Source organism: Ictidomys tridecemlineatus, chromosome 16 (assembly GCF_052094955.1).
Source record: "Ictidomys tridecemlineatus isolate mIctTri1 chromosome 16, mIctTri1.hap1, whole genome shotgun sequence".
NCBI lineage: Eukaryota > Metazoa > Chordata > Mammalia > Rodentia > Sciuridae > Ictidomys > Ictidomys tridecemlineatus.
This window is the reverse complement of record NC_135492.1, coordinates 36951780-37092921: the sequence shown is the minus strand read 5'-3', so window position 1 is coordinate 37092921 and position 141142 is coordinate 36951780. Positions and strand designations below refer to the sequence as shown.

At 53.0% G+C, this 141142-nt stretch overlaps 4 protein-coding genes across 8 annotated transcripts; 3 read left to right on the top strand and 1 right to left on the bottom strand.

Moving 5' to 3' along the window:
* The first annotated feature begins 50573 nt into the window (after window positions 1-50573).
* Window positions 50574-73774, top strand: Acad9 (acyl-CoA dehydrogenase family member 9). The gene is made up of 18 exons (XM_078033920.1): window positions 50574-50796; window positions 54940-55033; window positions 57295-57396; window positions 60202-60308; window positions 61301-61401; window positions 62073-62151; window positions 62896-63070; window positions 65102-65175; window positions 66580-66655; window positions 67518-67588; window positions 68071-68190; window positions 69189-69317; window positions 70440-70519; window positions 71043-71169; window positions 71364-71441; window positions 71840-71968; window positions 72594-72666; window positions 73335-73774. The coding sequence occupies exons 1-18, from the start codon at window positions 50644-50646 to the stop codon at window positions 73433-73435; spliced, it is 1869 nt and encodes a 622-aa protein (XP_077890046.1). The 5' UTR covers window positions 50574-50643; the 3' UTR covers window positions 73436-73774.
* Cfap92 (cilia and flagella associated protein 92 (putative)) lies at window positions 72072-112259 on the bottom strand. Of its 4 annotated transcripts, none has more exons than XR_013431499.1 (15): window positions 112161-112259; window positions 111324-111598; window positions 110481-110671; window positions 110079-110283; window positions 107540-107683; window positions 105629-105716; window positions 104997-105121; window positions 93185-93316; window positions 90608-90792; window positions 86839-87728; window positions 84876-85070; window positions 83504-83795; window positions 76828-76992; window positions 75490-76127; window positions 72072-72350 (listed from the first exon to the last, which is right to left on the bottom strand). XR_013431499.1 is itself a non-coding variant. In XM_078033917.1 (15 exons), the coding sequence occupies exons 2-15, from the start codon at window positions 111574-111576 to the stop codon at window positions 75577-75579; spliced, it is 3327 nt and encodes a 1108-aa protein (XP_077890043.1). In that variant the 5' UTR covers window positions 111577-111598; window positions 112161-112259; the 3' UTR covers window positions 72072-75576. The 4 variants fall into 4 exon arrangements, 3 of the variants coding, with proteins under 3 accessions (XP_077890043.1, XP_077890044.1, XP_077890042.1); XM_078033917.1 differs by having other exon boundaries at window positions 72072-75602; window positions 75692-76127; XM_078033918.1 differs by having other exon boundaries at window positions 72072-75848; window positions 75927-76127.
* Window positions 112260-115670: 3411 nt separating this feature from the next.
* Efcc1 (EF-hand and coiled-coil domain containing 1) lies at window positions 115671-136851 on the top strand. 2 transcript variants are annotated; one of them, XM_078033911.1, is made up of 8 exons: window positions 115671-116833; window positions 118171-118454; window positions 131167-131312; window positions 131694-131826; window positions 132560-132725; window positions 133481-133618; window positions 134088-134157; window positions 136762-136851. In XM_078033911.1, the coding sequence occupies exons 1-8, from the start codon at window positions 116117-116119 to the stop codon at window positions 136785-136787; spliced, it is 1680 nt and encodes a 559-aa protein (XP_077890037.1). In that variant the 5' UTR covers window positions 115671-116116; the 3' UTR covers window positions 136788-136851. The 2 variants fall into 2 exon arrangements, with proteins under 2 accessions (XP_077890037.1, XP_077890036.1); XM_078033910.1 differs by lacking the exon at window positions 136762-136851 and adding an exon at window positions 134705-135061.
* Window positions 136852-137133: 282 nt separating this feature from the next.
* On the top strand, window positions 137134-138404 carry Gp9 (glycoprotein IX platelet). Its single transcript, XM_078033915.1, has 2 exons — window positions 137134-137276; window positions 137765-138404. Exon 2 carries the CDS (start codon window positions 137780-137782, stop codon window positions 138311-138313), a length of 534 nt encoding a protein of 177 aa, XP_077890041.1. The 5' UTR covers window positions 137134-137276; window positions 137765-137779; the 3' UTR covers window positions 138314-138404.
* The last annotated feature ends 2738 nt before the right edge of the window (window positions 138405-141142 follow it).

Sequence of the window (141142 nt, the reverse complement as noted above, 5' to 3'; positions counted from 1 at the left end):
CCTCTCAAAACAGTTAGATCCAACGGTCCAGGAAGACAGCCAGCCCAATGGATGGCTCCTTGTATCCAACCATTTGTGGTTCCAGAGCCCATTCATGGACTTCTCCCGGGAGGAAATCCATGCCTTTAGCGCATGGATATGGGGCCTCCTGGTCCCCCTTCTCCAGCCAACTGACCTCCCTCCCTCTAGACAACGCCCCTACTCAGCAGGAAGTAGCCAGAACGAGTACGGAGCCCCCAAATCAGAACACAAAAAGGGAGGAATGTTGGTAAAAATGTCACCAACGTGCTCCTCTTCCAGGAGTTCAGCTCCATGATGCACTGAATGGCGTGAACTACCACCCAAGTGCTGTGAACCATCACCTCCAATCCCAGAAGGGGCACGAAGGGTGACCTCCAACCCTGCGCCCCCTCCCCCTGCGCTGGACCCATAAACATCAACACCCTGCTCATGCTCTGTCTCGCCTGCTTGACCCCCTTCTCCTCTGTGACCGGCCGCTGTGGTCCCACTAAGATCTCGGTCAGGTCAAGGGCTGCTGGCTTCTTGAACTGGTGGGGCTTTTCCGTCGCTCCTTGCAATCACCAGATAACTTCATGTGCTAAGAGGACATGGAGACAAATGTCTTCCCAGACCAGTCTACTTTGAGACAAAACAGGGCCCAGAAGAGTCCTTCTCTGACTTTGGAGCGTGCTGTACCAAGCAGCTGCCTGGTTGATTGGGGACCCAGGTGCCTGTGCGTCTCTTGGTAAGCAGCCGGCATTGGAAAACACGCATAAAGGCTGCCAGGACATCCCCTGGGCTCAGAGGAAAAAAGGGACCATCTCGGAATCCGTTTGCCTTTGTGCAGACGTCGGCCCGACCCAACTGCAAGGTTTCACGCTCCCCACAGCTTTAAAACTGGGACTGCAGCCCCAACCCCGGCCAACACCATTCTCGCGGGCTTTTTTTTTTTTTTGTAATATTTATTTTTTTAGGTGTAGATGGACACAACACGATGCCTCTGTTTTTATGTGGTGCTGAGGATCAACCCAGGTCCCGTCCGAGCTAGGCGAGTGCTCGACCACTGAGCCACAACTGCAGCCCCGTCACAGACAGTTCTTAATTGTGGGGGAAAAAACAGCCACATGGTGTGAGATGGCGAGTCCCCGCGCAAACAGGGCAGAAACTTCCCGGTTCATGCTGGCCGTCACCCCAGGCACCACAGGCTGAATTTTGGGGCAAAATAATTTGAAAGCCGCCATCCAACTATGACCGGGAGTGATTGGTTCTCGTTTTCGAGGTGAGCTAACAGTCACTGTGAAATCAGAATATGCCGTTTGGCTTGCTGCTAAAGACACACGAACCCAATTAACCATGAGACCCTGGGCTGGGGATGTGGCTCAAGTGGTAGCGTGCTCACCTGGCTACCCATGACCTGTGGCTTCAGGGAACATTCATGGATTTCAGCCCAGAGGGAATGTGGCACCTGGGCCTCATGATGCTGCTGCTTCTCCTCTCCAGACCTCCCTCCCCTCCTTTCCCATGTCGCCTACTTCAGCAGGAAGAAGCCAAAATGTGACAACGCCCCCGTCTGCCGCAGTCTGGCTGGGCACAATTCAGGAGCCACTTGTCAAAAGAAGCGAACTTTATTTTTAGAACCACACACGCCAAACAAAACAGCTCCTCAGGAAAAACCCTCAGAGCCCCACTGCCACCACCACCTTCCCACAAGCCTCTCCACCTCCTCTACTCCTCCTGCTCTTGAGGCCGGTTGGCTGGGTCGCGTGGGCGGAGCCAAAGAAGTCCCCCAATGAGCATCACCGCAGAGGAGCCAATCAGCTAGATGTTGCTGGGGCCTCTGTGAGCCAATCATCAGCCGGCAGCTGGAAGTTTGCTGGCAGCTGGAAGTTTGCTGGGGCCCCTTCAGCTGTGGCTCTCAACACCCATCGATGATTTAACGCAAAGAAGTGAGAATTATTGGGTTGCAGGGGGGTCCCCATTTCCTCAGGCTCAGCTGAGGGTCCCAGTTACCGGCAGATGGCCCTGACCCTTCCCGCTCCTCCACCCACCCTGTTCACACCTAGGGACAAGCAGGCCAGGGACAATGCAGGACGTCACCCTGCCCACCCTCCACCCGCCAACAGCAGGACCCCACAAGGGAGCATCAACCTGTGAGACTCAGGCCCCATCGGCTGGCCCCGTCCTCTAACAGACCAACTTGACCCAGTGCCCACGGGTGCGCAGTGCTGTCCCCACTCAGCGGGCGGCCATCTCCTCACCTCCAGCGACTCTCCTTGCCGTCCCTGGTGGTCTCCCTAACAGCGAGCTGAACACTGAGGTCCTGGGCCTGCGGAGCTGCGGACACTCAGGCCCAGATCCGGACCCGGCAGCGAGGTCCGCAGGGCCTGTCTGACCCCCAATCCTGCAGAAAGTCAGGCGCAGGGAGCACTTCGCCTGGGGGACCACATCTCACAGAGGCTGAGAGCTGGGCTGTCCCCAGCTCCATGAGTCCTGAAGCACACAGGAGGGACTGGCTGGCTGCAGCTGGTCACAGGATAAATGAGGGTATTGAGAGCACCGTGCTCTCAGCTCGCCCAGCCAGTGGCCCAGCACCTATCGGGCTCCCAGGGCCCACCCTGGCCAGCACCCGCTGGGCCCCAGCACCAGCCGGGCTCCTGACTAACTCCCAGGTATGGCCTCCACCCATCCCCTGGTCGGGCGCCCAACAGGGCCTCCGGCTCCCCAGTCCCCGTCTCCCACCCCCAGCCCCCAAGCCACCCAGCACTCACAGCGACGATGCTGGCCACGCTCTCAGCGCCTGGTCTGGACCTGCCCACTGCAGAACAGCTCCATGGGACCGGTCCCGGGGCTCCGCCCTCAGGACCCCCTGGGACAGAAGTGCCTGACCATGAATTCAAAAGGCGGGGGGAGGGAGAGACGGAGTTTGGAGACTGAACCCGAGAATCGTGGGGTCCACAGGCAACAGAAGATCAGGCTATGACACCACCCAAGCTGCGCCCAAAGGGGGTGTCCAGGGTGCAGCCGCTGAACACGGAGCGGCAACTGTCATACTCCACCCGGGACCCACCCTCCCACCACACCCTCCACCCACGTGTCCCCATCTGTCCCAGCTGGCGACCTAAGGCTGGGTTCACAGAATCTGACTACTCCAATACCTTAAGAAACGGCAAAGACAGCAACAGCCCAGAAGTGACTTTTCAATACTCTGGGGACAGCTCTGTGACCTTAGGGGTCCGTGGAAAGAGCGAGCCGTGGAATTCTTTATTCTTATATAGGGGACACGCCAGGGGAGGTTCCACGGAACATTAGATCCCAAAAAGGGCAAAGGGGTAGGATCACAAGGGAACGGGGAGTGAGGCTGAACCCCACTGGGTGATGCCTGCTCCTGGAGCCACGCCTTGGCAACGCCCCGTTACCGCCACCCTGCCACCGCTGCACCAGACAAGAGCTGGCCAGAACCGGGCGCCTCAGGACCTACGGGCATGTGCGCCCAGGGCAGTACCCGACACCCAGGTTCCCTACCACCCAGGGGAGCCAAGCCGGGAGACATCCTGGACGACTCGAGGGGTGCCCACAGGTCCCGGAGCTCATGGTGGGGTCTGCTGAGCTCATCTGAGGACAGTGAAGACGTCACAGAGCCCGGCCACCCAGGGAATGTCCCGGCCAGCGCTGTGCCCGGGACAGGAGGGGGAGATGACAGGGGAGACCAGCTCCTGTCCACCTGAGTCCCTCAGCTCAGAGGGCCCACAGGGCCAGCTGCAGGGCTTGGGAACTTAAAGGAGGGTGTGGCGGTGCCTGGCCCAGCTCCCCCAGGTCGCTCAGCCTACTGGGCCCGCTCAGAGGCCAGGAGGGGCCACGGCCAGGTAAGGAGCACAGCGCCGTGGCCATGCACAAGGGACGCACGCAGGGGGCCCAGTGACTCCCGAGAGAGACCAAGGAGCACCAGCGTGGAACCAGGCTGACACTGCTCAGCCCGCTGCATCGGCAGGCCACCTCGCTGTGCACCCAGGGGCCAACTCCACCGTTGCCTGACGTCCAACCGCAGGCTGGACAGAACCACTGGACAGAACCACACGCACATCAGGATGATGAGAGCGCTTCAGTTCAGACCAGCCGCACAGCGCTGGAGGTAGTTTGGGACGCGTGGTGGCCCTAGGACCGTGTGATGTGCTTGTCACGTGTAACTGAGGGGCACTCGATGCTAGGGGGGCCTCGGAACCCCCCCACTTTCTGCACGGATCGTGTGTACCTGTCAATCTGCCCCGAGTGGTCACTGAGGGCGCGCCTCGTGACAATCCAGGAGCCACAGGAGCAGCAAGGACAAGCTCCCCCCCCCAGAGGTGGACCCGGGGAGACCCCTGGGGCAGCAGCCTCCACACGGTCAGCAGCTGCCAAGCTCTGGAAGGGAGCGGAGGCCACACCGCCAGGCCACTCGCTGAACCTGGGGAATCTGCTCTGGAACCCAGTGGCACCCACTGGGAATTCCTAGAAAGTTTGCACGGGCAGAGTTGGCGGGTAGAGTGCCGGCTGAGTGCCCGTGGACATGCCGGAGGTGGCGGTTGAGCTCTCGGGGAATCCCTGGAGAGCTTGCGTGGTGCGGCGTGCGGCCTGGGTGCTAAAAATAAAGTTCGTTCCTGCTTGACAAGTGGCTTGTGAATTGTGCCCAGCCAGACGGCGGCATTCGGTGGCCTGTACGGGGATCAAACCCATGACCTTGGCGTTATCAGCACCTGCTGGGGAGCAGAGCTGAGCCTGGTGATCTCCACTTCTGTAAGGAGCTGATTCTGGGCACACGTTAACTGTGGACACTCGGCCCTCCTCCTGGGACAGTCCTTCTGTGTGGTCAGTGGATTCTGTTCCTGGAGCACCGGGGTCTGTCTGGGTGCCGAGAAGCACGTAAGCGGAGACCTAACATGGCGGCCGGCGAGGAGGCAGCCCTTTCAATGCCTCCGCAGTAACGGGATCAGAGAGACCCATTAACACACCTACATGCGAAACTTCTAGCAAAATTCCGCTGGAAGGAGACCTGCCGAGGATTAGTAAGTCTATTGGAGGGGTCAGTTTGTCCCAGAGGAGTGAATCTCCCCAACGCAGAGCAGGGGCACAATCCCGCCGGCCGCTGCCGAACTGCTGCTGCCCACGTGTCGCAGGGAACGTGCGGATGGCCGCTGCCTGCCTGGCCCCGCCAGCCTGGCTCTGTGAACTGCCTCTGGCGGTTTGGCGCTGCAAACAACCACCACCCCCCACCCACCCGCCACAGTCTGAGCACACATGGGGACCACTAGCAGCGGGGCAGAAGGACAGAATCAGCACCTTACAGAACTGGAGATGGCCAGATTACACTCCACTCCCAAGCAGGTCACCAGAGCGAGCTCTGACCACAGCACAGGGTCACCCCAGCATCCCCACCTCACCAAACACCCGACACAGGAAACAGTCGGAATCCATCTTGGAAAACGTGACTCTCCGTCTATCAGTGGGCGGGGCTACCAGCCAATCAGGTGCCTGGTTCCCAACCCCCCATCCTCAGCTGGGATAACTCAAAACCTTTCCCACAGGCCTTTGGGGGAAGTAGCTGTCCACGCAGAGCTGCAACTGTCCAGGCACCTGGTTCCCAACTCAGAGACGAAGAGCAGGGAGGCTCCAGGCGGAGGCTCAAGGCCTCTCCCAATGGGGACCTCCACCGCCCTGAGCGACAGCGCCACCCACTGGAGGAGAAGGGAACCGCGCGCTGAGGTTTCATTTTTCCTTCTCTCTCTCCTCATCCCTTCTCCTCTCCCTTCCCTCGGTCCTCACCACCCCAACATCCGTGAAACCAAGAATTCTGCGTGACAGAGGACCTTGAGAACCGCGTCACCAGAATGAGATCCCAGAGAGGAGTCGCACAAGTCCCCGGCCCCTGCCCCTTTTTCTTACTTTCTTTCTCCCTCTCTTTCTCTTTCTCTCCCTTGTATTTTCCTCCCCCCCCTCCCACTTTCAACCTCCGTTTACTATGTTTACTTTGGAAAATGTCCTAAACACACACAGGTGTTGGATGGTACGCACTGTTCCCTCTACTGCCCCCGTCTCTTCATTCGAGTTCTCCCCCAAAGTGGCTCACTCAGATCCACCCACACCCCACTCCTCCCCCCTGACACGACGTCCTAGGACTGACCCTCAGTCCCCTGAACGTCCCTTCCTCTGAAAGGAAAGCCTTCTGTGAAACTCGTAATTGGAGCCAACATCTCTAGACACAGAGACCAACTATAAGGTGTTCACGACAAGAGCTTGTCACCCACAACCAACTAGAACAAGCGGGGGAAACCCTGCCCCCAGGATCCCTCCTCCCGGCTCCAGGAATCCCAAACGCTCTGGACCCAGGAACACCTGCCTGGGGTGGCCAAGGACTGCCCCCTTGACGCCAGGAGCCGGGCGGTCAGACGGGACCACCGCCCCTTTGGAGGGACGCACGCTTTGGGATAAGGGGTCACCAGAGATGGAGGCCTCTGGGCAGCTGACGAGGGGCGGTCACCCTCCACCAGGTGGTTCCAAACCCTCCTGTCTCCTCGGCCCAGTCCTACCCCAAGCCAAGTGGCTCGCTTCCCTGGACCTGAAGGTGCCTTCCCGTGTCACCAGCTGTGGCCGACCGGTCACCCCCACCCCCGTGCCTTTCAATGGGAGGACCCCAAAACTGGGGAGTGGACTCAACTAACATGGATGTGACAAAACCTCCCTGGACCGCAGGCCTCCTGAGCTGACCCAGGGCCCCGCGGGCCCCCGGCCACACGTCAACTACCTTGGGCTCATACCACACGAGGCCACCGACCCGCAGGGCAGGACACCCAAAGATCAGAGGATGACCCCCACTCGAAGGAGCCCACGCTAACAGGGACACGCTTTTTAAGAGACTAACTGACCACCACACTGGCCCCCAGGCCCCTGACCAACACCAACATCCGATCTCTTTGTGGTGGAGAAAAACAGGACGGGTCATGTGTCCTCACCCCGCAGGCTGGTCCCTGGTGGTGGCCTGTGGCTTACTTGTCCCTAGACTTCGTGGCAGGGGGATGGCCGCATGGCTAAGAGCCTGGCGGATGCCGTGGTCTTAGGTGAGGAGGCCGACGAGCTGATACGAGGACAGAGCGTCCAGGCTCCTTGTGCTGTCCCCACTGATGGACAGCAAAGCCCACGATGGCTGATTAGTGCTCAAATGGCACATGACCCATGTCTGTCACGTCGATCAGAAAAAGGAAAGTGGTCACCGTCCACACCCGGAACCTGCCCCCTTCCTGCCACCCCAACCGTGAGGGCCAGATGACGACGTGGACTCCAGTGGGCCTCTCCTGACGGACCATCCCCTGCTCAGGGCGGGTCTACCCCTGCTCACGGGCAGCGGTGGCTTCACACAGGATGGACTAGAATGGCCGGGGCACAGTGACCGTGGAGGGACACGGGGTGGAAGCAGGAGCCCTAGGCTGGCTCAGCGGGCAGAATGAAGGGCCCCGCGGAGGGCCTCAGAGCAGGCCAGAGGCCAGCGGTCACTCTGAATGCGCCTCTGCCACAGCGATGTACATGGGAGGACAGAGAGAGGGCAGGAGGGCAGAGAAGTGGGGATCACAGAAGAGAGGCTCTGGCCCCCCCCCAGGCCACCTGGGGGCCACGGCAGGTGGAGCCCAGGAAGTGGGGCGGCCACCCATATGGCCAAAGCAGCTGCCCGGCACCATGACGTCATCCCCCACAGCTCGGGACACCCACATCCTGCTGGCCCGGCCTCCCAGGCTGCCCTCAGTCACCAAGAAGCAGCTTCACCTCAGAGACACGGAGGTGACACCCTGGACAGAGGGTCGGAGACCCAGACCCGACCCGTGGAGGGGGAGAGGGCCACGACCCCAGCCCGACGCGCAGAGGAGGGGACGGGCCACCCCTGCAGGGAGGACAGGACCGTGCTGCCAACGTGAAGCACTCTACCCCCGTCCACCTGGGGACAAGACCCAGGACCTGGAGGACCGTCCCCAGACACCCCTGGAGCCCACTGCCCCCGAGGGCTGTCCCTCTTCCTAGGACCTAACCCTCTCTGTGCTCACGGCCACCCCACAGCCCACCCTGAGGCCACCTGCTGTCTGTACCTGGACACCCATCGGGGGCGTCACTCCTGTTTGGGGGACAGGACGGTGGCTGTGGGAAGAGGAGACTCGGGAAGGAGGTCCCTGAAGTGAAGGAAACGAGGAACCACACAAAGAGCGTCACCAGCTCTCAGGTCCCCGCTCTGGGGACACCCAGTCTGCCTCCTCTCTCCTCCTGGGTGGGGACCAAAGGCCCAGGCGCCCGAGTCCCCAGCCCTGCTCCAGGTCCCCTTGTCCTGACGGTGACCTTCACCGGGGCCAGGAGGAGGGTGGAGGCAGCAGAGCGGGGGATCTGCGAGTGGCGCAGTGCCACCAGGAGAGGGGTGTGTCCCAGGCCACCTGACCGCCCCCGTGTTCAGACCAACCGACTCTGAGACCCCCGGAGCCACGACCGCAGGGGGACTTCCGGAGGGAGAGCCACCGGGCGCTGGGTCCCTGACCCACCAGAGCCAGGCTGCACCGCCCCACACCAGGCACGTGTAGGCTCGAGGCCACCACAGCCACCAAACTGGGACAGCGCTGCTTCTACCAAGGGACAATAACGACCTGGTGAGACGTCACCCGGGCCCCCGTGCGCCTGGCTGCACCACAGGTCTCTCTCCTGGGGGGCCACCTCCTGTGTCCCCTACTCCATTAGCCCTCGCCCGCGTCACATGGCCTAACGCCCCACACTGTCACACCTACCTCAGGACACAGGCCCAGCCCAGGTACCAAGGCCCGCGGTGCTCAAGTTCCTACTCCATGGCGGAGCCCGGAACCTACAAGGATGGGGCCGGGGACCTGGCTCCGTGGCCGAGTCCCCCGAGTCCAATCCCCGGGAACCCACCACCACTCAAAAAATAAATAAATAAACGTTTTTCACGGCGATTCGTCATTTGTGACTCACTGTAGCCAGTGGCCGTGGTCCCTGCTGGTTAATAGAGAAAGCCTCGCTCACCTGCCGGGGTCCGGCCCCATCTGGGTCACTTTTTACTTCACGATGGTGCCGAATCCTGGGACGGGGGTGTGGGGACCTCAACCCTCCCTGTCCCCAGCCGTCATGGTGAATGGCCCGGAGACCTGGGAGGGGACCTTGGATCCAGCAGCCCCAGCCACGGCCCACACAGCTACAGCTGAACTCACAGACTGTCCCCTCCTGCCCTCCCGTCCCCACAGTGAACCTTGGCTAAGCCGAGGGCCGTAGGCCACCAGAAGCCCAGGCCATCCCTGGGCTAGGTCTTGCTCCCTTACGGCTACGTGGACGGACCAGGGCCTGTGAAGGGTCCCTTACTGGTGTGGACGCGACCTCCCCCACCCCTCCCTGTACTCAGACCCCTTCTCTGCCCTGCTGACCCCTCTCTCCTCCTCGCTGCCCCCTCCCAGGCCCCAGGGTCCCCCCTCCCTCACCCACACCTCCCCTCCCACCCCCAGCCACACGCCCCTCCCCCACTGTCACCTCCTCTTACAGGATCCGACACTCTCCCAGGGCAGCACGTGCGCCCCCCAGGAGGTGGCAGGGGCTGAAGGACAGTCCATGCCCCTTGACGATGGCAGACGTGTCCCAAACTGAGGACACATGAGGCTCATCTTCTGAAGGCCCTACTGAGTGCAGGAGGAGGGCAGGCATCTGAGTCAGGCCTGTCCCCAGCCTGGACAGCTGTCTGCTCTCACGTCCACCCTGACCCCAGGACCCTGCCTGTTTGGCAAGTGGCAGGAGAATGTGCCCCTGTGTCACCTCGTGTGGTGCACCGTGGAGCCCCGGGGTCACAGGGGTGGTGAACGCCCAGCCGTCGCATCGGTGGTGGACACCAGGGCCAGCCTCTCCCTGACACCATGGCCCTGCTTCCCAGGCAAACGTCCCCCTGGGGGACTCTATGGAGACCCTGTGCGTCCACCCAAGTCCCCCGCCCTCCTTTGCACATCTGGATCCCTCTCACCACCCCACTCTTCTCTCGTCACACCACACTGTCCTGTCCCCCCTCTGGGCCAAGGTGTCCTCCACAGATTGAAACCCTCCGTCACTGTCCCTCCATGTTTTAACACCTTCCAGCCCAGACCCGGTCTCTGCACCCCGTAGCCCACCTGGTCACCCCAACTCGCTGGGACTGACCCCACAGTCTGGGACACCTCCCAACCCAGCACTGCTGAACGTCACCCCCATTCACCCCCAACCCAAAGGCCCCTCACCACGGTCCCCTCCCCCATGTCCCTCCCTCCCTCAGCCCAGGGTTGGAAGCCGCTGTCCCCACTGTCCCCACTGTCCCCGCCTACTCCACGCTCATCCTCTGCCCTCGGCCCCCACTCTCCTCACACACCCCCATCCTCGGAGTCCACAAGCCCAGTGGCCAGTTCTGGCTGGCACAGGACCTCAGGAGAATCAGTGGGCTTTATCCCCTCCTCTCAGGGAGAGCCCAATGTCACCAACGTCTTGGAGGAGGACGCAGTTCAGATGGGCCCCGGGGAGGCAGCGAGATCCCTTCCTAGTGCCGCCCTGAACAGGGCAGGAGAGCTCTGCGTCCTGGGCAGCCAGGGTCAGGTCAGCTGGACTTCTCCCCAGTCTCTGGATCCCGCCGTTCCCACGCAGAGAGGGCCTGGCTGCTGGGGCTTATTGGGGACAACAGAAGGCACCCTTCAGGTCCAGGCACCTAAACCACTGAGGCTGGGTGCCATCGGGCTGAGGAGTGTCCCACGGTCAGGGACCACAGGGCAAGAGTGACCACTGTCTCCGTAACCACTCAGAGGTCTGCACCGGTTGCTATCAGCCCTTCGCACCAGCAGCAAAAGAGGGTTCCCGGGGTCTGGCGTGGGACTGACCGGGACCCCAGAGTCTCCGTCTCTGGAGGGCTTCCTTGTTCCAAAGTGTGCGTCCCTGGAGAGGGGGTGCGGCTCCGTCTGAGGGGCTCTGCACCTGGTCTCAGTTCAACAAATAACCAGGGTGAGCTCCTGGCCAACGCAGGACTGTGCTGCCCAGACTGGGGGGACCGTGGAGCATGGAGGGAGGGTGGCCAGGGCAGTCGGGTTGCGGGCAGAGTCGCCATTCATCTCTGCATGGTGACATATGCTCCATGGCCATGGTCGGTCCGTCCCCTCAGGTCACGCAGGCAGGACCAGCATGGGAGGTGGTGATTTGTGCTGTCCATTATGAGGGCTCTCTTCCCATCACGGGATCCGGGCAGCATGGGACTCACGTGGCACCCGTGTCCTCCAGCTTACAGGTGTGGGGTCCACAGAAGGGCCGGCTGCCTGAGAGCCAGCTGATCCCGTTACGGGAACCCCTCTCCTGTGAAGGGGGTGTTGGGTGGCATAACTCAGCTGTGTCAACGAGAAATGTCACTGGGTGGCCCACTACTGCCATCTTGACTCCGCCAGGCCAGGATCCTGAGTCCCTCCAGAGCAGGCCACTCAGGGCGCGATGCGGGCTCTCCCTGACACGGGTCCTCCTGATCCCATGGTGAGCCCTTCCAAGTGGCTCTGGCCTGGTCACGATTGGGACGTCCACATTTCCAGTGGCCTGCTTCCCTGGAGGTGACCCAGTGGTCCTGCCACAGTGCAGGGTGGATCCCGTGTGTCCGGTTCCTCCAAGGTGGCCCAGGATGTCTGCCTGGGTCCAGGCCAAGTGCTGGTCCCAGGAGGGACACCGTCTGGTTCAACGTCTGTCCACCTCTCTGTGTAGTTTGATCCTGGCTATCGGGGACCTCGTTGGCGATCTGCAGCAGCTGGTCTGATACCTGCAGACCCTCTAGTTTCTGGAGTTCTCTTCTCATATCTGGACTGGACGGGGCCACAAAAGCTGCGCTGACCATGCACTGACCTCAGGGACTTGTGGCCTAGAGGGTGTGAAAAGTCAAAAGGCTTCACCAGCCTGTCGTGGGGCTCTGCAGGCCTCGGGGGCTCCATAACTACTTCAGACTTGTTAGGGGGCTTCCTGGCCCCTGACCAGATTTCCCGGAGGGCCTTTGGTTGTGTCCCTCTCCAGTGCTGTGGTCCCACGATGGACCCCCTCTGGGGCTGCCCTTCGTGCCCCAGGCGTCAGCATCTACCTCCTGGTCAGGGTTCTGTCCTTGGATCCACTTTCCAGGATCCCTCAAAACGCGTCTTCTCTCCTCCGTGTTAAACAGGCACACTCCCAGGATGGTCGCTGGGTTTGGAAGACGGACTCTGGGGTCTCTGCAAGTTCTTCTGGGTGTTTTGAGCATGAAGAGCCATGGGGCGTCCAGTTCAGGAGGTCAGCTGTACTGAAAGGCAGAGAGCAAGACATGGCAGTCCTCTGTGAACAGTGCCGTCTGTTAACCTGGGGGGCCGTGTCTCAGCAGGGACAGCTGCGGGGCCCGGGGCTGCTGAGCAGGCCTGAGTGGCCGCCACAGGGTCTGGTCGGGGGGTCTTCTGGCAGAGGGGAGGCAGCAGACAGGGAGACAGGTGGTGGCGGGGCTCTCAGCAGTGAGGAGCTGGTGCAGAGCTGTGGGCAGGTGGGAGGTGGGGACAGTGGCTCCTCTTCAGGACCCCGCGATGGACGTGCTGGGCGGGCTTTGGAGTTGTGGGTTTGGGGCTAACATAGCCCTACAGCGACCCTTGGAAATTAATACCGAGATTCCGTCTTGACGATGTGGAGCAGGAGTGCCTCCTGGTGCTGGTGGGCACCTTTGCTGGCCAGGTCAAGGTCTTTCCAAGGATCAAAAGGGGCCTTCTGCAGCGTGCACGTGCAACCGGACTTCCCCAAGAAAATATCCCGAGTTTTGGCCTGCCTGCCTCCCCCAGTCCAACCATGGCCCCGAATCCTCCTCCATGTCACCCAAGAATTAAGTTTTTGCACATAAAATGGCACTTCCCATTTCCAGACCCTCCATGGTCCCCAGGAAAGTCAAGAGGACAGAAAGGACCTTAAAGGCCACACTTCACCAAACTGTCCACAGAAACTCGCGAGGCCTGGGGGGAGCGCCTCCTTGGGCTCTTCTCCAAGTGGAGCCCTGTCCCCAGCCCATGTCAACTCTGTGGACAGACCCCGTCCCTCCCACCACCCACCCTCACTCCCTGAGCGTTCCTCCTGAGGTCCCCAGGCCCCTCCTAGCCCACCTCAGGGCCACCCTCTAGAAACGTGCCCACTCCCACCTCCCCAGCCCCCATCTTCAGGAGGCCCCTCCTAATTTCCACAAGGGACCTAGTATGTGTCCCCAAACCCCAAACCCCCTTGCAAGAAGGTGAAAGGACCCTTCAGGGTCCTGCTGACCACCCCACCACAGCCACTCTGCAAGGCCAGCCCTCTGGGGTCCATCTGGGCACCTCAAACCTGGCTACTGCCAAAGCCCGTCATCAGTCGGCTCCCACATGTTGACAGCCACAGCCGAAGGGGTCCCCGCAAACTTCCAGCTGCCGGCTGATGATTGGCTCACAGCGGCCCCAGCAACTTCTAGCTGCCAACTGATTGGCTCCTCTGCGGTGATGCTCATTGGGCTGTTTCCCTGCCCTTTCAGACCACGGAGCTGCTCATTGGGGGACTTCTTTGGCTCCGCCCATGTGACCCAGCCAATCGGCCTCAAGAGCAGGAGGATTGCGGGAGGTGGAGAGGCTTGTGGGAAGGTGGTGGTGGCAGTTGGGCTCTGAGGGTTTTTTCCTGAGGAGCTGTTTTGTTTGGCGTTTGTGGTTCTAAAAATAAAGTTCGTTTCTTTTGACAAGTGGCTCCTGAATTGTGCCCAGCCAGACTGCGGCACCCACAGGCCCTGCCCAACCGCCATCACCCGCCTCCCAATGATCCTGGAGCACAGAGCCGACTCTTCTCCCTAGAGCTCCGGAGGCCACTTTCTCAGACGTCCCTCCCCACCTTCTCAGCCATCCTCAGAGACCAACCACACGCCTCACGTTAGCCGCCTGGGTCTTTCCCTCCTCCAACGCCAGGCCCCATCTGGGATCTCTGGCTTCAAGGGACAGTCACTGACCCCACTGCCACCCAAACCTCCTTTTTCTCTGTGCTTCCTGAATCTCGTGTCTTTTTTAAAGAGTGTATTCTTTCTTTAAAAAAAGTCTTTTTCTGTTCATTTTTATGTGATGCTGAGGATGGAACCCAGGGCCTGGCATGTGTAAGGTGAGCGCTGTACAGTGAGCCACCACCCAGCCCCCTGTGTATCACCTTTGACGTCACTCGCAGCCACACCGTGAGTCAGGAAAACCTACACATCCAACGTGACCTGCCGTAATGTGACCAGGGCCCGGCTCTTCCCAGTGGGGATGCTGTGTTAGCTCACTGCGGTCCCGGGAGGAGACCCACACCCACTGAATTTCCTAACAGGGAAATACAGCGGCAGCCACTTCTCACACCTGTCCACCCAAACTGTCACCCAGGTACCCACCCCCCACTCCGCCCTCAGGAAAGCGTACGGTGGGCCTGCACACAGCAGTGGCCACCCGGGGCCATGGGCACGCTGCACCCACCCACCCTCCTCGGGGTACCTGAGGGGAAGGGGTGCAGGATCAGGCCTTGGAACCACTCCTAGGACCTGAATAAAGCCATGATACAAACCCTCCTTCCCACCAGAGCCCCCCGGGCCCCCCCACGCTCGATCACGGACCCCCGGCTTCACATCCTCTGCAAGTCAGCCCACCACCTTCTAACCCCTACCACCCACCCCTCGCCCCCGACAGTGGCTCTGCTCACAGCCTGGTCCCCTCTAATACTGTGCCACCCTGTCACCATGGGCCAGGTCAAAGCAGAACTAGTTCTTCATGCACTAGGACAAGACCCCACGGAGCCTGCGGGGTTCCGGGGGGATCCCATTTCCTTGGGCTCAGCTGTGAGTCCAGTTCCTGGCAGACGCCCTGCCCCTTCCCGCTCCTCCACCCACACCCCGTTCCCGCCTAGGGACAACCAGGCCATGGACAACACAGGACGTCACCCTGCCACCTCCCACCCACCAACAGCAGGACCCCACGAGGGAACATGGCCCCTGTGAGTTCCCAGGCCCCAACAGCTGCCCCGTCCTCTAACAGACCCACTGGGCCCAGTGCCCACAGCTGTGCAGTGCTGTCCCCACTCAGCGGGCGGCCATCTCCCCACCTCCAGTGACTCTCTTGGTTGAACCTCTGTTCCTGGTGTGACCGATCCACTTCCAGGGTCCACAGCATTGGAAGGACGTGAAAAGTGACCACGTCCAGGAGAAAGGGGCAGGAAAAGGCTATGCACTGGGTGCAACTCTCCTCATCCGCCACCTGTCCCCACGCGGCCAGGTCTCCCTGCAGCTTTGACCAATGCGTGTCCTGCCACGGCTCGGCCTGGCTAAACCTGCAGAACTCAGACCGTTGCTGTCGCACTGACCACGGCTGCAAGGAGCAACAGAGAAGCTCCACCAATTCACCAAGACGACAGCCCTTTACCTGTGCGAGATCCTATTAGTGGGACCGCAGCGGCCGGTCACAGACGAGAAGGGGGTCGAGAGAGAGAGGGAGAGAGAGAGGGAGAGCGCGTGCACGAGCAGGGTGTTGACATTTATGGGCTCATCGGGGGAGAGGGGGCGCAGGGGGACTGGGCTGTCACTTCTCTATGGGCTGAGAGCCCATCTCTGGGCAGGACGGGGCATGAGTCTCCTAGGGGCTGGAGGTCACAGTTCGTGCCACTTCAGGGATTGGAGATGACGGCTCGCACCACTTAGGTGGTAGTTGGCACCATTCAGTGCGTCGTGGGCCTGAACTCCCAGAAGAGGAGCACTGTAGGTGCCATCTTTACCAACTATGGTCCCCCTTAAAAACGTGCCCCTCTGCTCCTTAGTCAAGAAAGCCTCGCTCATCTGTCGCCATCTGTCCCTGTTTGGGTCGTTTTTGCTTCACCTAAGCACCGCGGTGGCTGGCCTGGCTCCACCCAGAGGCCCCAGCTCTGTAAAATCTGGTGTTTCCACCCAGTTCTACTTGCCTGCTCTTGAGGGAGACCTAGAAGGGCTTGGGCAGTCAGGGCAGGAGCGAAGGAGGAGGCCGGGTGCTTGGCCAAAACTAAGGGGTATGGAGAGGGTCTTCTATGAGGTCAGCTTCCTGCTGGACACAACCGGGGACCCAGCAGACAGGCACATCCATACCTGTGCTCCTGAGCCAGGAATCCAACAGAAAAACTAATGCACACTTGTAGACAGAGGGGACACCCCTCCACAACAGTGAGGGCACATGGACAGGGAGGAGGTGAGGAACAGAGGAAATCCCAGAGGCCATTAGAAGAAGAGACCAGAGGTCCCAGTGATTCCCAGCTCTTCAGAGCCTGTCTCTGGGTCTGTCACTTTGCAATGATGCCACCTCTTGCTTGCCACCTGTGTCCTGTACTTTGCTGAATGGAGACAAGGAACCCGGCACCCTAGACGGGACCAACCTGACCTTTCCTAATCTGCTCTTGGGTTCGGGTGGCCAGAGGAGGAGACCCGAGGTCACTGAGGGCCTCTGGCTGCAGCGCTCTCTTGTTGAGACCTGAAGGGTTTGACTGGGACTCGGGCCACAGCCCTCAGGGCCCAGAACTGAGGCGGGGTCCGGGAAGCCTGCCTATACCACTCCCTGATTTCTCTATAAGGACACTTATAGAGAAAACTCTATTTCTGCCTTGGGGACACCACAGGCTTTGCCCCAGGTGACAGGGGTCAGCTCTCTATATATGAAGGGATCCAGCAGCCACGCACACCTCCGGCACCGCAGGGTCCCCGTCTACCAACACAGGGCTCCCTGGGCACCTACACCTTGGGACACCAGTCACGGCCTGGAGACAGCTGAGCGCCACCGACGCAGCACTGCATGTCCAAACAGGCCACCCAATGTCACTGCATGGCCAGCCCTGGCTGCCCCGTCTCTGAAAGTAGTCACCTACCAAGCATGGGGCAGGTCGGGTACAAGAGGATCTGAGGGACATCCGGATTCTGGCTCTCCAGCCAACCAGCCCGGCACCCCACTCCGTCCCTGATCCACCATCTACCCATCACCTGGTCCCCCTGGTTTGGCAATCGACAGGGCCCTCCGGCTGCCCAATCACCATCTCCCAACACCCCCACCCCAGCCACCAACCTGCGGCAGTTGCTAACAGCAGCTTCACTGACTCCTCTTTTACTCTTCCTAGGACCTAATACACCTATATTCTCACCTGCTACCTCATCGACATCACCTCCTACACCCCGCCCCCTGGAGGTCTTTGTCCACCACTAGAAAGTGTAGACCCTTCTGCAAACCCACTGTTTATATTGTAGACGATGACCAGTTCACGTCACTCCTGTGTACCGCTGCTGAGAGCCACAGCCGAGTCTGTATGGTTCCTGGGCATTTTGCCAACAGCATTGATTGACAGGCGAGGCATAAATATCCGCCTCTGCCACTACTTTTGAGTTCTCGCGCTATTTTGGAGTTCTCGTGCTATTTTGGAGTTCTCATGGGGATTTCCGGGGATTCCCCGGGAGTTCCCATTGGTTGGCGAAGTGCAGAAGGAGGGATTTCCTGGGGAGCTATTTCCGGCTGGGGGTTCCTGCAGGAGCCGCATGGCTTTCGGGAGGATTCCCCAGGAGCGTTGTGTGACGTTTTTTCTTGCAGTTAAAAACAAAGTTTGTTCCTGCTTCAGTGGCTCGTGATTTGTGCCCAGCCAGACTGCGGCATTTGGTGGCCCGTACGGGGAACATCTGAAGCTTCGGGTAAGTGAAATTGCTTGCCCCTAAGGGAAGGCAAGAGAATGGGTGACCATTTTAAAAAACAATATGTTCTTGCTTTGATTTGTTTTGTTTTGTTTTTTCAAGCTGCCTATCCCTAGAATTTTCTCAGGCAGACTGGGAAAAATGGTTGGCTCAAGGTTTGAACTTGTTTGCCCCTGAGGAAGAGATAGAAATAGACCACAGATGCACATGTCAAGAAAATAGGAAAATTGATACAACGATTTTTTGTTCCATTTTTGTTTCATTCTATTTCGGTTTGGTTTTGTGTTATCTTATTGGGTTGCGTTATCTTTGTAACAGATTAGAAATTAGTAAAAAACAAACTGAAAGAGTGTTAAATAAATTGTTAGAGGTTCAAACCATGGAGAAAAGACAATTTAGATCAAGCAAAAGAGAAGGTCTCTCAAGCTAGTCAGACAGAGGAAGAAAATTTAAAGGAAGAAAGCTTAGAGGAGAAACAGCTATTAGGGAAAAGCTACAACAGGAGGCTGCTACTAACACCGTTCTACCACCAGAGGGCGTAATTCAACCAACAGCTCCACCCATGGAGACAGCAGAGTGGCCCTCAACCCCTTCAACCCCTGTAGTTGATAGATGGGATCCTGAGACAGGACCTCAAAGATTTGCATGCCCTGTACTTGAGCACGCAGGAGGGCAGCGAATTCACCGTGCATTAGATTTCAAAACAGTGAAGCAGTTAAAGGAGGCTGTAACAACCTATGGTCCTCAAGCCCCCTTCACGGTAAGCATGGTCGAGTCCATTACCAACTTGGACATGACTCCAGCAGATTGGGCTAGCGTGTGTAAATCTGTGCTAAATGGAGGACAATATTTGTTAGGGAAGGTTGCCAATGAGGAATTTTGCAGGGAGACAGCTAGGTGAAATGCAGCAGCTGGTTACCCTCAAAGAAATCTAGATATGTTGTTAGGAAAAGGACCTTATGAGGGTCAACGGCAACAAATTGCATATGATCCTGGCGTATATGCACAAATCGCTGTAGATGCGGTTAGGGCATGGAAGACTTTACAGGGGCATGGAGATTTACAAAGTCAATTATCTAAGGTAATACAAGGAGCTAATGAACCTTACGCTGAATTTGTAGATAGGCTTATTCAAGCAGCTTCCAGAATTTTGGGGGATACAGAACAAGCAATGCCATCAATAAAACAACTGGCTTATGACAAAGCGAATTGTTGCTGCAGAGAGGTCATTAGACCATGGAAACAGGAAGATTTAAACACATATATTAAATTATGTAGAGACATTAATGAACAAGGGCAAGTCTTGGCAGCTGCAGTACAACAGGCTTTAGATGCCAGGCCAAGAACATGGTACAATTGTGAACAAACAGGACATTTTAAAAGGAATTGCCCCATAGGAGGAAGGTTTAACAAAACTAGGTATCAAAGGAGTAGAATACCGGGTATTTGCCCATGATGCCGTAGAGGGAGACATTGGGCTAATGAATGCCGTTCTCAAACCACCATAGAGGGTGCTCCATTATCAAAAAATGAACAAGGACCAGGTGTTTATCCACGATATCATGGAGAAAGGCATCGGGCTCCATTGCCAAAAAATGGACAGGGGGGTCCAATGCTCCGGGGCCCAAGACCACAAATATACGGAGCACTGGAGGAACCCAGCAACCCCATCAGGTTAGTGCCCAGGACACATTGTCCATCAGATCCCTCATTAGACAAACCAGAGGGAGCGCAGGGTTGGACATCTGCGCCTCCGCCAGATCAGTACTAACTCCAGAGATGGGAGTTCAAATCATTCCCACAGGGGTAAAAGGACCTCTTCCCCAAGGAACAGTAGGCTTATTATTGGGACGCAGCTCTTCTACTCTAAAAGGACTTATGATAAGTCTTGGGGTAATTGATCCCGATTATGAAGGTGAAATAAAAATTATAGCCAGTTCTCCAGGAGGTACATCAGTAATTTCACCAGGAGATAGAATAGCACAGTTACTAATAGTACCCAGCCTACATGATAAGTTCTCTAGTGGAAAATGGGCAAGTGCCTCTAACTTTAGCTTCAGATTTATCAAACACCCTTCGCTATTGTGCTTTAGACACAAGGAAGTCCTCACAACCACAGGGCACTGCTGCACGGCATTTGGCATCTGACCTCGGGAAGGATATGAACTTAGTATAAATGAGATACTGCCACCGTGTCCTGTCTTTGAAACCTGGAGAATACCTAACTCTCACACGCGTCATTACGTGAGCTTCTCTCAGCATCCTCCCTCAGCGGTGGGCATGAGGCTTGGCATGGCCAAGTGTGGAAGCTCCATCCCTAGGATCTGAGAGCCTTCTGGCGGAGTTGCTGGCAGGGAAGGGACAGACTGCTGGTTTGTGACCCCATTTTAGACACGCAATGGGCACTTGACAAAATCCCACAGGTGACGAGGCCGCAGAGGGACCCCGAGCGGGGAAAGGTGGGCAGATCCGGGGAACGCGACCAACTGGACAGCCCTGGCACCTGGCTCCCCACGGCTCGCACCCAGGGCACAGCCACGCACTTGCCTTCCCTCTGGGGACAAGCCCCAGTCCAGCGGGGTCACCACAAGCTCAGGACACAGGGGCAGACAATGGCCAGACACCAAGTTGGCCCAGCCACGTGCAGCGGTGGCAGTGGCAGCAGGTGGCACCCCAGCGAGCTGCGAGCCTCGTGTCCCCTGTGTTGAGGGCCACAGCCGAGTCGGGGTGACGCATGACATTTTTGCCGGAAGTCGTGGTTGAGAGGTGACGCTAGCGAGCCATTAAGATGGTGACTTTTGAGTTCCGCCAGAGCTCTCGCGGGGATTCCCGGAGAGTTCCCATTGGTTGGGGAAGTGCTGGAGGAGGGATATTTCCGGTTGGTGGTTCCTGGAGGAGCCGCGTGGCATTCCAGAGAGTTCCCGGGGAGCCTGTGTGGAGCGTGCTGGTGGAGTTCAGAAATAAAGTTTGTTCCTGCTTCAGTGGCTCGTGATTCGTGCCCAGCCAGACTGCGGCACCCTGGACACAGGCGTGGGTGGGGGCATGAGCAGTGACCAAATGCGGGTCAGCCCAGCACCAGGGACTTTCTCCTCAGCCGAAGCCCACACAGGGCCTCAAGCCCCAAGGTCGCGGATGAGGCCCATCCATCCCCATTTTTCTGGGCTTCCTATTGGTCCTTCCTACCATCACTCCAGCAGGACTTCCTGTTCTGCCTCCTTCAAGATTTAATTCCTTCATGATTTTAATACATTCTCACTAAAAAAAAAAAAAAACTCTATTTTTCAGGAAAAAATCGGGCTTCTACGTTGCTGCCCCCACCGTAACATGTTCTCAAAGCTAAACTGCCTGATTTTTATCCCTCAACAGGTTCCCTTAGGAATTCTTTTGAGAGACAGAGAGAGAGAGAGAGAATTTTTAATATTTATTTTTTAGTTTTCGGCGGACACAACATCTTTGTTGGTATGTGGTGCTGAGGATCGAACCCAGGCCGCACGTATGCCAGGTGAGCGCACTACCACTTGAGCCACATCCCCTGCCCACCTTAGGAATTCTTTATGGCTGGATTATTCAGGAAAATTGCAGAGATAATGCTACGTTTGTAACACGTGCCTGTCATCGGGGAAATGACCGGAGACCTGGCACAGGAAGGCAGATTTCCAGCTGCAGAGCTGACAGCCACGCAGCCTCATGAGCTTGCCAGGTTAAGTACAAGTTACCAAGAGACTCCTGGGACCCACCTCTGAGGTCCACCTTTAATGTGCCTTGCAATGTGATCTGCAAAGTCCACCCAGGAAACCAGATTCACCTATGGGTTGATCCTACGGTGAACAGGCTGTCTGCAAGTCCCTTCTGAGAAACCCACAGCATATGACAACCTAAGCCAGGCTCAGCAGTAGAGTGCTCACCTGGCATGTGCAGGGCACTGGGTTCAAACCTCAGCACCCCATAGAGATAAACAAAAATATTTTAAAAGAGAGAAAAAGAACTTGGCACCTTTCCTAAGTGGATGGATTATGCAAATATCTTGCCAGTACAACATAAGGCGTCTAGAAATAGCGGGTCTATTTTTGGCTGCTCTCCTAGAACGGACCAGAACAACTGCAGGAGGATGCCATCACTCCTAGAAAACTTAATCCTCAGCCAGATGGCACCCAAAAGGATGTGTGATGTTTGACTTCTGCCTCTAGAATATTTACATGATTGACCTAAGAGAGTCTTTAAATGTGGGAATCGAGAGAAAAGATGATTAAACATCCTGTAATCTATTAAAAATGCAACTTGGGCTGGGGATATGTGTGGCTCAAGCAGTAGCGCGCTTGCCTGGCATGTGTTCGGCCCGGGTTCAATCCTCAGCACCACAGACTAACAAAGATGTTGTGTCGGCCTGTTGAGAGCCACAGCCAAAGGGGCCCCAGCAAACTTCCAGCTGCCAGCAAACTTCCAGCTGCCAGCAGATGATTGGCTCACAGCGGCCCCAGCAACATCTAGCTGATTGGCTCCTCCACGGAACTGCTCATTGGGGGACTTCTTTGGCTCCGCCCACATGACCCAGCCAATTGGCCTCAAGAGCAGGAGGGTTGTGGGAGGTGGAGAGGCTGGTGCTGGGGTGAGAGGCGTGTGGGAAGGTGGTGGTGGCAGTGGGGCTCTGAAGGTTTTTCCTGAGGAGCTGTTTTGTTTGGCGTTTGTAGTTCTAAAAATAAAGTTCGTTTCTTTTGACAAGTGGCTCCTGAATTGCGCCCAGCCAGACTGGGGCATCGGCCGAAAACTTTAAAAACATAAATATTAAAATATTACCCCCCCCCTTTAAAAAAATGCAACTTGCCTAACTATCACAGAGGAGGAGGACACTGACCCTTCATCGATGGTCCCCTGCCAGCCAGCACGCTGAGGCTGACGGTGAGGCTGTGGAACGGGTGCAGGCCATTAACCAGACCTAGGCAAGCGGCTATCTCATGACCCCTGAAGTGACCACTCTAAGTGATTGTTTCTACACTTACAGCCCTTGTACCTGTTTCAAAACTTAGAGCTTTCTTAAAAACTTGGCTTAAGTTACTTCCAAGATCCTTCACAGTCAGGTAAGTGCTGATGGAAGGATTGAAACTACACTGGACTCCCTGCGCCACTATGACGAGTAATGCCAACGAGCCCTCTGCTCTGAGGCCCAGGGAAGGCTTACGCTAAACAGCAACCTGTCCGCGTTCCTAGGGCCCAACACAGTGCTTCCCAGTAAAACTGGGAAAAGACTGAAAATCTTCTGACGAGTGTCTGGCAGAGCGATAATAACCACCTTGATCTCTCAGAGTTAATTAAAGACCTTAATCCTAAAAATACGCTGGCAGTTTCTATGTCATACGTCATCGAAATAGTGTTTTCTAGTAAATCCTTTTGTCTCTATGGTTGGTCAGGACGACCTTGTGACTGGAAGAGGTAATTCCCCAATAGCTTTTTTACATGAAGAAAGGGGGAATGTTGGGAGTCACCCCAGCTCCAAAGACTAACTTCCCCATCCCCTGAGAAGAGCCGTCCAATGGTGAGCCCTGCTGGCTCACATGATCCTTACCCACCAATCAGACTAGCCCTGCTGGCTCACATGATCCTTACCCACCAATCAGACTAGCCTTGCTGGCTCACATGATCCTTACCCACCAATCAGACTAGCCCTGCTGGCTCACATGATCCTTACCCACCAATCAGACTAGTCCTGCTGGCTCACGTGATCCTTACCCACCAATCGGACTAGCCCTGCTGGCTCACGTGATCCTTACCCACCAATCGGACTAGCCCTGCTGGCTCACGTGATCCTTACCCACCAATCGGACTAGCCCTGCTGGCTCACGTGATCCTTACCCACCAATCGGACTAGCCCTGCTGGCTCACGTGATCCTTACCCACCAATCAGAAAGCACCCCATGCCAAGTGTCAGACCATTCTGTCACAACCATCAAACCACCCCGGCTCTATAAATATACAGAGCTGCTCCTCAATAAACAGGCATTTTCTCCAACGACAAGCCTGATCATTCTTTGCTGAGAGCCACAGCTGAGTCGGAATAGTTCCTGGCATTTTGCCAATAGTACTGGTTGAGAGGCAAGCCATTAAGATGATGCTGGATTGATTCGGTTGTATATTAGACCTTTACTGTCCACCTCGGCCTGCTACTTTGGAGTTCTCATGGGGATTCCCGGAGAGTTCCCATTGGTTGGGGAAGTGCGGAAGGAGGGATTTCCGGAGGAGAGATTTCCGGTTCGTGGTTCCGGGAGGAGCCGCGTGGTATTCGGGAGAATTCCTGGGGAGCGTGTGTGGAATGTGCTGGTGGAGTTCAGAAATAAAGTTTGTTCCTGCTTCAGTGGCTCATGATTTCTGCCCAGCCAGACTGCGGCAATTCTTTCAACTTCTGTGTGTTTCTGTGCCTTCTTCACCATCTTCTTAAGTTATTGGACTAGTCAGATTTTGTGAACTCGGCATTAGGTCACCAGCTAGGACAGACGGTGACACCAACTGTACAAAATCACCACAGATGCACACCAAGGCACTTACACTGACAATGCCCAGCATGCAGAGTAAGGGCAGAATTTTAAAGGCCCAGGGAGAAGGGAAACCAGTGGATCTCAGCAGATTTCTCCACCCAGACCCTCAAAGCTGGGAGATCCTGGAGCACAAGCCAAGCTCTGAAAGGAAATGGATGCCAAACAAGAAGGCAACACTCAGCAAATCTCAGTTTCAGATTTGATGAGGAAATAAAAACCCTCCATGAAGTACCGGGGGTGATGGCGACCTTAGACCACTAAACCATGAACCAGTTCTTCCAGGTCACTGAGACCATCGAGTACATCAACCTTATCATGGAGCATGATGATGGGGGCAGCTGGGGGACCTCATCCAGGAACCTGACGGCCTGCAGGAGGCAGCAGCCATCACGCGTTCAGGCAAACATGCGTGCCATGCAGTACTGCCACATGCGAGGCATCCCACACCCGGACCTGAAACCAGAGGACACCATGGCGGACACCAGCAACGATGTCAAAGTCATCGGCTTTGGCCCGAGCACCAGATTCCCAGCTGGTGAAGCTGAACAGGTGCCCCTGAAGCCATCCCCTGGAGGGACGATGAGGCCCCGCCCTCACAGACCTCTGCAGCCTGGAGCTGTGCTCTGTTCTGCTCACAGGGTGATGCCCACTGTGGCCAGAGCCAGGTGAAGAAGCTGATCAGGCAGGGAACACACGACATTCCCTGCCTTGTCTCCAAGGGAGCTCAGAGATGGTGACCGTGCACCTCAGGCAGAGGCCCACCGCAGAGCAGGTAACAGGGCTCTCAGGACGAGCCAGGACGCTTCACACCAGCCTTCCACGGAGGCACTCCCGAAACTCCTGGATCCCACCCTTATGATTGGCATGGGCTGTCACCCCCACCCCGTAATACCTAGGTGTCCATGGCCGGTCGATTGGATGACACGATGGTCATCTACCTCATCCTCAAGTGCCAGAGGACCCGGGGCGGGTCTGCCCCAGGAGGTGTCCAATGGACAGCATCCAGAAACAGTGTGGCCCACGGAAATGCTGAGCCCAGACAAAGACAAGCGGGGGCTGTGTGTGTATTAACCTGTACCTCACCTTGGTTAGCTGGCTCTCGGGATGAGAAATGCTCAGTTAGGACGCAGTCGTGGTAGCAGGGGGTACGTAATTTGGGGGTATAACAAACATGGCCTTGGAGAAGAATAGCCACCCCGTCTTCTTTTCCCTGCATGGTATGCGCCTGTCCCTCTTCTGATTGCTCCTCTACAGGTTTCTTTCCAAGAATCTCCCTTACAAATGGCACCCCATGTTGGGGCACATGGCCTCCCTGTGCATGGAGAGTTTGGGACAACCAAATCAGCCCTGGTAGAGACCCTACCAGACGTTCCGACAGGTAACGGGAAAGGGGGGGAGCTTATGCCCAGAGTGGACTTAGAGGCGCATCCATCAGCTCCCACAGATCCCTGACCAGTAAGCTACGGGTGACTCTCTGACGCTCAGTGACATCAGCAGGCTGAGCCTTCTTTCCTACTTGGCAAGGCTGGACTTACTGTGCGTGACACGGATCTTGTCCCTTGCTGACAGGGAGATTCATCTTGTCCTTGGGACCCAGAATCAGGGACCCGGCATTGAAAGGACTGGGAGAAGACAGGTGAAACGCTTCAGGAGGAGCCGCCAGCTTCCATACGGGTGCCTCCAACTGGGTTTCTTTGTGGCACACGACCAATAAGACCTCTGCTTCTCCACCTGCCCGCTCTTCTCTTCCTGTGCCCGGGCATGCGGCGGTTCCTTTTAAAATCCTGCTGCCACAGCGACCTCATTGGCACAGCTTTAGTGACACCAGGCTGCCACAGCTGCTCAGACTCGCTGCCTTGGTCTGGAGCGCATCCCCAGCTGGAGCCGAGTGGACTGAGTGCGTGGAACAAGCTGCAGAGGACGGGGTGCCACCCATCAGGGGTAAATGCTGCTGACCAACCACATAGGAGCAGTGGCCTCGTGCTGTCGGGAGCAAGGTGCAGGTCACTGTTTCTGAAAGCGACGTGGACAGTAACTCTACCCCAAATAGCACTGAAGGGGTGGAAATGGGGTGCACCCTGGTGCCAAAAGATTGCAAAACTTTAGTTAAAATGGTAACTCATGAAGCCACCTTGCTTGCTACTGCCTCAGACCCCCGACCCAGGACACAGGAGGGGAACTGGTCTCCCCAGCGCCCCCAGGACCCCATGGCACACGCATGCCCAGGACAAACACGGCACACGCATGCCCAGGACAAAGCCCTCTCAGCTCGCTCCACAAGCCCTCCCATGCCCCTAGAGCAGCCCTGGAAGAGATCAGATCACCCCTGCTCCTCTGTGATCCTACCCCTTTGCCCTTTTGGGGATAGAATGTTCCACGGAGCTTCCCCTTGTGTGTGTGTGTGTGTCCCCTGTAAATAAGAATAAAGAGAACAACTTTACAAGAGAACACGGGGGCCGGCGAGCAGGCAGCACTTTCAATACCCCCGCAGTCACGGGATCAGAGAGACCCATAAGTACACCTACATGCGACCTGCTGAGGGACTTCTAGCAAAATTCCGCTGAAGGGAGGCCTGCCGGGAACTAGTAAGTCTGTCTGAGGGGTCAGTTTGTCTCAGGCGAGTGAATCCCGGCAACGCGGACCAGGGACACAATCCCGCCAGCCGCCGCCGAACTGCAGTGAACATACGAACGGCCGCGGCCGGACTGGGCCCCCGCCAGCCCGCACAGGGGAATCAGGAGCGGCACACAGCTCCCACCAGTGCTGACAGCTGAGGTCTCTTGCACCAGCTTCCGGGGGCGTGGCTACCGGAGGGCAAGCAAATTCGCTGGGGGTTCTCAGCCCCAAGATCTACAAACGTAGGGTCCAAGGGAGTGGCAAACAGGGAGAGTGTGCACAGGCGTTCATGACAACAGAGCTCCCAGGAGCAGCAGACCTGGCGTGCTGCCAGTACTGTGGTGAGCGTCACCGGTGAGCAGACCTGCCCAGTCCAGGAGGAAGAGCTGCTGCAGTGACAGGCCCCGCCTACTGAGAGGAGCAGCTTAGCCCAGTGGGCACAGCGCCACCTACTGGAAGAACAGTGCATCGGACTCTAAGGCTGCATCTATTAAGTTTTTCTTTTTTTTTTTCTGTTGTTTTAAAAAAAAATTTTAATTCATCTTATTTTATTTTTTAATTTTAATCCTCATCTCTTATTATTACTATTATTATTTTTTTTAATTCTTTTTAATTTTCTATTTTTTCTTTCTCTTTCTCCTTCTCTTCCGTCTTTCCATTTCTTTTCGATTCTCTTATCCCCCCTTCCTTGAATTCTACCTGGTTACTCTCATTCTCTTTAGTGACTTCTTCCCTTCCCTGCTAATACCTTTCCTCCCAAGCATCAAATAAATTTATAGGAGTAGACAGTAACTCAGCAGTCAAACAGAACAAGAAGTAACATGAGCAGCATGAAAAAGAAAGGAAGAAAAGGAGTACAAACAATGCGGGACAGCCTAAATATTCAGGAGGACCTAGAGCCATCAGAAAAATGGTCATATAAAGAACTCAGGGAACACCTTAGACAGATGGAATGGAACCTTAAAGAGGACACGAGACAGCAAATTCAAGCAGCGAAAGAACACATTGAGAATGAATTACATAAACAGATAAAAGAAGAAGTTAAGGATCAGGAGATGGAGATTATAAAAAAGAATCAAACAATAATCTTAGAAATGAAGGAAATTATAAACCAAATTAAAATCTCAAATGAGAGTATCACTAACAGAGTGGAGCAACTAGAAGCCAGAACGTCCGATAATGAAGACAAAATATATCATCTTGAAAAGAGTCTAGCCAACTCAGATAGTTAACTCAGATGGTTAAAAATCACGAGAGAAACATACAAGAGATATGGGATAACATAAAAAAACCAAACTTAAGAGTCATTGGGATAGAGATTCAAACCAAGGGAATGAGTAACCTGCTGAATGAAATAATTACAGAAAACTTTCCAGAAATAAAAGAGGAAACAGATATACAAATTGAAGATGCATACAGGACACCGAGCACACAAAATCACAGTAGACCAACGCCAAGACACAGTGTTATGAAGATATCCAATATACAGAACAAAGAGAAAATATTAAAAGCTACAAGAGAAAGGAGGCAGATTACATTCAGGGGTAAACCAATAAGGGTAACAACAGATTTTTCAACACAGACACTGAAAGCGAGAAGATCCTGGAACAACTACAGAACCCTAAAAAGAGAAGTAGAAGAAGATCTTAGAAGATGGAAAAATATACCCTGTTCATGGATAGGCAGAACTAACATCATCAAAATGGCGATATTACCAAAAGTTCTCTATAGGTTTAATGCAATGCCAATCAAAATCCCAACGGCATTTCTTGTAGAAGTAGATAAAGCAATCATGAAATTCATATGGAAAAATAAAAGACCCAGAATAGCAAAAGCAATTCTAAGCAGGAAGTGTGAATCAGGCGGTATAGCGATACCAGACTTCAAACTATACTACAGAGCAATAGTAACAAAAACAGCATGGTACTGGTACCAAAACAGGCAGGTGGCCCAATGGTACAGAATAGAGGACACAGAAACCAACCCACAAAATTACAACTTTCTTATATTTGATAAAGGGGCTAAAAGCATGCAATGGAGGAAGGATAGCATCTTCAACAAATGGTGCTGGGAAAACTGGAAATCCATATGCAACAAAATGAAACTGAATCCCCTTCTCTCGCCATGCACAAAAGTTAACTCAAAACGGATCAAGGAGCTTGATATCAAATCAGAGACTCTGCGTCTGATAGAAGAAAAAGTTGGCTCCGGTCTACATATTGTGGGGTTGGGCTCCAAATTCCTTAATAGGATACCCATAGCCCAAGAGTTAATAACAAGAATCAACAAATGGGACTTACTTAAACTAAAAAGTTTTTTCACAGCAAGAGAAACAATAAGAGAGATAAACAGGGAGCCTACATCCTGGGAACAAATTTTTACCCCTCACACTTCAGATAGAGCCCTAATATCCAGAGTATACAAAGAACTCAAAAAACTAAACAATAAGATAACAAATAATCCAATCAACAAATGGGCCAAGGACCTGAACAGAGACTTCTCAGAGGAGGACATACAATCAATCAACAAGTACATGAAAAAATGCTCACCATCTCAAGCAGTCAGAGAAATGCAAATCAAAACCACCCTAAGATACCATCTCACTCCAGTAAGATTGGCAGCCATTATGAAGTCAAACAACAACAAGTGCTGGCGAGGATGTGGGGAAAAGGGCACTCTTGTACATTGCTGGTGGGACTGCAAATTGGTGCAGCCAATTTGGAAAGCTGTATGGAAATTCCTGGGAAGGCTGGGAATGGAACCACCATTTGACCCAGCTATTGCCCTTCTCGGACTATTCCCTGAAGATCTTAAAAGAGCGCACTACAGGGATACTGCCACATCGATGTTCATAGCAGCACAATTCACAATAGCTAGACTGTGGAACCAACCTAGATGCCCTTCAATGGATGAATGGATTAAAAAAATGTGGCATTTATACACCATGGAGTATTACGCAGCACTAAAAAATGACAAAATCATGGAATTCGCAGGGAAATGGATGGCAGTAGAACAGATTATGCTTAGTGAAGCTAGCCAATCCCTAAAATACAAATACCAAATGTCTTCTTTGATATAATGAGAGCAACTAAGAACAGAGCAGGGAGGAAGAGCAGGAAGAAAAGATTAACATTAAACAGAGACACGAGGTGGGAGGGAAAGGGAGAGAAAAGGGGAATTGCATGGAAATGGAGGGAGACCCTCATTGTTATACAAAATTACATAAGAGGTTGTGAGGGGAATGGGAAAAAAACAAGGAGAGAAATAAATTACAGTAGATGGGGTAGAGAGGGAAGATGAGAGGGAAGGGGAGGGGGATAGTAGGGGATAGGAAAGGCAACAGAATACAGCAGTTACTAATAGGGCACGATGTAAAAATGTGGATGTGTAACCGACGTGATTCTGCAATCTGCATTTGGGGTAAAAATGGGAGTTCATAACCCACTTGAAACTAATGTTTGAAATATAATATGTCAAGAGCTTTGTAAGGTTTTGAACAACCAATAAAAATATATATATATATAATTAAAAAAAAAAGAATAAAGAGGCACAACCGCAGCCCGGAGTTCCAAAGGGAGAGCCACCCTGCGCGGGGTGCACCCACCACCGGACATTTCACGTCGGACCCCTGTCTCCGGTCCATCTCAATGAATTACAGGTCCCAGGAAGTGACCACTGACCTCCAGCACTCCCAGGGTTACTGTGTGGTCGGGGACAGCCCCAGCCACAGCTGTCCCAGCTACAGCGGGTCCCTACTGTCAACCAGGTCTACAGGTGGTCTTTGATTTGGGGCCTGGGTTTTGAGCAAACCCACCCACAACCTGTTTTCATCTGCTCCAAAGTCAGCTGACAGGGGACACCCAACAGGTGGCCAGTGTGTCCTGACCCTGCGGAATCCACCGGACGCCTCAGTCTCTGGGGTCCTACAGAACCGCCCTGGACTGACCTACTAACAGCAGGGAACAAGGGCTCTCCCCTGCTGGAAGGTGGCGGCTAAGAAGCCCCTCTCCAGGGGCACTTCCTCTCCCGACCCTCCCCGTACCATCGGCCTGCTGCTCATGCTCGCCCGCTGCATCATCAGGTTTGACCCAGACCACACTGAAAACTCTCCTACCAGACCGCAAACCAGCTTGTGCTGCAGGACACCAACCCGCACCAACACGGACCTTGATGACATCCTGCGCCCCTAACAAGGGTCCACACCCCGCCCCTTCCCAGCAGGAAGAAGCCACAGAAGACTGATCCATGCCCCGTCCCTTAAGGGCCCCCATAACAAACAAAAAAGGGAGGAACAGAGGGTCTTGACTTAGCATGGGAGCAGCCATCTTAAAGGTTAACCACCATCTTACGAGATGAGCTTCCCTTTCCACATTCCTGATAATTCTCTCAATATTTCTGACATGATTTAATATATTAAAACCCAAGTATCACGCTGGGCGTGATGACGCACACCTGTCATCCCAGCAGCTCAGGAGGCCGAGACAGGAGGATCGGGAGATCAAAGCCAGCCTCCGCAAAAGGGAGGCCCTAAGCCATTCCACGGGACACTGTCTCTGAATAAAATATAAAAATGGGCTGGGGATGAGGCTCCCCGGATAAGCGTCTCTGGGTTCAATCCTCGTACTGCCAAAATAATAATAATAATTCAAGTACCACAGATGGAGGACCACACCCCACTTCCACTCAGTCGTCCAAGGGCCTCATGATTCTGCTTCAAACCACCCTGGGCAGTGTTCTCACGTGGTGCTGCACCCACTGTCACCAGCACTAACTGGTAACCGGTGTCCCCAGCTCCTGCAGAGCACATGGCCTGGCAACTAAAACAAACATATTATCAACAAAAGCTCATCCTAGAAACCTGCATAGGGCCTTCAAAAGAATTCCAGGGTTTTCAGTGGAGGAGAGGGATCCCGTAACTTCTGGGATAGTGAGTAAGAATCTCTTTGAGCGCTGTTATTTCTTGCATCTGATCGCGGTGTGATATACTCAGAGGCAGTTATATAAAATTATATAAAAGATGCAGTTACAAAAAATCCTAAGTCCTCGGTAGGGCTCTAGGACCACTTACAGGAAGAGTCACTTGTGTGCAGAGATGCAGGTTCTAGACTGTTCCATACGACACAGCTGGACTCCTGACAAGGTGGGAGGGAAGCGACTTGATAGAGCTACAGGGTGCCCTGTGTGTTGCACGTGCTTCTGGTTGGGGCACTTTACTGAGCCTGAGGTCCCACGTACCCAGCCTGGGTGACGCCTGTATGTACCTCACACTGCTCCTGTGGGAGCGCAGGGTCTAGGGTGAGTAAGTGCTCAGCCACGTTCTGGGTTGAATGATAGCCCCTCAAACTTCAATTCCTCCCGGAACATCAGCTTACCACCTTATTTGGAAATAAGGCCTGGCCATCCACGGAGGGGGCCACAGTGGATGAGGGTGGGCGTGTGACCTTGGAAGAGGGAATTGGAACAGCACACCTGTGCAGAGAGGTCACCGTGGGACGACAGAGACACAAGAGATCGAGGTGCCTGCAAGCCCCGGTAGGCCCAGGGTGTCCCCCAGTCACCAAAAGCCACAAGAGGCAAGCAACGTTGGACCTTCTGGAGCAGGTGCCTGCCGACACCTTCTAGTGTGGAGGAGAGAGAGGTGTGAGCAGGTTTGGCCTGGGGTGACGGCGGAGCGCCCTTCTCCACCAGGAAGCCTGGATACTGCACAGCCACACAACTGAAGGTTCTCTCTCTGTCGGGTTAGGGTTCCTATTTATTTATTTATTTATTTATTTTAGGATCCCTGGATGAGAAGACAGATTTTTTTTTTATTTGACTTTATGTGGGTGCTGAGGACTGAACCCAGAGCCTCACACACGAGGCAGGTTTGGGGGGACCCTACATGGCAAGAACCACGCGAGCGATTTACCCCAATATGCTCCAGTGTGAGAATGACACGCCACAGAACGGAGAACCAAGAGGTGACAGGACCTTAGGGATCAGCAGTTAGGGACAGACGGGGCTGGGCACCCAAGGCAGCGGGGGACAGTTTTCCTTGGCTGCAGCCAGGCTCAGTGGGCACAGCTTCTGCTGCCATCCCTGGGTCCCCTGAACCCCGAGTTCAGGGAGTTTCAGAACGTCACACCCAGCACGTGGTCACATAAAGAGAGGAGGACGTGGTACTGGTGCGTGCTGATGCTGTGACAGTGTCCACCGTCCACTCAGATGGGACTCTTAACAGCAATGGCGCACTGTTGAGGCCGGCAGCCTCCCCCTGCCGTGGCGCACGGTGGGGCTGTCCACCCGGCTGAGGAGACCATGATGGCCACTCGAAGCTGGCCCAGTAGTGGGGCCCACTGACCACGGACACCATGGGCGGAGGCCACGCCCATGTCCCTTACCCGCGTCACAGAGGCCCTGGACCTCTGCCCTAGGTTAGACCCTGCATCTCCCTCTGGGCGACGGTTCCGGCCCCTCGCTCCACCACCCGGTCAGCCTCCAACGTCAGAAAAAAGCTGCAGCAGGCTGAGGAGGGTCCCCAAAGCCCCACGCAAGATCTGGTGCGGTGGCCTTTAAAGTTTATCATGCCCATGAGGACACAGCTGGACTCGGCCAGCAGACCCGCTTACAGAAGGAGGTGGCACTGCAGACACAAGCCCTGGTGGCAGCTCTGTGGCCAGCCCTGGCCCCCACCCAGGGGCTGCTTCCAATGCGGACAAGATGACCACTGGGCACACCAGAGCCCTAACCCGCAGCCCCCTCTTGGCCTGGAAGAGTCACTGCCCCCTGGCCGGCCCCTCCCTGGCACCTCAATGTGGGCATATGGCCAGACAGACGGTCCCTCTTCTTGAGCTTCCGGGACTGGCTGACAACTGAGGCAGCCTGGGCCCCAGGACCCCCATAACCCTCGCCGGGCCCAGGGTGCTGCTCCGGGTAGAGGGACACAGGGCTACCCCTTGTGTCCTGCCTGGCCACTCCGGGCCTTTGTATCCCTCTCAGATCTCTGTCCTGGGGTCAGACGGGACACCACCTTGATTCAATCCCAATGGACCCCAAATCCCAAACTTCCCCAAATGATGTCCCCACCAGCAGGAGTCAGATGAGAACAGGGACCTACAACACCAAAGAGGTCGGGGTGTTGGGTGGACAGCCGTCCTTGTCCCTGCCCTTCCATGGTGGCTCCTAAGCTCGAGGACTTTATACCTGACTAAGGAGACCCAAAGTGGCCGATCAGAAGCTGACATGGCAATGAACCCCAAGGACTATGAGGTCCCCCCCTCGCCTACTCCCATCAGCCCACCCAACCCGCGACAGACACGCTGCCCCAACTCAGCTGCCCCAACTCTGCTCGACCAACCCGCTGTCGGAGGGCGATTTAGAGGCCTGGCCTCCCACTGCCAGGTCCCCCACCAGCCCTGTGCTGCCCGTCCCACCCCGACTGCTGCTCTGATCTTCGGCCTTTCGCAGACCAGTGGGTCTCGCAGGGAACATCCCCCAGTAAATCTCCTTGGACCACTTTATTAAAAATAAATATTAAAAAAGACACATTTAACAAAATGCACATCAGAGTTTTCCAGCATATTCACGTTACGCAACAGAAGATGTTGATGCAAAGTAATTCTACATTTTGGGAATTGGCTCAGTAAGAAGCAAAGTAAATAGACTTGCAAACACTGTTTGCAGAAAATTGTTTCTATTATAAGATATGGAAGTCATCGCCCAGTGCAGTGGCGCAGGCTGTAACCCAGCTTGGGGAGGATTGCGAGTTCAAAGCCAGCCTCAGCCAAGACGGGGTGCTAAGCAACTCGGTGAGACCCTGTCTCTAAATAAAATACAAAACTGGGGTGCAAACGTGGCTTAGGGGTCAAGTGCCCCTGAATTCAATCCCCAGTACCCCCCCAAAAAAAAAAGAAAAAAAAAAGGTATGGAAGTCAATTGATATATATGGAATGAATCATTACAAATCAGTTAATTGCTAAAAACTATGAAGTGCAAGTAGAATCCATAAATTAGATGTACCCAGTGTATCCAAAGACTTACAGTGAAAACTCGAAAGTCACCCCTCTAGGTGTGGGTGTGGGTGTAGGTGGGTGTTCGTGTATACCACAGGGAAATCTTTTTTTCCTACATTTAAAATTTTCTTTAAGTACCTCAAGCATTTTTAAATATATGACTTACAACGTTTTACACATAACACTTTTCTCCTGTTCTTAATTTTCACCTTCTTATAGACTGATTTTAACTTCCCTTTTTTAATTTATTTATTCTTTTTTTGAGAGAGTAGTGTGTATTTGAACATATACACACAGTGGAATATTACTCACTCACGAACAATGAAATCCGGGCATTTACTGGTAAATGGAACTGGAGAGTATCACGTTAAAGAAATAATCCACTCCCAAAAGAACAAACACAGAATGTCTTTTACAACATACAACATCTCTCACGACACAAGCAAGCTCCCTTAAGATCCAGGGCTCTTCTCCCTCCGCGCTTCCCCATTCATTCCAGCGTCCCCACCCCCACCCACATCCACCCTGCACGCTGGCCCCCCCAGCACCCGGTTTGTGCCCTATGATCACTGTCGCACCATCCAGGCAACCCTGTGAGCACCCTCATGCCTCAGCCACCGTGTGCTCTCCCCACAGTGTCAGGCGCACCTGCACCTACCTGCAGCTCTCCTGCAGGGGAGAGGGGCTCCAGGGGAAACGTTCTGGGTCGGCCACCAGGAGCGCTGTGGTGCAGGCCACGTGGGCAGGGTGGGCGGGCCTGGCGTCCTCGCTGGGCACCGGGAGGATGGAGGGTCCCCCTCCCTGGAGAGCAGTGAAGATGGGATCATAAAGGGCTTTAGCCCTGAGCAGGCGACAAAACGCGACTGGACCTCAGGGAGCAAGAGGAGCCCGCTTCTCCACTGCCAGGCGGCCCCCTCTACGCCCACGGAGAGGGGGAGGCTCAGCACTCGGTGCGCCTGCGCGTGGGATGGGGCTACGCCTCAGGGGCGCCTTGCGTGGGGCGGGGCCATGTCACAGGGGGCGTCTTGCGTAAAGCGGGGCTACGCCACAGAACCTACACGGGGCGGGGCTACGCCATAGAGGCGACTGCGTGTGGGGCGGGGCTATGCCACAGGAGCGTCTTGCGTAAGGCGGGGCTAGGCCAGAGGGGAAGCTACGTCACAGGGGTAAATGCATGGGGCGGGGCTATGCCATAGAGGAGGCTGCATGGGGCGGGGCCATGCCACAGGGGCATGGACTGTAGGTATTACATAGGAGGGAAAAACCGCAAGGGGGGGGGATGGCACCCAAGGGCGGGTCCCTATGAAGCCATGGAGCCCTGAGGGTGGGCAGTAGATGAGGCCTAGGGATACCAGGGCCTACAGTGCTCACCCTGTGCACCAGGGCTCAGGCTGGGTCGTTGGATAGCAACAGGACACTCCTGCATCCTTCCTCTTTCATGCTATGGGAGTCCTCGATTGAAAGGGGAGTCTTTAGAGACAGTTTGTAGTGAGATTCTAAAGTCATCTTTTCAGTCTATCTTTTGCTAAGGGAGTTCAACCAATCTTCATTGAATTGATAGAGAAAAAAATAACTTGCAAGTTACTACTTTAAGGAAAAACAAAACCACTTGCAGGTAAAGTTCAGAACGTCATTTTTAAAATACAATAGGGCCACGCAGTTAATAATGCAAGTCAATCTATCATCCCCAGGCTGCCCTCGGCTTACTACACCCCTCCCCCTTGGAGCCAGTGGCCCCACCCCCAACTCTCCCTCCCCCACATCCACCCCCCAGCTCTCCCTCCCCCACTTTCCCCCACCATCTCCAGGCGTCCCAATGACTCTCCAGCCAGGGGCCCCCACACACACAGCACTCATGCCCTCTGGAGCCTTCCCTACCTGTGGCTCTCCTCGCGGGGCTCCAGGGGCAACACTCCAGAATGGCCACCAGGGGCGCTGTGGTGCAGGTCACGTGGCCACGGTGAGCAGGCCTTTTGTCCTCGCTGGGCACCATAGAGAGGATGGCAGTTCTACCTCCCTGGAGGTCAGCAAAGATGGTATGAAAACAGCCCAGGCAGTGGACAGAAGGAGGGATCTTGGGGAGCACAAAGGAGGCCACCAGGGAGCCAAGAAGCAGGATCCTTTATGCCCACGGAATCACGTGGCACTGGGGGAGCCGGAAGTCCTCAGCACGTGCATGTGTCCGTACATGGGGCGGGGCTATGCTATGGGGCGGGGCTATGCCATGGGCGTGGCCTTCAGGAATCTCGCAGGGGGAAAAATGCGGGGAAGCCCCACTCAGTGGGCTACACGGAATCACGTGGCACTGGGGAGCCAGAGGTCTTCAGCACGTGCGTGCGTCTGTACGTGGGGCGGGGCTACGCCATGGGGCGTGGCCTGTGGGAATCTGGCAGGGGGAAAAAGTGCAGGGAAGCCCCACCCAGGGGGCTGGACCCAGGGGATCAGCGTTGGGTCCCTAGACAATGAGTCTTTTGCTTAGTGAGTTCAATAAATTTTCTTTTAATTGATAAAGAGAAAAAAATAACTTGTAAATTACTCCTTTGGGACAAAACCCCTTGCAGATAAGGCTCAGAGCATCACCTTAAAATACAATATAGCCACACACATTTAATAATGGAAGTCAGCGCCTCTATAATCCCCGTGTTGTGCTCAGCTCAACACACCCCTCCCCCACCAGACTCCCCACCCATCCCCCCAACCTCTCCCCATACCTCCCCCCCTCTACCCCACTCAGTCCTGGTCCCCGAATCCTCTCCAGCCAGGTCCCACCCCTGCACCCTGGGCTTCCCTACCTGCGGCTCTCCTGGCTGCTCCAGGGGAAACAGTCCATGACGGCCACTAGAGGCGCTGTGGAGGGCCAGGTGGTCAGGATGGCAGGACCAAGACTAACCCTGAGCACCGCGGGGAGGTGGCGAGGACGGCGGCTAGGCCTTCCGGGCGGGTGGCAAAGATGGCAGCGAACGCCGGGGGAAATCACGCAGCTCAGCAGGAGCGAGACCATCCTGTGCATGTGCATGCTGCTGTGCGTCAGGGGTGGGGCCATGCTGTGGGGCTTGGTTGGGGCGTGGCTTGGTTGGGGCGGGGCCTGGTTGGGCGTGGTCTTGGTTGGGCGTGGTCTTTGTTGGGCGTGGTCTTGGTTGGGCGTGGCTCTGGTTGGGCGTGGTTCTAGTTGGAGCGTGGCTTGGTTGGGGCGTGGCTCTGGTTGGGGCGTGGCTCTGGTTGGGGCGTGGCTTGGTTGGGGCGGGGCCTGGTTGGAGCGTGGCTTGGTTGGGCGTGGCTTGGGAGTACGCCCTGGATCAGGGTTTAAAAGGAGAAAGTCCAGCAACCCTAGACCCCTGCAGACTGAGAGCTCAGTGACGTGTCCCTAGGGAGGTCACAGAGTGGTGACAATGGGTAGTGCCTGAGGCCCAGCAAGACCAGGGCAGACAGGACTCATCCCGTCTGCCCTGGCTCAGGCTGGGAGGCCCTGGACAGGGTCCTCTGGGCTATGTGGGGCTGTTGGGTGCAGTCACCCACCATCAGGATGCAGGAAGCCTGGGCCACTAGGAACCTCCAGGCTCCACTGGCTGCTGGCCCTGCCACCAGGTCCCTGATCAGACGATTCTTGCAGGGAATTAGGGTGAAAGGGAGTGTTTGTGGTGCTTAGGGTGGTAATGAACTTGAGGTTCAGGTAGGTTCCTGGTTGACTTGGGATTAGAACATGACTTTTAGGACATTGATGTTCTTAAGGAAAATGGTGGCGTTGGGGTTCTCATGTTGGCGATGTTTGAGTCGTTAGGTCATAAAATCCTATTAACTTTGAATAATTTGGGCTGGGGTTGTGCTTAGAGGTATAAGTGACTAGGAATTAGGGAGGAAGGTTGGGGAGGGGACTCAGTTGACAGCTCCCCAACTTAGGAAGTGCAGCCTCCACCTAGCTCCCCAGCCCAGGGGCAGGCACCTTCTCTGTCCCCAATCACTCAGTGTTCCGACTCCATATGGTGGGTGATTTCTTGAGATGGCCTGAGGACACCAGGACATGACTAGTACCCCCTCGTAACTCAAGCTCCTGGTTGGCTACGAGCAGAGAACTTTAAGTGGGATGACCTCCTTCCACTGTCTGAAGCTTTGGGACACGTTCCTGAATCCTTAGTCTGCCCCTCCCTGGTGGCTGAGCAAATGTCCACTCAGCCACAGGCTTTGGAAATCTGAAGCAATGTGGGAGGACACAGAAGGCCACCAGCCATCTGTGACTGATGGGCTGGGGGTCAAGGGAAATGCTTTCCAGCCTCCGTCACAAATGGATTTCATAGAGATTGCCCCAGGTTGTCTTCTTAAAAGCAGATGGGCCTGGGTAGTGGGTTGGAGTTAGGGTCGGATGCTGCCTTTGGAGACAGAAGTCAGCTTGGACAATTTCCCTTGGAGAGTATTTTGGGTTTGGTTAGAGAGTTGGGACTTGGGTGAAGGGTCGTGTTAGGGTAGGATTAGGTGACAATGCAGTTTGCCGTCCTTGGGATCATATCTGGGGATTCTGTTATATGGTGTAGGGTTAGGTTTTTTTCTATTGGGTTTCAGGGATTCCGGTTGGTGTTGTTTTTAGGAATAAAAATTTTTGTCTTTCAGTTGGGATGAATGAGATGGTGAGTGTCTGTAGTTATTTTTTTGTTTGGTTTGGTTTGGTTGGTTGGATTTGGTTTGGTTTGTTTTGGTTTTTGGTAGGTGTAGCCTTTGTTTTGGGACTTGGTACTTTGTGTGAAGGGTTCATCTATAGAATGTAGTATAAGAATTCTTCCTCTTAAGATTTTTTTTTTTTTGCCTTATGGGTTGGGGGGGTGAGTGGTAAGAATTAGGGGCTACCAAAGTTGGGGGTTAGTGTGATGGTGAGTGTTCATTTGTGGAGTGGGTCAGGTTCAGGTTGGATACGGGACCATGTGTGAATGGTTATTGCCCATTGTATATGGGATCATGTCACGGTTAGTCTTAGCTTCTCAGGATCAGGTGTGGCGCCGTGTGTATGGGTTAGGAAAATGGATTCAGGTTTAGGATGGAGTAAGATGATGGTGTTTGATAGTAAGGTATTCTTTTTTTTAGTTGCAGATGAGCACAATACCTTTATTTTATTTACTTACTTTTATGTGGTACTGACGATCAAACCCAGGGCCTCACACATGCTGGGCAAGCACTCTACCCCTGAGCCCCAGCCCCGGCCCCTCTTAACTTATTTTTGTGTGTTGAACTGTTCTAGAATTCTGCACATAGGTCCTACGCAATCTTATTTAATTTTGTAAATGAGAAAGGGGTAGCAAGGGGTCAGGGGCTAGGGGGTCAGTAGATGAGGATCTTGCACACATTATGAGGCCCAGTCTATGCGCCAACCACCAGGGACGGTCAGCACCCACTTCCTGTGGACACCCAAGGGTTCAGTCTCCCAGGAACACCTGAGTCACCCCGCGCTGTGGCAGGACTGGGTTGGTTCCTCCTCACCCCAGGGTCTTCTTAGGGCTCTGCCCCAGGGCTCCAGACCCACAATCCAGCTCTCTCATCAGCTCCCTGAGAACAAGGAAAAGACATTGGAGCAACTTCCTGTTGGAGTGGACCTGAGAGAATTTACACCCTGGCCCCTAGGAAGTCACATCCGTGTATGCAGTAGTTGTCAACTCAGTGTACCCCAGATCCCACACCACAGTCCAGCTAACTCACTGGGTGTGGTGGTGCCTGCCATGATCCCAGTGGCTTGGGAGGCTGAGACAGGAGGATCACAAAGTCGAGGCCAGCCTCCACATTTTAGCAATGCCTTCAGCAACTCAGTGAGACCCTGTCTCAAAATAAAAAATAATAAGGGCTGGGGATGGGGGCTCAGTGGTTAAGCACCCCTGGGTTCAATCACTAGTACAAAAAAAATAGACCCAGGGTCCCCAACTAAGCTGGGGACATCCATGGAAACAGGTGAGTTTTATCCACCTTAAAGAATAAGCTTACAAGGGGTTCTTACCGATGCACCTGTTTTAGCTCAGCCTCTTGTCATGCTGCATGCAATTAATCCATCGTCATTTGCTTTTTAATATTATTTTTAATATTTTTAAAATTTAATAATATGCTTTTTAATATTGATATTTTGGGGGGTGCTGGGGATTGAACTCAGGGGACTTCAACTGCTGAGCCCCATCCCCAGCCTTTTTTAATTTTTTTTTATTTACAGACAGTGTCTCGCTAAGTTGCTCAGAGCCTTGCTAAACGGTTGAGGCTGGCCTCCAACTTGTGATCCTCCTGCCTCAGCCTCCTCAGCCTCTGGGCCCTATGAGTTCTTGACCCGGGGGGGCTGGGGTTGTGGCTCAGTGGTAGCATGCATGAGGCACTGAATTCAATCCTCAGCACCACACAAATGTAAAATAAAGTTATTGTGTCCACCTAAAAATTTAAGAATAAATATTTTTTTAAGAAAAGATCCATCAACCACTCAATAATATTTTTAAAAACTTTGTTTTAGGAGGAAATGACTTACTCCAGGGTAAGTAACCCCTTAAGATAACACCTTGATAAAGAGACACTAATTCTTTTTCCCTCTTTTCTGGACTGTTGTTTCAAATGGAAATTGAGTAAACTTTGCCAAATACTCCTGATCTGCCCATTAAAATTCCTCACAATCATGAGTACTAATTTGTGCAACACTTGAGAGCTATGAAATATTTATTAAAGTATGATATCCTTTGCTTTTAGAACATTTTTTTCCTTGGTCAGAGACACCAATGACTTAGAATTTGGACCAGGCTTGATTTTCATAAATAATCTAAATACACATGATGAGAGATAGGCATACATCTGGAACCAAATATATTTGTTGGAGTCTTATCTAAATGTTCCGTAAATATTTATAAAATAAAAGTTGATATAGATGTAATCAATAAGTACTATCCTTTAGAGATTGAATTGGGCATCCAGGGCCACACTGCCATTTGAAAAAAATAAATTATTTTTTTAAATACTTATTTTTTAGTTATAGTTGGACATAATAATCTTTATTTAATTTTTTCATTTTTATGGGGTGCTGAGGATCGAACCCAGGGACCCTGCTCATGCTAGGCGAGCGTTCCACGGCTGAGCCACAATCCCAGCCCCCCAAAATTTATTTTTTTAATATTTATTGTTTTAGTGGTAGTTGGACACAATACCAGTCATTATGCCACTAGAGTCATAGATCAATATGGGCTGATAGGTTAAAATAGATGCAGACAAGGTTAAATCAATACAGTGCCATCAATTGTATTAGCTTGATCACGTAGACATAAGGCTCATAGATATCAGTCGTAAAATAATGAGTGAATGAGATCCCTGCAAGCATTAAATTAGCTACTAGTACTGGGGTGGCGGGAATGGAGTCACTGTGGCTATATGAACAAAACATGTGGCCATAGGGACCCCATTTTAGCTGTTCTAGATGACTCTGTCTTACTCTTACGGCTCCTGTGGAGACAGAGCTGCAGGATCCACGTCTGGAAACAGAAATAAAAGCTGTTTTCTCTTAAAAAAAAAACAACTGTCTTTCTGCACTTGGTACCCCACCAAAATGTCCCCAACTCAGGATATGACGGTGGTCCTGGTGAACTACATCCTGGATTTGAGGACATTTGTGGGTCCACATCAGGATACGGTTGTCTAACACACTTGCTTGGGCCCGAGATGCCATGAAGCTAACTTGCTAAATTGCTGAGGCTGGCCTCCAAATCCCAATCCTCCTCCTCCCTCAGCCTCCCAAGTCACTGGGATGACAGTGGCTGGGATTACAGGTGTGCACCACCACGCCCGGCAGGATGCTTTATTCAAGACCTATTTTCCCCAGGTTTTGCTCCATGCTCTGCTCTATCTCTTCTCACTTAAATAAACCCCGCTCTGCTTACTCTTCCCCTTCTAGGTGGGTCCCTGGATTTCTTTTTTTCAAAATTTGCAAAACAAGAAATTGGCAAAGAGTGCCATCTAGTCTCATCTCCAAACTCTGGTTTCAATACTATCAAATTCCAGATGAACTAGAGTCACCACAGCCCTGCACAGAGGGCTGAGGGTCAGCAGCAGCTTATGCTAACCCCCTCTGTAAGGTCAGAAGTCCAGATTCCAGAATTTAGTGTCTGGCACAAGGGGTCATAGCTGCTTTCCTGTGTTACCAAAAGCTAAGTCCTTGTTCCTGATGCCAATCCAATAACAAGGATATTATTATTATTATTATTATTATTATTATTATTATTATTATTATTATTTTGTCTGTTTTAGTACCAGGGATTGAGTCCAGGGGTGCTTAACCTCTGAGCCCCCGTCCCCAGCCCTTTTCATATTTTTTTTAAAGACAGGGTCTCTATGAGTTGCTTAGGGTCTCACTAAGTTGCTGAGGCTGGCCTCCAACTTGTGATCCTCCTACCTCAGCCTCCCAAGAGGCAAATGCTCTATACCAACTGAACTAACATCCCCAGCCCCCCAAAATTCTTGTTTTGGGGTGTTAGCAGGATTTGAACTCAGGGGCACTCAACCACTCACCGCATCCCCTACTTGTACTCCTGGGACTTGTCTAGGCCCTTTTATCAGCGCTGGGGATGGGATGCTCAGGCCCCGCCCACAGACCTAAGCCACGCCCATAGACTGAGCCCCGCCCCCACAGCCGAGGCCACTCCCCCACTGGCCCAGGCGGAGTCCTGTGTAGAGGGCGGTTGGAGCCAGGCTCGTGGATGGTCCCGCCCACCCCTCGCCCTATTGGATCTCAGGCCCGCGCTGGCCACGCCCCTCACAAGCCCCGCCCCCGCCCTGCAGCGGCTCCCAACGGACAGGCACTGGGAGCCCCCAAACGCTGCGCCTTGCTACCCCGAGCTCTGGATGGCCGCTGGGTCCCGGTGGCAGGGCGGGAGCAGGTCCCCGCTGCTCCTGTTCCTGGTCCCTGCTGACCTGGCCTGGGGGGCTGCTCTGCTCCCCGGGGCACCTGTGAGGGCCGCCTGAGGATGCCATGGCCACCAGCCTTCACCCAGTGCCATCGGGGCCGTCGTGGGACAGGGTGAAGAGCAAGAAGAGTTAGGGAAGGCTCCGGGGTGAGCCAGGGAGGGACCCTGGCCTGGGGCTAACCCTGTGACCAGAGTGGGACTCGGCTGCCCTCACCCCATCTCTGCCAGACCAGCTGCAGGGGTCAGGGGCGCCTGCTGCCCCAGGGTCACCTCCCTTCTGCAAGGCCACCAGGGGCTCTGTAGGGTGGGTCGTCCGCGTTGCTGCCCCTGCGGAGGGTAGGGTGGACAGAGTCACCTCCCCAGCCCTATTTTGCATTTTATTTAGAGCCAGGGTCTCGCTGAGTTGCTCAGAACCTTACTAAGTTGCCGAGGCTGGCCTCCAACTTTTCGATCCTCCTGCCTCAGCCTCCCGAGCAGTTGGGGAGCAGCTGGGATGCCAGGCGGACGCCACCTCCCGCCGGGCTCTTGGTCAGTTTTGTCAAAGCAAGAAGCTGGATTTGGGAAGGTGGACAGGAGTGCGTAAAGTGACACTTTCTGGAGCCACCCAGAGGAACGGATGGAAAGTTCCAGATTCCCAGGTCCCATCTGAGGTGTTGGATGGTGTGGAAACCCCGCTCGAGAGCTTCCTCCTGGGTCCTAAGGAAGGGAACCAGGGATAGCACACTGGCTGGCTGGGCCACCATCTGTGTCCCCTGCCCCTCTCCAGTCCAAGCTCAATGGCCCAGGAAGGGCTCTGAGCTTTGTTCTCAGGAGCAGGGGATCTGCCTGGAGGACCCAGCAAGAAAGAGGGGGTCCCCTTGAATTCCAGGGGTGGCTAGCTCAGCCCCTTAGCAAGGCCCTGAGCAGCTTGAAAAGCCGGGCGCGACAACACACGCCTGTGATCCCAGGAGGCTGAGGCAGGAGGACCGCAAGGTGGAGGCCGGCCTCAACAACAGCAAGGCCCTGAGCCACTCAGCGAGACCCTGTCTCTAAATAAAATAGAAAAAGGGCTGGGGACGGGGCTCAGGGGTGAAGCACCCCTCCTGGGGTGCCGGTGGCTGGGAAAAACGGAGCATTCTTGTTTCAGTGTCACGATGTGAGTGAAGTGCTACCAACCTTTGGACACCAGTCGTTCCAAGCGGAAAGAGACAAGGGAATGAGTGTCCCCCCCCCCCCCCGACGACGTATGGACAAGGCCAGACACGGTCACAGATCTGTGGACTGGCTGTGGCGGGCACCCTACAGGTTTTCGTGCCTGAGCCAGTCTCCACGACCCATGGAAGCTTCCAGAATCCTCTCACTGCTCCAGTGGCCAAGGTCCTGGAGACCACCCGGTGGTTTCTGCCGACCTGGGACGAGGCCGCTTCTTGCCTTCATGTCACCCAGAGCCACTGTGAGGGAATTTCAAACAGCAGGTATATCAGTAGGGCAGTGGTGACAGCTGGGTTTTTCTGTCCCCAAGGTCCAGGGAGCTGGACCCTGGAGACTCACGGAGAGTTAGCTCGTTTGGTGGCTGGGTGGTTGTGGTCTGGCTTGGTTCTTTGATTTGGGGTTGTTTTGTTGAGGTTTTGGGGGGGGTTTGGATTGGATTTGGGGTTCTGGGGTCCTGCGCTGTCCCCGTGGGTCGATGTCCCTGCTCAGGATGTGTAGCCGGAGTAGTATACAGTCATGAACAAGGGACAGGGTCTCTCGGCCACCTCCTCCTTGGACGGTGCCCTCCCCAGCCACTGGGAGGTTCTGAGAGACATCGGCCAGGGCGCCTTTGCCAACCTTTTGGAACTGGACCGACCATGTCCTCACGGGGACACAGGTGGCCGTGAAAGTTCTGCCCAAGATAGAGCAGGACTGACCCCTTCGGTTGCTCACAAGTGGACATCAAGAAGGCCCTCCAGCACCCCAACGTGGTCCAGATGAGTGAGGTCATGGAGACCTTGGGGACTGTCCACGTTGTGATGGAGGACGCAGGTGGGGGGACCGCTGAGCCACCCCGTCCCCGAGGCTGTGGGCAATGAAGGACGCAGAGGCCCAGAGAGTGTTCAGGCAGATGGTGAGTGCCGCGGGCCACCCGAAGGGCATCGGGCACAGAGACCTGAAGGTGGGGAATGTCGTCCTCGACGCCGGGGGACACTGTCAAGCTCTGTGACTTGAACCTGAGGCCACAGGTTCAAGGCTGGGACAGAAGTTCCACAGGATTTGGGGGCAAACCCCCGTCCTAGGGGGTCCCCAAGCCGCTGAGAAAGCAGGTCCTGCATGCAAGGTACGACGTCCCCTGCCACCGGTCCCCAGAGGTGCAGGAGCCTCATCCTGCAGATGCTGACCATGGACCCCACGCGGAGGGGTCATGGGGCACCCGTGGCTGAGCCCGGGGGAGGACCAGGAGCCACCGCGTCCATGCACAGAACCTCCCCTGGACCCCCCTCAGTCATGAAGGTCATGCAGACCTGAGTGACACCCGGATGTCCCTAAAAGCCACAAAGTCCGACGCAGCGATGGCCACGTACCTCATGCTTCAGTACCAGAAAACTCGGGGGCCACCTGCTTGGTCCCACTAAAGCCCGTGAGGCCGGAGGTTGGGCCTCCACCCTGCCCCTCGGTCCCTTCCAGTGTCCCCATGCACCCCCAGGGGTCTGTCAGCGTGCCAGCCCTTGGCTCCACCATCATCCTGCTCATGGGGGACAAGCCACTCAGAAAGAAGGGCCACAGAGCCAGCGAGCCGGTCCTTCCCGAGTCTAGCCTGCAGTCGGGCACCCCCATGGCCAGCCTGGCTGCCCAGCTCCCCGGCGGCTCCTGGTCGAGCAGCGACATGTTGGGAGGTGACCAGCAGGAAGCCCTCCCAGGGGTCCCCAGAAGAGAGCTTGGTCTCGGTCCAGCCACCCTGGGGTGACACGCTGGGCCCTGCGTGGGGTGACACGCTGGGCTGTGGGGGACTGTCCAGGAGGATGGCTGCCTGCATGGCCCGCGTGTGCTGCTGAGTGGCGGTCCCCAAGGCGGGCCCCAGGCTCCAAAACCAAGTGGCGCCAAGGCACAAGAGACCCGGCTGGTAGAAGGTTCCAGAACAAAGTGGCTCTGATGGACTCCGACAGCCGAGACCCCGCGGGGCCAGGTAGGTGCGGCGCAGTGGACCTCTCATGTCCCAGACTCCGTCCTGGATGTCGCTTTCCCATGGCTGGTCACTCCTGGGGACACGGAGGGCCTGGGAGGTCTGGGGACAGTGGGTCTGATGAACTCTGCTGCTCATTGTCATTCCTGTCTCCTCAGGTGACACAGGATCTTCACGGGTCTGGAGGGAGGTGCAGCAGCCTCCTGCCCCCACCTGGAGGAGACACCAGGGACCTTGGGTCCCCTGTCCCCGCCCTGCTGTGCCCCCACGCTGCAGGGTCCCTCACCCATTTCTGTTTCCCAAATCTCTTATAAATGGATGCTCCCAAGTGGGTCCGCGCTCCCTTCTGTTCCTGGGTCACCGCAGAGTCACACTTTGGTTGGAGCAGCACGTGGTGACGTCACACTGGGGGTGCGGGGAGGCAGGAGGGACTTTACCAGGGTCCCCCAGCAGCCACGAGGACTCTTCTGTGTGTGGCTGAGGGGACAGCGGGCTGAGCAGCCCCACGCCAGACCCTTTGGGGTGACCTCCTGCTGCCGATGGCCTGGTGATCACTTGCTAGGGTCCCCTTGACAGGAGACCTGCCTCCCCAGCCCTATTTTGTATTTTATTTAGAGACAGGGTCTCCCTGAGTTGCTCAGGAAGTTGCTGAGGCTGGCCTCCACCTGGCGATCCTCCTGCCTCAGCCTCCTGAGCCGCTGGGATGACAGGCGTGGGCCACTGCACTCGGCTTCATTTTCTTTCTTTTTAAACTCACTTTTATTAAAAAAAAATTGTTCTTTTTAGCTCTCCATGATGACAGAGTACATTCTGCCATGTCCCACCTACACGGGGTGTGACGTCCCACTCCTGTGGCTGGACCTGCTGTGGGGTGTCCCTGGTCGTGGGTTCCTATGTGAATATGGGAAAGGGACACGTCCATTCATTCCCCTGTCTCTCCCAGTCCCCTCCCTTCCCTTCCCTCCACTCCCCTGCGTCTCATCCAAGGAACTGCTGTGCCCCCTCCTCCTTATTGTGGGTCAGTGTCCCCATATCAGAACATTCTGCCTTTGGTTTTGGGGGGACTGGCTTATTTCACTCAGCATGATCGTCTCCAGCAGCTCCATCCATTTACCATCAAATACCGTCATTTCATTCTTTAAGGCTGCATAATATTCCACTGTGTATAAGGACCACATTTTCTTTATCCATCCACCTGTTGAAGGGCTCCTAGGCTGGTTCCCTAGCTTGGCTATCGTGAGTTGAGCTGCCATAAACACAGATGTGGCTGCGTCCCTGTCGTGGGCGGATTTTAAGTCCTTTGGGTATAAACCAAGGAGTGGAACAGCTGGGTCCCATGGTGACTCCATTCCAAGTCTTCTGAGGAATCTCCAACCTGCTTCCTATTTTGCGTTTCAATCACAAGCTAAACCCTGGAACTTCCACTTAGAAGTCATGAACCCGCAGTAACCAGCTGATCCATAACTTAGAGAAAAGTTTGGAGTCCCACTAGTCCCCCGATGGCTGTGATCCACCAGAGAATAAAGCAGAATTACGATTGTCTTTTTGGGGATTTTTAAAAATTTTTGGTACCAGGGATTGAACCTAAGGGCGCTTAACCACTGAGCCCCGCCCCAGCCCTGTTGGTATTTTATTTAGAGACAGGGTCTCGCTGAGTGGCTCAGGGCCTCAGTTTTGCTGAGGCTGGCCTCCACCTTGCGATCCTCCTGCCTCAGCCTCCCGAGCCGCTGGGATGACCGCGCCTGACAATTCTATTTCTGAAGGTATCCTCCTCCAAATTCAGGTATTGCCAATCTGAAAGTATTAGGAGTACTATGTTCTGTATTAAAATGTCCACCCATATGCAAAAAAAAAACTTGATCACTAGTCTATAGCACTATAGGGAGGCTACAGAATCTTAAGGAAGTAGGAACCAGTGTGGGGAGCTTTTGGGTCGCTGTGGGTGAGCCCTTGAGGGGGATACTAAGCCCTGGCCTCTTCCTCCCTGTTTTCTGGCTGCTATAAAGTGAGCACCTTGGTCCACCATGGGCTCCCTACAGGCTCCAAATCAAACAGGGCCACAGTTCACGGTGGCACACATCTCTAATCCCAGCGTCTTGGGAGGCTGAGGCAGGAGGATCACAAGTTGGAGGCCAGCCTCAGCCAACTCCCCTGACCAACTCCAATGGGACAAGGGACTCTAACAACACCTTTTCCTGTCCTAAGCCCTTCCCTTCCTGCCTAAGCCCCATAAAAAAATCCCAGTCCAGTGGAGCTCCCATGCTTAGCAACTTAAGAGGCCCTAAGCAACTCAGCGAGACCCTGTCTCTAAATATATAAAGGGCTGGGGACAGGGCTCAGGGGTTAAGTACCCCTGGGTTCAATCCCTGGTACCAAAAAAAAAAAGGTCATAACTGAGCTCTCCTGACTAGGAAGAATTCCACTTTCCATAGAATTCCCAATCCCAGGTCCTTCTAGCAAAAAATAGAATATTGGCCTGTGTTGAACTCCACGGCCCCAGGGACATGTACAAATTGCTCCATTGTCTTGGCCTGGCAGAGCAGGGGGTCATCTGACATCTGACATCAGTGGATCATGTCCACACCCACCTCCTGGAAGCGAGGTGGCCTTCTATGGCCTAAGGCCAAGCACAGGTTGATGGGTACACACCCAGGGATTGAACTAGGGGCCCTCTACCCCTGAGCCCCGTCCCCAGCCGTATTCTGTATTTAGAGACAGGATCTCCCTGAGTCGCTTAGTGCCTTGCTTTTGCGGAGGCTGGCCTCGAATTTGAGATCCTCCTGCCTCAGCCTCCAGAGCTTGCTGGGATGACAGGCATGTGCCACTGTATCCAGCCCTACACTCACTTTTCATAGATGAGGAAACTGAACAACAACAACAAAGGTAAATTAGTGGCACTCTATTACAGTACTTAGAAACTATGCCCTGGCCAGGCACGGAGGGATATGGCTATCTATAATCCCAGTGACTTGAGAGGCTGAGGCAGGAGGATGGCAAGGTGGAGGCCAGCCTTAGCAACTTAGTGAGGCCCTGAGCCACTCAGTGAGACCCTGTCTCTAAATAGAAAATAACGGGGCTGGGGATGGGGCTTGGTGGTTGAACGCCCCTGGGCTCAATCCCCGGTAAAAAAATAAAATAAAATAAAATAAAAAATTACATATTATAATACATTAAAATATATAACAATTACATATATATATATATATTTTTTCTTAACGCCCATCTGTCTGCTGCTGGGCACCGTAGGCTGCGCGGGGCGCTGTGGGGACGCTGGGCCTGTCACCTGGTCACCTTCCACAAACAGTAACGTGCACACACGCGGAACCCACGTGCAAGCCCCAGGCAAAACCGACATTTCCACAGCTGAGCTCCCTCCAGACCCATCTAGGCCTTGAATTTTCCCTGCTCCCTTGCTCTTTCTTTCCTTATACCCAGGCCTGGTCCTGGAGGTGACAGGAGAGAGGCAGGTGGCCCGCGGCTCTCGTCCCCAGTCACCCGGGGAGCTTCCAGGGCGCGCCCAAGGCGCTGGACTGAAGGGAACCTCCTGGCGCCCCGCCCCCGGCGTGGCTCCGCCCCCTCTTTCCACGCAGGGCGTGGCCAGCAAGCGCAGCGGCTCTAGGCGGGGGGCGTGGCCACGCAAGCGCAAAGGCGCCGGCGCGCCGACGCGAGCCCGTGGCGTCATCAGGCGGCGCGGGCTCGTGGCGTCATCAGGCGGCGCGGAGCTGGAGGTGACAGAACTCCCCGAGCGGACGCGGGCGGCATGAGCGGCTGCGCGCTCTTCCTGCGCCGGGCGGCGACGGCGGCGCGAGCCTGCCCGGCTCTGGTGGCCCTCAGCGCGAGCCGGCGCCCGCTAAGTACCAGTCGGCCGAGCCGGGCCTTCGCCAAGGAGCTCTTTCTGGGCAAAATCGAGAAGGTAAGGGAGCCCGGGCGGCCTCTGCGCGCTCGGCGGCTGGCTCCGGCGGCGCTCCGCACCTGCCCGACGGGCACCCCCGGGGGACGGCGCCCAGACTCCAGGTCCCCGAGGCCCGGGGGCCCGCGCAGGCGGGAGGGCAGGGCCTTGCGGAACCTCCAGCCGCCTCTGGGCTCCCGGGCTCCATTCCGCGGCTCAGCCCCGGCGCTCCCCCCGGGGCCCTGGGCTTCGCCCACGAGGTGCCTGTCCCACGCCGTCCCTGTCCGGGATCCCAGAGCCGCAGCTGGGTCAGGGAGCCCTGGGTTTTTTTTTTCTTTTTTCCACCTTTTTCTGCGGCTTTAAAGTCAAGTCCTTTGCCCGCCCCCCCCCAGCTGGAGCAGGCGGTGTGCATGAGCCCCCGGGAGACGGGAAATGCAGAGTCCCCCGCTCTCGGCGACACCGAAGGGACACGGCTGAGCCCCCGGCTGTGATCCCACAGGGTGAGCGAGCACGAGGGTCACGAGGTGCAAGCCAGCCTCAGCAGCTCGGCGAGACCCTGTCGCTAAATAAAACACTCAAAAAAAGGACTGGGGATGGGGACTCAGGTGTCAGGGTCCCCCCACCCCCACCCCGGGCTCAGTCCGCACGACCCAAAAGGGGGAAAAAAAAAAAAAAGAAAGAAAAAGTGGTGACTTCAAGGCGAATTACTTTTGCTCCCTTGGACTGATGACTTCACTTCTCTGTCCCTTGGCGCTTTGCAAAGTCGGCGTGGCCACAGGGGTCACCCCCTAACTTCTTTGGGCTTCGTCAGAATGTGATCTGATCCCGTGCCCCGCAAAAATGTTATTCCCTGGCTTTGGATCGTTGTGCCCCAGGTTGTCAGGACCAACCCTTAGGTAGATGGCATTACAGAGGCAGAAGGTGGCACTGGGACCAGGAGTGACCCCTCCTGCTAGGGCAGAGCTAGCAGCTTTAAAATGTGGGGGAACCATCTTCCCCCAAACCTGGGTGTGTGGGTGCTTTGTCCTGGGGCTGTCTGACTCCCTGTTGTGCAATGAAGAAAAACTGGAATCTCTTAGTCCTCTTTGAGTCACTAAGCCACTGGCACCTTGTCCCCACCCCCACTTCATATCCGTGGTGCTTCCCAGAGAGGAGCAGACACATTGGAGGACACCCTGACACAGAACAGTACCCAGAGGAGAACTTTGACCCCTGCAGGTCACCCACCCGCCCGTCATGTGTGCCCACTGCTCCTGACAATGGCCTCTTCAGTCATTGGACACCAGCCTTCTCATCCACTCAAGGCCATTTATTTCCTTTCTCTTCCATATCGATTATTTTCTCTATTGAACCATTCAAGCTTTGTCCCTGACATCAAAGTCAGCAGTGACCTCCATGATGTCACATCTAAGGATCTATTCTCAGTCCTCCTCCTGCTAAGCCCACCGGTGGCCCCTGACACAGTTCAGTGCTCTGTCCCCTTGGCTGCACTCCATCCATCTACCTTCTGGAAACCAGTCTCTCCCAGTGTCCTGTGCTGGTTTCTTCTTGGCTCCTTCACCTCTAGACGATCGCCCGTGGTTCCCACCAGCCTGATTGCAGTTGAGATTTTCTAAGGTGAAGCATAAGAACACCTCTTTGCATCTATAATTACCCTCTTGATGGCCTAGCTTAGTGTCCTGGCTTTAAATGCCATCTATGTCCTCATGACTCAAACTTACTTCTCCGGCCTGTATTTCTTTCCTCGATTCTAGACTTTTTTTTGTCTACCTTTCTGCTCAGAAGCTCCATTTCGGGGCTGTAATGGGTGTCTGTAATTAGCATATCCGCTGGGGTTTATTTATTTAGGTTTTGCCATCAGGAATTGAACTTACTCGGTGCTTACTCATGGAGCCCCATCCCCAGCCCCTTTTTCTATTTTATTTAGAAATAGGGTCTCGCTGAGTTGCTTAGAGCCTCACTAAGTGGCTGAGGCTGGCCTCCACCTTGCGATCCTCCTGCCTCAGCCTCCTGAGCTGCTGGGATGACATGCATGCGCCACCACATTGGGCTGTATCTGGGAGTTTATTCCTGGTCCCCATCCAGTCCTGCACCTCCCACTAGCCTAATTTTTCCACAGCTAATAGAAAGGCTTTGCCAGTCTCCTGGCATCACCTTTGATTCCTTTTATTCTCAGAGTTCACGAGTTTTCTGTACCTTCGGGTCCTCTTTAAACCCGACCAGAGTTAGGTACCTTCCCTTCATCGACCCTGAAATAGGTTGCCACCATCTGCACAGCATTCTGGGTCTTGAGCAGGTCTGTGGCACCACTTAAAACCTCAGAATAAGGACAGATCTTCCAGACCCTCAATCCAGGGATTAGCACACTGCCCTCAGTGTCCCGCTGTCCTTGGGTGGACCACTGGGATAAATGGGAGGTCACCTGCCATGGGCAACCTTGGTTTCCTGAGTCTTAACACGTTTGGCTTCTGTCTTAGGTGGCTGACGGGCAGGGCTTGCTGCTCTCTAAACTTGCAAACTCCCTGTGGGATGCGCCCCATTCCCTTCTGATGATGTCACTGTTTGCTCTTTCCCACCCCGGGACCTCCCTCCTGCAGCAGTGATCCTTTGCTGGTGGCTTTCAGGTGCCAGCCTACCTTTTGTCCTCATCCCGAATCGATACCCCTCAGGATGCACAAGGCCCAGACAACCAGGGAGGCCGTGAACACAAATATGACCAGGGCAGTTTTGGCCTCTGTGTCCTTGTGGAAAGGGACAGCTTTGTGCTAAGGCTGCCCAGTGAGAGTCACCTGTGTGTTTCCTCTCTAGACTCCTGGACGACAGTGTCATGAGGGGAGATCAGGGGTTCCCACCAGTCAGCTGTCACTTTGGTTAGGGATAAAACCCTGCAGTCCTGGGGCCAGAGAGGGGCAGACAGATTGGAGGACACACTGACACAGTTCAGTCAGGTGACTGATTCGAGGTGCAGGGTGCAAGGAGGTGGAGGACTCGTCTGAAGTACTTCCTGGGTCACCTGGTGACCCACGAGGTGACCTGGGTCCCAAGAGGAAAGGCAGAGCTCCTGGCCCTGACTTATGGTTCCTCTTATTCTCATCCTTCACGTGTTTTCTGTCCCTTCTGGTGATCCATCCGTGCTAGGCCGCTGTGTGTCCAAAGCCACATCCTCATGTCATGGGAACAGCCAAAGCGGGGACTGGAACCCGGAAGGCCCGTGGTGCAGGCCACTGCCAGATGAATTCAAAAGCCAGCAGGGCGTCTTGGCCTCATTGGCCATTCACGGTGACAAATCAGAGCCTGGAAGCTAAGTCACTCTGTGGGCCACAGCTGTGGACAGGAGCAGAGCCAGTATCAGACACTGAGATTTAGTTCCTGCGTCTTGCAGCACACATGACCTGTTTTGAATGTCCCAGGTGCTTTTGAAATGATCAGGATCATGTGGGATTAAAGTGAAATTGGCTCAGAGAGAGGCCTTGGAGTGGCCCAGTCCCCATATCTAAGGAGCAGCCATGCCCAGGCTGAGTTCAGGTTGATGTGTTGCACAACCAGGCCTCTCCCCGTGACTGCACCCTGCACACACTCAGCACAGGGAGCCTTGATCAGTTGCAAGAGGAATAGTAGGATCCTCCTCTCTGGCACAGTAAGCTCAGGGAGTCACTGGCAATGGCAGGAGGGACAGCAGCTCTGGGGAGTCAGGCCTGGCAACCGTGGTGTGTTCTCCTGTAGCAGCCTTTTGTTGAGGGGAGGGGTGCCAGAGATTGAACCCAGGGCCCTCGACCACTGAGCCCCATCCCCAGCCCTATTTTGCATTTTATTTAGAGACAGGGTCTCATTGAGTTGCTTAGCACCTTGCTTTTGCTGAGGCTGGCCTCCAACTTGTGATCCTCCTGCCTCAGCCTCCCAAGCTGCTGGAATTCCTGGTGGCACACACCTGGAATCCCTGCACCTCAGGAGGCTGAGGCAGGAGGATCACGACTTCAAAGCCAGCCTCAGCAATTTAGTAAGGCCCTGAGCAACTCAGTGAGATCCTGTCTCAAAATAAAACACAAAATAGGGCTGGGGATGGGGCTCAGGGGCTAAGTGCTCCTAGATTGAATTGCCAATACCAAATAATAATAATAATAATAATAATAATAATAATAATGCTTAGTAAATGTTTGTCATTTTTAGAAAAGAGTCTTCCCATTTCCAGAGGTTAGCCAAGATGAACTTAACGAAATCAATCAGTTTGTGGGACCCGTGGAAAAATTCTTCAATGAAGAAGGTAGGTGTGGTTTCCTCATCATTTCTCATTTTCCTTGTAAGAGTGATTGCATCAATATTTTTTTCAAATATATATTTTAGTTGTTGATGGGTTTTATTTTATTTATGTGTGGTGCTGAGAATCTAACCCAGTGCCCCATGCATGCTAGGCAAATGCTCTACCACTGAGCCACGGCCCCATCCCGCATCGATATTTATATTAGGAGCAGTATCAGTATAAAAGAGGCCCACTTGAGTGTCATTATTCATAATACTCTGCTTTAGGGACCATACAAATTGCTGCTTTATTAAAAGCTACCAAGATTCAGGCTGAGTGCTGCACATCTATAATCCTGTGGCTTGAGAGGCTGAGGCAGGAGGATCCCAAGTTGGAGGCCAGCCTCAGCAACTTAGCGAGGCCTTAACCAACTCAGTGAGATCCTGTCTCAAAATGAAATATATAAAAAAGGGCTGGGGATGTGGCTCAGTGGTTAAGTGCCCCTGGATTCAATCCCTGGTACCAAAAAAACAATAAAAACATAAAAAAAGTTTTTAATGTGGATAAAGTGCAAGTTTTTTCTTTGCTAGTTTGTGCTTTTTGGATTGTATATGGGAAAACTGCCAGGTCCCTAACAATTTTCATCTGTCTTTTCTTTTCAAGTTCGGGAGTTAGATAACTCTTACGTTTAGATCTGTGATGTTTCCCAGGTTAATGCGGTATGTGGCGTGGGGTAGAAGTTTGAGGATGACTTTTTGGGGGTTTTGAAACAATGGGACAATATCCAACTGTTCAGCTGTGTTTGCTGTAAAGATTATTCTTTTCCCATTGAATTAACCAAACACCTCCATCAAAACTAGATGGACCATTTAGGTGTGGGTCTGTTTTGAATCCTACATTGTCTCCTGTTCCCACAAACATCCCCTTGACCTATTTACTGGGCCTTCTAATAAGCTCAGAACTGGGCAGTGCTGGCCCTTCAGCTTGGCTGTCTTCTGAAGTCATGTGGACTCCAGGCCCTTTGGACTCCCAGGGAGTTTTAGAATCAGCCTTCTGTCCTCAGCAGGCCTGCGGCATTGACTGGGGTTCCAGAAACTTCATGAATCAGCGTGATGGGGAACTGGGAGTACGGCATCTTGGCCTATCTCCCCCCTTATTATTCAGGTCATTTTATTTTCTCTTAGTGTTTTATGCGTGGGGTTTTTAGTGTGTAGGCCTTGAATAATTTGTGCCAAAAATTCTGGATGGGGGGCTGGGGCTGGGGCTCAGTGGTAGAGCACTTGCGTAGCATGCATGAGGCACTGGGTTCGATTCTCAGCACCACATAACAAATAAAGTTCATTGACAACTAAAAAGTTTAAAAAAGGGGGGGGGTTCTTGATTGGCCAGGTATTGTGCCACATGCCTGTCATTATAATGGCTCGGGAGGCTGAGGCAGGACAAAGCCAGCCTCAGCAATAGCGAGGCCCTAAGCAGTTCAGTGAGACCCTGTCTCTAAGTTAAATGCAAAATAGGCTGGGGACGGGGCTCAGGGTTTGAGTGTCCATGAGGTCAATCCCCAGTAACCCCCCGACACGCATACAGAAAAGCATTACTGTGACACACAGGAAGGACACAGTTTCTAATCCTGTGCTAGAGACTGTTCCCTTTTGCCCTTGTGGGTGTGTGTGTTAATGGGGGATGGATGAATCGCTGCTGATCAGACTGGAGGCTGAGGCAGGAGGATTGCTAATTGGAGGCCAACCTCAGCTTATCCTAAGCAATTCAGCGAGACCCTGTGTCTAAATAAAATATAAAAAGGGCTGGGGCTGGGGCTGAGCCTGCAGACTGTGGTGACATCGTGGAGGCTTTTGGACAGTGGGGTAAAGGGAGCCCCGGTCACTGCCTGGATGAGGGTTGGCCTAGTGTTGCAGCCATACACCAGGAGTTGTGTGCCTCCCCATCTCAAGCATGTGCAGGCATCTACATCTCATAAGCATGCAGTTGACTGCCATGTCACACGGCTAAGGCACCAGGCGACCAGTGACCAGGTCAGCAGACAGCCACCCAGCCCTGCTGGCTTTAAACCACAATCCTACAAACTACATCAAATGAAGTCAGTGATTCGGTGTGACCATCACTAGACAGTTTTGAGAATTTTCGAGAATCCTCTAGAATTTTCGAGCAGTTTTGAGAAACTGCTGGCCCTGAGGTCGGATGCTCTGCCAAAAACATTCTGGGTCCCTTTCTCTGCATGAAGATGGCTTGCTCCTATTTTGTTTCACCAAGACGTTTTCTTTTCTCAGTGGATTCTCAGAAAATTGACCGGGAGGGGAAAATCCCGGACGACACCCTGGAAAAGTTGAAAAGCCTGGGCCTCTTTGGAATGCAGGTCCCGGAAGAATATGGTAAGTGGAGGAGATTGCCCGGCTGGTGTGGCTCGTCAGGGTCACTCTGCATTTCCCTGAGAGGCTGCTGTTCTGAAGGTACACCACCTAGACCAAATGGTGGCCCTGGTCCTTCGCCCTGCCTGTCCCTGGGCCTTGCTGGGGCGGCCTCCACTGGCCATCATGGAGGCTCTGCAGGTGTGGGCAGGACAGGGCTCGGTGGTGCTTTAAGGGTTGGGCACATTTCCGGGCTGCAGCGGGTCCTTTAGAGACGCACTGTTGAGTGTGTTTCACGAGTTAGACTTTCCACAGCCATCCACCGAAGACTCTCTTTCTGTTCTCTCCCCTGCCTGGCCTCTAGGGAGACCTTACTTCCTGCAGCAGAGGACAGGGGCTGTCAAATCTGTATCGTAATTTCCTGCTGGTCCCCAACCTAGAGCTGGTGCATGCTAAGACCAAGGAGAAAGTTGAGGCCACATCAGCATTCAGCAGAGTGACTTGATTTTATTTATTTATTTTTACCTGGTGCTAAGGATCGAATCCAGTGCCTCACACCTGCTAGGCAAGTGCCCTTCCATGGAGCCCCAGCCCCAGCCCTTTTTATATTTTATTTAGAGACAGGGTCTCGCTGAGTTGCTTAGGGCCTCACCGCGTTGTTGAGGCTGGCCTCCAATTAGCAATCCTCCTGCCTCAGCCTCCAGAGTCGCTGGGATTACAGGTGCGCACACCCCACCCAACTCATCTTGAGTTTCTTCTCTGCCTCCCTGGAGGCCATGGCAGAGTTTGGAGAAGCCCCAGTATTAGAAACTGGGCCCTTCTGCTGACTGAGCCTGGATCTCCCCCTTCAGTCTAGGCCCGCCCTGTGTGGCTCCTTCCTGCTTCTGAGTCCCTGTGCCACCAACAGCCACCCCACCCCCAGCCCTCTGCTGTACACAGGGATTGCGGACTCTACCCTATGATTTTACCCATACTCTAGTCAGAAAGCTTCGGATTTTCCCCACCAAATAAAACTGAAAGGAGTTAAGACAAAGTCTTTTTTTTTTTTTTTTTTTTGTACCAGGGATTGGCACTGGACCCCTGAGCCCTGTCCCCAGCCCTATTTTGTATTTTATTTAGAGACAGGGTCTCCCTGAGTTGCTCAGCGCCTCACTTTGGCTGAGGCTGGCTTTGAACTTGCAATCCTCCTGCCTCAGCCTCCCAAGTCTGTAGGATGACAGGCCTGCACCACTGCCCCCGGCAAGACAAAGTCTTTTGCTTGAGGCCCTGCACATTTGTAATCCCAGCAACTAGGGAGGCTGAGGCAGGAGGATCGCAAGTTGGAGGCCAGCCTCAGCAACTTAGTGAGGTCCTGAGCAACTCAGTGAGACCCTGTCTCTAAATAAAATATTTTAAAAAGGCTGGGAATGAGGCTCAGGGGTTAAAAGCCCTTGAGTTCAATTCCTGGTATGTGAACGTCGAGAGCGTTCGGGTCCCTGGGTAAGGGTCGCGAAATAACCAGGACACAGGGGATGCACAGCAAAGGCAGCAGTTGCAACTGCATGCTGAGGTTTATTTGCAAGTTCCTTTTATATTCTTCTTCTAACAAAGCAAGCAATTCTTCAATAACACTTTACCCACATTGCCCCAAATATCATGCCTCAGCGGGTACACAGAGCTGCATTCAGATCGTTCCTGTTCATTTGATAAGTACCCTCCCAACGTTCTTTGTAGACATAATCTAATCCTCTAAGGATGCATTTGTTTCTTTAGAATGTACTGTTCCCAAGACAAACATGCAGGAAGCTTCTTCCTCTTGGCCAAACCACGCAGAACTTATGACTTGCGATCAAAGGAAGAGAACTTTTCCTCCTCCTAACTAAGGTTTGCCTCAGCTGCCCTAAATCACAGCCACAGCTCTTACAAAGTGTCAGCCTGAGGGAGCTAAACTCTGCACACTCAAACCCCAACACTGGTACAAAAAAAATATATATATATGTGTGTATGTGTGTGTGTGAGCTGAGTGTCATGGCACATGCCTAATCCCACCTACTTGTGAGGCTGAGACAGGAAGATCCAAAGTTGGAGGGGGACTGCGGTTGTGGCTCAGTGGCAGAGTGCTTGCCTAGCAGGTGTGAGGCACTGGGTTCGATTCTTTTTTTTTTTTTTTTTAAAGAGAGAGAGAGAGAGAGAATTTTTTAATATTTATTTTTAGTTCTCACGGACACAACACCTTTGTTGGTATGTGGTGCTGAGGATCGAACCCGGGCCGCACGCATGCCAGGCGAGCGCGCTACCGCTTGAGCCACATCCCCAGCCTGGGTTCGATTCTGAGCACTGTGTATCAATAAGTAAAAAATAAAGGTCCATTGACAACTAAAAAAATATTTAAAAAAAAAAAAAAAAAAAAAAGTTGGAGGCCACCCTCAGTAACTTAGCCAGTCTCCAAAAAAGTTTTTGGAAGACACTTGCCCCATGTGTATGAAGCCCTAGGTTTTATTACGATTTTTTTTTGTGTGTGGGGGGAACTGGGGATTGAACCTGGCACACTTGACCCCTGAGCCCCGTCCCCAGCCCTTTTTATATTTTATTTAGAGACAGGGTCTCGCTGAGTGGCTTAGGGCCTCACTAAGTGGCTGAGGCTGGCCTCCAACTTGCGATCCTCCTGCCTCAGCCTCCTGGGCCTCTGGAATTGCAGACATGTGCCCCCGCGCCCAGTGTGGTTTTGTGATTTTAATGGTGATCCAGTTTGACTTACATAATTCAAAAGAAATAAAAGGCAGTGAAACCTTGTGCCTTAATGGGAGGAGGTGGGCTGAGCTGTGACTGACACTGGTCCCTCCCTCCTAGGTGGCCTGGGCCTCTCCAACACCATGTACGCTCGTCTAGGGGAGATCATTAGCCTGGACGGCTCCATCACCGTGACCTTGGCAGCTCACCAAGCCATCGGCCTCAAGGTCAGATGCTGGGGTTTCTCCCTGGGGCTCTCTGAAGGGGACAGGGGGCAGGCCCAGCTCCCTCCCCAGAGAGCATGGTCCCAGCCCTCCCACGTCTTCACCTCCCATTATCCAGAGCACCTGCTGGGAGGGGGCAGCCTCCACTTGGGAGATCACAAAGTGGGGACTCACAAGAGGACAGTCCAGGCCCTGGACGCCCAGCTGTGCAGGGAAGGGTCAGGATGAAGGTTCCAGAGTCTAAGCCCAAAGCACTGCCCTGAGGCAGGTGCAGGAGGGGCCTCTTGGCAGCCGGCCCCACCTGCAGTGGTCAGCTCTGGGCACCTGCTGTCCTCTCTGGCAGGACATCAATATTATCCTCACGAGGGACATCAGGACACACTCTCGGCTCTTCACAGCCAAGACCAGGCTGTGGATGGCGATTGTCAGGAATCCAAGTGATAGAATGTTAGCAAAGATGTGGGGGAGAGGTTCACCCCGCAGCGTTGGGAGGGACAGTGGAGTCACCACTGTGGAAAGCAGTCTGGAGACTTAGGGACCAGCCTGGGTGCCCCTCAACAGATACATGGATAAAGAAACGGGGTTCCATATACACAGTGGAATATTACGCAGCCTTAAAGAATGAAATGATGGCATTTGCCGGTCAATGGGTGGAGCTGGAGACGATCGTGCTGAGTGAAATAAGCCAGTCCCAAAAACCAAAGGCGGAGTGTCCTCTCTGATATGGGGACGCTGACCAACAATGGGGGGGGGGGTGGCAGTTCACTGGATGAGATGCAGGGGAGTGGAGGGAAGGGAGGGGAGGGACTGGGAGAGACAGGGGAGTGAATGGACGTCCCTTTCCCACGTTCACAGAGGAACCCACGACCAGGGACACCCCACAGCAGGTCCAGCCACAGGAGTGGGACGTCACGCCCCGTGTGGGTGGGACATGTCCCAGAGTGCACACTGCCATCTTGTAGCCAAAAGGAACAAATAAAAAATGTTTCTTTCAGGGGATCATCTTGGTTGGCACCGAAGAACAGAAGGCCAATTACCTGCCCAGACTGGCGTCGGGGGAGCACATGGCCGCCTTCTGCCTCACGGAGCCAGCCAGGTCGGCCTCCCCCGAGCCGACTCCCACAGCCACGGGCCATGTCCAGGGCTCCTGGGGACAGAGGGCAGTTATCAGGAGTGGCTGACCTCATTCCCTCCCCACCTGGGGCCTCGCAGAGACTTGGAGCTGCTCCCTGGCCACTTCTCTTACCTCTGCCTAATTTCTCATTCCCAACGAGACCCATCAGCCTCTGTCACCCCAGTGTTGTGACTGACAGTCCCCTTGGCCCTCGGGCCTCCAAGCACCTTTCAGGACACGCGGCGCGCGCGGTGGGTCTCCATCTTCAGCTTAGGAGTTGGAGGCTCCGTGGGGATGTCACACAGCTAGATGGGGACAGGGCTCAAGTTGAGGTCTTGGGACTGAGCCATGCCTAATGCTGCCTCCGTCACTGGGGAACCTGAACGGTCATCCAGAGACAGGATCTTGCCAAGTTGCTCAGGGCCTCGCTGAGTGGCTGAGGCTGGCCTCCACCTTGCGATCCTCCTGCCTCAGCCTCCCGAGCCGCTGGGACGACAGGCGTGGGCCACCACACGCAGCTTTAAAGCTGACCCTGTGTGTGGTCTGACCCTGTGTTTAGAGGCTGTGTCGCCTCCTGTGGACTTGACTCCTAAGACCCTCCATTTCCAGGGCTCTTCTCCCCACGTCTCACCCACGTCTCTCTCTCTCTGCAGCGGGAGTGACGCCGCCTCCATCCAGACAAGGGCCACGTTAAGTGAAGACAAGAAGCACTACATCCTCAATGGCTCCAAGGTACAGCCTCACCCCCCCGCCCTGTCAGGTCTCGGTGGCCACCTTCACTGTCACCGCTGGGCCTCTTCCTGTGCCCAGGTCTGTGACCCTCTGGTGACTACCCAGCAGGTGCGGTGCTCAGTCCTCAAGTGGCCTGCACGGGTCCTCTGTCCCTCTGGTGACAGAGCCAGGCCTGGCCACAGTGTCCCTGATGCTGGACTCCCAGCTGTGCCCGGAGCCAGAAGTCATGCATCTGTAGGTCTGGGACGGTGCCTGTCCTTGACTGAGCACAGGCCATCAGGTCCCCTTTCACAGCTGGCTGCGTCTCTTCCATCAAGATGGCCTCTTGACGGCATCTGTCACAGTTCACACACAGACCCCTAAGACACAGAGAGCTGGGATACCGTTATCGCTTTCTTACTATCTAGTCGCCGTTCAGATTTCCCAAATTAGCTCATGCCTCTTGAATCAAGATCGAAGCAAAGCACACGCCTGTCATCCCAGCAGCTCAGGAGGCTGAGGCAGGAGGATCGCAAGGTGGAGGCTGAGGCGGGAGGATCGCAAAGTGGAGGCCAGCCTCAGCAACTCCGCGAGACCCTGTCTCTAAATAAAAGATAAAAAAGGCTGGGGACAGGGCTCCGGGGTCAAGCACCCCTGGGTTCAATCCCTGGAGCCAAAAAAAGATGAAAATAAGATCCTCGGTTGGGGCTTCACAGGCGGTGAGCCGAGAGGACTCTCTGAGGACCCCTTGCTCTCTGTCCTCAGGTCTGGATCACCAACGGGGGACTGGCCAACATCTTCACTGTGTTTGCCAAGACTGAGGTGGTCGATTCCGATGGCTCAGTAAAAGACAAGATGACAGCTTTCATAGTGGAAAGGGACTTTGGTGGCGTCACTAACGGGAAACCGGAGGATAAATTAGGCATCCGGGGCTCCAACAGTAAGTCGTGTGGGTGTCTCTGTGTGTGTGTGAAAGTGACAGTGTGTGTCTGGCCCTCTGCTCTGTCCAAGTATCCAGGTAGAATAAGATTGAAATCCTTATGGAGCCAGGCACCAGGCACGGAAGCACATACCTGTGATTCTAGTGAGTCGAGAGGCTGAGGCAGGAGGATCACAAGGTGGAGGCCAGCCTCAGCCACAGTGAGGCCCTGAGCAGCTCAGGGAGACCCTGTCTCTAAATAAAATACAAAATGGGGCTGGGGATGGGGCTCAGGGATCGAGTGCTCCTGGGTTCAATCTCTGGTACCAAAAGGAAAAAAAAGTGTCGTAGGTAAAATCCTAGGACAGGCCACCCCCTCATTCGTGGCTGGAGCCTGTGTCCTCTCGCGTCCCCTCCTGCCCTCCCAAGCCTACCTGTTGTCCCTGCCTGGGGCCCAGGGAGCCTGAGTTCCACCGGAGCCCTCCGCACAGTCGCTGTGGGGCCGGGGACAGGCGGTGCAGAACCGGGCGGTGGAGGAAGGGGCTGCTCTCGGCCTCAGCTCGTCTGGACCTTGGCTTTGGGCTCAGGAAGTTGCAGGGCGCAGTTTGTTTTCCCCTGTGGAAGCTGGAGAGAGATGAAGGGCCACTGAGGCTCACCACGGGAGTTTGACCACAGAGCCCTGTCCCCAGCCCTTTTTAAAAATATTTAAAGACAGGGCCTCGCTAAGTGGCTGAGGCTGGCCTCCACCTTGCGATCCTCCTGCCTCAGCCTCCCGAGCCTCTGGGATCCCAGGCGTGGGCCACCGCGCCCAGCCTGAGTCCTGCTTTTAAGTATGTAATGGATGATGCAGCAACTTAAATAATGACAATAATAATAATAGAAGGGAGATCCGTCAAGTAGAGCAAGTGGCGCAGGGGAGGGAGGAGGAGGAGGAGAAGAGGGAAGGTCCCAGATGAAGCAAATCATGTCACCCGCATGTCCAGCTGTGGCCCAGGAGTCCCAGTGTGAAGCATAAAGCACCAGTTAAGAATTTGTTTAAAGATCTTTATTAGTTATCGATGGACCTTTATTTATTTGTTTCTATGCGGTGCTGAGAATCGACCCCAGTGCCTCACACACTGGGCCAGTGCTCCGCCCCTGAGCCACCGCCCAGTCCCCTCCGCCACCTGCTCTCTGAAGACAGCCCGGCAGGGAGGCAGCGTCCCACCCACAGGGACCAGCAGTTTCTAGTTTCATCTCCCTGACCGACACCCGAGCTCCACCAAGACAGGAGCTCTGCGCCGTCCTGTCCCTGCACGTGCTGAACGGCACAGGGACACCACTCAGGGGACACCCGAATCTGAAACGAGTTAGAGAGCTTATTGCCAGGGACACTTCTGCCACTCGCAGCGGCCTGTCACAGAGGCGCGCAGGGCTGTCTGTGATCCAGTATTTAAGGAAGAAAACCACATCCTATAGAGTCTGCGAATTGCATGCGATTCTGTATTTTATTTAGAGACAGGGTCTCCCTGAGTAGCCTAGGGCCTTGCTGAGTTGCTGAGGCTGGCCTCCAACTTGGGATCCTCCTGCCTCAGCCTCCTGATCCACTGGGATTGTGATCCACGGTCCAGGGATTAAGGACTCAGAAAAGCAGTGAACAGACCAAGTTGGACCCCATATCCTGGGTCCAAGTACGTTTGCAGATGGATGAAGCACAGAAAAACAAAAATTTTTTTTTTAATGTGTATTTCTTAGTTTTAGGTGGACACAATATCTTCACTTGACATTTCTGTGGTGCTGAGGATCGAACCCAGTGCCCCCTACATGTAGGCAAGCACTCTGCCACTGAGCCACCACGCCAGCCTCAAATTTTTCATGATTCTTAAAAACAAAGATGGAGTCACTGCGGCTCTACTTACTATTTTACTAATCCATGTTTCTTGATCTATAATCAATACCTTATCGATTGTGTGGATTGATCCAGACCATAACAGAATGAGTGCAGCACCTGCCTGGGATCCGGGGGACAGAGGTTCGCATTTGTCCACTAAAGTCTTCCATTTCATATTTCAGCTTGTGAAGTCCATTTTGAAAACACCAAGGTCCCCGTGGAAAATGTCCTTGGAGAAGTTGGAGGTGGCTTTAAGGTGAGGAGCTGGCTGAGCCCCACGTGGTGGTCCCACTTTCTGTCCTGTCCCTGCTCCTGGCAGACCAGACTATGCTTGACCTGTGGCTGGGTGTGACTCTCTGGCACGTCAGCAGCATGAATCGACCTGGGCCCAGTGGCCCACGCCTGTCATCCCAGCGGCTCAGGAGGCTGAGGCAGGAGGATCGCAAGGTGGAGGCCAGCCTCAGCCACTTGGTGAGGCCATAAGCAACTCAGCGAGACCCTGTCTCTGAATAAAATATAAATAGGGCTGGGGACGGGGCTCAGGGGTCAAGTGACCCTGGGTTCAATCCCTGGTACCAAAAAAAAAAATGGGTGACCAGTCAAACCCAGATAAAGGACTCTTTGCTTAGGCCTGGCCTTCCTTCCTCACAAGGCCTCCCTCATCCTGAGAAAGGGAAGGGACTCCTGTCCCCACTGAGAAGCAGACACACAGCCCTCAATCTGGAATTCCAGCCCCGACTGTTGGGATTTCTTCTTTTATTAAGAAACAATTCCCATGACCTCAAATTGGCCACCGTAGGACACACACGTCTGTTGTCTTCAGCGTCCTCACGACACTGCACAGCCGTCCCTTCTGACTGTGGAATCACACAGTAGCGGGTGGTTTTTGGAGGGGACCCAGGGATTGAACCCAGGGGCCCTCGACCCCTGAGGCCCATCCCAACTCTCTTCTATATTTTATTTAGAGACAGGGTCTCGCTGAGTTGCTGAGGGGCGTGTTAAGTGGCTGAGGCTGGCCTCCACCTTGCAATCCTCCTGCCTCAGCCTCCTGAGCTGCTGGTGTGCCCCCGCCCCGGCCTCCTCCTATGTTTACAGCTACGCTCTTCAGTCCGTTTTTCAACAGCCCCTCCCTGTCACTTGGCTGCTGCTTCTATTGATATAACCTTTTGACCACCCAAGAGGGAAGAGCCCTCCCAGCAGCCGCTCCCTGTCACCTTGGCCTTTGGTCACACTGAGACCTCTGGATTCACTGGAGTGTGCCATTCTGTTTCCTGTCCAGGCTGAGGGCAGCAAGCACACTAGGAACCAAGAACAATGTCAGAAGTCCCTTTTCCTCTGCATATTAAAGCAGTCATTTTTCCCCAATCACCGTGGCAACTTTTGTTTTTAAATCACAGTGCTGGGGCCAGGCACGGTGGCCCAGCCTGTCATCCCAGCTACTCGGGAGGCTAAGGCAGGAGGATCTCAAGGTGGAGGCCAGCCTCAGCAAAAATGAGGCCCTGAGCCACTCAGCGAGACCCTGTCTCTAAATAAAACACAAAATCGGGCTGGGGACGGGGCTCAGGGGTCGAGGGTCCCCCCCCCATAAAAAGAAGAACCCTCTTTGGGAAACAGGTGGGAGCGATCTGTCCCCTCGTCCCTCACTGCCTGCTCCCCCCAGGTGGCCATGAACATCCTCAACAGCGGGCGCTTCAGCATGGGCAGCGCGGTGGCCGGGATGCTCAAGAAACTGATTGGTAGGTAAGTCAGGGCCGGGACCCTCGGTGGCACTGTCTGGCCCTGCTGTCCCCACTCTGGCCTAGGAGCCTCCGCGTCCCCCGTGTCCCTCCTCTTCTGTTGGCCAGCGACCTGCCTGGGCCCGTGTGCCTGTCCCGATGTGCACACCTGGAGATCACCTGGCCCAGGGGACTCGAGACAGGGCCTCACTCAGTGGCTGAGGCTGGCCTCAAACCTGCCATCCTCCTGCCCCAGCCTCCTGAGTCACTGGGACACAGATGGAGGCCCTGAGTCCGGCTCAGTGAGAGCTTTCAGAGAACTGGCATCCGCTGGGCACCCCCTGGTCACCTCATCACAGCCACTTGGGGGAGTCAGTGTTAGGTGGGGCTTGGCCAGGCTCCCACATGAGCAGGGCCAATACTAAAACCCATGTCGGTCCCCTGTGCCCGCTGCCTGCAGGCCCAGGAGAAGCAGTGTCCTGCCCTGACCCAGAGGCTAGAAGTGGGACTCTGATTTTGGGACATCAGGTGTCAGCCGATTTGATTCTTTTGTTATTTATTTTTTGGTGGGGGGCGCCAGGGATGGAACCCAGGGTCACTCAACCCCTGAGCCCCGTCCCCAGTCCTTTTTCTATTTTATTTAGAGACAGGGTCTCGCTGAGTTGCTCAGGGCCTCGCTAAGTGGCTGAGGCTGGCCTCCACTTTGCGATCCTCCTGCCTCAGCCTCCTGAGTGGCTGGGGTGACGGGCGTGGGCCAGGGCGTCTGGCAGCCCACACTTCTCTGCGAGTTCCTGCTGGGTGTTGGAAGGTGACAGCAGGGACCTTTGGGAATCATTTTTGGCTACTCAGGAATGCTCTGCTTCGTTTTTACACCCCTTCTCAGAACTGACCGCTGACTACGCCTGTACGCGGAAGCAGTTCAACAAGCGTCTCAGTGAATTTGGATTGATTCAGGTACCAGGGGCTGTGGTGTCACCTGGTGGGTGTAGAAAGTGTGTCCCGTTGCTGTCTCCGTACTGCGGTGTCTTGTGGGTGATTTGGAGAGAAGACAGGTGAGGCTGGGCGTGGCTCCCCCTGGACAGCAGGGCCTCTGGCCTGGCCACCTTCTTTGTGGGTTTAACCAGGGATTGAAACCTTTTCCATCATGGAGCCCTGTCCCCCGCTTTTTTTTATATTTTATTGAGAGACAGGGTCTCACTGAGTAGCTTAGGGCCTCACTAAGTGGCTGAGGCTGGCCTCCACCTTGCGATCCTCCTGCCTCAGCCTCCCAAGCTACTGGGATGACAGGTGCGCGTCACTGCACCTAGCTCAGATGGCATCTTTTTTTTTGGTGGTGCTGAGGATGGAACCCAGGGCCTCGCCCTTTCTAGGCCAGCACCCTGCGCCCCAGCCCACCCTCAGATGGCTTCCTGATTGTGTCTTCCTGAACCTTCCAGGAGAAGTTCGCCCTGATGGCTCAGAAGGCTTACGTCATGGAAAGCATGGCCTACCTCACGGCGGGCATGCTGGACCAGCCCGAGCTGCCTGACTGCTCCGTGGAGGCGGCCATGGTGAAGGTAACCCTGTCACGGCCCAGAGCTGGCCCGAGAGCTACCTTCCCTGCACCCCACAGTGTCACCCCCACTTTGTATCTCCCCGTAGTTTATAGGTCAGCTCATCCTTGGGCCAGCCCTGATGCTGTGGCCCTGTGGGAAGCTCTCCAGGGGTAAGGAGGGCGGCCCTAGGGTGCGGCCACAGCTGCAGCAGTGTCCCGGGGTGCTGACCTCTCGCTGGCCCTTGGTGGCCTGGAGCCACAGCCGTCATGACCTCACGTGAGGGTACATAACACAGCAGCCGGGCTCTCCTGAGAAGGGCGTCTTTTATTTTGAGCTCCTGGGCTTCTTGGTGGGGTATCAGAATGTTTTTTCTGGAATGTTCCATAAGGTGGATCCCCGAGTTTCCCGATGCTCTTGTTTGGAGAGTGTCATTTTTAGCTCTAATACACAAGATGGCGGATGGCGGGCAGGCTGGGCGGGTGGCCCAGCAGGTCCAAGGCCCTGGTCTCTGGAATTAATTGAGCTCTTTTTTAGGGTGTGGAGGATCCTGGGGATTGAACCCACTGAGCCCCGTCCCCAGCCCTTTTTCTATTTTATTTAGAGACAGAGTCTCGCTGAGTAGCTCAGAGACTTCCTAAGTGGTGGAGGCTGGCCTCCACCTTGCGATCCTCCTGCCTCAGCCTCCTGAGCGCTGAGCTTATAGGCGTATGACCCAGCACCCGGCCCTGTGTGGTTCTTGAAAGCCCGGGAGGCGACCAGGAGGGGAAGGGGTGGAGGAAGGCTGAAGAGGCACGGGAGGTCCTGGAGGGAGCTGGTCACTGTGTCCCAGGACTTGCTGAAGGCCTTGCCTATGGTCACCTGGCGACTTCCTCCTGCGGTCAGTCTCGCCCTCACGTCCCAGTTCTGCCAACAGAGCCCCCAGCCCTCCCCAGCCACAGCTCCCCCAGGCCCATGTCCTCGTGAAGGGACTCGGGAGTCCCCAGGAGCCCCTGTGCTGACGTCACCCTGGTCTGTTCTAGGTGTTCAGCTCCGAGAGCGCCTGGCAGTGCGTCAGCGAGGCGCTGCAGATCCTGGGGGGCTCGGGGTACATGAAGGACTACCCCTACGAGCGCATGCTGCGCGACGCCCGCATCCTCCTCATCTTCGAGGTGAGACCCGTCCAGCCATGTCCCCGGGAGCCCTGCTTGTGCCCCGTCCCCCCTCGCTGCGTCCTTGGACCTGGGAAGAGCTCTCCAGGGCCCAGCCATAGCCCAGGGCCCAGGACAGGCCGTGTCCCCCCATGGAACCTCCTAGCTCCGCGAGGCCCAGGGTAGAGGCTGGGGGAGGCCGAGCAGCCTCTCAGACCTGAGCCCAAGGTCCCTTGGGACCTCTCTGTGGGTCTTCACCAAGCTCCCTCGGGCTCACAGTGTGGGACAGACACTTTGTGGAGACCTGGGCTCCGGTCACAGCTCTAGGGTCAGCTTAGTGACCACCAGACAGGGCCAGGGCCAGGCCAGAGACAACCTGGGTGGCCCCGGATGCCCGAGGAGGGTGCGTGGTCCCCGTGCAGTGGAAGACGCGTCCTCCCGGGGAGCTGGGTCCTGTGAAGCAGGTGCCCCTGGCCCTTGGGGACAAGGTGGCCTTAGGAGGGTTAGCGAGGGGCAGTTTGGGCCAAGAAACGGGGAAATAGAAGGTGCCAGGCCCACCCAGGACCTCCAGGGCGAGCCCGGGTGGTGGAGAGAGCGAGAGGGAGCGAGGAGATCTTTCTGGAAGCACCAGCCACACCTCCCCCCGTGGCCTGGCTCAGATGGTGGCCTTGGGAAAGGGTCAGGGACAGTGGGGACGTGATGACCCAGGTCTGGAGCTGTCGAGGGTCGCAGGTGGGAGGATCCAGGGCCCGGGAGACCCCAGGCCAGGGCTGTGCCCGCCAGGAGGGACCTGGGCACAAAGGTGGCACCCAGCCGTCAGCAGCCTCCCTGAGGAGTCTGGCCTCAGCCCAGAGCCAGCGGACTTGTGTCCCTTGTGACCAGTTCTTGCTGTGCCCCCAGCACCTGGGAGAGCTGGGGTATTTTGGTCACGGAGTCTGGTGACCCCGCGAGACTGGCCACTTGTCCCCTCGAGAGGTCATGCCAACTGTCTGCCATGGGCACCTGCCTCCTGTCCCCTGCTCGGGGTGCCACCGAGGTGGAAGCCGCTGCTGCAGGCGGTGGGCACTTCATGGCCTGCCAACCCCGGAGCCCTGCTGGGCCACCTCCTGGCCCAGCTGCTGACCTCCACCCCACTGGCCACAGGGGACCAACGAGATCCTCCGGATGTTCATCGCCCTCACGGGCCTGCAGCACGCCGGCCGCATCCTGACCGAGAGGATCCAGTAGGTGACATTCCCACGGTGGCCTCTAGGGCCCTGCCTGGCCAGCAGAGAGCAGTGGGAAGGGATGCCCAGTCCTGGGACAGCCTTGTGGGGCCCAGGAAGCCAGGCCGAGGCTGGTCCTCCAGCCGGGGGACAGAGGCCTGCCCTAGGGTCACACAGCCCTCGGTCCCCAAGCACCATCCACCTCCAACAGGCAGCCCCGTCACCACCCCGGGGGTGGCCAGCATTTCAGAAACTGAGGAGAGAGACTGTCCCCAAGGCCAGCAAGAGGCCAGTTCCTCTGCTGTCACCTCTCCTGCCCCATCTTGCCCTGGTCCCAGGGGCAGCCTCCTTCGCTGGCCACAGGCACAGGCCCCATGAGGGGCCCAGCTGCCCTTTGCAGGCCCCGAGTCACCCTGGGCCCAGGAGCCCTGCGTGTCTTGCTGGGGTGGGCGACAGGGCCCTGGGGTGCGCGGGGGGCTGTGTTGGTGGCAGCTGGGGCCAGTGTCGGGGCCCAGGTCCTGAGACCTTGAACTCCCTGCAGTGAACTGAAACGTGGCAACGTGACCACCATCATGGAGACCGTTGGCCGGAGGATTCGGGACTCTCTGGGCCGCACCATGGACCTGGGGCTGACGGGCAACCTCGGGGTGGTCCACCCCAGCCTCGGGGTGAGTAGGCCCAGCAAGTGGACCCGCGTGGGGACGCCCAGCCTCAGGGTCCCATGCGGAGGGTGCGCTAGGGCTCTGGGTTCCTGCTGGTGCCCCGTGGGCCCTGGAGCGCTGGGCTGTGTGCTGTCCCGTGGGACAGGACTGGGGCCCAGTGGGGAATGGGCACCCAGCCTTGCCCTGTCCCGTGGCCACAGGAGAGTGCCAACAAACTCGAGGAGAACGTGTACTACTTTGGCCGCACCGTGGAGAATCTGCTGCTTCGCTTTGGGAAGGTGAGCAGGCCCTGGCGGCCAGGGACGCAGCCAGCCAGATGGCCAGCGGCCACCTTTGGGACTATGCCTGGGACAGACACCTTGGTCACTCTGAACAGGGGCAGTCAGCTGGCTTCTCCTGCCCCTGGGAACGCCTGCTGGGTGTGTTTTCTCAGGGCACCTTCTAGGGAGGCTGAGGCAGGAGGATTGCAAGGTGGAGGCCAGCCTCAGCCACTTAGCGAGGCCCTAAGCCACTCAGCGAGACCCTGTCTCTCAATAAAAAAGAAAAGGGGCTGGGGACACGGCTCAGGGGTCAAGTGTCCCTGTGTTCAATCCCTGGGACCAAAAAAAAGAGGTGTGTCCAGGGGACAGGGCCAGGGGACCAGGTAGCTGGTCTCCACGCTGAGCCTCGTCCACAGACGATCGTGGAGGAGCAGCTGGTGCTGAAGCGGGTGGCCAACGTCCTCATCAACCTGTACGGCATGGTGGCCGTGCTGTCCCGGGCCAGCCGCTCTATCCGCATCGGACTCCGAAACCACGACCACGAGGTGAGCCCGCCCAGGCCCCACGCAGCGAGCCAGGCTGGACAGTCCAGCAGCTCGTCCTGGGGACAGATCACGCGCAGGTGGCAGCCGCAGGGAGACACAGGGCTGGGACTTGTGAGCCAGGCCTTTGGTCCCGCTGCACTTTAATGAAGCCGGTGGCTGGGGAAGCCCAGGCCCAGGGGACACAGCCCCACCAGGGACTTCTGGGACAGGAGGGCCGGGTAAGCCGGGGCCCATGGCGCGTGCAGGCGGTCACTGGAAGAGGCCGAGGTTCTGAGGTGCACCAGGGTGCCACTCGGGAGTCTGGGCAGGTTTGCCATACTGTGGCCACAGGACGGTTCTTGGCGCCCAGGAAACCGGCCACGCTTCGTCTTTGGTCCCCTACCTGAGAGAAGAAAGGGGCGAAGTGACCGGTCCACCTGCGTGCCATGTGTACCCTGGCCCAGGGCACAGGCAGAATGGTCAGCAGGGTGGCCGTACATCTCAGAGGCTGAGGAGCCCGCGCTAGGGGACAGAGTGGCTAGGGGTCACTGAAGTCCTGAGCCGGGCCTGTGGGCCCAGCTGGGCCAAGGGCTGGGTCAGCTCCAGGACCCTGAACAGCCGTCCTCTGTGACTCTGGCCCCCACAGATCCTCTTGGCCAACATGTTCTGCACGGAGGCCTACGTCCAGAACCTCTTCAGCCTGTCGCAGCTGGACAAGGGTAAGTGGGGACAGGACGGGTTCCAGGCCTGGTCTGTCCCCATGGCCTCCTGCCATCTAGAGACCAGCTGAGACGCACCTGCCCCAGTGCCCAGCCCTGTCCTGGCACCTGCCCAGAGGAGGTCACGAGGACATAGCTGCTGCCCTGGGTGCCTGGCCACCTCCCTCCCCCTGGGCCACAGCGTGGAACGTGTCACTCAGGGTCTCCTCCGACCCTCACAGTCCTGTTGGCCACAGGCTCTGAATCGGCATCAGTGCCGAGCCCAGGTGTGTGGTCGATGGCGAGGACACTGGCGGGTGACATCTCGTGGTTCCTGGTGCTGGGGGCTGGCCAGGCACGCCACAGGGCTGCCACACGGGACAGAAAGTGGATGAAACGGTTTCTCCTCCATTTGGCCATTTCCTGATTAGGATCCTCTCCCCACTCCTAGCCCCCTAGAGTCTGGGCATTGGAAATAGGATAAGCCAAGCACGGTGGCCCACACCTGTCACCCCAGCAGCTCAGGAGGCTGAGGCAGGAGGATCGCAAGGTGGAGGCCAGCCTCCGCCAAAGCAAGGCCCCAAGCAACTCAGGGAGACCCTGTCTCTCAATAAAATAGAAAAAGGGCTGGGGACGGGGCTCAGGGGTGAAGGGCAGAAGGGTCACCCTGTCCCTCTCTTCCCTCCCAGATGCTCCAGAGAACCTGGATGAGCAGATTAAGAAAGTGTCCAGGGAGATCCTGGAGCAGCGCACCTACATCTGCGCCCACCCCCTGGAGAGGACGTCCTGACGCCAGGACAGTGTCCCTGCCCCCGGGCCTCAGCTCACACGAGACACAACCCTCTTTTCAGAAGGTGACCGCAGGTCCTGCAGCAGGCCACAGCGCAGCTCCTGAGCAGAGACGCAGGGAAGAGAATCGCTGTCACCAGTGTCGCCACTGTGCTGGTGCTTGGGGACATGCTGGTGACAGGAAGCTCTAGGACATCTGAGGCTCGGGCAGCCATTGCTACCCAGCCACAGGGTCAAGCCACGCTGGGAAACAGCGCCCTGGTCACCCCTGTGTAGGAGGCACACGCTGGGGAGTGTTCAACAGAAAGGAATATAAATGTCACAGTCGGTGTCCCCTCTGGCCTTGAGTCACCTCGTTCTTCAGAGCCAGCCTTTAAGGGACACCAGCAACGTCCTGAGAGACACCCTTTGGCAGTGTCTTCTGAGCCCTTTGTCCTCACCCCATTGGAAGAGGACCCCGAATACCAGAGGTCGGGGCCTGCTCCCTGAACTTAGGGCTCCACAAGTGTCCCTTCTCTTGGGGCCTTCTGGTGGCCGCAGCGGGACCTCGTGCCCACGCAGGGCTTCTCAGTGTCTTTGCAAGGACTGGCCTCCCTTCCTCAGGGTGAGGGGCGTCTGTAGGTGGCCTCAACAGGCCTCTGCGTTTCCCTCGGCTGCCGTCTGGTAGTGCCTGCAATCCACGCGGGGTCCCATGCTTCACCTGGTGGCCTTTAAGCTCCTGTCACCCCTGGGTGACTTGGGGCTCCAAGTCTCCCTGTGCTGTGAGGATGGGTGGTCCCCAAGAAGAGGGGAAATGCAGAGAGCCCAGAGCTCCGTGGACCAAGCTGGGGCGTTCTTCCGGTTTGGGTGACTTAATAAAGTCTTGTGACTTTGGTACCAGGGATTAAACTCAAGGTCACTTAACCCCTGAGTCCCGTCCCCAGCTGTTTTTCTATTTTATTGAGAGACAGGGTCTCCCTGAGTTGCTCAGGGCGTTGCTAAATTGCTGAGGCTGGCCTCCACCTTGCAATCCTCCTGCCTCAGCCTCCCAAGCCGCTGGGATGACAGGCGTGCCCCACTGCGCCCTGCTGAAACCTAAATTTCTTGTTCAGTTTTGTTTTCCCAGCTTGTATTTAGTGATGGCAAAGAGACCTTGGGCACAAAACGGAGAGTGCACAGGGACAGGAGGCTGCACAGAGTTCCTTTGAACAGGAGACACTTGGAAAGGGCCGTAGACACCCTCCCACTGCTGGGCCCTGAGGGCTCCTGTTGGTGGTGCCAGTTAGTTCTCTGCTCACCCCGTGGGGCTTCAGAGGCATAGCCACAGTCCAGGTCCCCTCCTCACTTCACAGGTTCTGATGTTTCTTGAACTTGATGCAGCAGGGGAGGCCGCTCCAGCCTCCATTTCTCAGTTGCCTTTTTTACCTGGGAAGGCTGGCCCTGGAGCCACGCGGACAGGCCTCGTGTTCCCACACTGGGCGGCTCTCCAATCTCCAAAGGCCCAGGGCTTACCTGGGAGGGAAGGAGCCAAGTCCAGGCACCAGGAGATAGTGGCCTTCCTGCTCAGAGCTCTTGTGTTTCGGGCTTGTTGAGCTAGCTCCCCAGAGGAACTTTTTCTGGCCAACTTGTGGCTCGATCAACTCCTCTCTCCCTCCTGAAACAAACTTCTGTCTCTGCCAACCAACAAATGTGGGTTCTGTGTTGCAGTGATGCCTTTCATTGATGGGGAGGCCAGGCACGGGGGGCGCACGCCTGTCATCCCAGTGGCTCTGGAGGCTGAGGCAGGAGGATCGCAAGGTGGAGGCCAGCCTCAGCCAAAGTGAGGCCCTGAACCACTCAGCGAGACCCTGTCTCTCAATAAAACACAAAGTAGGGCTGGGGACGGGGCTCCGTGGTGGAGGGCCTGTGAGTTCAATTCCTGGCACACACATACCCCCCAAAAAAATCCAGAAACGAGATGAAGGACTTGGGGAGACTGGTGGAGCGAGTCCCCTGCTCTTTCCCTCTCTTCCCCACAGAGGGAGGTCCAGCAGCATCTGGGAGCTGGGGGGACACTGGAAAGCAGGGGGGCTTTACCTCACATTTGGTGTCACACCTGGGTCTGGAATCCACAGCTGAGTTCCAGCCCTTGGGATAGCCTGAGACCCTTCTGTACCAGGAGGCCTAGCCTGGGAACTCTAGGTGGACACCTGGAACCAAACAGATGGTGCTCAAGATGCGACCAAGGGCCAGGGTCCCCCCCGCCTGCCTACCAGCTGGGCACGGTCTCCCCTGTTACCTGCAGCGGGCTTCCGGGTGGGAGGAGGGGGCACCTCCAGGAAAGGCGGTGGCCTCTTGTACAGCTCAAAGTCCAGGTGGCGCCGGTCCCAGCTCCACCGGCCCCGATCCAACATGGGGTACAGCAGGCGATCGAGCACCTCGTGTTCCTGCCACTCCTGAGTTGGGGGGAGAAGGAGGTTCAGTGGAAGGAGGCCATCTGGAGGCCCACCCACAGCCCTGCTCCTCTCACAAACCTCATGGAACTCCCCGATGGCTGGCAGTGGGAAATCCTGATGGAGGATGTCACCATGGACACCTGTCACTTGGAACCCAGTGACCGTGAGCCAGGCCTGGCGGGATTTCTCCTGGGCTTGCTTCTTCTCTTCCTGCGAGTCCTGAGGCTCCACAATGGCGGACAGGTAGTTCTGTGAGTACGTGAATCTCCTCCCTGGCTCCTAGGAAAGAGAGGCAGGGAGGCTGGAAAGAAGAGTCGCGCCATCTTGGATGTGGCAGAGGCAGGCAGGCTGGAGAGAAGAGCCGCGCCATCTTGGATGTGGCAGAGGCAGGCGGGCTGGGGAGAAGAGCCGCGCCATCTTGGATGTGGCAGAGATAGGAGGGCTAGAGAGAGGACTCGGGTGCCATCTTGAATGTGGCAGAGAGAAGAGCCGCGCCATCTTGGATGTGGCAGAGGCAGGCGGGCTGGAGAGAGGACTCGGGTGCCATCTTGGATGTGGCTGAGTGGCCATTAGGAGTCCCAGTGGGCACTGGAAACATCTAAGGGTATGACAGCTCCTGACCCCGTAGAGGCCATATTTACTGTCCCCTTTAACAAATGAAATTGCTACCTACATGTAGTGGGTGCTGAGACCTGAACCAATGCATTTCCTTCCAGGTGCCAACCACCTTCCATAAGTGGTCACACCAAAGCCATCAACAGAGCCAAGGACCCTACGGTGGTTCTCAGCCATGGATCGGAGCATGCGCTGAGCCTTCACATCTAGTGTGACACCAAGTTCTCCCAGCACCTGACCCCATTTCTTGTTCCACTAACTGGCTTTTGTCTGCACACCTAAGTCGCCCACTGACCTGTGGTCAGAGAGGAAAGGGTCAGGGGATTAGCCAACCGCCATGGTCTCACTGGGGACTGTCACACACCTTGGCCATCTCTTGGTACAGTTCCTTCTTGGCAAGCACGGCGGAGTTGAAGGTCATGACACTGTAGTTGTGGACACCCTTGTCCAGCGGAGTCGAGATTCGCATCATCTTGGCCTTGGGGACAGGAGGCCTCTTGGTGGCCTGGAAGGCCTTCAGGATGTTTTTCTAAAGGAGAAGAAGTTCCCCAGAGTCAGGAGCCACCGCAGGTGACCCTCACCCCTGGCTGGCACCTGGTGGGCAGGGAGATCGGTTGGTTCCTGAGTGTGCTGTGTCCTCATCTCAGAACCACGACACGGGGACACCTGGTTCAACCTGCCACTGTCCAAACTGGAATTCCCAGGACCAGAACCTGGCCCGAGGTCACCAGGTGGGACGCACATGCTGAGTGACAGGCTTTCGGGTGTGGGTGGGGGACATTGTGACAACCAGGGCTGGCCTCCTCGACAGCGGTCACCTCGGAGGGTCAAGTGCTCGGTGAGCGTGACCTGCATTCTCAGCAGGCCCCAGAGGACACGGGACTCAGTGCCTCAGCAGAGGACGCTGAGGGAACTAAGGTGGCCCAGGGACTCCTTGTGTAAATGAAAAGAGCAGCGACACAGGTCACCTGGGCACAAGGGGGAAACCAGAAGGTTCCGCGGAGGGCTGGGATACGAGGAAGAATGCAGAGGACCAGGACCAGGACCAACTGTGATGGACACATACCAGAGAAAAGCCCGTCTGTCTAAGGAGGCCCTGTGGCAAGGGACAGAGCTCACCAAAATTTAAAAGAGAAAAGGTACTAGCAATTTGAAACAGAAGGGACTTTAAGGAAAAAATACTGGTGTATAAAAGTACTTACAGCCAGGCGTGATGCTGCATACCCATAATCCCAGTGGCTCAGGAGGCTGAGGCAGGAGGATCATGAGTTGGAGGCCAGCCTCATCAATTTAGCAGGGCCCTAAGCAACTCAGTGATTCTCTGTCTCTAAAGAAATACAAAATAGGCCTGTGGGTCAGGGGCCAAGTGCCCCCTGAGTTCAATCCCTGGTACCCCAAAATAAAAATACTCAACAGAGATGGATGAATTATGCCGTGGACGGAATGAAAAATCAGTTTAGGATCCCAGAAAGCCCTGGACTTAAAAAATAAATAAATAAGACAATCTAGTGTAGAAGATAAAGATGGAAGTAGTGACATCCACTCAAAAATCAAGAGTAGCCAGGCATAGTAGCCCGGGATTGTAATCCCAGCCATTTGGGAGGCTGAGGCAGGAGGATTGCAAGTTCAAGGCCAGCCTCAGCAACTTACTGAGACCCTGTCTTAGAAAATAAAAAGGACTGGGAAGGTAGCTCCATGGTAGAGCAGCCCTGGGTTCAGTCCCCGTGAACAAGTAAAACTATGTATGGTCATGGAATTCAGAAGAGTGGTTAACCGCTAAGGTGCGTGATGCTTTGGGGGGTGATGGAACATTCTAGAATTCTGATTTGAATCATGGTTCCACGGATAGATAAAAATGAGCAACTCTACACTTTGGATTTGGGCATTTTACTGTATTGGTACTTCTAAAAAGCATTACTGAGAATTGAAAAAGGCCTTTTAGAGTTTTAAAATGATCAAATTGGCAAGTAGAAGGATCCTAAATTGAACTCCTGGATGCACATTTTTTCCCAAGTACATTGAAATATTTGCTAAAGCGGGCCGACGAAGCCAGGAAGCCAATCTCAACAAAGGACCAAGAATACAAAAAATACTCACTGATGCCAACAAAATTAAGATAGAACTCAATCATCAAAAGAAATGAGAATTAAAAATTCCTTAAGGGACTGGAGTTGTGGCTCAGTGGCAGAGCGCTTGCCTAGCATATGTGACGCACTGGGTTCGGTTCTCAGCACCACATACAAATGAATAAAATAAAGGTCCATCAACAACTGAAATATATATTTTTTTAAAAGTTCCTTAAGCATTTGGAAAGTCTACAATATTCTTAGATGACCCAGAGATCAAAGAAGGAATGAAAGTGGAAATTAAGGAAATAAACTTGTGGAACTCACTTACTATTCAGAAATTGATAGTCAAAATGTATCTGTTCAGTTGAATTCCCAAAAAAGCAATGAGGTAAACACGCATTTGAAGAAGTCAGAAAAAGAAAAGCACGTTAGCTGGGTTCGGTGGCACACGCCTGTCATCCCAGAGGCTCAGGAGGCTGAGGCAGGAGGATCACAAGTTGGAGGCCAGCCTCAGCAATTTAGTGAGACCCTGTCTCAAAAAGTAAAAAGGGGTGGGGATGTGGCTCAGTAGTTTAAATTTAAATCAATAACTGGTACCAAAAAAACCCCCATTAAATCCAAATAAAAATATAATCAGGAATCAAGGAAATAGAAGATGTATCAAATGGAAATCAAAAATCAAGTTGTTGGTGCTTTGAAGGGAATGATAACATCATAAATGGGATTTCAATGGAGACCCCAAACGGCCATCCATAGACTCGCACAGATGGCATCTTGGCCTGATGGGACTGAGGTACAGAAGATCGGGATGAAGGATGACTGGTTGATGGAGAGTGATCTGAATGGAAGAGATGGGACGATTTCTAACCTCATGCAAAAACCAATAAATCCCAGATGGATGGAGAATTGGAATATGGGGCTGGGGCTCAGTGGTAGAGCGCTCGCCTGGCATGTGTGAAGCCCTGGGTTCAGTTCTCAGCACCATATAAAAATATTGTGTCCATCTAAAAAACTAAAAAAATAAAAGACCCCATTAAGAAGAGTGGAAAGACGAATCAGAAACCAGGAGATACTTGCCACTTGTTGGGTTGTCAATGGAAATGTCAAAGCCACCAAAAAAATCAAGGAAATATTTTGAGACAAAGACATGTTAAGGTAGTTGCAATCATATCATTTAAGTAGCAGACTATCACAGGGCGCCGTAGTACACAGACTCCGGAGGCTGAGGGACGAGGATCGCAAGTTAGAGGCCAGCCTCAGCCACTTATAACTGTCTCAAAACAAGGTATTAAAAACGGGGGGAGCTGGGATGTAGCTCAATGCTAAAGTGCCCTTGGGTTCAATCCCCAGTAACCCCCAAAAAATTTTTAAAAAGCAAAAGATAAGAAATAATTCAAATGCCGGGAAGGGAGGCCCTGACGTACACTAGGCAGGCAGTTCACCACCAAGCTACCTCCCAGCCTCAGTGTCTTTGTTGTTTTTTTGTGGTGCTGGGGATTGAACTCAGGGCCTGAGCATGCCAGGCAAGCACTCTACCAATCATGAAGGTGATAATTTCTGGAAAATGATTGGTACAACTTAGAGCTATAAATTGCCAACTACCCTAATGGTCACAGAGGAAGATGAGGTTGGTAAACCGGAAGACGGAGCAGAACTGGGTGGGAGAGACCAGCAAGTAAGAAGGGGGTAAAGATGGAGAGAGGAAGAAAAAAACACTTTTAAAGAATCTGGGGGGATAAATCCAGGGGAGCTTAACCCCTGAGCCCCGTCCCCAGCCCTTTTTCTATTTTATTGAGAGACAGGGTCTCGCTGACTGGCTCAGTGGCTGAGGCTGGCCTCCACCTTGCGATCCTCCTGCCTCAGCCTCCTGAGCTGCTGGGATGACAGGCGTGCGCCACGGTGCCTGGCTTTATAGGATTTTTTTTTAAGCCCCACCTAGAGGTGGAGAGCTCTAAAAGAAATGGTTTATTTAGCTGAAAGGAGAAACGAATCAGGAAGGTATCAGACTTCTCTGCAGCCCTTGATTCTACAAAGTGGTGGAGTTTGGGGTGGAGAGAGGAGTGGGGATGTGGACCCATAAACAGTCCACCTGTGGCCCAAGTGACAGAAGAAAAGGCAGAACTTATACCTGCAAGAATTGGGAGCCATTCTTACCCTTCGGAAAGGAAAATCACAAAGTAAAAGCAAAGGATAAAATAGATAAAATAAAAAGATAAAATAGACTCCAACAATCTGGAGCAATAAAGACGTGAATAAAATTCGCAGTTGAGCAGGAAGAAAGTAGGACTCATAGGGTGAATGGAATAAGGAGCTCAGAAAATCCATCCTCCTGAGAACTCAGTCCTTGCGCCAAGGATGTGGCTCAATGGCGGATCACTTACCCAGGAAACCCTGGGCTTGATCCCAGCCCTGAAAGAAGAAAAAAGAAAACAATGAAAAAACTTGTCAAAAGCAACCACTGGAAACCGAACAAAGACGTACAACAAACTGAGATGTGTTCATTCATAAAGGTATACTTAAAGAACAACCAAAAAGGCCAGGTGCATTGCACACAACTGAAATCTCAGTGACTCAGGAGGCTGAGACAGGAGGATCGCAAGGTGGAGGCCAGCCTCGGTAACTTAGCGAGGCCCCAAGCAACTCAGCAAGACTCTTGTCTCTAAATAAAATATTAACAATAACAAAAACAGGGGCTGGGGATGTGGCTCAGGAGTTAAGATCCTCTGGGTACACTGTCTAGTATCCTCCCCCCAAAAAAATCCAATTGAAAAATGGGCAAAGGATCTGAATGGATACTTTTTTTTAAAACAAGAAATGCAACTGGGCATGCGCCTGTCATCCCAGCAACTCAGGAGGCTCAGGCTGGAGGACCGCAAGTTCAGATCGGCCTGCAAAGCTCAGTGAGACCCTGTCTCAAAATTCTTTTCAAAAATTAAAGGTTGAAGATGTAGTTCAGTAATAAATAATTTAGTCCCAGTACTAAATAATAATAATAAGAAGAAGAAGAAGAAGAAAGAGGAGAAGGAGGAGGTGAAATGGTTGAGAAATATATTAAAACATGGTCAATATCATTAGCCACCAGGGAGATGCAGATCAAAACTACAATGAGACCATCATTTCACCCCAATTCGAATGGCTGTTATTTAAAAAAAATAATAATAACAAATGTTCAGATGTGGTGAGAAAGGAACTTGTTCACTGCTATCAGGCGTGTAAATCAATAATACAACCATAATGATTCATCTGATTCCTCAGAAAACTAAAAATAGATCTACCATGTATTAATCTGTTTTCTGTTGCTATAACAAATCACCGGAGGCTGGGAAACTATATAAAGAAAATAGGTTCAGTTAGATTCATTTTGGAGGACGAAAGTCCAATCTGGATGGCCCCGCTAGTTTGGCCTCTGCCAAGGGCCTCCTTAGCCGCATCACCACAGGGCAGATGGCATCGCAGGGGTAATACCTTCACGAGGGAGGGATCAGATGGCAAGATGGGCAGCCACAGAGGGTATGTCTCCAAAAGAAGTGAAATCAGCTCACCAAAGAGGTACCCCACACCCCATGTGTGTTATGGACCTATTCACACTTACTAAAGAATCAACCTAGGAACCCACTGACAGACGCAGGGATAAAGAAAAGGGGGTGTGTGTGTATTTATATTATATTTTATTTAGAAACAGGGTCTCACTGAGTTGCTTAGGGCCTCAGTAAGTTGCTGAGGCTGGCCTCCCACTTGAGATCCTCCTGCCTCAGCCTCTTGAGTCACTGCGATGAGAGGTGTGTGCACACAGACACACATTTTCTTTATCAATTCATTTGTCACTGGGTACTTAGGCTGACACACACACACACACACGATGGAATATTACTCAGCCATCAAGAATGAAATCCTGTGATTTGGCCATCAAATGGATGAACCTGGAAGACATCGAGTCAAGTGAAATAAGCGCTAAACATGGACAGACAGGTATAGGGCATGTGCTCCACCATATGTTTAAAAAAGAAAATTGACCTGAACGTAAAATAGTGATCGCTGAAGGGGGTGATCAGTGCGTGCCGTATGCACATGATGAAATGTCATCACACTGGATCCCAAGAATCCTGTCGGGGAGCCACACACGAGTTGTTAGGAGGAGATCAAGACTGATCCCTCCCTCCTCTGTGGCTGCCCATCTTGCCATCTGATCCCTCCCTGTGATGCCATCTGCCCTGTGGTGATGCGGCTAAGGAGGCCCTTGGCAGAGGCCAAACTAGTGGAGCCATCCAGATTTTGACTTTCCTCCTCCAAAATTAATCTAACTGAACCTATTTTCTTTATATAGTTTCCCAGCCTCCGGCGATTTGTTATAGCAACAGAAAACCGATTAATACAGATGACCCAATTCCAAAAGGTTGCAGGATACAAGATGAATAATAAAAGTTCATTATATTTCTATATTCTAGTGACAACACAGAAATTTTTAAAACTCAATATATGAACAGGATTATTTTCTCAAAAAGAGGTCTGATACTTATATGCCACAGGAATGTCTGAGGGAGAGAAGACCCTAAATCACAGCAGAGATATTTCCTATTATCAATGGCAGTCCTCAAACCACTAGGATAGCCATGCTTCCCAAAAGGATCTGGAGTCTACACCGTGCCTAGGAAATCCAAGCAGTTGAGAGAGAAGAAAATTGGGTTGGGGATATGGCTCGGTGGTTGAAAACCCAACCTAGTTTCAAAACACTGGCTCCGGAGGCTGAGGCAGGAGGATCGCAAGGTGGAGGCCAGCCTCAGCCACTTAGCAAAGCCCTGAGCAACTCAGGGAGACCCTGTCTCTAAATAAAATAGAAAAAGGGCTGGGGACGGGGCTCAGGGGTCAAGCACCCCTGGGTTCCATCCCCAGAACCAAAAGAAAAATCTCTCCAGCAGGTGGAGACAGCCCTGGTGGTCGGGAGGCCGGATGTGGAGGCAGGAGGAGGCCCACCTGGATCAGGTGCTTCTCTCTCGTCGCCAGGAGCATGTTGTTCCGCCACTGCAGGTACTTCTCCTGGTGGGCAAGGATCTTGGCATTGAGGGTGGAGACCTGCCTTTGGGATCCTTCAAGATTGGGGACAGGCTGAGGGGACATGGTAGGTGGCTTCTGATCCATGAGGTCCTGTGGAGCAATGGGAAGCCCAAACTCTTGGCTCAGGTCTTTGATCATGGCCGACGAAGGTAGCAAGTCTCTGACCATCACCTCCCTGAGCTTGGTACTGTGGTAGCAGATGTTGTAGATTCTGGAATGAAGAACACCCCACTCAGCCTCACGAGCCTTGAGAGATGGGGACAGTCACCCCTATTTTACGGAGGACATAAAACCCAAGAGAAAGGCTGATTCGCTGGTGCCAGGTCCTAAATGAAGTGTTCAGGTCTAAGTGGCTGAGGCTGGCCTCCACCTTGCGATCCTCCTGCCTCAGCCTCCAGAGCTGCTGGGAGGACAGGTGGGCACTGGCTTCCCTCCTCCTTGGACTCCCAAGAATTTACTGGCTACTCGTGCTCTGATACGAATGCTCTTCTTTGATTGTGATCTGTCCTACTGTGGCTGTGGGGTGTCCCCAGAGCCCCCCTGGGAGGTGACACAGGAAGGTCCAGTGGAGGAGTGAGGGGTGTGAGGCCAGAACCTGGCACTGAATGGCTCCCTGGGGGTCCCCTGGTGGTCCCTGGAGGCAGGTGGGGTGTGGGGAGGAGGTGGCCCTGGGGCTGTGGCTTGGGGTCTCTATTTGTCCCTGGAGAGTGGAGTCCCTGCTCCCTGGTCCCCATGGGAGCTGCTCCCTCCCCACACTCTTCCTCCATAATGTCCTGCCTCCCCTCGGCCAGGAGTGGGCCGCCATCTGTGGACACCCTGGGCCCCACGTCCACCGTCCCCCTCTGCAGTTGTGCTGGTGGGTCCCTGAGTCACAGCATCAAAAATCTGACTGAGCCACAGTCTCATCCAAGACCCTCAACAGCCCATGGAGAGCATCCCTAGCAACATGCCCAGTGGTATCCTCAGAATCCTCCTCCACCGGGAAAGGTGATATGCCCTTGGCCTGATTTCTGAGCAAATCTCAGAAGCCTGGGTCGCCAGTCATCCTGCCTTCCCAACCCCCAAAACTCCCCGCCTTTGCCAGGCTCAGTGGCTAATATCTGTAATCCTAGCAATTAGGGAGGCTGAGGCAGGAGGACCGCAAGTTGGAGGCCAGCCTCGACAATTGAGTAAGGCCCTCAGCAACTTAGCAAGGTGCTGTCTCTAAATAAAATACAAAAGGGGGCTGGGGCTGGGGCTGGGGCTGGGGCTGGGGCTGGGGCTGGGGCTCAGTGGCAGATCGGGCCCCCACCTGGCCAGCGCCTGGAAGGCCTTGTGCGGTATGGCGTCGCGCAGGTAGAGCCCCGGATGCCGCAGGAGCAGCGACAGGGGCCTGAAGAGGTGCACGTGGTACAGGACGGTCTCCAGGTCCGCGTAGAGGCGGTGGCGGAAGAGCAGCTGCGAGTTGTAGAGCACTTTGTATTTCCTGTGCTCCAACATGGGGATTCTGAAAGAGAGGGACAGCGGCCAGGGGTCCCTGGGCACACTGCAGGCTCAGGGTAGGGCCTCTGTCCAACTCCCAGGACCAGAAAAGCAAGCAAACAGAAAGATGTTTCCATCATTGTAGGTGTCACCAGTGAAGCAGCGTGGTTATGGAAGATGTCCCCACAGGCCACCCGGGAAGGGGTCTAGAAACTCTATTAATTGTTACAACGTGTGAGTCTGTAGTTATTTCACAGTTTACAGTTTAGAAGTGTGGACACCGGAGGCTGAGGCAGGAGGATCGCCAGTGGGAGGCCAGCCTCAGCCACTTAGCAAGGCCCTGAGCAACTCAGATTATTTATTTCTGATTTCATTCATTCACTTTGCAATACTGAGGGTTGAACCTGAGCCTCCTGCGGGCTAGGCAGGGGCTGTCCCACTGACCTACGACCTCAGCCCTGTTTCATTTTATATGACATTTTATTTTGTCTTTGCTTGTCCAAAACCCATGACAGAAAGAACCCAGGGCCTCTTAACCCCTGAGCCCCGTCCCCAGCCCTTTTTATGTTTTATTTAGAGATAGGGTCTCACTGAGTGGCTGAGGGCCTGGCTAATTTGCTGAGGCCGGCCTCCAACTTGCGATCCTCCTGCCTCAGCCTCCTGAGCCACTGGGATGAGAGGCACACCCCACCACGCCCAGCATGCTGAACCTGGTAACATTTATGCCTACCCTGTATCCCAGTTCAGGGCCCGTAGGTGAGGTCATTGGTAGGAGCTTGTTCTGTGAAGAACTTGTTAGAATCATTCTTCCACCCATTCTTCTGGGATGTTTCGATCATTCTTATTGATTCACAGAACTCTTTATATTTTCAGGCTACTACTATGTTCCACCCATTGTAAATAACTTTTTTTCTCACTTTTCTTACTTTTTTTTTTTTTAGTACTGGGGATCAAACCCAAGGATACTGTGGCCAGCTGTTGCCCTCACCTATAATCTCAGTGATTTGGGGCGGTAGACACTGGAAGCCAAGACAGGAGGATCGCAAAGTGGAGGCCAGCCTCAGCCACTTAGTGAGGCCCTGAGCAACTCAGCGAGACCCTGTCTCTAAATAAAATAGAAAAAGGGGCTGGGGACGGGGCTCATGGGTGGAGCATCCCTAGGTTCAATCCCTAGGGATTAATAATTATTATTGTTAATAATTATTAATAATTATTATTAATTATTATTAAAAATTATTAATAATATTTATTATTGCTATATTAATTATTATTATAGCAATAATAATAAATAATTATCAAGTCAGGGTACAAGATACACACAAATTAATCATATTTCCACATTACCAGCAATAGACACCTGGCAACTGAAATTTAAAATACGATACCCTCATTGTAGGCTCAAGGGGGTAAAAGGGTCAACTTGTTTGAAAGACTGTGCTATCAGAAGAGAGAGCCAGGGTCCCCTGTTCCCACCAGGCCACCTAGGAAGCTGATCCCCACACGAGGGTCATTTCACCCTGCTCAGCCAATCAGGTACTCAGAGGTCACTGCAGCCACGGTGTAAACAGGCCCGGCTCCTGCCCCTGGGGGGCAGCAGATCATGGGGTCAGAATCATGTAACTGGATCATTTATTCATTGTTCCTGAGGATTGAACCACCAAATAAAACCCTTCTTATTTGATTCGGAGACAGCATCTCGCTAAGGGGTTGAGGCTGGCCTCCAATCTGCGATCCTCCACCCTCGGCCTCCCTGGGCCTTGCTGGGGCTCCTTCCTCATTCGGACGCCACCTACCGGCTCTGGTGGCTCTCCCACAGCTGCCGCAGGCCCCCGTCGGCCAGGCCTTCCAGAACAAAGAGGTGGAGGTTCCCATCCAGCAGGTGGAAGCCCGTCAGCACGTCCAGATGCTCCTGATGCTGGATGTCGACGCGCATCTTGAAGGCCGAGAGGATCTGCTGGACGGTCCTGGTCGGGTAGGAGTCCAGCTCCAGGGCCTTGGCGTTGATCAGGGTGACGTCCTTCAGCAGACCGTGCAGCAGGAACAGGTCCTGGGCACCGAACACAAACACGATGCGGCCAAAGTGGCTGCCCAGGAGGTCCGCGCCCTGGGCTTTGGCCCAGGTGCTCAGAGGCACCGCCACGTCCACTCGCAGTTTGAGCAAAGAGTTGGCCTCCAAGTAGTGTCCAGCGGGCATCGGGCTGTGCTGGAGGACCTCGGTGGCCGGGGTCTGGAACCTGGAGACCCTCCTGCCTCGGCTGACCTTGGGCTCACAGCGCTGGATGGGGACCACCAGTTTCAGGTACTTGTGGCCAAGGAGCAGGTCCGCGAAACTGACCCGGGCCACTCCGTGAGGGTCCCAGGTCTTGTCCTGGGACTCGAAGGGGCTGTCCTCCGTCTCCTTGGAGGAGATGAAGGACTGGATGTTCCCGTGGGGATCCAGGGGGTCCTCCCCAAACAGGGTGGGCCTGCGGGAGGCCTCGTCCGGCTGACGGTCCCGATCGTGGACTTCCACCACCATGGGGGGACCCTCCAGGTACTCCCGCAGGTCGCTGGGGTCTATGGCTCCCAGGCAGATGACATTGATGTCCTTGAAGTAAACGTGGGTCCCGTGGGGCCGCTCCTCCGTCCTGTGCACCGGGGTCTTGTGGAAGCGGTACCTGCAGTAGACGGGGGTGCACAGCCTCTGCAACAGAACAGGCCCACGGCCACTCACCACGGCTGTCCCTCTGCCACCAGGAAGGAGGCCCACAGCCGCTCTCCAGTGACTGTCCCTCTGCCACCAAGAACGGAGCGCCCACCTGGGACCCTCACACCCCAGGGCCACGCCTGCAGCCTGGGGACCTCCGTTTGCCCTGCTACAAAGTGTCCACGGGTAACCCACTCTGCAAGGTCCCTCCAGGACTCTGAGGCCCAGTGTCCACAAAAGCGCCACCAGGTAAGAAGGTAGAACATAGAAAAAAAATTAGGAAATAATGACTGGGGCTGGGCTGGGGCTCAGTGGCAGAGCGCTTGCCCGGCACGTGGGAGGCCCTGGGTTCCATCCTCAGCACCACAGAGAAATAAATAAAGAAAATAAAGGCATCTGTCCATCCACAGCTACAAAAAATAAAAATAAAAAATAAAAAAGAATAGTGTCTGAAAATCTCCTGAATTTGTCAAAGGACATTCACTTGTAGGTTCTAGAATCTCGGTAAATCCCAATCAGATGAACTCAGAAATACAGGCCCAGACACGTCCTTATGGGTCAGATTAAAAACAGAGATGACACATATTAAAACCATCCAGACCATCATTTCCCATGTGCATACAGGATCACAGGACCTCACCTACATCGTGTCCAACCAGGTGAATGGCAAGTCAGACTCCATTTGTCAGAATGTTTGCATTCTGCTGTCATGTGTAACTGATTAGAACAAATAGAAAAAATACAGCTCTCCCACTCCTTGGTTTATACCCAGAGGACTTAAAATCAGCATACTACAGTGACACAGCCACTAGAGCAGCTCAATTCACAATAGCTAGACTATGGAACCAACCTAGGTGTCCCTATGGATAAAGAAAATGTGGTATGTATACTCGATGGAATATTACACTGCTTGGAAGAAGAGTAAAATCATGGCATTTGCCGTAAATGGTTGGAGTTGGAGACTATCATGCTAAGCGAAATAAGCCAATCCCACAAAACCAAAGGCCAAATGTTTTCTCTAGTATGTGGATGCTGATTCACAAAGGTTGGGGGCCCCTGCAAAAGAACAGTGTCACCTTAGATTCAGTAGAGGGAAGTGATGGGAGGGGAGGGGGTGTGGGGATAGGAAAGATGGTAGAATGAAACAGACCTTGTTCCTGTATGTATCCATGTGACAATGCACAATATGATTCTGCAACATGCACACTCAGAAAATGAGAAATCATATCCCACCTACGTATGATCTATCAAAGTGCATATATGCATTCACCTGCCATGTACAACTAATTTAAACAAATCAAGAAACAAAAATAAACTAAAAAATTAAAAAGTGGCCAGAGAAAAACAAGGCATTACATCCATAAAAATAGTCCAGGACGTTCAGCATCTAAATAACAGGAGCTCCAAAAAGATGCGGGGGAAAAAAAAGAAATAATCAGTGAGATAATACAAGACAACTGCCCAGCACTGAAAGAGCTCCCGAGTCCCCTGGCTGACTGTTTCTGGAGGCAGGAAGCACCCCCAAGAAAAGTCTGCTGTCTCCAGCCAAAGGACCAAGAAAGAGGTGGCCTAGCAGGACAGAAAACTGTCAGGAAAATGATGACCCTACCCCAGACAAACACCTCGGAGAAAACGCAGCCCACCACCGTCTGCAAAGGCCGAGGGGGACGTCCACCCGGACGTCCACCTCCCCCAACTCTAACGGAGTGCCCTGGCCACTCCCCTGGCTGGGAGCCAGGACTTGGATCAGCATCCACGGGCAACGTAGCTCCCTGTGACTACCGTGATGTCACTGAAGGCCAGGCAGGGAGCAGGCCTCTGTGATCACCCTCTGTCCAAATAAGGTCATATTCTGAGGTGCACAAGACGAAGATCCTACAAGCTTTAAGGGAGGTAAAAAATGGGACATATACCAAGGTCCAACACAGAACATTAAAAAAAAGTGATGGAATGATTGCCTTCAAAACTCTGAAGGAAAACTAGAATTCTATACCCAAACTGTCTACACCAAATAGAAGGATAGAATAACCCGCAGTGGGTCGGGGGGTATTCCATTGATCTTTTCTCAAGAGGTTACTGAAGGATGTGCTCCAGCAAAACTAAAGGTCAAACAAATGAAGAGGAAAACGTGGAGTCCGAAAGACAAGAAGATCCAAACAGCAGAGGGAAGAGGGTAAGTATGCAGCGAGGTGCTGCTGCTGTAACAGGAAAATCCATGGGTTCCTCTTTTTTAATCCCAGTTATTATTTTTTTATTTGTTCTAATTATTTACACATGACAGTAGAATGCGTTTGGACGCATCCTACATAAATGGAGCCTAACTTCTCATTCTTCTGGTTGTGCATGAGGTAGGACCACACCGGTCATGTATCATATACGCACAGAAGGGTGATAGCATCCACCTTCCTTCCCACCCCCTGACCCTGTCCCCTCCCTTCACTCCCCTCTGTCTAATCCAGTGTACCCCTATTCTTCCCTCTACCCCCCCATTGTGAATCAGCATCCTCATATCAGAGAGAACGTCCAGCCTCGGGATCTTCGGGTTTGACTGATCTCACTTAGCATGACAGCCTCCAGCTCCACCCCCATGGGTTCCTGAAGAGAGGCTGGAGACCTCCATCTGCACAGCACCTGTGACGTAGTGAGAGGCCTCAGATTTGGAGGCTCCTAGTTAGGGGCCCATCTGGGCATTGAACTCAGGGGCACTCGACCGACCTCTGAGCCCTGTCCCCAGCCCTATTTTCTATTTTATTTAGAGACAGGGTCTCCCTGAGCTGCTTAGAGCCTCACTAAGTGGCCGAGGCTGGCCTCCACCTTTCGATCCTCCTGCCTCAGCCTCCTGAGCTGCCGGGATGACAGGTGTGGCCCATTCTTACCTGTAGTTCCTGAATAGGCACAGGTTGTGACGGCAGGCAGGAAACACAGTCGATCCTTATGATCAGGGGGTTTAATTCCAGCTTCTGCGCCTCAGTCATGATAGGCACTTCGGTTTTGAAAGTCAAAAGGCAATCCAAAATGTTGGCCGACTTCTCACTGCCCCGGCTCATGACAGTTTGCTGTCCTGGGGTGAAATACACACAGTGGCTTAGACCACCCCAGACAGGCACAGAGGGATCAAGCAACCAGAGAAGGGCTAAGGACAAAATCATACCAAAAAATGAAATTTATTTAAAAAAAAAAAAGAAGAATCAGGAATCACCCACAAGCAGCAGGTTGTATGTCAGTTCCTCCAACTAAAGTCCCATTGAGTCTCTAAGAAAATTGAATTTTGTTTTTCCTTTTTTTGTACCAGAGATTGAACCAAGGGGTGCTTCACCCCCTCAGCCCCATCCCCAGCTCTTTTTATATTTTATTTAGAGACAGGGTCTCGCTGAGTTGCTCAGGGCCTCAATTTGGCGGAGGCTGGCCTCCACCTTGCGATCCTCCTGCCTCAGCCTCCCAAGCCATTGGGATGACAGGCGTGGGCCACCGCACCTGGCTGGCTAAGAATTGAATATTTTGTCCCTGAATCTGATACAAATATATCTTAAGTCACCTTGGAAGTTTCAAAATTGTCAGATTCTACATTCACCATCCTAGACCCTTTGCCATCAACGATGGTACCTACGAGGCATGTGTGGCTTCTAGAATTTGCACTGATTAAAGTTCACTAGCATTTAAAGTGCAGTTTGGGGCTGGGGATGTGGCTCAAGTGGTAGCGTGCTCGCCTAGCATGCGTGAGGCCCTGGGTTCGATCCTCAGCACCACATACCAACAAAAATAAATAAATAAAGATATTGTGTTCGCCTAAAACTAAAAAATAAATATCTTTTTAAAAATGCAGTTTTGATACCAGGCTGACTACATCCCAAGTGCTCAATGGCCCTGTGTGACCACAGGCCATTGGGTCAGGACAGACATGGGGCCTGGTCATTGCTACAGATGGTGCTATTGGATAGAACTGCTCCAGGTTAATTATTTTAGAGCAAAGAATCATCTTGGTCCAAAAATGTCAGTGTGTACACTGAGCACTCAGGGGTGGGTGTCACTTTGCCATGGCTTAACGAGACAAGTCTAGGTACTCATGCCAAGCGAGACTGGCATATCTGGGCCAAATCCCAAAGTGGAATAACTCTCCCTGTGACAGTTTTGCAAGTTCTACTTTTTTTTTTTTAAGTGGGTGGTGAATTATTCATTGCAAAGCAAACATGTAGTCTTTTCCTATAAAATACGGTCCATTCGTTTCGCCAGTTGGAGATACACTGTGGTAGCAAAAAGTAAATGAAATGGTCCAGGCACGGCGGCACACACCTGTCATCCCAGTGGCTTGGGAGGCTGAGGCAGGAGGATCGCAAGGTGGAGGCCAGCCTCAGCCACATTGAGGCCCTAAGCCACTCAGCGAGACCCTGTCTCTAAATAAAAAGATAAAAAGGTTGGCGATGGGGATCAGGGATTGGGCACCCCTGGGTTCAATCCCTGGTACCCCCCCCCAAAAAAAAGACAAAATTATGGTGTGTACATATATGAATGTACCACAGCGAATGCCACCTTTATAGCTATATTTTTTTAAAAAAATTAAAATGAAAAAAACTAAAAACAAATAGAAGGAAGACCAGCAGAGTAGAGGAAGGGGAAAAAGGGGAGGGAGAGGGGAAAGAAAAATTCTATTCCATTCACGTGTCACTCAAAAGCATTTAAAAACTGCACTTCTGCAAAACAGCCAGCAGAGGGCGCGCCTGCCCCTGCAGGTCCAAAGCACCAAAAAAAACCTGTTTTATTCTGTTCTTTGTCCAACTGGGAATTGAACCCAAGGTCGTTCTTCCGCCTCTGATTTATTTTTTTCATTCCGACTCAGGGTCTTGCTAAATTTCCAAGGCTGGACTTCAATTTACAATCCTCCTGCCTCAGCCTCCCAGTAGCTGGGATTACAGGTGTGCACCACCCACCCACCTGAAATGACTTTCTTTAAAAAGCAGAAAGTGGGTGGGGGGTCTGGGAATGTAGCTTAGTGGCAGAGGGCTTGCCTGGGGTGCATGAGGCTCTGAGCTCAGCCCCCAGTACTACCAAAGGGAAAAAAGAAGGGCCTGTCATCCCAGCGGCTTGGGAGGCTGAGGCAGGAGGATCACAAGTTGGAGGCCAGCCTCAGCCACGCCGCTTAATGAAGCCCTAAGCAACTCAGCGAGACCCTGTCTCTACATATATAATGAAAAGTGATGGGGGACGGAATCAAACAGACCTGAGTTCAAATCCTGATGTCCCACTTGCTATGCTGTGTGTCTTGGGCGGCACACTTAACCTCTCTGGGCCTCCATTGTCCTCCTGCATACAGTGGAGGCTATTAACCTTGCTTTCCGGAGGGGGCAGTGGGAATGAAATGAAGTGGTACAGAGCAGGGGCTAGGCCGGCTGTGTGGACCATTTCAGTCCCATGTGGTGACAGGAGGACCAGAGACTGTTGGGAACAGGTGTAGCTACCAGCTAGCAGAGGCATGATGGCCAGCTGCAGGGAGAAGACGCTCTGCCTCCACTGGCTCGGGTCGAACTCCTCTTCCGAGTGCTGCTTCTTTCCCTTCTTCAGGCTTCTCCTCTTCACCTCCTGATCTTTCTCTTGGGATGTGAAATCAAAGGGAGGAGAACGCGGTTAGGAGGCGGCTCTATTGCGCCCCCGCGTGGCCACGCGAGAAGCGAACAGCCTAGCTCCGGGCTCAGGGGGGTGCAGGGCCACCCAGTCCCGGCCTGGGGAGAGGCTGATGTAGCAAATCAGTGGCACATCTCTGCAAAGACAGTGTGCCTCCAGACCATCCATACCAGCCTAGTGGCACATTGTTCCTGGGTGTATCGTATTCTCAACTGCATCTGTTAATCTTGTAGTGAGGGTGTTAGGGTCCTGTGCTCACATCTGGGGGGAAAGGGTACAGGGGATTGAACCACGGGTGCTTCACCCTGGAGCCCCGTCCCCAGCCCTTTTTATATTTTATTTAGAGACAGGGTCTCTGTGATACCAGCCATTCTGGAGGCTGAGGCAGGAGGATCACAAATTCGAGGCCAACCTCAGCAATTTATGAGACCCTGTCTCAAAATAAAAATTAAAAGGTCTGACGTGTAGCTCAGTGTAGGACACTCTTGGGTTCAATTCCCAGTATTGAAGAAGGAGGTGGAGGAGAAGGAAAGCAAAAAGAAAAGAAAGAAGAAACATCATATCATATATGTATGTGTGTAAGATTCCAGACAATCAATACCAGGAAGAAAGAGAGAACTCAGACTTGGAAATCCAGTTTTCACCATATTGTAGTTCTCTCACTCTGTTCTCCTCTTCACTAGTTTTCTGTTTCTTTTATGCATATCAATTTTAGGCAGAAATAAATATAGCATTTAATTACACATCTGTCATATAGAAATGACTCAATTTCTTTTTAATTAGTTTTGTTTGCTGCGGTGCTGGGGATCTTGCAGGTCCTTGTGCAGGCCAGGCAAGCACTCAACCCCTGAGCCCCGTCCCCAGCCCTTCTTCTGTTTAATTTAGAGACAGGGTCTCACTGAGTTGCTGAGGCTGGCCTCCACCTTGCAATCCTCCTGCCTCAGCCTCCAGAGCCATTGGTCTTACAGTCCAATGGCTTGGGCTACCTTGCCTGGCTAATCCACACTCTTTAATGCTTCCCCAAGGTACCACTTACCAAACCCACCACAGCACCTGTCAAACAGAATTGTAATTCCTTATTTGCTGGCTTCCAGTAGACACTGGAGACTTTCATGTGCCCATATGCGCAGCATCAAAGATCAGGAACACAAAAGTATTGGGGGAGTGGGACGGAGAGAGATGGAGGGGACAATGAGGGCAAGTGAACAGAAGATGACATGGTGGCTGGATGGAGGATAGGTGAGTAGATAGACGGATGGATGGATGGATGGATGAGTAGATAGAGATGAATGGATGGATACATGGAAGGATGGATAAATGGATGGACAGATACATGGATAGGTACGAATTGATGGATGGATACGTGAATGGGTGGATGGATGGAAGGAAGGATGCATGGATGGATGGATAGATGAATGGATACATAGATGGATGTATAGACGGATGGATGGATAAATAGATGGATGGATTGATGGATGGGTGTATTCATAGATGGAAGGACAGATAAAAGGATGAACAGAGACAGAGAGAGGGATAATAGAATATTGATGGATGAATGGATGGATAGATAGATGGATAAATGGATGGTTGGGTGGATGGGTAGATACACGGATAGACAGAGAGATGGATGGATAGACAAATGGATTGATCAATAGAAAATAAATGATTGATGGATGGATAAAAATAAATGGATGGACAGAAAGATGGATAGATGGATAGTAGATGGATGAATGGATGGATGGATGGATAGATGGACAGATGGAAGGATGGATAGATAAATGGAGATGGATGGATAGATGGATGAATGGATAGAGAGATGAATGGGTTGATGGATGAACGAATGGATAGATAGATGAATGATTAGATGGATGGATGGATGGATGGATGGATGGATGGATGGATGGATGGATGGATGGATTTATTTATAGATGGATAGATGGATGGATAGATCAAAATTGGATGAATACAAGGATCAAGATTAATGGATGAATGCATAGATAGATGAAGGGAGGGATGGATGAATGGATGGAAAGATGGAAGGATGAATATATGGATAAACAGATGTATTGAGGGTTGGATGGATGGATAGATTAATGGATCAATGGATGGGTAAAATGATAGATGGATAGATGGATGGATGGATATATAAATAGTCAGATAGATTGATGAATGGATGCATAAAATGATGGATGAATAGATGGTTAGATGGAAGGTTTGATAGATAGATGGATGAATAGAGAGATGAATGGATGGATAGATAGACAGACTGAAGGAGGCATGGATAGATCCATAGATGGATGGATAAACAGATTAATGGGTTGATAGATGGATGGACATATGGACGGATGGGGAGATGGATGAATGGATGGATAGATACATAGATAGATCAATGGATAGATAGATAAATACATAAATGAGTTGAAGGATAGATGGATAGGTGATGCACGAATAGACAGATGGATTGATGGATGGATAATTGGTTGGATGGATAGACAGATAGGTTGACAGAGGATGGATGGATGGAGATATGGATGGATAGACAGTTGAATTGATGGATGAATGCAGAGATAGAAGAATAGATTGATAGATGGAAGGAGAAATGGATGGATAGATAGATGGATGAATAGAGAGATGGATGGATGGATAGACAGACTGAAGGATACATGGATAGATGGATCAATGGATAGGTGGGTAAATAGATTAATGGATTGATGGATGGATGGGTGGACAGATGGATGGATGGATAGGTAGATGGATGATTATGGATGGATAGATAGATACATGAATGGATACATGCATGGATAGAGAGATTGATGGATGGATAAGTACAAAAATGAATTGATGGATAGATGGATGCATGGATAGATGGATTGATTGATGGATGGATAATTGGTTGGATGGATAGACAGATGGGTTGATAGAGGATGGATGGGTAGATGAATGGATGTATGGATGGAGAGATGGAAGAATGCAAAGATAGAAGAATAGATTAATAGATGGAAGGAGAAATGGATAGATAAATGGATGGATGGATAGATAGATGGACAGGTAGATGGTTGAATGGATGGATGGAAGGATGGAGGGATGGAGGGATATATAGGTAGAAGGATAGATTGATGGATAGATGGATAAATAGATGGGTATAATGATAGATGGATAGTTGGGTGGATGGATGGATACATAGAGGAATGGATGGATAGATGGATACAGGAATAGATGGATGAATGGATGGAATGATGGGTGAATGGATAACTGGTTAGATAGATGGATAGACAGATGAAAAGATACACAGATGGGTTGATAAGCATGGGAAAGATGGATGGATAAATGGATATACAGATGGATTGACGAATGGATAGATGGATGAATGAATAGATAGAAGAATAGATTGATGGATGGGTGTATGGATAGATAGGTAGATGGTTGGAGGGATGGATGGATTGATGGGTAGGTAGAAGAATGGATTGGTGGATGGATAGATGCATAGATGGTAGAATGGATGGATGGATAGATGGTTGCATGGATGGATGGAAAGATGGATGGATGAATGGATATACAGACAGATTAATAGATAAATAGATACATGGATAGAGATGGGTAAATAGATGGATTGATGGATATACAGATGGATGGATGGATGGATGGATGGATGGAAGGATAGATGGAAGGATAGATGGACAGGTTGTTGGATAGATGGACGAATGGATAGAAAAATGGATTGATGGGTAGATAGATGGAATGATGGATGATAGAAGGATGATTCAATAGATGAAAAGATGGGTGAATCAAGGATAGACAAATGGATTCATAGAAGGATGGATGGATAGGTGGATGGATGGTTAGATGGATGAATGGATAGATGAGTGGATGGAGAGACAGATGTATTGATGGGTGGATGGATAGAAGGATTGATAGACAAATGGATTAATGGATAGATAGATAGAGATAAAGATGGATGGATAAATAGATGGGTGAATTGATGGATATATAGATGGATGGATGGAAGGATGGAATGAAGGATGGCTGGATGGATATATGGTTATAATGGATGGATAGATACATGGGTGTATGGATGGCTGGAGGGACAGACAGATGTATTCATACAAGGATGGATGAATAGGTGGATGGATGGATAGATGGATGAATGGATGAATAGAGATATGGATGGATGGATAGGCAGATGGATTGATGGGTGGATGGATAGAAGGATAAATAGACAAATGGATGGATGGGTGGATGGATAGATAGATATGAAGATGGATGATTGATGAATATGTAGATGGATTGATAGACTGATGAATGGATGGAATGATGGATGGCTAGATGGAAAGATGGTTAGATGGATGATAGATAGATGGATATATGGATAAATACAGGGACAGACAGGTGGATTTATAGATGGATGGATATATAGACAGATGGATGGATTGATAAATAGATGGATGCATAGAGAGAGATGGATAGATAGATGGATCAATAGATGGATGAATAGATATATAGAGGAATGGATTGGTGGGTGGATGGATGAATAGATTGATGGATAGATAGATGAATATACTGATGGACAGACAGATGGATGGATTGATGGATATATAGATGGAAGGATAGTTATATAGATAGATGGATGGATGGATAGACAGATGGATTGATGGATGGATGGATAAAATGGTGGTTGGGTAGATGAATAGATAGATGGGTCGATTAAGAAATGGAGGGATAAATAGATGGATGGATGGAAGGATGGATAAATGTATGGATAGATGGATCATTAGATGAATAGATGGGTAGATTAATGGATTGATAGATGAACAGATTAATGAATGGATAGATGGATAATGGATGGATAGATGAATGGATAGAAGGATAGTTGGATTTATAGGTGGATGGATTATAGATAGAGAGATAGACAGAGGGATTGATAGATAGATTGACAGAATGATGGTTGGATAGATAGAATAATGGATTCATGGATAAATAGATGGATGGATTGATGCATGTATAGACGAAATGATAGATATATAGGTGGATGGATTGATGGATAGATGGATGGCATGATGGATGGATGGATAAACAGATAGATGGATTGATTGATGAATGGAGGGATTTATGGGATCATAAATGGATGGATAGATGAATAGATGGATGGATGGATAGATGGGCGAATGGATTCACAGATGGATGGATAGATGGGTGGATTGATGGCTGGATGGATAGATAGATGAATAAATTCATGGATGGAGGGTTAGATAGATTTATAAGTAGATGGATATATAGATAGATTGGTAGAGAGATGGATAGATAGACAGATGGATTAATAGATGGACCAACGATGGACGGATAGATACATAGACGAATGGATTGATGTATAAAAGGATGGATTGATGGATGGATAGATAGACAAATGGATTAATGGATGCATAGATAGATGGATGAATGGAGGGATAGACATATGGATTTATAGATGGATGGATGAAGAGATAGATGGATAGAAAGATGGATAGATGTATAGACAGATGGATTAATGGATGGATAAAGAGATAGATGGATAGAAAGATGGATGGATATATAGACAGATGTATTGATAGATGGATTGATGGATAGATGATAGATGAATGGATAGATAGATAGATAGATACATAGACAAATAGATTGATGGATGGATAGCTAGATGGATGGATGAAATGATAGATGGTTGGATGAATGGATTGAGGGTTGAATGGAGGGATAGACTGATGGATTCAGAGATGGGTAGACAAATAGAAGGATGGATGGAAGGATGGATGGATGGATGGATGGATAGACAAATGGATGGATGAATGGATAATAGATATTTGGATGGATAAGTACATGGATGATTCATGGATGGATGGATAGATGGGTGGATGGAGGAATGGATAGCTGGTTGCATGGGTGGATGGATGGATGCATAGAGATGTAATGATAGATGGGTAGATGGATAAATACATGGATGGATAGAGAGATTGATGGATGGATAAATGGATGGATTGATGCATGGATGGAGAGATGGATAGAAACTTGTATGTATGGATGGAGAGATGGATGGATACATAGACAAATAGATTGATAGATAGATTAATGGGTGGGTGGATAGATAAATATATAGGTGGATTTATACATGAATAGATAGATAGATGGATGGATAAATAGAGGGATGGGTTAATTGGTGTATAGATGGATAGAAAGATGAATGGATTGATGGATAGATATATGAATGGTTGGATGGATGGATGACAGATAGATGAATCCATGGATGAATTAGGGGTAGACCTAAGGGATCATAGATGGATGGATGGATAGATGGATGGATTGATGGTTGATTGGATAGATGGATTGTTAGATGGGTGGATGGGATAGATAGATGAATGGATTGAACAATAGATGGATAGATGGAGGATGGATGATTGGATGAATGGGTGGATAGATAGATGATGTATCAATGGATGAATCAAGGGATAGACAGGTGGATTCATACATGGATGGAAAAGTAGATATATAGATGGTTAGATGAATGGATTGATGGATACATGGTTGGATTGATGGATAGATGAATAGATGGATCATTAAATGAAGGATGGATAGATAGACAAATAGATTGATAGATGGATGAATTAATGGATGGAAATATGGATTAATAGATGGATGAATGGATAGACAGGTTAATGGATTAATGAATAGATGAATGAATTTATAGATGATTAGTGGATGGAAAGTTAGATGAATGGATTGATGGATAGACAGAGATATATGATGGATAAATAGTTGGGTGGATTAATGAATGTGTAGATGGAAGATAGATGTATAGATGAATAGATTGATGAATGGATGGATAGATAGTCAAATAGATGGCTGGATGGGTAGATGGATAGAATGATGGATTGATGAATGAATGGAGGGATAGACAGATGGATTCATAGGATAAATGGGTGGGTGGATAGATTTATGGATAGACAGACTTATGGGTTGATAAATGGATGTATGAATGAATAGATACATTGATGAATGAAGAGATAGATGATGGATAAATGCATGTATTGATGGATTGGTGAATGGAATGATGAATGGATGAATAATTGGATGGATGGATAGATGGATGGAAGGACAGAAAAATGGTTTGATAGATAGATTGATAGATAGAATGATGGATGAGTGGATGTATAGATGGATCAGTGGATTAATGGAGGGATAGACAGATGGATTTATAGTTGGATTAATGCATGAATGGATAGATGAAGGGATGGATGGATGAATGGATGGATAGATGGATGGATAGATGAATGGATTGATAAATGGATGGAATGATGGATAGATGAATAATTGGTTGGTTGGATGGATGGATAAATGAATAGATGGGTACATGTGAAGATAGAAGAATGGATTGATTGATGGATAGATGGATAGAGTAATGGATGGATGGATAGATAGATAGATGAATGAATAGTTAAGTGGTTGGATGGATGGATAGATGAATGGATTGATAGATGGGTGGATGGAATGATGGATGGATATTGTTTGGATAGATGAATAGATAGATGGATAGATGGAAGCATAGACAGATGGGTTGATGGATGGATAGATAGATAAATAGATGGATAGATGGATAGATAGAAAAATCAATGGATAGATAAATAGTCAGATGATTGATGAATGGCTGGCTGGCTGTATGGGTGGATAGATGAATGCAGAGGTAGATAGAAGGATGAATTGATGGATGGATAGATGGGTGGATGGATGGAAAAATGGATGAAGGAATGGAGGGAATGATAGATAGATTAATGGATGGATGGACGGATGGATGGATGGATGGATGGGTAGATGCAGAGATAGAAGAATGGATTAATGGATGAATGTAGTAATGGATCAGTGGATAGATAGATAGATGGGTTGGATAGCTAGATGGTTGGATGTATGGATGGAGGCATGGACAGATGGATGGATAGTTTGGTGCATGGATAGATTGATGAATGGATGGATGGATAATTGTTTGGGTATATGGATAGACAGATGGATGAATGGATAGAAGGATAGACAGATGGGTTGACATATGGACAGATGAATGGATGAAAAAATGGATGGATGGATGTAGAGAGGGATGGATGGACAGATGCATCAATGGATAGATGGATGGATAGATGGATGGATGCAGAGAGAAGAATGGATTGATGGATAGATAGATAGATGGAGTAATGGATGGATGGATAGATACATAGACAGATGCATAAATAGGTAGATGGTTAGTTGGATGGATGGATAGATGGATAAATGGAGGGAATGATGGATGGATAAATGGGTAGATGGTAGAACGGATGGAAGGATACATGATTGCATGGGTGGATGGATAGATTGATGGGATGATATACAGATAGATTGATAGATGATAAATAGATACATGGAAAATAGGAGGGAATGATAGAAAGATGGATGGATGGATGAATGAATTGATGGATATATAGATGGATGGATGAATAGATGGATAGGTAGATGAATAGAAGTATAGATGGACAGATGGATGGATGAAATAATGGATGAATAAATGGATAGACAGATGGATTGATATATGTATGAATGGATAGATAGATACATAGATAGATGGATGGATGGATGGATGGATAGAGAGATCGATGGATAGATAAATAGATGTATTGATGGATAGACAGATGGATCAATGGATAATTGGTTGGATGGATGGATAGATAGATGGATGGATAGATGGATAGACTGATGGATGGATGGATGAATGGATGAATAGATGGATAAATAGATGGATAGATGGACAGAGGAATAGATAGATGGGTGGAAATGATGTATGGAATGATGGATAGACAGATGGATGGATGGTTGAATAAATAAAGAGTTGGGTGAATAGATGGATGGAAGGATAGACAGATGGATTGAGACATGGATGAATGGATGGTTGGATGGTTGAATGGGTAGATAGATAGATGTATTAATAGATGAATGGATTAATAGATAAGATGAATGGATGTATAGATTAATGAATGGATAGATGGATGGATAGAGAGATGGATGAATAAATAGATAGATAGTTTGGTGGATGAATGGATAGAAGGATGGATGCATAATAGAAGAATGGATTGATGGATGCATGAAATAATGGATGGATGAGTGGAAAGATAGATGGATAGTTAGATGGCTAGATGGATAGATAGATGGATAGATGAAGGACAGATGGAATGATAGGTGAATGGATGAATGGATAGATGGATGAATGAATGGATGGATGCATGCATGCATATATACACAGACTGATGGATGGATGGATAGATAGATATATAGATGTATAGATGGATGGATAGACAGATCGATTAATGGATGGGTAGATGGTTGTATATATAGACAAATGGATTGATGGATGATAATTGTTTGCATGGATAGATAGATGGATTGATGGACAGATGGATGGAGATAGATGGATGGTATTATAGATAATGGATAAAGAGGTAAATAAATGGATGGATGGATAGATAGATAGCTGGGTAGATTGATAAATGGATAGATAGATGGATGTATGGAATGATAGATGAATAGATGGTTGGTTGGATGGATGGATGAATAGATAGGTAGATGAATATTTGGATGGATGACTAGATTACTGTATGGATGGATGGATAGATACATGGATAGATAAATGGATGAATATAAAGATTGATGGATAGATAAATAGATCAGCTGATTGATGGATAGATGGATGGAAGGATGGAAGGAGGGATGGATAGATGGGTGGATTGATGGATGGATGGATAATTGGTTAGATGTATGGATACATAGATGGATCAATGGAATGACTGATAAATTGAGAGATAGATGGTAAATAGATGCTGTATGGATAGATAGAAGGATGGAAATAAAGGAGGATGGATGGATATGTGGATGGCTAGATATATGGATGGATGGATGGATAAATGAAGAGATGGATAAATGAATGGATGAATAGACAGATGAATAGGTGGATGAATGGACAGATGGATGGATGGGATGATGGATGATGGATAATTAGTTGGATCAATGGATAGATAAATTGATGGATGGATATATATGTTTGGTGTGATGGAAGGATAGATGGATGAATGGATGGATAGACAGATGGGTGGATGGATTGATGGATGGGTCAGTGAATGGATGGTGGATGGATAAATGGATGGATGGATAGATGGATTGAGGTGGATTGAAGAACAGATGGATAGATCAATGTATAAATGGATTGATGGACTGATGAAGATGGATGGGTGGATGAAGGATAGATGAATGAACAGGTATATAGACAGATGAATTGATAGATGGATGGATGGATATATAGATGAATGGATTGATGAATGAATGGATGAATAGATGTATGGTTATATTGATTTATGAAATGATGGGTGCATGGGTTAATAAATGAATAAATGATAGATGATGAATGGATAGATAGATGGATGAATAGATGGATGGATAGATGGATGTATGGATCAATAGTTAAATAGAAGAATGGGTAGATAGATGGATAGATGGAGAGGTAGATGGATGGATTGGTGGGTGGATGGATGAATGGATGGATGGAAGGAAGGAAAGAAGAATAGATGAATAGATGGGTATATGGATAGATAGAATGATGGGTGGATGGATTCATGAATAGATAGATGGATATATACATGTTTGAATGGATGGGTATATAGGTGGATGGTTAGACAAATGGATGGATGGATGGATGGATAGATGGATGGTTTGATAGATGGATAGATGGATGGATAGATTGATGGATAGATGGATAGATGGATGGATGGATGGATGAACAGATGGATGGATTGATAGTTGAATGGATGGATGAATGAATAGGTAGAGGAATAAATGGATAGGTGGATGAATACGTAGATAAATGGGTGGATGGATACATGTATGGAGATGGATAGATGGATGGATGATGAATAGATGGGTGGATGGATAGATGAATGGGAAGATGGATGAATGGATGGATGGATGGTAGGACAGATTAATGGATAGATAGATAGTTAGATGGATGGATATATGGATGATTATAATCACAGATGTATGTATAGATGGATAGACAGATGGATAGAAGATGTATGGATGTATGGATGAATGCATAGGTAGATAGAAGGATAGATAAATGAATGGAATGATAGATTAATGGATGGATGGAATGATAGATGGAATAATGTATAGGTGGATGGATGGATGGATGGATGGATAGATGAATGGATAAATAGGTGGATGGTTGGATGGATAAATGGATGGATGGATAGATAGATGAGTGGATGTATGGATGGGTGGTAGAATAGTATGATGTTTGGATGGAAGGATAGATGGTTAGATGCATGGATGGATGTATAGATGGATAAAAGATGGATGGATGGATGGATGGTTTGTAGGTGGATGGATGGATGGATAGATAGAATAATGGATAGGTGGATGGACCTTAGATAGAATAATAAATAGGTGGATGGACAGATTGGTGGATGGTAGGGATTGGATGAATACATTGAAAATACATATAGCATAGTGTCTAACTTTTGGTAAGATATCAAAGAATCCTATTCTAACATTATAAATTTGACATATTTTATAATTTGCAGTCGAGTTATAAAATTTCAAAATCTCACTCGATCTTACTTTGAGATCTTTGTTTTTCTAATATGTCTGTTAAGCTGTTTAATGATTTTTTCTCAATAAATTCCTTAATCTCCAACATTGTTGCCCCGGCCAAAGGAACAACTGGTGTTCTTGAAGGGCTTCGTCTAGAAAATCCACAAAGAGAAAAAAATTAATGAAGATTAAAAAAAAAATCATATGGTTGTGGGGGCACATGCCTGTAATCCCAGAGGCTTGGGAGTCTGAGGCAGGAGGATCATGAATTCAAAACCAGCCTCAGAAAAAGCGAGGCCCTAAGTAACTTAGTGAGACCCTGTCTCTAAATAAATACCAAAAAAAGAATAAGGGATGTGGCTCAGTGGTCAAGTACCCCTGAGTTCAATCTCTAGTATCTCCCTCTAAAAAAAATTGCACCTCAGAAGGTGACCATTTTGAGGACTGCATGCAGAGACCACCATGCTTGAGGCACATGTGCATATAAACACAAGCTTTTCTTTCTTTCTGTGTTCTTTAATTTTGCCTGGGTTGCACGAGTTCCAACTTAACCACAATTACTAAATTAAAGAGAAAACTTCCCCTGAGTTGTAACAGGTCCCGTCCAAGAGGGGATCTCTTCCCACCCCACCCACAAAATAAAAGGATACCATGCTTACCGAACTGAAGAAAGATCATCCATTTTGGGTGACTTTTCATAGTCCTCGTTGTTCTTGGAAATGATTTCAGGCTCTGCTTGGTGAGAACCTGATAATATTAGCAAGTGTCACCAAAGTTCTTATTCCATGCTGATTCAGTAAGAAACAGGGACCCCCTTACACATTTCTGTAATGCCAGCCTTGAGGCAGAAGGCCAGGTGTGTGGTAAGCAACCCGAAAAATAAATTTGGGGGCTGGGGTGGTAGCTCAGTGGTAGAGCACTTTCCTATCGTGTGAGGCACTGGGTTCGATTCTCAGCACCATGTATAAATAAATAAAATAAAAGTCCACTGACAACTTAAAAATATTTTCCCAAAAAAGGTTTGTTAGTCATTACCAAGTGCATGGATAATGAATATGTGGATGAGACTCATTTTAATTATTTGGACAAATGGAAGCCTTCACAGAGAAAAAAGAAGAAAATATATTACATATTAAATTGTCCACTTTGGTACTGTGTAGACCTGGGCACTCTTCAGATGCAAAAAAAAAAATCTATTGGGAATATTAAGCAATTTTCATTCCTATTAGCAGAGGGAATAGTAAGATGTTTAAGGAAATTTTTTAAGGAAAGTACATGTGATAACATATTAGTGATCTCAGAATACAGTAATATGACATGCATCCTCATCTTATAGATGAGAAATTTGCTTTCATATTCATCTAGGGTCTGGGGGTCCAACCACCAGAATGGGAAGTTACACCCCCATATACATGATATGTCAAAAGGCACTCTGTCATGGAGAGCTATAAAGAACAAATTTTTAAAATTAAAGAAAAAAGAAAAACACAAAGAAGTTTGCTTTCCTATGCTGAGCAAAATGTTACACGGATGGCCATAGGTGGTGGAATGATTATTTTTCCTTTTTAACTAATTTTCTGTGTCTGCCGAATTTTCTTTATAAATCCACTTCTATCACTTCTAGGGTCAGCAACGTTTCTTACAAGTCATACAACAGATGAAAATTAAAGAAAAAGAACCAACAATAAAATTGATGGAGGGAGCAAGAGCGCAGGGCGGGGGCCTTGCAGGATGGACCCTGGTGCGGGCAGCTGCCGCTACATGGGAGGGACTGCAATGCACCTTTAGCTACCGCTACATGGGAGGGACTGCAGTGCACCTTTACCTGCCACTACACGGGAAGGACTGCAATGCACCTTTAGCTGCTGCTACACGGGAGGGACTGCAGTGCACCTTTACCTGCCGCTGCATGGGAGGGACTGCAATGCACCTTCAGCTGCTGCTACATGGGAGGGATTGCAGTGCACGTTCAGCTGCCGCTACACGGGAGGGACTGCAGTGCACCTTTACCTGCCGCTACATGGGAGGGACTGCAATGCACCTTCAGCTGCTGCTACATGGGAGGGACTGCAGTGCACCTTTACCTGCCGCTACATGGGAGGGACTGCAATGCACCTTCAGCTGCTGCTACATGGGAGGGACTGCAATGCACCTTTAGCTGCCACTACACAGGAGGGACTGCAGTGCACCTTTACCTGCCGCTGCATGGGAGGGACTGCAATGCACCTTCAGCTGCTGCTACATGGGAGGGATTGCAGTGCACGTTCAGCTGCTGCTACACGGGAGGGACTGCAGTGCACCTTTACCTGCCGCTGCATGGGAGGGACTGCAATGCACCTTCAGCTGCTGCTACATGGGAGGGACTGCAATGCACCTTTAGCTGCCGCTACATGGGAAGGATTGCAGTGCACGTTCAGCTGCCGCTACACGGGAGGGACTGCAGTGCACCTTTACCTGCCGCTACATGGGAGGGATTGCAGTGCACGTTTACGGCCCAGCGGCTCCATCGAGGGTTACCCCACCACACACAATCTCACTCACAGCTTTTCCACAAAGGTACTGCTACTCACCTGGAAAAAGTTTTGAGTGTTTCTCTGCTTTTTCTGGTTTCCCTAAGAGATGCTCCTCATCCCACTCCTCTTTGTGGAGGCTGGCTTTCTCCTGGCTCAGATCGCACTGTCTTCTTTGATCTAAAACCAAACGTCTCACTTCCTCTAGAATGCGGGAGAAAGGAACTTGGACTCAGTCGGTTAGAGGCACCTCCTGCAGACCCTCTACCTGACCATCGCTTGACTCATGATGGACATGAAGTAATAGGTAAGGTAGATGAGACTGAGCATAGGGCTGTCATCCCAGAAGCTGGGGAGGCCGAGGCAGGAGGATGGCATGTTGGAGGCCAGCCTCAGCAACTTAGCTGTGGTCCCCAGCTACTCAGTGAGACCCTGTCTCTAAATAAAATATAAAAAGGGCTGGGGATGGGACTCAGTGGTTAAGTGTCCCCCAGGTTCAATTCCTAGTACCCCCCCAAAAAATAATAGACCACTGTGCTAACAAGTTCTGGCTCATGAATTACCCTGCTGAATAAATTGCCTTTTTTCTTTGTAATTTGAAACAGACTTCTTAAAGCGTTCCTTCACTCCCAAGAAACAAAGAGTGTATATTGGGAATCCTGGGACCAAAGGCAGGATTTGAAACCACAGGTACTCCAGACCCCACAGGAAACTATTAACGATGATCATCTCTGGAGAGACATCATGCGATATTGTTTTTTTTTCTCCTTTTGGTACTCTGTTGCTAAGTTGTTTTTACGAAGTGAATATGCACGGCCTTTATTAGTGGGAAAAACACAAATCACAATAGCCCAACCATGGATGGAACCAGCCTAGGTGTCCATCAACAGATGAATGGATAGAGAAAATATGGTATCAGTATCTATACACTATGGAGTGGGGTTTTTATCTTATTGTTATTTTATTTATTATCATTTTATTATTAATTTATTATTTTATTGTTATTATTATTATTGGTTTTGGTACCAGGGATTGAACCCAGGGGTGCTTAACCCCTGAGCCCCAGTCCCAGCCCCTTTTTAAAATTTTATTTAGAGACATGGCCTCGCTGAGTTGCTCAGGGCCTCGCTAAGTGGCTGAGGCTGGCCTCCAACTTGCCATCCTCCTGCCTCAGCCTCCTGAGCCTCTGGGATGACAGGTGTGTGCCACTGTGGCTGAGCATAATGATATTTTTATTCAGCCATAAAGAAAATGAAATTATGGCATCTGCAGGAAAATGGATGGAACTTGAGAACGTTATGTTAATCAAAGCAAGCCAAACTCAGAAAAATCGAGGGTCATATGTTTTCTTTTATGTGTGGGAGCTACCGAGGAAAATCAAAAAGGTGGGGGGTGTCGTGAGACCAGTAAAGGAGAGGAACCAGACGGAGGGAGAGAAGGGCAGGGAGAGGGGAAAGATATTGGCCAAACGACACTGTGTGTGAATATGTAATAGCAAATCCCATCGTTATACATAATTATGGGGCTGGGGATAGAGCTCAGTTGGCAGAGAGCTTGCCTTGTATGCACAAGGTCCTGGGTTCAAGCCCCAGCACCACAAAAATAGAAAAGAAAACATAATTACAATGCACCAATAAAAATATGGAAAAAGAGCCGCGTGTTGGAGCACACCTGTCATCCCAGTGGCTGGGGAGGCTGAGGCAGGAGGATGGCAAGTTGGAGGCCAGCCTCAGCAACTGAGCAAGACCCTAAGCAACTCAGCAAGACCCTAAATAACATATAAAAAGGGCTGGGGATGGGGCTCAGGAGTTAAGCACCCCTGGGTTCAATCCTGGGTACCCGCCCCCCCCCAAAAAATGGTAGTTTAGTGAATCTCCACTAGGGGGCAGTGTTGGCCTCCTGGGGACATCTAGAAACGTCTAAAATGTTTTCAAGGGTCACTGTGAGAAGCTATCACTGACAGCTAGTGTGCAAAGACCCCGGATGCTGCTAAACACCCTATCATGCCCAGGAAATGCACCACAAGCAGGATTTTGCCTGGACCAGAATGTCAACTGTGCCAGGAAAAGATCAAAACCGAGAGGCCCAAGTCCCCAGTGGCAGAACAGGTCCCCTTGAGAAGACAGGCCAGAAAGTGGGTGAAAGCCGCCTTCCCAGTATGCACCGTTGGTTCCAATTCTACCATGAAAACCAAAGTGATGACCTTACTTTGCTCACTGTAAAATGGGGAGAATTATATTTGTCTGCAAGTAAAAAATAATAATGGTTCTCTTACACATGTTTCTTATTTTTTTTTTTCTTTTCTTTTTTACCAGGAATTGAACCCAGGGGCGCTTAACCCCGGAGCCTCATCCCCAGCCTCTTTTTTATATTTTATTTAGAGACAGGGTCTCGCTAAGTTGCCTAGGGCTAAGTTGCTGAGGCTGGCCTCCACCTTGCCATCCTCCTGCCTCAGCCTCCCAAGCTGCTCCAGGCAACAGTTACAAATCTTGAAACATTTTAGATTTCAGGGTTTTGGATGAGGGTTACGCAAACCATAGGGAGAAATCCCAAGCTTCCAGAAACATCTCAAGAGTTAACACTGAAATGCCTGACTTACCGAAAGATCCTGCTTCTTCCAAATAACTGGCGGCCTTCAATCGGTAATACCTGACTTTCTTTGAAATCTTGTCCTTGGTGTCCCAGAGCCTCAAGGTTATTTTATGGAAATTCATTTTCTTTAGCAATTCCTTCGTCACGTTGATGTTAAAACTTTGGCTCCAAGACACCCATAATTTGCCACCTTCAAGCCATGGCTTAATAGTCTGTATTTAAAAAAAAAAAAAAAGAGAGATATCTAGTTAAGAGAAAGTCATGTGATTGCAGGTTGTCAGCAGGGCTGGGTGGCCTGGGACCCTGAATTCCTAGCAAGCCCCAGGTGATGCTCACCCCGCGAGTCCCTGGAACACATTTTGCCGCAGTGCATAGTATTCTACTTGCCAGGACGCATGCGCACACACACCTTGACTCCGGAGTCCAGGAACACCTTGGCCATCCCGGGAAACATCACCATGTCCACCACCTTAGGTTCCTCATCATCTGGCAGGAGGAAATACTCAATGTGGTAGAAACGACGAAGCTTCGCGATGTGATTGTCCAGTTTGGGGTGTTTCTTGAATTTTTCCAGAATGTTTAGATATTTTCCTTTAATTCCTAGAAGGGGTTAAGTTGAATGAGTGAGCTTTGTTTTTACCACGTGGGGGGAAAAGCAGGCCTCTCGCCACAGCCCCCTGGAGCCAAGTGCTATGGGAAGGGCCTCCCAGAGGCCCTGCATTGAAACTTTGATCACCAGCCTGTGCGGGCTGCTGGAATGTTCTAGAATGGTTTAAGAGGTAGAGAGCCCCGTGGGAGGAACTTAGGTCATTGGAATGTGACCTTGAAAGGAACATTGGGGCCACAGGTGGCATCTGCCTGTCATCCTATGACTTGGGAGGCTGAGGCAGGAGGATCTCAAGATGGAGGCCAGCCTCAGCCATTTAGCAAGGCCCTAAGCAGTTCAGCAAGGCATTGTCTCTAAATAAAATATAAAAAGAGCTGGGGACGGGGCTCAGGGGTTAAGCACCCCTGGATTCAATCCTTGCCCCCCCCCAAAAAAAAAACTTATGCTAAGTTGCTACATTGCTGAGGCTGGCCTCCAACTTTTGATCCTCCTGCCTCAGCCTCCAGAGCTGCTGGGATGGCAGGCGCGCCCTACGGGCATCCATAAAAAAAAATGCAGACTGACTGGGAGCACATCACCTGCTTCTCAGTAGCACAACCCACTTTTTTTTTGCAAAATGAATTGGAATTCTGCTTGACCACCTACCAAAATTCACCGGGAATGCCAGGGAGATAATGAATTTGCAAGGGACGACCTGGGGGACATCAGGCTCAAAGGGGCTGACGGGCTCTTCTTCCAAGGAGCCGAGGGTGCCCTCGTAGTCGTACTCCTGCACCCTGGTCCCCAGGTAATCCTCCACCACACAGTCGTTGGTGGTCTGGAAAAAGCTATGTAGAGAAGTCAGGGGGTCCATGATGGCCGCGTCCTCATCCTCCCACTCCCAGGCGTTCAGCGACATGGTGCTGGGCTGGCTGTCCCGGCTGGGAGAGAAGAAAGGTGGAGTCACCCTCTGCCTGCAGGAGGGAAGCCCCGCCTCCTTGTGGGAAGCCCCGCCTCCTTGTGGGAAGCCCCGCCTCCTTGGGGAAGCCCCGCCCCTTCTCTCCTTCCCCTCACCCCACCCAATGCCAGACATTGGGTGGGCATTGGATGCTGGCCTGAGGGGACAAGTTCAAGATCTATAGAGGTAGCCGAGCACAGGCGGTGGCTCATGCCTGTCATATCAGTGGCTGGGGAGGCAGAGGCAGGAGAACCACAAGTCGGAGGCCAGCCTCAGCCACTGAGTGAAGCCCTAAACAACTCAGGGAGACCCTGTCTCTAAATTAAAAAATAGAAAGGGCTGGGGACGGGGCTCAGTGGGGTGAGCCCCCCTCCTGGGTTCAATATCTGGTCCCCCCCAAAAAAGAAAATCTATGGAGACACAATCCCGGGGACTGTTGGAGGCGGGCGGGGAGGCCGGGCGGGGAGGCCGGGCTGGGAGGCTGGGCTCGGACATCTGGAGTGAGGAGACACATAGGGACCGGGGTCCTCCAAGACGCGGGGTACCTGTGCGCGAGGTGGCAGCCCCTCGGCTCAGCCCTTGGCCTCAGTTGCCCCTGGGACTTGACAGCAGCGAAAAGCCCCGCAGGTGGACACAGCAGCAGCCAGGCCCTGGCAGCTCGGCTTTGTTTGGCCGTTGCTAGGAGACGGGCGCGCACTGGAGGCTAGGGGCGGGGCCAGGGGCGGGGCTAGGGGCGGGGCCTCGGCGCCCAATCAAAGTCTGTCAAACTGGGGCGTTCGAGTTCCTAGACCCGTTGTGCTTTCATCCATTCAGTCTTTAAGGAGCTCCTACTCTGGGCATAAGCACTTATTATGCGCCTGATGTTTTTCTTTTTCTTTCTTTTTTTTTTTTTTTTTGAGGGGGCGTACCAGGGATTGATCTCAGGGGCACTGAACCCCTGAGCCCCCTCCTCAGCCCTATTTTGTATTTTATTTAGAGACAGGGTCTCCCTGAACTGCTTAGGGCCTCGCTTTGGCTGAGGCCGGCTTTGAACCCTTGATCCTCCTGCCTCAGCCTCCTGAGCTGCTGGAACTACAGGGGGGCACCACCATGCCCTGCTCTACAGGCAGGGAGCTAACACTCTGGGCAATGTTGGAGCTCTTAGGGTTTGGATCTAGAATGTTCCCCCACAGGCTTGTGTGTTGGAAGCATGGTACCCCCATGCAGCAAGGTTCAAAAATGGGGCTTTTAAGCAATGACTAGTTCACAAGGGCTTTGCCCTTATCCATGGATTAATCCTCTGAAGGCTAAATGCATTACTGGGGGTGGAGCCTAGTGAAAGGCAGTAGGTCACTGGAGAAGTACCCTCCCCGGTGGTGTGGCTCTGTCTATCCCTGTCTGTCCCTCTCTCTCATTCCTTTTCCTGGCTGCCACGAGCTGACCATATTTCTTCCCTAGATGTGCCTAAGAATCCCGCAGAACAAATATCAGAAATTAGATTCTGGCCCATATCTGTAATACCAGCACCTCCGGAGGCTGAGGCAGGAGGATCGAAAGTTGGAGGCCAGCCTCAGCAACTTAGCCAGGCCCTCAGCAACTTAGCAAGACCCTGTCTCTAAATAAATTTAAAAAAAAAAAAAAAGGGCTGGGGATGTGGCTTGTGGCTAAGCACCCCTGGGTTCAATCTCTGGTACCAAAAAAAAAAATTGGTTAGGCTGTACTTTGATAATGAATCAGATGGGGAAAAGAGTGTTTGTACTCCTTGACCCACTATTACATCACCCAGAATCCAGAACAAACTGTTCTCCATATTATTTTAATGAAGAAAACGTTGAAAACCACTTCTGGGCCAGGTACAGTGGCGCACACCTGTCATCCCAGCAATTGAGGAGGCTGAGGCAGGAGGATCGCAAGTTGGAGGCCAGCCTCAGCAAAAAGACCCTAAGCAACTCAGTGAGACCCTGTCTCTAAATAAAATTCAAAAAAAAAAAAAAAACAGGGCTGGGGATGTGGCTTAGGGGGAGTTGAGTGCCCCTGGTTAAATCCCCAGTTGGAAAAAAGGAAGGAGGAAGAGGAGGAGGAGGAGGAGGAGGAGGAGGAAAGGAAACCACTTCTTGGGACAGACACATCCGGGTAACTCGATGAACTATGGAGAAAAGTTAAGGATGGCAACGCTGTTTATTTTAATGCTTGGTTCATGTGCAAAGCGATCTGTGCTTTTTATGTCAAATTCAATGGGGGGTACAATTGACATCCTGTAGAATCGTCCCCTTCAAACACTCATGAATGCAAAAAGTCTGGAAATACATACTGCCCCGAAAGAACCAGGGTCCCCTCTTGGTGACAGGATGGTGGATTCCTTTGCCTGTTAGCATTTTTCTAGACTTTGAACAATGCACCGTTGGAATCGCCTCCAAGGATACAGAAGTGACTTCAGAGAAGGGTTTCTTTGCCAGGGCCTCTCCCCCTCCCCCCCTCCCCTCCCCCACCCCCTCCCCCAGCTCATACAAAAGAGACCCAGGAGTTTGCTCACTTTGAACCTCAAACAAAAACCTTATGGATGCAATTGGAATGATTTCCAAGGCCCCTGGTAACCAGGCCCCACAGAGGGACAGGCCCCACAGTGTGCCATTATACCCCAGGCCCCCCGAGGTGCAGGGCAGCTGCTGTGACCAGGGAACGGTCTCCAGAGCCAGATTCTGAGACGCTTTCTTTTCAATATTGACTGGGCCAGGAGAGTGACAGTTCAAAGGATTCCTTCAGCACAAGCAGTTACCAGCGTGGTGACAGGGGACAGAGGCATGCCACTTGTTTGCCTGGGCAACCCAGTCTCAGCAATACTAGGAAATCAAATCAGATTCCCTAGATGTACCTAAGAATCGCCCAGAACAAATATCAAAAAATTAGATTCTGGCTGGTAGTTGGTGGCCCATGCCCCTAATACTAGCACCTCCGGAGGCTGAGGCAGGAGGATCGCAAGTTGGAGGCCAGCCTCAGCAACTCAGCGAGACCCTGTCTCTAAATAAAATACAAAATAGCTCCGTCCCCAGTCCTTTTTTATATTTTATTGAGAGACAGGGTCTCACTGAGTTGCCTGGGGCCTTGCTATCGTTGAGGCTGGCCTCCAATTTGCGATCCTCCTGCCTCAGCCTCCCGAGCCACTGGGTGTGCACCACTGTTGCTACAGTTACACACATTAACATTGTACATAATATAGTGAAGCTCCCTGTGTTTGCTCATCCCTGATTTTTTTCCTGGCTCATATCCTTAGACACCAGTTCCTCATTACTATAAACAATGACGCAGTGACCATCCTGTGGCCCTGCGTTTTTCTAAGGTAGAAGCCAAGGAGAGGAACTGGCACAAAACTTTTTGTCCCCTTTCTATGAGTTTTATAATTTTTTTAATGTAGAAAATGGTTTTGAGGTGAGGCAGCTAACTCCTTTCCAATCAAGGTGCCCCTTGAACAAAGTTTTCAAGAATGAATGGGAATGTGCTGACCTGGATACTGTGGCAGAGACTCAATTTTAGTGGCATGATTTGATTTATTTAAATGAAAGAAATAAACCAGTAAGCCCCATTCTCAGCCCTATTATTATTATTATTATTATTATTATTACTATTACTATAATTTATTTTGAGAAAGCATGTTGCTAAGTTGTTTAGGGCCTCGAAAATTGTTGAGGCTGGCAGCAACCTTGCAATCCTCCTGCCTCAGCCTCCCAAACCACTGCGCCACCACACCCGACAGGATTTGATATTTAAAAACCACAAAGGCAAGAGTCTGCCCATGTAGTAGACAAGGATAGGGGAGCCTCTTGCTCCAAGGTGGCTGGATAACTGCTCCCAAAACAGATACCAGGTGGACACCATCCTGTCCATTCAGGAATAGAGAGGAGGAGTCACCCAAGAAGTGGGTTTTTCTATCACCTTCCAGAAAAGTGTTCCAAGACATCAAAGAGACTATGAAGCTCATCTCGGGCCAGAATTGAAACTCAGGTCCCCAAGGCCAATTTCCGAGGCAGGTGGAACTGCTTTCTGGGGAGTACAGTCCCCCCAGCCTCCAAGGCGCATGCGCGCACTCAGCTCTAGGCGATCCCAGGCTTCACGTAGTGGCTTCCCTCCCCCGGGCTGTCCCTCACTTTGTCCCCTCTCCTGCTAAATCCGTTTCCCCTTCTTTTCTAGTTCCCAGATGGGGCTCTCTGCAACTCCACGGCCGAGCGAGAAGCGTCTTTGGAGAGCTGGTGGCTGAACTGTTGGGGCGCACAGTGGAGGGTGGGGACCGAGCCACTCCGACCGCCCCAAAGTGGGATGCAAAGAGCCGACGCTGGAAACGCCCCCGAGGGGCTGCGGACACGGGTGCGCCCGGGTCGCAGGGATCCCTCCAAAGCAACTGAGGTCAACCCAGGGTTTCTGCGCATCTGCCGCTGGACACGGTCCAAGCAGACGGCCATCGCCAAGCTCCTCCTCCTGGAAGTGGCAGGGCGGAGGAACCGGAGCCAGGGAACCGAGGGCCGCCGCGATGGAGCCGGCCGGCCCGAGCGCGGAGGAGGCCGGCGCGGAGGCCGCGGTTGGAGACCCGTATCGGAGGCCGGCGCGGCGCACGCAGTGGCTGCTGAGCGCCCTGGCTCACCACTACGGCCTGGATCGCGGCGTGGAGAACGAGATCGTGGTGCTGGCCACCGGCCTGGACCAGTACCTGCAGGAGGTCTTCCACCACCTGGACTGCCGAGGCGCAGGTCGCCTTCCGCGCTCCGACTTCCGCGCGCTCTGCGCCGTTTTGGGGCTGCGCGCCGAGGGCACCGCCTCCGGGGAGGCCACCGGGGATGCGATCCCTGGAGACTCCGGGGATGGGACCTCCTCCGGGGATGTGGCCGCTGATGGAGACGCGGACGCCCAGGAGGAGGCGCGGCTGGCGCTGCGCGCGGAGCCCCCGGAGCTCACCTTCCGCCAGTTCCACGCGCGCCTCTGCGGCTACTTTGGCACCCGCGCGGGTCCCCGGTTGCCCCGCGGAGCGCTCAGCGAACACATCGAGACGCAGATCCGCCTGCGCCGCCCGCGTCGCCGCCGCCGCCGCCAGCACCCGACCCAGGCGCAGGGTCCCGACCAGGGTGGCCCCGAGGGCCCGGAGGGCGAGCGCGTGGCGAGGCTGGAGGAGGAGAACAGCAGCCTCCGCGAGCTGGTGGAGGACCTGCGCGCCGCGCTGCAGAGCAGCGACGCCCGCTGCCTAGCGTTGCAGGTGCGCGCCCACAGGCTGGTGGCCAAGGTGGTATCGTGGGTGGCATCGGAACTGCAGGCTGGGCCCAGGGTGGGCAGAGGACGAGGAAGGGAAGAGAGGGCAGCCCCACGCCATCCCACCCCCTTTCAACCCCCTTGCTTCCTGTGCCAATCCTGCTCCCTGCCACTCTTAGCCTCCAAACCTGCCCCACACAACCATCCCCAGCTCTCAGTTCCTGCCCATCTTGTCCACACACACCCCCTTTTTTTTTTTTTTTTTAGTACCAGGGATTGAACCCAGGGGTGCTTCACCCCTGAGCCCCGTCCCCAGCCCTTTTTCTATTTTATTTAGAGACAGGGTCTCGCTGAGTTGCTGAGGGCCTTGCTAAGTGGCTGAGGCTGGCCTCCACCTTGCGATCCTCCTGCCTCAGCCTCCCCTGCTGCTGGGATGACAGGCATGCGCCACCAGGCTGAGAGAGAGAGAGAGAGAGAGAGAGAGAATTTTAATATTTATTTTTTAGTGGACACAACATCTTTATTTTATTTGTCTGTGGTGCTGAGGATCGAACCCAGCGCCTGGCGCATGCCAGGCGAGCGCGCTACCGCTTGAGCCACATCCCCAGTCCCCTGCCTCAACTTTATATGAACACCCTTCGTCCCTCGCCAGTCAACTGGCCAGGAGAGGGCAGAGAGGATGGACCTGATGCAGACAAATGGCAAGGTGCTGGCTTTCAGTGGCCATATGGGTGTGGAAGCCTAAGGGCAGGTGGCAGAGCCCAGGGTGGAGAGGGGACAGTATCCCCAGGACGTGAAATCACTAGGATGTGGGTGAAAAGACGGCTCCTGATCATGCATTATCATTTATTGGGCACCTACTGTGTGCTAGCTGTTGGGCTCTGGGAACACCGCAGTCAATAGCACAGACAGACCCCGCCCCTCCTCAATGAGCCTCAAGGAAACTGGAATCTTCTCGTTTTGAGGTGCCCAAGCCCAAGTCTGGGGCATGAGAAGCGCCAGGTTGAATGGTACAAATGCAGGACAGAGGCCAAGAAAAAGTCACATAGTTTAGGAATCATTGTCACCATGCAAAGGACAGAATACGGGCTTCGTGCCTCTAAAGGGGGAACCGTTCAAGTTCCAGCCTCATCAGGGACATTCTGAATATTGAATGAATCCAGACACTAGGCTCTTAGAGGAAACCCTGGCACTGGGAAGCAGAGCGTGCAATTAACGTGCGCCACTGTTTTGCCAACGTGCTTCTGCATGCGTGGGAATGGGGGCAGCCGTCGTGGCTGGCTTCCGTGTCGTGCATCTGGTACCAGGGCTCACCTCCTGCCCCCTGGTCCCCTGTCCCCACAGGTTGGCCTCTGGAAGAGCCAGGCAGGCGCGCACGAAGAGGGATGCGGCAGGCCCGAGGCGGTGGCCCGGGAGCTGCGACAGGCGCAGGGAGCGCTGGCGGCGGCGGAGGCCCGCGCTGGGAGGCTGCAGCAGGGCCAGGCCGAGGTGCGGCGACGCGCAGAGGAGGCCCGGCAGGCCGTGCTGCGCAGCTTGAGCCGCGTGCGGGAGCTGGAGGCGCTGGCACAGCAAGTGCCCAGTTTGCAGCGCTGGGTGCAACAGCTGGAGGCGGAGCTACAGCGCTACAGGTGAGAGGGGGCGTGACCAGGATTCGCCCAACCAGCACTACATGGGTGAGGGGGCGTGGTTAGAATACGCCCAATCAGCGCTAAGAGGGGGCGTAGCCAAGAAGCGCCCAATCAGCTGTACGCGTGAGAGGGGTGTGGTCAGGATACACCCAACCAGCACTACATGGGTGAGAGGGCGTGGTTAGAATACGCCCAATCAGCGCTAAGATAAGAGGGGGCGTGGCCAGGAAGCGCCCAGTCAGCTATACAGGTGAGAGGGGTGTGGTCAGGATGCACCCAACCAAAGCTACCAGGAGGGAGAGGGGCGTGACCAGGATGCGCCCAACCAGCACTACATGGGCGAGGGGGCGTAGTTAGAATACGCCCAATCAGCGCTAAGAGGGGGCGTAGCCAAGAAGCACCCAATCAGCTATACGCGTGAGAGGGGTGTGGTCAGGATGCACCCAACCAGCGCTACCAGGAGGGAGAGGGGCATGACCAGGATGCACCCAACCAGCACTACGTGGGTGAGAGGGAGTGGTTAGAATATGCCCAATCAGCGCTAAGATACGAGGGGGCGTGGCCAAGAAGCGCCCAATCAGCTATACGTGTGAGAGGGGTGTGGTCAGGATGCGTCCAACCAGCACTACATGGGTGAGGGGGCATATTATTATTATTTTTTTTTACATGAGTAAACTGAGTTCCTTTATTTTATTTTTTTTCTTTTAATTTTTATTGTTGGTTGTTCAAAACATTACATAGTTCTTGGCATATCATATTTCACACTTTGATTCAAGTGCGTTATGAACTCCCATTTTTACCCCGTAGACAGAGGGGGCGTATTAGAATACGCCCAATCAGCGCTAAGATAAGATGGGTGTGGCCAGGATGCACCCAATAAGGTAGCATGAGAGGGGTGTGGTCTGGATGTACCCAACCAGCGCTACCGGGAGAGGGGCGAGACCAGGATGCGCCCAACCCGCACTACGTGGGCGAAGGGGCGTATTAGAATATGCCCAATCAGCGCTAAGAGGGGGTGTGGCCAGGAAGCGCTCAATCAGCTCTGCGTCAGAGGGGCGTGGCCAGGATGCCCCAACCAACGAGGGGGCGCGGTTAGAATACCGCCCAATCAGCGCTAACATAAGAGGGGGCATGACCAGGAAGCAACCAATCAACTCACGTTTCCCCAAAGCTCAGCAGTGCATTGTCCCCCCCCCAGCCAGGGGTTTCCAGGTTTGCTCCTGCATTGTGTCGTCTCCTCATTTGTTCATCAGTTCTTGGGTTTTTTAAATACTTGGCGACATTTCTTCTTGTTCTGCCTCTGTGCATGCAGCCTTCTGGTCACGCAGTCTATTCATCCATTCAGAGATCCCAATGGGTGGACGGATTCTTCTGCAGAATTTGTTATTTGTTCTTTTTAGTTACACGTGCAGCAGGATGTATTTTGACTGTCCTGCCTACGTGGAGTATAAGTTGGCATTTTTATGGTTGACGTGATGTGGAGTTAGGATGTTTTGAGGGTTTTTTTTATTTTTTATTTTATCATTTTTTACTATTTTATTATTTATTTATTTTATTTCATCTTATATTTTTTATTTTATTTTATATTTTATTTTATATTTTATTTTTATTTTATTTTTCATTTTATTTTATTTGTTACTTTTTTATTTTTTATTTCATTTTTTATTTTATTTTATTTTTTATTTCATTTTTCATTTTATTTTATTTTTTATTTTTATTTTATTTTATATTTTATTTTATTTTTTATTTTATTTTTATTGTATTTTCTTATTTTATTTTATTTTTATTTTATTTTTAATTTTTATTTTATTTTATTTATTTTTATTTTATATATATTATATTATATTATATATATATATATATATATTTATTTTTTTTTTTGGAACCAAGGATGGCACCCAGGGGCACTTTACCATGGAGCCCCATCCCCAGCCCTTTTTTACCTTCTATTTAGAGACAGGGTCTCTCTGAGTTGCTCACTTGCTGAGGCTGGCTTTGAACTCGCAATCTCAGCCTCCCTACTCGCTGGGATTACAGGCGGCACCACCGCCCACCGTTGATCCTTCTCCTTAGGAATAATCTGTATTCTCATCCTGAGGCTCAGTGGATGGGGGCCCTGAGTCATGGTGGTTTGCCTTGTTGAAGTAAGACAGCGCCATGAGGTGGGTCCTGTTAGGTTCCTGTCCTTCCAACCAGGAAACAGGTTTATCATGACCCTTGCTCCAGCTGGACCAGGTTCAAATCCCGGCAGGGCTGCTATGGGCAAGTCCCCAGCCCTCTAGGAACCTGTTTCCTGTCGTGGTGGAGTCCCCGCCTCTGAGACTGGGGAGGTTCTGAGTTGCACATAGTAGGTGCTCAGTAAACAGAGCTTCCTGGGTCTTCAAATCACAAGGCCCGCCTCCCTGCCTGGCCAGAGACCACGCTCAGCATCAGGGATGTGACAGGCAGACCCAAATCCCTGCCCTGGATAGTCACTAGGGAACATGGGGGACACAGGCGTAGGAGTGAAGGGACAGGGACCCCCACCGTGCCTGCAGGAGGCTCTGCCCACCTTGGAAAGAGTGACTCAGAGCACAGGATGGTGGAGAGGGGAGAATGTTCTCTGCTCAGAAACGGGAATGAGTGGAGGCAAAGCCTCCAGGCCAGGCAGACCTCATGGAACATTCCAGAAACTAAAAAAGAGTCGACACTGGACAAAGAAAGCCCCAGGGACCAGAAAAGGTCAGGCCTCTTAGAATCTGGAAGGTGGACACAAGGAATTTAGTTTCTCCCCTTCCAAGAACAGGAACCCAGGGAAAAAGTTTCACTCCACGGGGGACAGAAGCCCATTTGCATCTCAATAAAAAATGACCGTGGCTCCTGGTGACAAAGAGACAGGAGGAGGGGGGAGCAGCGACAGCCCAGAGCTTTTATCCTGCAGCTTGAGAGGAAGATGGTCTGGCTCCGGCTGGGGGCTGGGGGGCAGGGCAGCCAGAAGGGGTTTGGCTTTGAACCTGTCTCCACAGCTGGGGCGGAGGCAGGCCTCCAAGAGAGGCTGACTCGGGCCAGCCTCCTGCAGCGCCACATGTTTGGACAGTGGTTTCCTGTTTGCATTGCTGATCGGCTCAAGAGCCCAGGGCTCCTTGGCTTGAGGCCCAGGTCCAGCCTTGGAAGCCTCTCCAAGAGGAGAAATAAAGGATCTCTTCTTTGTTTTGCTGTTAAGGTCCCAATTAGTCCTTGGTCAAAGGGACGGCAAACAGGAAAGTGGCCCTTTACAGTAGAATAGATGGATTCCTAGACAAGGTAGCAACGTTAACCCACTTTACAGATTGGTGGAAGTGAGGCTGTGAGACGCTAAATAACATACCCCCAAGGCCAAAAAATGGAAAAGTAAGGTCTGCCTGCTCCCCACGACCTGTGAACTTTCTTTCTTTCCACGTGACTTCCCCACCCCCCATGGTGACAAAGTGGCTGCAGAGCCTCCAGCCTTTGCATCTGCTGTTCAGACACAAGAAAGAGGACAGGCAACATTGGGAATGGGGAAATCTTTCCTCTCAAGGGGGACGTGCCTTTGTTCCCCAATAGAACTTACACCTATATCTCACTGGCCAGAAATTATCGTGTGTCCTCCCACCTGCAAGAGAGTCATGTTCTCCCCAAATGAAATCAGAATTCCATTTGTAAAGAAGAAGAGGAGGAGCTGGGCACGGTAGCATACGCCTGTCATCCCAGCAGCTCGGGAGGCTGAGGCAGGAGGATAGAAAGTTGGAGGCCAGCCTCAGTCACTTAGTGAGGTGCTAAGCAACTCAGCGAGACCCTGCCTCTAAATAAAATATTAAAAAAGGGGCTGGGGACGGGGCTCAGGGGTTAAGCGTCCCTGGGTTCAATCCCTGGCACCAAAATAATAATAATTAAGAGGAAGAATCATCAGTCTCTGAAGGAGCAAATAACTCTTCGAGGATAGGACTGTGAGCCTGATTGGGGAGCGGCCCACCCCTCCTCTGCAGCAATTACAGGGAGGAAAGAGGCCATCGCTCCCTTGTGAGTGAGATCCCGCTAGAAAGTGCCAGGTGCTCAGCAGATGTGCCCTTGGGGGACGGGGAGCAGGAGCGGGGAGCCGTGGAAAGACTGGATTCTCTTCAGGAAGGACAGCTTGAAGCCATTTGGAATGACCCAGCATCTGCTACTTTCCAAAACCCTTTCCCGGACGACCACCCCCCTAGACGATAACTGTGGGGGCCCTAAGGGGCGTGGTTCAAGGGAGGACACCCCCAGGCCTGGGTGGCCTTACTGGGGATCACATGCCCAGAAAACAGAGACTCCCACCTCGGCCGGCTTCCCTCCAAGGACCTGATGGTCTCTTCCTGGGACTTCTGTTGGGGACTTTTTCACAATTTTCATTCCACCCTGCTTAGCCCTTCCATCATGGGTTCTGCCCAATCCTTAACTCTTGAGCTTTTAAATATACCCTCAGCCCTCCTTTGCCCCGAGCCGCCCACTCACGCATTCCACTGACGGAGGACCCAAAAAATACACAGAAAACCTTTGGTCAGTCATTCCGACAGCTTGGGAGGCTGGGGCAGGAGGATCGCAAGGTGGAGGCCAGCCTCAGTCATTGAGCCTGAGGCCCGAAGCAACTTAGTGAGACCTTGTTTCAAAACTAAAAAATCAAAAGGTCTAGGGATGTGGCTCAGTGGTGAAGCACCCCCTGGGGTTCCATTCCTGGTGTGTGCCTATATAAATTTAAATTCACATATAAATAAATTTGTATACATATATAAATAAATTTATAAATTCATATATAAATGAGTTTATATATTCATATATGGATAAATTTATAATTCATATATGAAAAATTTTATATATTCATATATAAATAATTTTATATATTCATATATAAATAATTTTATATATTCATATATAAATAATTTTATATATTCATATATATATAAATTTTTTGGCTCAGCGGTAGAGCGCTCGCCTGGCATGTGCGAGGTCCTGGGTTCGATTCTCGGCAGCAACATATTAAATAAATAAGTAAAATTATTTTTTAAAAATAAAAATAAATAAATGATATTAAATATAGAATTATTATATAATAATAAATATATAATCATATAAATGTATATATAAATTTATATACATATAAAATATACCTAAATCCCATCGGTACTGAGCATGTGCAGAATTTTTTTATCCTTATTTCCTTAAACAATCGACTATAGCAGTGGACTATTACCATGGCATGGTCAGTGACATGCACCATTTTTGAAAAATATTTTTGGTCACAGATGGACACCGTACCTTTATTTATTTTTTTTAGATTATTATTCTTTATATTTTATTCTTTAATTGGACACCATACCTTTATTTTATTCCCTTATGTCTATGGGGTGCTGAGGATCGAACCCAGGGCCTCCCATGGACTAGGCAGGTGCTCTGTCCCCTGAGCCCCAGCCCCAGGCCACAGGCTCCATTGCAAACGCGAGCCTCGCCCAGCCTCCACTCTGGGTCTCCTTTGGAACCCAGAAGAGACTGGGCTCTGCAGAAGACCCTCGGGGACAACTGTGCTTATTGTCCTCTGTCCTGGGGCTTGCTGTCATCGGACCTGACTGTCCTCAGGTGTCCACCGTCTGTTGTCCCAGTGAGTTCCACCAAGGCCTGGTTCTGGGTCATTTGTAGAATTAGTTTCTTGGCTTAGAGTTTCCTAAGTTCGCAAATAGGGAGACCCTGGCACCAGGGATTGGACTCAGGGGCACCCAACCCCTGAGCCCCGTCCCCAGCCCTATTTTGTATTTTATTTAGAGACAGGGGTCTCCCTGAGTGGCTTAGGGCCTCACTGTGGCTGAGGCTGGCCTCCACCTTGCGATCCTCCTGCCTCAGCCTCCTGAGCCTCTGGGATCACAGGTGTGCACCACCGCACCCGGCAAGACCTAGAGGATTTGAGGAACAAAACCCCCAAAGGGTGGGATGTTTGTCATCTTGGTCATGGGTACGCCAGCCCTTGATCCTCTGACTTCAGGACCCCTGAACCTTGTAACCACACTTCACTGTCACCCCCTGCTCCCCACGTGAGCTGAAGATGCGGCTACAAATGACTTAGGGGTGACTCGAGGGGGACTTCTGAGCTATCTGGGTGCTCCCAAGCTGAATGGGGACAATGGGCCTTAAAAACAGTTATTCCCAGCCTCCTTCCCTCTCTGGGAGCCCTACTGAGGCAGCATGAGAACTTGGTGGAGACACACAGTAGGGCTGCAGGAACAGATGGACAGACAAGCATCCGAAGGGGTGCCGTCCTCAAAAATATCCCTGCAAGCCACATGCAGTGGCCCACGCCTGGCATCCCAGCAGCTTGGGAGGCTGAGGCAGGAGGACCGTAAGGTGGAGGCCAGCCTCAACCCTCAGCAGCTCAGCGAGACCCTGTCCCTAAATAAAATAGAAAAAGGGCTGGGGACGGGGCTCAGGGGTCAAGTGGCCCTGGGTTCCATCCCTGGCACTAAAAAATATACTGAGGAAGAATAAAAATATTTTTTTTTAAATTGTCTCTGCAGAAAACCCCAGGTGAGGTGGCCCTGCAGCAGAGGTGGCCCTGCGGTGGCCCGGTGACCTGGTGCTCCTTGGAGGGCTTGTCCTTGTCCCGGGATTGGGGAGGCTCAGAGCATTTCCTTCTCTTGAGACATCTGGTGTCTTGGCAGTTTGCCTAGCTGGGCTCTGTGGCCACTGGGGACACTTGGGGACAGGACGCTGGGGACAGGGATCAGAGGCTGGAACTCCAAAGAGCAGAAAATGGAGCTCAGCTCAGCGGCAGGGGGACAGGCCTGGCCTCTGTGGCTTTGTGGTTGGGAGGAGGCAGGGGGGAGGGGGTGGGCCGCTAGATCTGAGGCCACCCGTGATGTTGGGGACACAAAGGCCAGGCGACCTCCTTTCTTCCGCCCAACTGCAGCATGTGACCTGGCGTGACCTGGCGTGACCTGGCGGTGGGGGACGAGGGAGGGAGTGAGGGGGACCCCTGGGGCTCTCAGGGCGCAGAGATGGCTCAGGAGGCCCAGCTTTCCCGCGGATTCAGTGAGAAGTCCCTTTCACCTCTGGGACCCTCGGTCTCTTCTTCTATTCAGCCTTGGCAGGGGGCGGGGCGAGGGCGGGGCGGGGCCAAAGCGGGGCAGAGGGGGCGGGGCCCCGCCCTCTCGGTCTCAGTCTGAATATTGAGGGAGGGGGCGCCCCCTGGTGGAGTGTGGGAGTGTGACCTCTGGTGACCTCGGTTTCCCCATCCATAAAATGGGACCTAGGAAGCCTGGGAAGTTCATTTGCATATTTAAAGGGCCAGGGTGTTCGGAGTACCTAGAGCAGCACTCAGTCTCAGGAAGTGCTCATCACGCCTTTGGAATCTTTCCCCCAATAGAACGTGCCCCACAAAAAAAAAAAAAAAAGAAAGGCGGGTGATGCTGTGTGGCGTTTTTATTCAGAGACCAGAGACCCCAGAAAGCCCTCTGGTTATGGGGCCCACCCAGAGAGCAAAGTACTGTTTCAGTTAAGAGTGGCAGAGGACGGCCTGGTGACACTGCCAAGGGTCACGGGGCAATGTCTTCCTTGGAGCTGGGTATTGAGGGCTGAGTAGGAGTTTTTTCAGCCACTTTGCACACGTCTTGGTGGCTCTTGGGAAGAATGAACCTATTTTTTTTTTTTTTTGTCCAAGGATTGAGCCCAGGGGTGCTTAACCACCGAGCCCCCTCCCCAGCCCTTTTTATTTTTTTAATTTTGAGGCAGGGTCGCACTGAGTTGCTTAGGATCTAAATTGCTGAGGCCGGCCTCCAACTTGCCATCCTCCTGCCTCAGCCTCCTGAGCTGCTGGGTTGACAAGCGTGCTCCCGGCTCTGTTTTTCTTTCTTTCTCTCTTTCCTTTCCTGGGGATCGAACCCAGGAGTGCTCTCTCCCCAGCTCCACTTATTTACTTATGGATGGGAGGCGAGGTCTTGCCAAGTGGCTGAGGCTGGCCTCTAACTTGCCATCCTCCTGCCTCAGCCTCCCGAGTGGCCGGAATCCCAGGTGTGTGCCGCTGCGTTCAGCGGCACGAAACGGTTTTCAGGAGCGTGTGGCTTCTGTGGAAAGAAGGCCTGTCCTCCCAGCCACTCGGGAGGCTGAGGCAGGAGGATCGCAAGCTGGAGGCCAGCCTCAGCCATTTAGCGAGGCCCTGAGCCACTCAGCGAGACCCTGTCTCTCAATAAAATAGAAAAAGGGGCTGGGGACGGGGCTCAGGGGTTAAGTGGACCTGGGTTCCATCCCTGGGACCAAAAAAAAAAGAGGATGCTGTGCAGCCCAGAGGACCCCAGGACTGTCCCCCGCGGTCCCCTCTCGGTGATTTATCTCTGCCTCTTCCTCCTGTTGTTCTCGGAATTCTCAGGCCGGTCTCCTATTTCCTGCGAGCTTCTTCGTTCAGGAAACATCCTTTTTAAAAGAGGAAGCCACTCTGGGCAAACCCCAGGAGCTCCCGGGGAGGGCTTGGCCTGCTCTGAAGGCCACACACCAGTGACAGCTCCCGTCTGTGCCAGAAAACAAGCAGAGGCCGGGGAGGGTGGCGGTCTTTAGATGAGCCACCTTGGGGGACACGCTCCGGTGGTACCTTCAAACACTGATCTGTGGTTGCTGTGGGGTATTCTGCAGGTGTCTATTAAGAGAGCTGATCTCAGGGGGTCCACACCGGCCTGGAAGCAAGCTCTTGGCTTCCACAGAAAAGACAACACACAGGCCTGGCATCCTAGAGGCTGGCTGGGGAGGCTGAGGCAGGAGGATCGCAAGGTGGAGGCCAGCCTCGGCCACTTAGCAAGGCCCTGAGCCACTCAGCGAGACCCTGTCTCTCAATAAAATAGAAAATAGGGCTGGGGACGGGGCTCAGGGGTTAAGCACCCCGGGTTCAGTCCTTTGTACCCCCCAAAATAAATACTACAGCCTCCACCCCGAGCTAGGCATGGTTTTAAATGGATATCCTGCTTGGGAGGCAGAAGGGGGCAGCACTGACTCAGAAACACAGGCCATGGATTTCTAAGCACCTGCTGGGCCTGAGGGACTGAGCCAAGCACTTGATCTGTGCAACCTCATTGACCGCCTGTCCAGATGGTCCACCCCCTGCATAGTCACAAAATAGCTGCCATGGCCCCAGCCATCACTGCCATATCCAGAGACAGAAAAAAAATGACTCTTTCTACTTGTTTCTAAACCAGATCCTTGGCAAAGGGAAAGGCTCATCACCATGACTTCAGGCCCCTCCCCTCTCCTCCCTGGTCACGGCCAGGGGTAATCATCCACGTCCTGCTGACCACACAGATGGGCTGGGCCTGTCTGGGTGGTTCTGTTTGGTTTCTATCACAACCACAACAAACACCCAGAAACGAAGTGTCTTGAAATAACCCTGATCCATGACCTCACAGCTGTGCAGGCCACAAGTCCAGGCAGGCTTGGCTGGGTCCCCGGCTTGGGCTCTCACAGGGCCAAAATCAAAGGGTCCTCAGCCACATCTGGAGTAGGGAAGAATCTGTCCCCCAAGTTCATTCAGGGAGAGGCCGGATTCAGTTCTTTGTGTTTACGCTGCCAATAACACGAACCCCAACTCAGAATGGCTCCCACACAGAGATATTGATTATGATCTCAAATGAGAGCCGGGCACGGTGGCCCTCCCCTGTCATCCCAGCGGCTTGGGAGGCCCAGGAAGGAGGATGGAAAGTTGGAGGCTGGCCTCCGCAAGTTAGCGAGGCCCTGAGCGACTCAGGGAGACCCTGTCTCTAAATAAAACACAAAATAGGGCTGGGGATGGGGCTCAGGGGTCGAGGGCCCCTGGGTTCAATGCCCAGTACCAAAAAAAAAAAAAAAAAAAGCCATCTGTATTAGTCAGCTTTCGGCTGCTGTAACAAAACCCCTGAGATCATTCACTTATAAAGAGAAAAGGTTGGGGCTAAGAGTGTCACTCAGTGGAAGGGTGTGTATTTAGAATGCATGAGGCCCTGGTTTGGCTGGGAGGTGAAAGAGAGGTTTACTCTTGGGACCTATTTAGGACGTCCCAGTCCCTGCTGGCAGGAGCCCAGGGCAGAGCCAAACTGGCCATCCCTCACGGCCAGGAAGCAGAGAGGAGAGAGGGAAAAAGCTGGGGCTCAAGGATCCCCTCTGGGCCCTGCCCCAATAACCTACCTGCCTCCCGCTAGGCTCCACCTCCCACTAGGCTCCACCTCCCACTAGGCTCCACCTCCCACTAGGCTCCTCCTCCCACTAGGCTCCACCTCCCACTAGGCTCCTCCTCCCACTAGGCTCCACCTCCCACTAGGCTCCTCCTCCCACTAGGCTCCACCTCCCGCTAGGCTCCTCCTCCCGCTAGGCTCCACCTGCTGCTAGGCTCCACCTCCTACTAGGCTTCACCTCCTGCTAGGCTCTACCTTCCACTAGGCTCCACCTCCTGCTAGGCTCCTCCTCCCACTAGGCTCCTCCTCCCGCTAGGCTCCACCTGCTGCTAGGCTCCACCTTCCACTAGGCTCCACCTCCCGCTAGGCTCCACCTCCCACTAGGCTCCTCCCACTAGGCTCCACCTCCCGCTAGGCTCCTCCTCCTGCTAGGCTCCACCTCCTGCTAGGCTCCACCTGCTGCTAGGCTCCACCTCCCACTAGGCTCCTCCTCCCACTAGGCTCCACCCCCTACTAGGCTTCACCTCCTGCTAGGCTCCACCTTCCACTAGGCTCCACCTCCTGCTAGGCTCCTCCTCCCACTAGGCTCCTCCTCCCGCTAGGCTCCACCTGCTGCTAGGCTCCACCTTCCACTAGGCTCCACCTCCCGCTAGGCTCCACCTCCCACTAGGCTCCTCCCACTAGGCTCCACCTCCCGCTAGGCTCCTCCTCCTGCTAGGCTCCACCTCCTGCTAGGCTCCACCTGCTGCTAGGCTCCACCTCCTACTAGGCTCCACCTCCCACTAGGCTCCACCTCCCGCTAGGCTCCTCCTCCCAGCTGTATGGGATGGTGCACACCTGTCATCCCAGGGGCTCAGGAGGCTCAGGCAGGAGGATGGCAAGTTGGAGGCCAGCCTCAGCCACTTAGCAGGGCCGTCAGCAACTCAGCAAGTCCCTGTCTCAAAGTAAAAAAATAAAAGACTGGGGACAGGGCTCAGGGGTGAGCTGGAGGTGGCCGGAGCGACGCCGGCCACCCTCTGGGCTCCGGGTCGTTCTGGGGAAAGGCGGCCCTGGTGGCGGGTCCCTCTGCCCTCACTCGGATCCTGCTGCGGCTAGGCGTTCCCTGCAGCTGGCCACATCTGCCGGCCTCGCCTCGCAGATGCCCCCAGGGGAGAGCCTCTGAGGTCTTCCTCCCGCTGGAGTCTGACGGCCACAGTGGCTCCCAGCCCAGCAGCTTACATAATCTGACAAGGACCAGATGTTGCTCTCCCCCCACCCCCTCCCGCGTCCCAGGGTGACATCGGACACACCCCTCCCTCCGTTTTCTGGTGCAAAAAGCCACGGGGTCCCGGAGCCACCAGCACTGGGTTTGGCTTCCCAGGAGAATTGCTGTGTGACCTCCACAACTCTCACCATCTCTGAGCTACCTCTGTGTTGCTCAGAGCCTCCCTAACTTGCTGAGGCTGGCCTCCAACTCTCGATCCTCCTGCCTCAGCCTCCGGAGCTGCTGGGATGACAGGCGTGCCCCATGGCACCCAGCTGAGAACTTCCTTCTTTTTCAAAGCCGAATAATATTCCAGCTGGGGCCACACCGCGGTTCTGCCTCCTCCGCGGGTGGATTCCCACCCCCTTTTCCCAAAAAAAATTTAGGAACAGAGTCACCAAAAATTTAGGCTTACCCCCTGGCTTTAGGAACAAAGCTTGACCCAGCAACTCCTGACTTTATTAAGGACCCTGTTGATATCGCTGTCATTTTTAGGGTCTATCTCAAGTCCCAGGGCCTGCCCAGAAGGTCCCCTCAGAGTCGCAGAGGGTGGTCACAGTTCCAGACCTGGTCCTCTCCCCGGCTCCCTGAGCCACCCAGCGGCGGAAAAGGGAATTGCAGGAGGGAGAGGTTCTGCTCCGCCCCCTCCAACCCCTTCGGACAGCCCCTCGTGTCTCATTGGCTAGCCCGCGCAGCCATGAGCCAATCACAGTGGCCAGGGCTGGGTTATGCTGATTAGGTGGGAGGAGCCACATGCCACGCCTCCCTCCGGTCTCTGCTGCCTGCAGAACCGCCCTACGCCCCCCAGGTCCACGTCTCGTCCTGGTCACTTGCTTGGGCGCCCCCCAGGCCCATGTCCCTCCAGTGTCACGCGTGCTGCTCCACAGATCCCTCTCTCTCTTGGGCTCAGAGGGCCATTCAAGTGCCCTTGAATGGGTCTTGTGTCCACTGTGGAGCCTGAATCCTGGACCTTGCTGCAGCTGGTCCCGAATGGTCACTGTGACCTCCCTGCGGTGCCCAGGGCCACCTCCGGGCTGCCTGCCCTGCGCCTCAAACCAGGGGATATTTTCATTTATTGATTTAAAATAGAGAGAGAGAAGCTTCACGGGCTCAGCCTGTCCTCTCAGCAGCTTGGGAGGCTGAGGGAGGAGGATCACAGGTTGGAGGCCAGCCTCATCCACTTAGCAAATGAGTGACATCCGCCTTCTCCATGGATGTGGCTCAGTTGTGGCCCGCGGGAGGCTGACTCCCCAGGAGCAGCAGAGGCTGCACCCTCCTGCCAGCCTCTCCTCCTTCTCAGTACCCGGGTCTCTCCTCCTGCCGGCAGGTCACAGGGTCCCCAGCTGTCAACGCCCCCTCAAGGCAGCCCAGAGCCAGGAGTCCAGAGGGGTGGCCCCGAGGAGACCGGGACGAGAGCCACGGCCACCGCTCCAGAGCCAGGCTGGCAGGCAGAGAGCAGAACCCTGGATGAAGGTCCGTCCCCTGTGCCCAGTCTGGCTCTCAGGTCACAGGACTCTCAATGTTGGTGACCCAGGCTCAGGCTGGGGACTTCCTGAGCTCCAAGGGACCCCTTTTCCCGAAGCCCCTCACCACAAAAATCTTGACCTTAAGAATAAGTGGGTGGCCAGGCGCGGTGGTGCCCGGATGTCATCCCAGGGGGTCGGGAGGCTGGGGCAGGAGGATTGAAAGTTGGAGGCCGGCCTCAACCATTTATCAGTCCCAGGCTCTGCGGAGCCCGGCCCAGCTCCCGAGGGATGGTCTCAGCCTCCCCTGACTGAGGGGGCCACAGGGCTCGCTGGTCCCCACCCTCCAGGGTCCCATGTCCCTGAATCTCGTGTCCCCCGCCACCCCCAGTGGACGAACAGCTGTTCCGCTCCGTGGAGGGTCAGGCGGCCTCTGATGATGAGGAGGAAGAGGACGAGACGTGGCGGAGGCAGAAGAGGCCACCAGAGGCCCGGGCCGAGTGGCCCTCCGGCTGTCAGGGCGGGTACGTTGTGGGGGGACACCAGGTGGGACAGTGAGGGGTGGTCCAGGAAGCCCAGAGCCCGCGGAGGGCAAGGGACCCAGCTTCAGTGGGAAGGCCCTGGGGACACCCGTGGAGGAAGTCAGCAGGGCCAAGTGACAGCTGGAACCTAAGGAGCTGAGGATCGAAGCCACCTGTCCTCCCAGGGGCTCGGGAGGCTGAGGCAGGAGGATCACAAGGTGGAGGCCAGCCTCAGCCACTTAGTGAGGCCCTGAGCCACTCAGCGAGACCCTGTCTCTCAATAAAATAGAAAAAGGGGCTGGGGACAGGGCTCAGGGGTCAAGTGTCCCTGGGTTCAGTCCCTGGGACGGTGCAAAACTCGAGGCATCTGGAAATTAGGAAGCAGCAAGATGGTTGTTCTCTGGTCCTGGACTTGTTTTAGGGACTGTCACAGAAACAGAGAAAGCAGGGGACGAGGGGGACAGGGGACGCTGGGGCCATTTGAGCAAAGCACTGAAGGGAATGAGGGAGTCGCCCTCAGAGGCCATGAGGGAAGGGCATTGGGAAGTGGCAACCGCAAGTGCAAAGGCCCTGGGGTTGGTGGGGGGTGGGGCGGGGAGCAGGGTGCTGTGGCTGGTGCAGGGGGGTGGGAAGGAGTCGGGGAGGTCACAGGGGGCCTTTGGGGGGTCCTTGAATTGACACAGAGGCCCAGAGGGTGACTTGGTCTCAAGGACGACGTTGCTCCCCTGTTGATCAGGTGTGACGAGGGGACATCGAGGACCTGCCAAACCTCCGCGGGCCACTGTGGTGGCACGGACCACGCCTGCAGCCTGGGGGAGCTGGAGGCCCACATCGCGAGGCTGGTGGGGCAGCTGCAGGCCCAGGGCTTCGGTGGGAAGGCCCTGGGGACACCCGTGGAGGAGGTCAGCAGGGCCCGGGGACGGAGGGGGGACAGTCCTAGAGTGTCTCATGGTGGGAAGGACCAGGGCCCTGTGCCCGCTCACGGGTGAGAAAACCGGGACTCAGAAAGGAGAGGCCATTTCCTTCGATTGAGATTTGTCGGGTGTGACGCAAAAGGTCCCATCTCAAAGCCAGGCACGGTGGCCCACGCCTGTCACCCCAGCGGCTCGGGAGGCTGAGGCAGGAGGATCGCAAGGTGGAGGCCAGCCTCAGTCACTGAGCGAGGCCCTGAGCCACTCAGCGAGACCCTGTCTCTAAGTAACATAGAAAAAGGGGCTGGGGACAGGGCTCAGGGGTCAAGTGGCTGAGGCTGGCCTCCACCTTGAGATCCTCCTACCTCAGCCTCCCGAGCTGCTGGGATGACAGGCCACCGGGCCCTGCTCCCAGATGGACTTCTTTGCCTGACACCCGTACAAATGTGTTTTCAAAAAAGAAGAAACCAGACGGAGAGAGAAGGGACAGTGGAGTCCTCCATCTTATGGGACATAAGATGCGGAAGTTCTTAGATCAGGTTCCACGTGTGCTGTGCAACTTTGGGCCAGGCACTTGACTCCTCTGGGCCTCACTGCCAAACTAAAGGAGTCTGGGGGGTTGATCTGCCCCGTGGGCAGGAGGGAGCTGGACATGAGGACCTCTGGAGAAGGCTCAGGCAGGACACTGACCCTGTGGGGTGCTCCGACGATGGGGCGACACACCCGGGTGAACGCTGTCCCCGCAGGTAGAGTCCCAGAAGGAGGCGGAGGACGAGCGCCTGAGGCTGGAGCTGCAGATGGTGGAGACGGAGCGCGTGCGGCTGTCGCTGCTGGAGGAGAAGCTGGCCGACGTCCTGCAGCTCCTGCAGAGGCTCCTCGACCTGGTGGGCCCACGGCAGAGGGGACAGGGTCCTCTCCGCAGCGGCATGTGGCCTCCACTCAGGCTGGAGGCTGTCACCCCGTTTGGGGACAGTACTGTGCATGGACCCCGGGGTCACTCAACCCCTGAGCCCCGTCCCCAGCCCTTTTTCTATTTTATTTAGAGACAGGGTCTCCCTGAGTTACTCAGGGCCTTACTAAGTGGCTGAGGCTGGCCTCCACCTTTCGATCCTCCTGCCTCAGCCTCCCCAGCCCCTGGGATGACAGGTGTGGGCCACTGCACACATGATCTCTGAGGCAATGGCGCCTGCACGAGGCTCCATTCCGCACCAAGGGTCTGTGAGGAGCCCAGTGAGGCCAGCCCACGGGTGGGGACACTTTATCCGTCCCCAGGTTGCTGCATAGAAACTCACCTGCTGAGGGACGACCCACCACCCGTGGTCTGATCCCCTCCTGTCTCCGTTTCTTTTGAAGAACATCTCGAAAAGAGCCCTGGGGCAGATCCTGCTGAGCACCCTGGACGCCTGGAGGAACCCCGCCCAGGGTAGGAGAGCGACTGGGCAGACGTCGAACAGCACTCCCTGTCCTCCGTGTCCTTTCGATCCTCCTGCCTCAGCCTCCCAAGCTGCTGGGGTGACAGGCGTGGGCCACAGCCCCCGGCTTTCCTGAGTGTTCTGTCTGCACGGTGGTGACACGATTCCTGTCCTGAACACCCCCGCAGAGACGGGGAGCTTCTGGCCCACGGTTCCTGGTGTCCCCCCTGGGTGCTGGGGACCATTCAGGACACTGGACAGACCTGAGCCCTGGCAGCGAACCAAGGCTCACACCGTGGTCCCTCATCCACCTGGGAGTCAGGAACGGGCTTTAGAAGGTTCAAAATACCGTGGGGACACAGTGGCCATCATCCCTGTGACTCGGGAGGCTGAGGCAGGAGGATCGCAAGGTGGAGGCCAGCCTCAGCCACTTAGGGAGGCCCTGAGCCACTCAGCGAGACCCTGTCTCTCAATAAAATAGAAAAAGGGCTGGGGACGGGGCTCAGGGGTCACGGGGACCAGCGTGTCCCCACTCCCCCGTCTCTTCTCTCTGTGCAGAAGGTGCACCTGGGCCCTCGGCTGTGCTGGACGCCCTGCACCGGGCCCTCGCTGGCTGTGAGCTCCTGCAGAGGCCACCCCCAGGACAGGCCTCTCCAAACCCCGCTCTCGCCAACCCCCTTGTCCTCTCCTGCTGAGGTCACGGACACAGCCCGTGGGCACCGCTGGTCAGCCTGACCGCCATCCACCCGGCCTCCACGATCGGCCTCACCACGGTCACATCATCAGCACTCAGGAGGCCCTGAAGGCCACCCCTTCCTTGGGCCTTCCCCCACCTCCCGTCACAGTCCCTGCCTCCCTGTCACCACAGTCCACAGTGAAGCCCTACCGACCTGGGCCCGGTGACACCCACCTGTCCTCCCAGTGACTCGGGAGGCTGAGGCAGGAGGATCGCAAGGTGGAGGCCAGCCTCAGCCACTGAGCAAGGCCCTGAGCCACTCAGCAAGACCCTGTCTCTCAATAAAATAGAAAAAGGGGCTGGGGACGGGGCTCAGGGGTGGAGGGGCCCTGAGTTCAACCCCCAGGACCTGGCTAAGTGGCTGAGGCTGGCCTCCACCTTGCGATCCTCCTGCCTCAGCCTCCCGAGCTGAGGAGGGGGAGAAATATTAGAAATAAAATAATAATAATAAAAAAATAATAATAATATTAGAAATGGAGACTGTCTCTGACACATTACAGTCAAGGAGCCGTGGTGGACATGTTGCCAGAAACTTCCGCAACTAAGAAGCCAAGAGGAAGGTATCTGCATGGTAAATCCTCCGCCCCGGGGTCCACATAAAGAAAAGAAAATCATGAGAAAAGATCCACTAAGACCAAGTAAAATTTTTTTAAAAACCTTTATTTTTACTAATTTTTTTCTTTGCTGTAACAGACAAGACTGTCCCAAAATATCAACTGCAGTGACATTGGGGACGATCATAGTGAGGTCCTAAGTGGAGGCCGGGCACACTGTTGCACACCTGTCATTCCAGCAGCTCAGGAGGCTGAGGCAGGAGGATCGCAAGGTGGAGGCCAGCCTCAGCCACTTCAACCCCGGAGCCCCGTCCCCAGCCCTTTTTCTATTTTATTTAGAGACAGGGTCTCGCTGAGTTGCTCAGGGCCTTGCTAAGTGGCTGAGGCTGGCCTCCACCTTGCGATCCTCCTGCCTCAGCCTCCCGAGCCTCTGGGATCCCAGGCCTGGGCCCCCGCGCCTGACTTTGGCCTCTTTCTAGAAGGGCTCCCGTGGGATTACTCAAATGGTCTGCAACTCATTAAAAAAGTGTTTTCTGGGAAGTTCTAACGAATGTCCCTCTGTGTCACCTTCTGGCAAAAATATGCGCTTGACCTTCCTCGGCCCCCGGGGACCACCGAAAAGTACCCTGTAGTTCCTCACTCTGGCCACCAGGGGGCGAGCGCGTTCCCCGGATGGAAGAAGGGACAGGGGACCTCCAGTGACCTGCCAGCCCCGGGGACAGGCGCAGGGGGGTCAGGGAGCTGAGTGTAACGCAATGCAATGTCCCCAGGCCCCCGGAAGTCGCCTGTGATCTCAGGTCCCTACCTAATACTTTTGAGTTCCCTTTTAAAATTATGGAGGATTTTTCTGGGTTTGTTTTTTTTGGGGGGTCCCAGGGATGGAACCCAGGGTCACTGAATCCCTGACCCCCCGTCCCCAGCCCTTTTTCTATTTCATTTAGAGACAGGGTCTCGCTGAGCTGCTCAGGGCCTCGTTTTGGCAGAGGCTGGCCTCCACCTTGCGATCCTCCTGCCTCAGCCTCCCGAGCCTCTGGGAGGACGGGCCCAGTCTAAATCATCTGGAGGTATTTCTCAGAAGCGAAGTCAACCTGCTGTCACTTAACCAGAGACCCAGGGTCCCTGCCATACAGGGAAAGAGACATGACAGTTGGTCAACAGATAGGACAAGGACACTCTTCACTTCTGACCAGAGCCCATTGGTTCCTGAGTGCCCCCCCCCGGGGGACAAGCAGGGGTGAGAGGTCAAAGCGCCCGCGCTGAGGTGCACGGGGACACGCCGGCCTCTTGCCTCACAAGCAGGACCATGTTGATCCTTTTCATCACAGGAGACAAAAGCTCTACGATGGCTTAGGAGGCTGAGGCAGGAGGATCGCCAATCGGAGGCCAGCCTCGTTTTATCAATGCAAAGAGCCGTGACCTCGTCAATGACCTCCTCAATGACCTCGGCCACTGGGAGCCTCCTGGGGCCGAGCACCTGGAAGAGGATCCGGCCAGGGACGGGGACGGGCGGGGGATGTGGCTCCATTTCACAGATGAGGAAGACTGAGTCGCGGGAACAACCCGGAGTCTCTCATCCCAGGGGCCTCCCCTCCTCCTGGGCCCAGTGGGGGCCCAGCCCCTGAGGTCCTGGCGGTCAGTCCCCTGGGGTCCCCTTCCGTCCCCGGCACGGGCCTGAGGTCCTGGGTCCCCCTCTGGTGGTGAGAGATAAGTCGGGCTATTTCCATCCTTCCCTTCCCGTCACTCAATCAGCAGCCACTGTCCCCTCCTCCCCGGGCTTTGTCACCACAGCCTCCGCCAGGACAGCACAGGCCACAGAGGGGGCCCCGACCCAAGCCCACAGGTGAGTGTCCCCTTGTCACCCTGCCTGTCCTCGCTGGGCCGGGAGGGAGACAGAAGGCTGTCCCTGTCCCTCCTCCCAGGCTGTTGGGGACCTGGGCCTTGGAGGGACGAGTGGCGCTTCAGAAAAGGGAACGGAGCCGGGCGGGGGGGGGGGTGCACGCCTGCCATCTCGGAGCTGGGGAGGCTGAGGCAGGAGGATCGCCAGGTGGAGGCCAGCCTCAGCCCTAAGCCACTCAGCGAGACCCTGTCCCTAAATAAAATAGAAAAAGGGCTGGGGACAGGGCTCGGGGGTTCAGTGGCCCTGGGTTCCATCCCTGGTGCTCCACGGGGACACTCACAGCCACAGCAGGACAAGGTCCCCATGGAAGCTGGCCGCCCTCTGTCACCCAATTCACAGAGGGGAACGTCGAGGCCCAGTGGGGGACAGTGGGGGCCTGGTCCTGGGTGTGGGTGACCAGGCCGTCCTGAGCGGGTCCCCTGTGCCCACAGAGCCCGCCTGCCCTGATGGCTGCCTGGGGCGTCCTTGTCCTGTGCTGGGCCCTGGCCGAGGCCACGCCCGACTGTCCTGTCCCCTGCGCCTGCCGCAGCCTGCCCTCCATGGGGCTGTCCGTGGACTGCGGGTCCCGGGGCCTGGGGACGCTGCCCGCCCTGCCCGCCCGCACCCGCCGCCTGCTGCTGTCCAACAACAGCCTGAGGACAGTGTCCCCGGGGGCCCTGGACCACCTGCCCCAGCTGCACACCCTGGAGGTGGCCGGCAACCCCTGGCACTGCGACTGCCACCTCACCTACCTGCGCCTCTGGCTGGAGGACCGCCTGCCCGAGGCCCTGGAGGAGCTGCGCTGCGCCAGCCCCGACCCGGCCACCGGCCGTCCCCTGGGCCACCTGACCGGCTTCCAACTGGGCAACTGCGGTTGGGACATCCAGGACACCGGGGTCTACCCCGGGGTCTGGTGGGACGTGGCCCTGGGGGCCGTGGCCATCCTGGGCCTGGTGCTCCTGGCTCGGCTGCTGTGCGTCTTCACGGAGCCCTGGCCCTAAAGTCCCCTGCAGACCGGGAGGCCGGGAGGCCGGGAGGCCGGGAGGCTGGGAGGCCTCATCACCCCACAATAAACTCGCTGCTGGGCCCGTTTCTGTCGAGTTCAGAGAGTGGCTTTGCCTTCTGGTCACCTGAGTCTGGATTCTTCTAGAAACTCAGGCTCAGATACTGGGCGCCATGGGTCCACCTCGGCCATTCCAGCAGCTCGGGAGGCTGAGGCAGGAGGATTGCAAGGTGGAGGCCAGCCTCGACCACTTAGTGAGACTCTATCTCAAAAATTTAAAAAAAATAAAAATAAAAAGGGTTGGGGACAGGGCTCTGTGGTGAAGGGCTCCTGAGTTCCATTCCCAAAAAAATAGCAGCATTGTGACCAAAATTGTCATAAGTCACATTTTTTCAAGGCCAAGACCTTAAGACACAACTCGGCAGGTTGACACAGGGGCCCAAAGGACAGGCTCTCTCCAGAGTGACACTTTTCCTGTGAGCACCTTGGAGTGTCGGGGACGGACCCCTGTGTGCAGTTATTCTGGGAAACACAGGGGGGTCCGTATTTAGGTCCCCCAGAGAAGCCACCCACAGGACAGCTGAGAGGGACTCATGCCTCCCATCTCATGTCATTGTGGCACCAGGGACGGAACCCAGGGCACTTGACCCCTGAGCCCCGTCCCCAGCCCTTTTTCTATTTTATTGAGAGACAGGGTCTCCCTGAGTTGCTTAGGGCTGAGGCCGGCCTCCACCTTTCGATCCTCCTGCCTCAGCCTCCCAAGCCCCTGGGATGACAGCGTGGGCCACCGCGCCTGGTTGGACCTGGGATTCGACGGAGGCTGGTCTGACCCTCATCTCATCCGTCTGACCCCGTTTCCCTCGGGAGGCCACAAAAGCAGGAAAGCCTCCATCTCAGCAGCGACCAGAGACAGATCTAGGTCACACGGGTGGACTGTGGGCGCCCAGGCTTCTCATCCGGGTACCCAACTGAGGCACAAAAGTCATCCCGAGGACCCCCTGGGTGCCTGCCACCACTCTGTGACAGGAACAAGAACCCTCCAAGACCCCTGGTTTCAGCCCTCCTGACGCCGTTCCCACTGGGGAACCTGCAGCCCAGAGAGGGGCAGTGAGTTCCCCAAGGCCACACAGCATTCCCTGAGCTGAGACAGGACCCAACCCCCGTCTCTTTTGTCCTGTAGTCTCTGACTCCCTGTCACCAAAGGGGATCCAGGAGAGGCCTGGGGGTGGGGGGGGGGAGGGCTGGCTGGGGCTCACAGAGGACAGACACAGGTGGCAGGTTTCAGAATCGGTTTAATGGATCAGGATTCGCATTCTGGCTCTGGGGGTCCCAAAGAGGCCACTTCTCCAAGTTTTCAAAAATAGATCTGATATAAAGACTTTTTAATATTCATAAATAGGAAACGTGAAAAAGTCCCCAAATGCAAATGGCCCCTGCCACCCGCCCTGTCCCGGCCCTGAGGGTGGGCGGGTCCCGCTGGACAGAGAAACTGAATTCAATATGAATCGGGAGCTTTCTCCTTGCCCCACCCAGGGGCCGGGTCCTGGGGACCCTGTCCCCTCCTGGAAGGAGAAAGAAAACCTCTCTGGCACCGCTGGGAGGGTCCCCGGCTCCACTCCTGTTTTGGAGTGGAAAATCCCAGGGGTCCACCCAGACCCGCGGACTCTTCTTCTGCCCGGGGCCCCTCTGGCTCCGCCCCTTCCTGCTGCCCGGCCCCACCGGCTCCTGCGGTTGGGCAACTTATAAACAAAGGAAGAGATTAAAGTGCCCCCGAGGCCCGGGGCCCCTGGGAGGCCGCCAGGCTGCCCGCGGAAGGACACAGCAGGTTTTGTGTCACAGTCCCCACCCTCCTGTACCCAAGGCCAGGTCTCCACTGGACAGAGGCCCAACCCCCAGGGACAGCGAGGCCCCTCCTGGTGGGACCCAGAAGGGCCTGCAGCATGGGGCCTTCGCTGTGGGAAATGGCTCTGGCCAGAGGGTCCTGGGGCAGGGCCCTGGTGACATGTGACCTGCTGGGTCATTAGTAGCAATTTTATTTTTTTGGCACCAGGGACTGAACCCAGGGACCCTGGCCCACGGAGCCCCCGTCCCCGCCGTTTTGTTTTATTTAGAGATAGGGCCTCGCTGAGTTGCTCAGGGCCTCAGTGGCTGAGGCTGGCCTCCACCTTGCGAGCCTCCTGCCTCAGCCTCCTTAACAGCTGGGCTGACAGGCGGGTCACCACACCTTGGCTCCATACTATCCCTGGTACACACCGGGTCCCAGATGCATCTGGGGACCTCTGAGGCCAGAAAGGCACCCTCAGGGATGGGTACTACCTGCCCTGGCCCAGCCCCTCCCCCCTTCTAGAACCACAGGCCACCCCTGCCTAGAAGTCTGGAGCCGGAACCGGGCCACCAGGCCCCAGGACACCTGCACCTGGCCCCCTGACCTGGGAATGGGGCCAATGCAGAGCTAAGGCCAGGGCCACGGGGCCCCACCCCCTGCTTTGGAGTAGAAAATACCAGTGGTCCACCCAGACCTGAGGACTCTTCTTCTGCTCCGGGCCCCTCTGGCTCCGCCCACTGCCTGCTGTCCCTACCCTGGGGCTGAGCGGCACAGCCTGGGAGGAACCGCAGGGAAGTGGCCTCAGCTGAAGAGACAGCGGATTTATGTGGTGGGGGAAGGGGTGTCGGTGCAGAAGGACCTGACACTGGGTCCCAGGTCCCCTCAGTCAGTCACTGGGACCCCTCAGGGCCCCGGATGCTATTTTCCAAGAGGCCCCAACTTTGACCTCAGCACCCAGCACAGGGGGAGGGGAATTTTTTTTTTTTGGTCCCAGGAATGGAA

What these genes read in the sequence shown, in the direction of transcription:
- Acad9 (XM_078033920.1), top strand. Translation starts at nt 50,644, where the DNA reads ATGAGCGGCTGCGCGCTCTTCCTGCGCCGGGCGGCGACGGCGGCGCGA. An exon ending in AGGCATCCGGGGCTCCAACA is followed by an intron (nt 63,071 to 65,101) that starts GTAAGTCGTGTG and finishes TTCATATTTCAG; the next exon opens with CTTGTGAAGTCCATTTTGAA. An exon ending in TGCTGCTTCGCTTTGGGAAG is followed by an intron (nt 71,442 to 71,839) that starts GTGAGCAGGCCC and finishes CCTCGTCCACAG; the next exon opens with ACGATCGTGGAGGAGCAGCT.
- Cfap92 (XM_078033916.1), bottom strand. Translation starts at nt 111,576, where the DNA reads ATGTCGCTGAACGCCTGGGAGTGGGAGGATGAGGACGCGGCCATCATG. An exon ending in GGCATTCCCGGTGAATTTTG is followed by an intron (nt 110,672 to 111,323) that starts GTAGGTGGTCAA and finishes AACCCCTTCTAG; the next exon opens with GAATTAAAGGAAAATATCTA. An exon ending in GCCTTCCAGGCGCTGGCCAG is followed by an intron (nt 83,796 to 84,875) that starts GTGGGGGCCCGA and finishes TCTTCATTCCAG; the next exon opens with AATCTACAACATCTGCTACC.
- Efcc1 (XM_078033910.1), top strand. Translation starts at nt 116,117, where the DNA reads ATGGAGCCGGCCGGCCCGAGCGCGGAGGAGGCCGGCGCGGAGGCCGCG. An exon ending in CCCTCCGGCTGTCAGGGCGG is followed by an intron (nt 131,827 to 132,559) that starts GTACGTTGTGGG and finishes CCTGTTGATCAG; the next exon opens with GTGTGACGAGGGGACATCGA. An exon ending in TGCAGAGGCTCCTCGACCTG is followed by an intron (nt 133,619 to 134,087) that starts GTGGGCCCACGG and finishes TTTCTTTTGAAG; the next exon opens with AACATCTCGAAAAGAGCCCT.
- Gp9 (XM_078033915.1), top strand. Translation starts at nt 137,780, where the DNA reads ATGGCTGCCTGGGGCGTCCTTGTCCTGTGCTGGGCCCTGGCCGAGGCC.